The sequence below is a fragment of the Saccopteryx bilineata genome, chromosome 3, assembly GCF_036850765.1.
Source record: "Saccopteryx bilineata isolate mSacBil1 chromosome 3, mSacBil1_pri_phased_curated, whole genome shotgun sequence".
In the NCBI taxonomy this organism is placed as follows: Eukaryota; Metazoa; Chordata; class Mammalia; order Chiroptera; family Emballonuridae; genus Saccopteryx; species Saccopteryx bilineata.
Window position 1 is genome coordinate 13,984,556 of NC_089492.1, and position 122,132 is coordinate 14,106,687.

The following is a 122,132-nucleotide window of genomic DNA, read 5'->3' on the forward strand; positions in this document are numbered from 1 at the left end:
ACACTGCATTGCACCTGTTGGAACTGCAGGCGAAACAACTGTCCTGCTCCAGGTCTGAACCTGGAAGGAGCAGGCCCAGCTCCTGGGTGCCCCGGAGCTGTCGGGACCACACCCGCCACCACCTGTCCCACCTGCCGGAGGGGGCAGAGTGGAAGGGCCTGTGAGGGGACTGCTGTGACCCTCTCCTTTTCTCTGGCTAGGGGGCCACCGTCCTCCTCGCCTGTATGTGGAGTGTGGGTGATGAACTTTCAAGTGGTAAGGCCTGCTTGGTTTCTGAAATCAGAGACTATATATTTTTGGAATGAGGTCTTTGATCAGACTAAAAGTTGGGAATACAGAAATGCGCCAACTGCAGTCCCTACCCTCCAAGGAAGACAAGCAATCCCTGTAGAACTGAGAACTGTCTTCCTCCATCATCTAGTGCTCGGGCCCGCCGTGCACTCTGCATGGCTGACAGCGTGGCCTGGGCTGCAGTGCTGCCCGCGGGGCCGTGGGGAAGACAGCAGAGGGGAAGTCACGACACTGAGCCAGGCTAAGGGCAGGGGAGCCAGAGCTGCGGGAGTCCAGAGCAGGGAGGCGGGCCTAACGGAGGGGTCAGGGGGCATCCTGAGGTCACGGCGCATCCTGAGGTATGTGTAGGCTGGGGGGCTGGGGGGTGGGGAGGAGTAGGAAGGGATGACCTCAAGAGGTCAGATGTCGGGGGACACATGAGGCCTCTGGCCTTTGTCTCAGCCATGGTGGGAGCTACAGAAGCAGTTATGCGGAGCCCGGACAAGGCCCGATGACCGTCTGCAATGGCTTCCTCTCGCCCCGGTGTGGAGAAGGGCAGAGCCCGTCAAGGGAAGTCCCAATGTCAGGGGGGCCTTCCTCCTCAGAGCTCTGTAGGCACAGATCAGAGCAGTGATTCTCAGAAGGCTCCATCAAGCACAGGCTGACTCACATGCCCACTCGTCCAGTCAAAATGGAGCGGGGAGGCTGTGGCCTGCTGCTGCCCTGCACAGACGACAAAGAACCCCTGGGTGCTTCCCACAGGGCGCGTCTGAGGGAGGTCGCCTCCTCCCTCCTCACCCGCCCTCCCTGGGCCTCCCTGGGCTGGCCCAGCGGGCTGCGCCCTGGCCCCTGGCTCGGCACAGCCAGAATAATGAGATGAGACGTGTGGGCCTGCAGCCAAGGCCTGCCACGTCTCTTAAGTCCTGATGGGAAGGAGGCCAGACCCGGGAAACCAGTGCCACCTCCCAAGGTGCCACCGGTGAGTTTCCTCCCCACATGGGGCCTTTCTCTCCGGCTCCCTCCCCTTCCTGACAAGCCTTCTCCTCGCCCAGCCTCTCTACCCCTCCATATTTTGAAATTATTTTATTATTATTAGTTTTAAAGCAGATAGGATTAGAAAGGAGGGGACCGTCGTTGTGAGGTTGGGGTCTGCAACCCCAACCTGACTTCCTCCAAATGGAGCGGTGACGGCTGAGAACCATTCGAGGAGACAGGAGCTGAAGGCTGAGGTCAGGGCAGAGGCCGCCCACAGTCTGGTTGGGATCCTTGCCGAGCAGATGGAGACTGGAGACGGTGACCTGCAGGTGGGATGGAAGGGAAGGGAGAGGTCAGGGTGACAAGAAAAGTCCTGGCTCCTGACACCTGTGAACGCCCCGGCACAGACAGTCCCACAGCTCTCGGTCTTCACCTTCAGTTACATGGGAAGCTCCCGCTGTGCTGCCTCAGGGGTGTGACAGCAGAGTGGCCAGAGTCTAGGACACAACGTTTTGTCTGATTTCTGACAGGCTCCTCAGACTTCCACCATCAAAAACAGGTACAAGAATGTTCACTACAGTACTCATTCCTAATTGGGAAGAATGAGATGTTCTAGAGTCAGAAAACCCAGACTGCCATAACAAAGTGCCACTGACAGGGGAACTGACCCAATAGAAACGTGTTCTCTCACCATTCTGGAGGCTGGATGTCCAAGAGAAAGGTGTTGGAAGGGTTGGTTTCTTCTAAGGCCTCTCTCCTTGGCTTGTAGATGGCCATCTTTCTCCCATGGCTTCACATGGTCTTCCTCTTTGTATTTGTGTCCAGTCTCTGCTGTGGTTACAAAAAACAAGGAAGAGCTACATGTATTGGCAGGAAAACAGTTTGAAATTTACTGTTCATTGGAAAAAGTAAGTCACAGGACAGTATGATGCTGATATCCTCTGGAGAGGGAACAGGATTGGGGTAGGGGTGGGATGAGGGAGATTTTATTTACTTGTGTATTTCTGTATGTGTGGCAGAAGATTATTTATTCTCAATTCTTCATTCTGTCCCCTGCCCTGGCTTTGCAATCTCTCCTACTGTGGGTCGCATATATTTCTCTGCCTCGTGGAGGTTGAACTCAGCCATTTGGCCAATGGAATTGAGATGAAGGTATTTGGCATAGTTAGCTCTGCTGTTGTGACCTTTACTGAGAAGAATATACCTTGGGAAAGGGCTTTTTTAATTTTCATTTTTTTATTTAGTGAGTAGAAGGGAGGAAGAGACAGACTCCTGCATGCACCCCCACTGGGATCCACTAGGGGGCAACGCTCTGCTCATTTGCAGCGTTGCTCCATTGCTCAGCAACCGAGCTCTTCTTAGCACCTGAGGGGGGGGCATGGAGCCATCCTCAGAGCTCAGGGCCAACTTGCTCCAATCAAGCCATGACTGCAGGAGGAGAAGAGATCCACCAGGGCCAGGAAATGGCTTGTCACAGGAAATGTGGAGACACGAAGAGCAGAGCTGAACCCATCCTCAGCCTAGAGGGACCTACATACCCATGAGCGAGAAAAATACGTGCTTACCTTGAATATTTACATTCAATAATTAATCTTCAAATTTATAAATAGATTTGTGATTTTTATTAATCGTGTACTGATAAAAATAATGATATGCCGATTTAGAAGAAAAACCTGACACTTAGAAACTTATCACAGAAAACAAATGTCAATTTATGTATATAATCTTGTTGCTGAGAGGTATATTAGGGTAATCAGTAATCATTCAAGCATAAAATATGTATAATATGAGGATACATATTTTATGTTTGAATGATTACGGGAAGTAGACTAGAATGTTGAACCTGGCAGGTTGCCCACGTATTGGAGTTAGCGAGTCTGTAAGGAAGGGCAGTCGTAATACTGACCCCTACAGGTTGTTCCGAGAGTGAATAAGCCCGGAGGAAGGGGCGCCTTCATCCCTCCGAGCAGGAAGGGAGGAGCGGCTGAAGAAGGAAATAGAGATCTGGTTTGGCAGAGGAGGGGACCTTTGACGGGACGAGGAAGAGAGCCCAGTCACAATAAAAGGAGTCTGGTGGTGTAAAGGGCGGGGAGAGCAGCCGGAGCAAAAACCTGGGGGGTGGGAAGGACTTGTTACAGGAGTCCCCCCAGCAGGCACGATCTGAGCTCCTTTCGCCCCACCAGTCATTCACGACCACGCAGGTGGGGGGCCGTCGCCTGCAGGAGCTTCTGCGCCTGCGACCCCGGTGGGCAGTAGCACTGGCCTCCCCGCGCGGGTTCCCTCGCAGCACCCAGGCCGGGTTCCGCAGGTGCGCTGAGGAACACAGGTGTGTTTCCCGAGACTGGCGCGATCAGAGAAGTCTCTGAAAACTGGTGACGCAAGTATTTCAAAGGCGAAGACACGTTAGCGGAATATGTCCACCGTCCCTAAACAGGGCTGGGTGACGATGGTGGTCACCCCTGCGTGAGGACCCAGGCCGGTATCCAGCACGCGGTCGTGGCGCAATCAGTGTGTCCGGAGCCCGACCGAGGGGGCGCCCTCTCTTTTCCCTTCCCGGCACCTGTCCCGGGGCTTCGGGCCCAAGGAACCCCCAGTACCAAAAGGACTCCCCAGCCTCCGTTCTACCAGCTGCCAGCGCAGGGACAAACCAAAGCCGGCTGGGGGTGGCGGAGACCCTCAGCACAGCGTCCCTCGAGGCCGCGGGCAAGGCCAGGACGTACCGCTGCGCAGAGTAGGAGCCCTGGGCAGAGCCGCCCCTCACCGAAGCCTCCCCCTCCCCTCCCCTCCCCTCCCTTCCCCGCCTCTCCCCCTCCCCTCCCCTCCCTTCCCCTCCCTTCCCCTCCTCTCCTCTTCCCCCTCCTCTCCCCTCCCCTCCCCTCCCCTCCCCCTTCCTCTTCCCCTTCCTCTCCCTCTCCTCTCCCCTTCCTCTCCCCCTCCTCTCCCCTTCCTCTCCCTCTCCCCCTCCCCTTCCTCTTCCCCCTCCTCTCCCCCTCCCCTTCCTCTTCCCCCTCCTCTCCCCTTCTCTCCCCCCTCCCCTCCCTTCCCCTCCCTTCCCCTCCTCTCCTCTCCCCCTCCCCTTCCTCTCTCTCTCCTCTCCCCTCCCTTCCCCTCCCCCTTCCTCTTCCCCCTCCTATCCCCCTCCCCTTCCTCTTCCCCCTCCTCTCCCCCTCCTCTCCCCCCTCCTCTCCCCTTCTCTCCCCCCTCCCCTCCCTTCCCCTCCCTTCCCTCCCTTCCCCTCCTCTCCTCTCCCCCTCCCCTTCCTCTTTCCCCTCCTCTCCCTCTCCTCTCCCCTTCCTCTCCCCCTCCCCTCCCCTCCCCCTTCCTCTTCCCCCTCCTCTCCCCCTCCCCTTCCTCTTCCCCCTCCCCTCCCCTCCCCCTTCCTCTTCCCCCTCCTCTCCCCCTCCCCTTCCTCTTCCCCCTCCTCTCCCCCTCCCCTTCCTCTTCCCCTCCTCTCCCCTTCCTCTCCCCCTCCCCTCCCCTCCCCCTTCCTCTTTCCCCTCCTCTCCCTCTCCTCTCCCCTTCCTCTCCCCTCCCCTCCCCTCCCCCTTCCTCTTCCCCCTCCTCTCCCCCTCCCCTTCCTCTTCCCCCTCCTCTCCCCCTCCCCTTCCTCTTCCCCTCCTCTCCCCTTCCTCTCCCCCTCCTCTCCCCCTCCTCTCCCCCCCTCTCCCCCTGCTCTTCCCCCCCTCGCCGCATGAATATCCGTACACCCACCACCAGATCTACATTCACATTTTGCTACTCGCAGTCTCCCCAATCTCTTCCCTCTGAGTCAGTAGGTCCATTGAGCCTTCTGATCTTCCCGAGCGCTTCAAACGTGTCGACGTACTCCCCTTCTATATGCCTGTCATTTTCCTCTTACATTTTAAAAGTAAAATTTACATACAGCGAAATATAGAAATCTTACGTGTGCCTCAATCTGGCTGATTTTAGATGGTACATGGACAAGTATTTTTTATTTAATAGTTAGGCACTGCTCACTAAAATTAGGGGATATTTTATCGCTTCATATTCATTTCGAAATATCCCCTATTTTTGTGAGCAGTATATTTTACCACGTATTAGGGGGGAAAACCCACACGTTTTCCGTTTATGACAGTGACCTCAAGCTTCCTTTGACGACGACTGTATTTGAAGGAGCTGTGCCGAGGGAAGGGGGCTTCCAAGGCGCCGAGGCTGTGGCTCGCGGTGTCGCTTCTGGAGTTAGGGACGCCTCTAAGAGCGGCCTCTGCCTGTGGCGCCGGGAGGGGCTGGGGACCCGGCCGGAGCGGGGTCTGCGGTGCGTGTGTTTGTTTCCAAATTACTTTTCATCTGCGCGCCACCTCCAACTCTTGGAGTCCCTGCGGACGCAGCACCGAGCACGGGGCCGGGAGCATTGTAGGTGCCCAGTAAGTGTTTCCCGGATCACGAATGTGCAGACACTCGGCAAGCACTATGCGAGGATCACAGTTTGCCTCTGCAGGAGAAATCCCGTTCTTCTGGGCCCCCCTACCCAGAGCAGCGCTGCAGTGTTTGTTGATTGACAAACAAACCCGCAGAAGGAGAAAGACCCGAACATGAGCTGGGGGGGCGGTTCGGCCAGAGCGCCCTCCCTGCGGGATCCGAGGAGAAGAACTATGACTGTTTTGCCTAAGAATCCAGTGTAGACAAAAAAACCAGGCCAAAACACAGCTCATAACGTTTTGAGCATGCGCACAGGGCTGCCGTGATAGCCTCATTATAGTACAGACGACAATCGCTTCTAGGTGCCTCGTTAGCGCAGTAGGTAGCGCGTCAGTCTCATAATCTGAAGGTCGTGAGTTCGATCCTCACACGGGGCACAATACTTTTGTCCCTATTCCTCCTGGAAAGGGGGTTTGCAGTTACTTTTTGGTGGACTCAGAGACACCAGGCGTCCAGCGCTTTTCCGCTATCGGGTCCCGCGTGGGTCGGCCCAGCCTGTCCTCCCCGAAGCATCCCGGTGGGAGAGGTTTCACTGGCGTAGAACCTCTCGACTCTGCGGCTTTCGGGGCCGGGTTGGGAGGACCGGACCGGAGGCTGGCGCAGGACCGTAAGGAGGGACCCGACCGGAGGTTGCGCGAGACTAGCCGGCGCCGGGTGGGCCGGGACCCTACTGAGCCTCTCCGAGGGAACCCCGCTCTCACCAGCTCCGTGGTGCCCAGGGAGCACCCCTGCCGTCCGCGCCCCACCACTGGCCGTCGCGGGGGACGTGCACAGCCCGGAGTCACTGAGTCACTGAGCCCGGAGTCACTGAGTTCAGATGTGACAAACCCACTCCTACATTCCCGCCTTCCTGAGCCTTTGGGGGCCGTCATCTACAGCCACCGGGGAATGCTGGAGTGTCCATCGATTACACAGAGGCCAAGTTGAGTCCACAGTTCTGTCTCGTAAACTGTCACAGCTCCTTCCAGTTGCACGAGTGTGCCAGTTACCAACCTGCGGCCTCTCAGCTGCAACGCACGCTTCACTCAGCACCACCTCCCCATTAACCGGCATTCTCCTGCCAGCATTTCTCCTCACGGTGGGCGCCACGCTGAGCTGTCACCAGGGGGCGCTGGAGGACAGGGCAGGAGGACTGGGCTCCCGGCCTAGCTCCCAAGTGCCGCTTTGCCGGTTCTTGCTCCTGTCTCACTGTTCACCAGTGGTGCCAGTGTGTGTGCCTAGAGCACACAATCTCTTAGTGACTTCACAGTCCCAGCCCAATGACCACTTTACTGCAGTCCTCCCAACATGGGCATGGCCAGTGGTGGCGTTTAGCCGGTTCGCACCAGTTCAGCAGATACCTAATTTTTTGTTGAGTTCTGCGAACCGGTTGTTAAAATGGCACCTGTCATCAGGGTTCTCTAAGGTGGGAGCCTGGGCAGCCGCCCAATGTGGAAATCACAAATTTACAGTCCTTACTCTTTTTTAACGTTCATCTGCGCAACAGCATATTCTAAGCGCCAGTAGTAACGTTCATTCAGTCCGTAGGCGGAAAAAATTGCAAATGAGGATGCCAATCAAGAAACAATATGGAAATATCTTAACAAACAGTTTTACTGTTTTTTTGTCAGGTATTATTTAATATTTTTTCATTAATATTTAAAGACTCTCATAATCTAGTTTTGTGTACTTCTTTTATTGTTATTCATGTAATAAATGCATGAAATAATAAACTACCTTTCAGTGTATCGCTTTTTTATATTTGAAATGGTCATTAGGGCAGAGAACCGGTTGTTAGATGATTGCCCCACCACTGGGCATGGCATGTTCCAGGTCTAGTGCCAGCAGCATGCCCTGGCCGGCTCCGAGCGCCTGGTGTCTGTCTTCCAGTCTCGGTTTGCCTGTGACTCAGTTGGTGGTTTCCTGTAGCCCTCCCCATACCAGCCAGAGCCAGCTAGTGTGCATCCCACCCCAACAACATTCAGGGGCCTGATGCCCCGACCCGGTGTGCCTTACCCAACAGCCTTGGGGTGCCTGCACCCCAGAGATGTACTTCCTGAGAACGGGGTTCTATGGGCCAGCCCTGGCCCAGACGATCCAGCAACTCCTCAGCTATTCAGTGGTCTGCAACCACTTCTCCAACAGTCCGAACCTGAGCCTTGGGGAGGGAGGGGGCCTCCCTTCCAAGTTTGTCTTTTCTTTACTCTCCCTCGGCCTTTAACCAACTTAATAACTTATTCAACACCATTGACTTCATACTGGAGAGAAAGTCTTTCAAATGTCGTTGATGCGAACAGGGATTTAGCTAAAGCCCCCAATTTATCCAACACTGTACAATTCACACCAGAGGGAAACCTTGTGAATGTAATCAATATGAAAAGGCCTTTAGGAACCTCTCTGCTTTTACTCGAGTACTTGAGAGAGCTTTTAGAATGGAGCCAGCGTGGGAGGACTTTTTGCCAAGCTCAACCTTCATTCAGTTCTCAGAGAATTTACATTGTAAAGAAACTGGGGTAAGGTTGAGGACATAATGTCAAGAAGCAGGGAGAGATCACCAGAAATGGATTTCATGCAATGTGATAACCTTCAAAATGCCAACCAAGCACACAGGACCAAAGGGATTCATTCGTGAAGGTGTCAGATATCGGCTAAGGCAGTGACTTTATCAAGATTATTGGGAGAGCCCTGGCTATCGCTCAGGTGGTTAGAGCGACATCCCTATATGCAGAGGTTGCTGGTTGATCCCCAGTCAGGGCACAGACAGGAACAGATCAGTTTTTCTCTCTTCCTTCCTCTCTCTAAAGCTTTCTTTGAAGTCAATAAATTAAAAAAAGGAAAAGATTACTGGGAGAACTGTAGACTCAGAGAAAAAGGAGATCAAAGGGATTTCTTCATATGGGTGAGAGAATGCATAACTCACTCTGATTGGATGAATAGAAACTTTAAAAATATGAAATACTGGCCCTGGCCGGTTGGCTCAGCGGTAGAGCGTCGGCCTAGCGTGCGGAGGACCCGGGTTCGATTTCCGGCCAGGGCACACAGGAGAAGCGCCCATTTGCTTCTCCACCCCTCCGCCGCGCTTTCCTGTCTCTCTCTTCCCCTCCCGCAGCCAAGGCTCCATTGGAGCAAAGATGGCCTGGGCGCTGGGGATGGCTCTGTGGCCTCAGGCGCTAGAGTGGCTCTGGTCGCAACATGGCGACCCCCAGGATGGGCAGAGCATCGCCCCCTGGTGGGCAGAGCGTCGCCCCTGGTGGGCGTGCCGGGTGGATCCCGGTCGGGCGCATGCGGGAGTCTGTCTGACTGTCTCTCCCTGTTTCCAGCTTCAGAAAAAAAAAAAAAATACTGTAATACTATGAAAGAGGTGTGAGTGTGGTTGAAAAACCAGTTGAGTAAAGTGTAAGTTCTAGTAAAAGAGGTCAGAAACTGGTAATATGTAGCTGATTCTGTATTCAATTGCAGTTTCTCTTCAGTACTATATTCGTTTCAGGTGTACAGCACAGCGGTTAGACACTTGTATACCTTACAAAGTGATCTCCCGTTAAGTCCAGTGCCCACCTGGCGCCGCACATGGCTATTACAGTACTGCTGACTAGAGTCCCTGTGCTGTACTTTACAGCCCGGAGAACTGTATTCATTTAGAATTTGAATGGTTTTAGGTGAGGAAACAAATTCTAGTTCACCGAAGTTCCCATCATACTCCATGTATTTTATATCCTGTGATGTCCCGCTGCCAATCTTACCAGCCTGACCCATTAAGGCACATTTGGAACTAGTTGAACATGAATAAAAAATTAGGACCAGGAAAGTGCTCTCGGGAGACCAAAGCCTTGCACAGTGATGCTTCAGATTTTTGACTATTGGATAAAAAGAGAGCACTTTTATTGAAAATATTTGGTTTACCATTTTAGACTATGTTTTGTGAGCACCAAAAAAAAAAAAAATTCCTACTACATATTCCACATTATTGTCAAGCACTGTCCAGAAACTTCATGTACGTTATCTTATTTAATCCTCACATCAGGTCCATGAGCGACTTCCACCTTCCTTCTGGGAATGGGGTCAGAGAAGTAATTGGCCCAAGATGTGGAGCTAAGCGCTGGAGAGGAGAGAGTGGGTGGAGGTGCTGTCAGGAGAGGCAGGCAGACACTGATGCGTGAGTATGGCGTTACCATACAGTGGGAATACCGCAAAGAAGAGACCCTGCCGCCGTGGGGACAGAGCTGTAATGGCGGCCACTCCACGGTCCCTGCTCTAGAGGCGCTGCTCAGTTCTCTCTCGGGCCCCATTATATAGTTGAGATGCTTTCCTGTTCTTTATCTCTGGTTTTTCCTTTAAAATAAACCCTTATCAACTAAAGTTATGGAGGTTTATGCTGGTTCTTAGCACCTGGGGATACTAATACAAGTGCCAATATCTTCAGAAATTTTTTTATTGTGAAAAGTACCAGAAGCCATTTACAAGCCAAACACATAAGAATTAAATAGAACACATAATTTTTATACACAGTTGTCGATACAAAATGTTGATCTTTACAGGAATTAAAAATAAATTATCTAAAAATCAGTGTCATTGATTGCAAAATTGGTATTGCTCTCTTGGACTCTTTCTAGGTGACCGGCCTCCTATGTGGCCAAGAGATGAGGCGTCTGGCACTTGTTCCGAGCTTGGGTGGCGATTCTCTGGCGGAGGCCCCTCACTCTCTCCAGAAGGTCCTGTTCCACGGTGTCCCACTGCATTTTTCTTTGGTGTAAAGAAACTTGAACACAAAATTTAAATTAGCAATAGTTTAATGTTCTGATGTTAGCAACGATGATATAGCATTTATTTCAAAGGTAAGTATGTTGTAAAAATCAATAATGAAATACATATTCTCAAAAATCAAATTTCTTAAACAAAAGCCTGAGATATTATTACCTGGCCCAATGTGGTTCCATTTATAAGCTAAATATTTATACATTAAATTGAACGAATGCTACTGGACAATTTATCAGCTTTTGGGTATGTAGCATTTTTTTACTTCGGAGAAACAATCTTTTAAATTAGGAGCAAAGCCAGTTCAAAAGAGTATTTGAGTTCTTTGTAACAAAGTTTCTTCACTAGGACGCTTAATGTAATGAGAAAAGGCATTCCAAGTTGCCAAAATTAATATTGTACACACCATGACCACTTCCCAGTGATTACGTAAAAATAAATAAATCCGATGGTTTTAACAGTGGCTGACACAGGGGAGTCCAGAATCGAGATTAAAATATTACAATGGGTCTAAGTGTAAGCCATTTCACACCGGTGTAGAGGGGCTGGAATGTGAAGTACCTTAAAAATACAATTCTCTGAAACTCAGCTGCATAGTCAAACAGCTTCAATTTCTGAAAACTTTTTTTCTCCCAAGCAATACAAATTTTGTTTCTTTGTTTTTCTGCCAAATAACCTAAACTTATCAAATGTCCTCAAGTCAATTTTTGAATTTAGAATAATTTAAAAAGTTCTGACACATGAGAATAGAGAAGGGTTAAGAAGAATCTCTTGTACTTTCACTTGACTTACAAAGAACTTTCGGTTTAATTCCTATTATCACAGAATTTATAGGTGATATAAGATTATGAGTTAGCAAAAACATTTTACGCAGGCTGGATTCTCAGGACTTGTTATGTGTATTTGTTACAAAGCTGGTCTTTAGGCGATAATACATAACATTGTTCTTCTAAAAGTGCTCAAACGACCTTGTTAAATTCTGGTTCACCTATATGATAGTTTTATTGAAAAAGTCAGTTGAAATAAAGTTTAGCAGTTTCCTGTCCCCTCTCTCCTCTCCTTTTAAAAATTCATAAATACAGAGAATAGACTGACAGCTGCAGGGGTGGGGATGGGGGGGCTGGGTAAAACAGGTAAAAGGATCAAGCAAAAAACAAATCAACCAACTCACAGACTCAGACGACAGTATGGAGGTTAGCAGAGGGAAGGGGTGGGGGCAGGGAGAAGAGGGGAAGGAAGGGGGGAAGGGGGACATAAATGGTACCAGAAGGAATGCTGAACCCACAATACAATATGCAGATGGTGTATACTGCGCACAAAAATTAGAGGATATTGTATAGCTTCATATTCTTTTTTTTTTTTTTTTTTTTTTACAGAGACAGAGAATCAGAGAGAGGGATAGACAGGGATGGACAGACAGGAACAGAGAGATGAGAAGCATCAATCATTAGTTTCTCATTGCGCATTGCGATACCTTAGTTGTTCATTGATTGCTTTCTCATATGTGCCTTGACCATGGGCCTTCAGCAGACTGAGTAACCCCTTGCTGGAGCCAGCAACCTTGGGTCCAAGCTTTGCTCAAACCAGACGAGCCTGTGCTCAAGCTGGCGACCTCAGGGTCTCGAACCTGGGTCCTCGGCATCCCAGTCCACGCTCTATCCACTGCGCCACCGCCTGGTCAGGTACTTCATATTCATTTTGAAATATTCCCTAATTTTTGTGAGCAGTATATTATAGGATTGTACACTTGACACCTATTCAATTAACCAAAGTAACCGCAATACATTCAATTAAAAAAATATAAAAGCAGCACAAACAAAAAACAAATGAAGTATTTTACCGAAACTGTTAGCTCCTTTCTGGGCTGGTGCCTGTATTTTTGTAAGCTGTTTCCACCCCACCCCGTCCAAAAATGAACAAAACCTCCAATGAATCAAGTCAGCTCATCTGCACAAAGCCGTCAGCCTCCAGCCACTCTGCCTGCGCTGTCTACAGTCCATCACAGCACCCCATCCAGAACAGGGCAAGAAAATTCAAGTAAGTAGTAGCTTTGGAACGAATGCTGAGATTTTCTTTTCACAAGGATGTAAAAACAGTTATGCATATCATTAGCACCAGATTTCTACTGGAGCCCCCGACTATGTTCGGACAGCGATGCCGGTGCTAGAGATATGGGGATGCATCAGTGAGGTTTGGCAAACTTTCTTTGCTTGGGTTTCGGTCTGATACAGCCTTTTCCCCGCTGGAAATGTGAGAATCTTGCTGCCTCCACTCTAGGCTTCCATTACTGATGCCCTGGGGAAATGGCGTTGACATGCCATAATTATCATTTAAGTCACAATCTTGCTTAAAAATTGTTAAATTTAAAATCACAGAAGAAATCTTTCTTGTTGATCACTTACTCCGTGTTGAGGAATCCATTTCAGAAATGTTGTGTAATTGTGTCATTCCAGGCAAACAGCTTGAGGCGACCTCCTCATTTTGGCATCTGGGCACGACTGTTACAACAACAAGGAGACAAAGAGGATGTCAGGTGTGGGGCAGCTGCGCTAGGCTTGCTCGCACTTTGCTTGACTGGTGCGTGAGCGCCTGGCAGAGGCACATGCGTGTGGCCTATATAAGGCTGTGGGTGCTTGCGCTCTAGAGATGGGGGATCGTGGATGGTGGGTTGCCCGTCCGCCGCTGTGAGGGACCATTTTTGCTCTTTGTTGGCCTGAGAAGAGGTTTCCCCTGCCCGTGTGCTTGTCCGCCGTTGTGAGACTTTATTAAATGGGAATGGCCCACTGCCTTCCGGCTCCAGTTTCTCTACCGTCTGCCCGAATCCAGTGTGGACCCGCCTGGCCTCGGCCACCGGCATTACACTGGGGGTGAGTGGAAAGTCTTTATTAATTCCGTTAAGAAAGAGCCCTGACTTTTCTGATCTGAGAAGGATGCTGAGAAAAAGAATGTGACCCCATTCAAACGGCCAGGGAAGTGCCGTTAGAATTCACAGCTGAGCACAGGTTTGGCAAAGTACTTTAAAAACACCCTTAATGCCCTGGCCGGTTGGCTCAGCGGTAGAGGGTCGGCCTGGCATGTGGGGGACCTGGGTTCGATTCCTGGCCAGGGCACACAGGAGAAGCGCCCATTTGCTTCTCCACCCCCACCCCCTCCTTCCTCTCTGTCTCTCTCTTCCCCTCCCGCAGCCGAGGCTCCACTGGAGCAAAGATGGCCCGGGTGCTGGGGATGGCTCCTTGGCCTCTGCCCCAGGCGCTAGAGTGGCTCTGGTCGTGGCAGAGCGACGCCCCGGAGAGGCAGAGCATCGCCCCCTGGTGGGCGTGACGGGTGGATCCCGGTCGGGCGCATGCGGGAGTCTGTCTGACTGTCTCTCCCCGTTTCCAGCTTCAGAAAAGAAAAAACAAAAAACACCCTTAACAAAACAAAAAGCCAACAAACCACTCAAAAATACAGATGTTGGGGGATTTACTGGAAGGGATTATGAAATGTAAGAGCAAGCCTTCCCTGAGAGCTGACCTAATCCCGAAACACACACACACACACACACACACACACACACACACACACGTAATCAGAGCCACCAACAGGCAAGTTTTACCGGAGACCTTCTGAAGCGGTAAGCCCAGCAGTGTTCCACATGGAACTGGCACCCACCCCCACTTTCCATCACTCACTCCCTTCAGTTCAGAGGTTCCCTAAGTCCCACGGCTTCATGTCCAACCGGACGCCACAGTCCTTTTGATCATCCCAACGCCACTTCTGACTGTCCCTTCTTTTCTGCTCCCATCTCTCAGGTCCAAGCCTCCTCGAGTCAGGCCCACAATGTTTGGGTCACACTCATTAAGATGCCTGCTCTCGCCTGACCTGTGGTGGCGCAGTGGATAAAGCGTTGACCTGGAAATGCTGAGGTCGCCGGTTCGAAACCCTGGGCTTGCCTGGTCAAGGCACATATGGGAGTTGATGCTTCCAGCTCCTCCCCCCTGTCTCTCTCTCCTCTCTCTCTCTCTCTCCTCTCTAAAGTGAATAAATAAAAGTAAAAAAAAAAAAAAAAAAAAAAAAAAAAGATGCCTGCTCTTACCCAATCTCAACAGCTTTAGCTAATGCTTTTAACTCAGTTTTAGCTCAATGAGTCATTAAGACAATTTGACTAATTACCAAATGACTAATTTGAACTGGTGTGGGGGATGGAACATGAGAGTCACCTTTACATGTCTGAAGGGCTGTCATGAGGCGGAGGGAGGAAATGTCATCTGCACCGCTCCTGAGAAGTTTCCAATGAGAGAATTAAAACAAAAAAGCAAGAAAAGCAGATTCCTTACATAAGTAAAAAAGAACTTTTAAGTAAGACCCGGCAGAAGCGGAACAGGCAGTGAGCTGGCCAGCGCAGCACGTGGTCTGGCACAGGCTGGGCGACTCCTCTGCGACCTGGAGGTGACTCACTTAGCGATGCTGGCTCTCCAGGTCCTTCCCACTCTGAGCGCTCAGTCCTGCTCTCCCGTCCGCCCTACGTCCGTCCTGCCAACATGGTCAGTGCATCTTCCCAGAGGGCCGCGCTGTGAGGACTCCGACAGCGAGCAGCTCCCCTGGGCCGACAGCAATGTGTCCGCCCTCCTCGGCCCTGAGTGACGACCACGCCGAGCTCCTCCAGGAATGCCATTTTCCTAATTATAGCCGATTACCTCTCTGTTCTAGGATGGAATGACTTTGGTTTAATTTATACATACTGACTGAGGAAATGAAAAATCCTTACACTGTTGCCTTTGCAAAATGGATGATTATGAACCAAATCCTCTCTCACTGGTGAAATTTAGGAAAGATTAAAAAAATTTCGGTAGCACGGTGGGAAGACAGCATGGGGGCAGAAGCGCCACTCATGAGGGAAGCTCTTCGCAGTTCCTTCTCTTTCTCTATTTCTAAATCCACACATTCTCTAGAAGCCTCAAGATTATTTTCTTTGTAATGCAAGGTGGGTGTGGCAGGGTCAGGGAGAGTGCAGCCCTGGGCAGTGACACAGACCTGGATGGAGGGTCCCAGAGCGGAGAGCCCTGGGTGCCTCCAACAGCAAACTAGGCTGCGACCTCACCCCCACGGGGCCCTGTCCTGCCCTGGCATATCCCCGGTCAGTGGTTCTGGTAGAGTGGGCAGTGACACAGACGTGAGCAGAGCAGGAACAACCGGCCGGGATGGAGGGTCACCAGAGCGGAGAGCCCTGGGTGCCTCCAATGGGCAAACTGGGCTGCGGCCTCACCCCACGGGGCCCTGTCCTGCCCTGGCATATCCCCGGTCAGTGGTTCCTTCCCTGACCTTTCCTCCCCGGCATGTCGCTGGTCATGTGACAGATCCCTTTAAAGGAGAAACAAGGGGCTGGAGAGAAGCCTCCTACACTCCCCTACAAGCCCTTGCACGACCACTCCCTTGACCATTAAGGCCTCTGGACAGGGAGGTTCTAATCCACATCGAGTAATCTTAAGAACAAAGACTTGGCTCTGCTGACCAGAGTCAGAGTTTTGGTCAAACTAGAGATGACACTTAGGCCTCAGTGGTGTTTCAGCTCCAGGCACAGAAACGCAGTGAGAGCAGACCGAGCCCGGCACGGCTGACCTCAGGGCCAGATGCAATGACCAATGACCCCCCGCCTCAGCGCCAGTCGGTGGAGATGACGACCCTGAAAGGACACACCTGGAGAGCTGATGAACATTCTACTGTGATCCTCCCCCGGGACCTCCCCGAGGCTGTCTGCCTTTAGAAAACCGATAAAAACCCTAAGGACCACTCGGGACAGAAGACCCCGCTCTCTCTGTCTCTCTCTGTCTCTCCTTTCACCCCTCATCTTCCCCAGCGGCATCATCCTTGCTTCCGTTTTCCTCAGCTCCAAGGGCCCTTCTGCCTCTGTAACTCGTTTCCTGGGCCCACGCAGCCCAGCTGGCTCACTTCTTCCACATCTATGACTTTTGAAATAAACGTTTGTTTGTATTTGAGTCATACCTCTGAATTCTTTTTTAGCCAGAATTCAAGTACAGAGATAGCTGAACCAACTGCTGCTAACAGTAAGTACCTTTGCAAACAAGTTTTAAATAAAGAATTCGTACACAATGACTAACACTCCATTCCCCACTTCCCCAAGTGCTCTGTGTGGTATCTGGGACCTAAATCTAAAGTATAAGAGGTTACCTGTCATTTCAAAAAGAGGTATAATTAAATAATGACAGCATCTAACCCAGTGGTAGTCAACCTGTTCCCTACCACCCACTAGGGGGCGTTCCAGCTTTTATGGTGGGTGGTAGTGGAACAACCAAAGTATAAATAAAAAGATAGATTTAACTATAGTAAGTTGTTTTATAAAGATTTATTCTGCCAAACTTAGCGAAAATCCGACATAAAGTACTTGGTAAGTAATTATATGCTTTAACTTGCTGTAACTCTGCTTTATAAATTTTATAAAGTAAAGTTACTTCCCTACTTTATAAATCACCATTACTGTGGAACCGGAGGGCAGTTAGAAAATTTTACTACTAACAGAGATACAAAAGTGGGCAGTAGGTATAAGAAGGTTGACTACCCCGATCTAACCTATATTTTTACTTCTCAAATTTGTGAACAATTAAAGTAATGCACACAGCAGCATTATTCATAAAATGTGTCCAACAAGTGGACATAATCCAAATGTCTAGCAACTGATAAATGGATAAATAGAATTTTGAAATGATGCACTGATATGTACTACAATGTGGTTGAACCTCAAAACATTGTCAGGTAAAAGAAGTTAGATACAAAGAACCACACACTGTATGATTACACTTGTATGAAATTTCCTGATAGGCAAATCTATAGAGACAGGAAGTAGATTAGTGGTTGGGAGCAGTGGGGGTTGGGGGATAGGGAGAGTGACAGGAAATGGGCAATGACTACATATGGGTACAGGGTTTTTGTTTTTGTTTTGTATTTTTCTGAAGCTGGAAACGGGGAAAGACAGTCAGATAGACTCCCGCATGCACCCAACCGGGATCCACCCGGCACGCCCACCAGGGGCTACTCTCTGCCCACCAGGGGGCGATGCTCTGCCCCTCCGGGGCGTCGCTCTGTCGTGACCAGAGCTACTCTAGCGCCTGGGGCAGAGGCCAAGGAGCCATCCCGAGCGCCCGGGCCATCTTTGCTCCAATGGAGCCTTGGCTGCGGGAGGGGAAGAGAGAGACAGAGAGGAAGGAGAGGGGGAGGGGTGTAGAAGCAGATGGGCGCTTCTCCTGTGTGCCCTGGCCGGGAATCGAACCCGGGACTTCTGCACGCCAGGCCGACGCTCTACCACTGAGCCAACCGGCCAGGGCTTGGGTACAGGTTTTATTCTGGGGTGCTGAAAATGTTTTAAAATTGTGGTAATGGTTACATAACTGAATATACTTTTTAATATATGGTAATACAATACCACTGACTTGTACACAGTAAACAGGTGAAAGGTACGGCATGTGAATTATATATCAGTAAAGCTGTTATATTGAACCAGCTATTGGCAAAGCCACATTTTTACTAAAATAAACTAGAAATGGCACTTTGGGAACATGAAAGGGATGCCAAGGACCACAGAACCATGGACTAAAACAGAATTCCACAGGATGCTGGAAAATTTTTTTTGACTGAAGCTGTTTAACAGCCACACCACCCCAGCCCACTCTGACCAAAAAATGGCGACTCGGCATTACCTTTCCTCTGAGCGACAATCTGAGTAAAAGTCAAGGACTTGTGACTTCTGGTGAGAGACCACCTTGAATGAGTGGGCCCGCGTCCCGCCAGGGGAAGGGCAGCACGGCACTCACCTGTACTCTGTGGGTGTTCAGCCTGTTCCGAAACATCTTTTATCTCCTCCTCTAGAAACCACTTTCTAGATGCGTCTGAAAGAGCAGAAATTTTCTTTTCTGATTTCAACTGTAAGTCTTTTTCTTCAGCTTCCTCCCACTAAATATAAATAAGTGGAAAAAAACCCCGTAAGAATTGTGCGAATGCAAGTTCCGGCCCAGAGTGGAAGCAGCTCTCCCCTTCCTCTCGGGCAGGCAGGGCCGGGGCGGCATGAGGGTGACTCAGGGGCCTGCTTGCCCAAGGCAGCGAAGAACCTGGAAAGCAGAGGCACTTCCAATGTCGCTCAGTACCCCAACTGCACGCATATAGGTCCTGACTGTCACTGAGTTAACAGTTGATTTCAATACACAGCCACAAAGGAGGAACCCTGCCTGCATCCCATGAAAAGCCCTACGATTCTCAGTGTACTCTCAAATACACCATTTTACCTACAGGAGGGCAACACCGAATCCTATCCTCTAGCCCAGGCATGGCCAACATACAGCCCGCGGGAAGCATCCAGCCCACATAATGAGTTTATGCAGCCTACAATTAAATTTTTAATATTCTCCGCTACTTTAAAATCTCAGCTACTCAGAAGCAGAAGCGACTTTGATTATTGGAAATCAAGATATTTAAGAAGACAGTGATACACGGAAAGGAATTCTGCATGTGACTAATCTAAGGTTAACTTCCAATAATTGGTCAAATGGATTCGCGATACTTTTTTTTTTAATTCCATTATAAAGATTTACAACTTTTGTATTTGTTTGTACTCGATATGAACTGTTTGATGTTTAGTGGCGATGTGAAACCCACATTCTTTTAGGCGGAGTTTGCCGGTGCGCACCCAAGGTCAAACAATTCGTTATTTTGTGGTCAGTGTGCTGAATCAAGTGGCATCACAGACAATAGCTGCAGTTGATAACTGAAAACGTGTCCAGGCTGTTTGTAAAATGAAATAATTGTTTTATTTGTAATATAACCCCTTCAAGCTCATTCTATTAATTAAATATTGTTTTGATTGCGATAGTTTGGATATTTATTCGGTATGTAATTATATTTTTATTAAAATCTATTTATTAAAGTAATATTGTATATTAAAATTTTTTTCACTCACATTTATTCACAAATTACATAATAAAATTTTGTTTACTTAAATGTATCGTTTTTGTATTTAACATTTTTAAATTTTAATATTTTGTCCAGCCCATGAAAAAAGTTTTCTTTCTAATCTGGCCCGGGGGCAAACACTGTTGGCCAGGCCTGGGCTAGCCCCTGTGCCAGCAACCTTACCCTCAGATGTGGCCTTGCAGTTCTCCCGAGGAGAGCTCAGTGGTCTGGGCACCACTCCCACCCCCGTCCCGGAGTGAAAGCGTTATGCCCTGGCACAGGGTAGGAGAAAGATAGATCTGGAATAGGGACTTGAAGGAAATACATTATGAAAAGCTTTCAGAATAGACACTGTGATCCAGTAGCAGAAAGAGGAATGAGCTAAAGCCAGTTTTCTAGTTCCTGATCTGTCCCTGGCTCCTCAGTGTCCTTAGTGAAGGCCACCGTGTCTGCTGTGCCCACAGGGCACAGGTCCCAGGGATGCTCAAGGAGGATCACCCGGAAGATACATATGTGTGATATATACTCTTAAGTCTGCCTTCTCCTCAAAACCCATTCTCTGGGTCTTCTTTGGGATGATAATGCTCCCTGCTAAAAATATTCCATTTTAACTTCTCTTGCAGCCAAACGTGGCTAGAAATGTGATCTGGGAAATCTGGAAAGGCGTTCAAAAGGAATCGTCTCAGGTAGGAGGTGGAACCTTCTGCATTTCTGTCCTACCTTCTTCCTGTTGAATGACAGCTGAAACCCCATCATCCTGGATGGTAAGGCATCCTGGACAATGAAAGGCATGAAGCGGGCAGGAGTGCAGAAAGGCTGCAGGAGGCAGCTTCCCTGATGACCTTGGAGCCGGGACACTAACCCTGGACTGCCTACCTCCAGACTTCCCGGAGAAAAAGAAAAACGTCTACCATGCTTATTGGCAGTGTTATTTTGGTCTTTGTTATTAGCAACTACAAAAAATTCTTAACTGTTCAACATCTTTCACATCATAAGTACAAAGAATTAGGTAAAGTAGTAACATTATGCAGGCAGCCAGAACAAACCTGGGCAGCTGAGACTCGCTCACACAAATAAGAGGGTCATTTGTAGGTAGCCTGCATCAATACTAGACTCCTCTGAGCAATAGCTATTAAAATTAGATCACGTTTAAGATATTTTCCAACAAAAAAATTACTTGGTTTGATGCTTTTGTCATTTGATTAGATAAAAAAATATATAAATTTAAATCGTAACAAGTTCATAACATCCCTCTTACCTTTTCAGCTTCCTTCCCCCTCATTGCATGTAGCACTTCTCTTTCCTCCCTTCTGTTCTGCTGAAGGAGTCTGGCCACTTCCCGGTAACACTCACTGCGCTGTAGATCATCACGCCTTTGTTTATGTAAAGCTTGCATTCGCCAGTCAGTCTGCAGACAGGCCTGTTCGGCTTTTACCAAGTTTTCCTCAATTAGCTAAGAAAAAATTGTAAATTTCAGAAACAAGGTCAGACTAGATATAATTGTGATATATTCATTTAGTGTAGCCAAGTGTCCAGGGCAGCTGTTTGTAATCCTGGGTGCATATTAAATCACCTCTAAGTGTTTAGCCCCTAATCCAGGTCAGTGAAATCGTCTCCAGGGTGGCTGGCTATTGGTACTTGTAGAAAGTTCTTCAGGTGGTTCGAATGGACAGCCAAGGTCCAGAACTTGCTAAGGGATAGTGGGATTAAACAATGTCTATGTTAACCTTTTGAAAAGGAGTCACAAGAGCCCATGCTTATAGACTGGACAAAGGTCTTTAAGGAAAAAAATGGTGGGAATATTCTGAGGGTATCCGCCCAGGACTGTTGCCGAACAGAAGGCGGGAACTCGAACACCACTCCTGGCTTTTGGACCAGGGCCAGGCCCTGCCACAGACCCACTTCACATTCTGTTTAAGGGACAAGAGAGAACATTATTTCTTTCTTTTTTTTTTTTTTTTTTTTTACATTATTTCTTGAAGGTCTTAAATTCCATTTAAATTCATTTAAGCCAGAATTTCTCCACAATAAGTTTGGAAATTTTTCTTCAAGATTCACAATGTACCATATCCTCAAACGCAGCACGAAAAACTTCTAATAATTACTTGTTACCGCTCATTTTACTGAATAATAGTCATTACTATTCTACACAATACACTCTGAAACTCCTGGCTACCTGCCAGGCAGAGACCTGATAATTTGTAACTAATCTACTCAGGGACAATTTCTGAGACATAACACTGTAGGCGACTACAATTCATAAAGTTACTAGTTCCTGTGTATTTTCTTCTGAGTCACAAAATTCTCAGAGTATAAAAGGCACATCTGTGTTGCTGCCAATAAAGTAGCCTGCAAGTAAAATAATGGGAGATTCTGTAATAGATACTCTGTTAACCAAGGCAAAGAAATGAGGAACTCGACTTCACGGAGTTCAATTTTGAATTTCTTCTTCTACAATGATGGCAGATGGCAATTTCTCCCCTTTCTACTAAATTGATCCCATTTTCACCTTCTGAGATTTTCGGCTCTGAGTTTGACCCGTTTCTATCAGTCTGTGAAACAAGCGTTCTTCAAGATCCACTTTCCGTCTATAGGCATCTGTAGCTTCTCTCATTTCTTTTGCAATAGTGTCTTGATTTCTAGCAAGATTCTGTTAAAGAAATCATTGGTTAAGAAAAAAAAAATCACTGATCTATAATAATAATGCTAGAACACAAAAATGATGTTTCCCTCTCAGAATACTAATATGCACACAAATAAACACTGTAATCATCTAGTTTTCAAAGTAAAAAGACAAAGAGCGGTAAGGACCTCTGAAAGTTCTCTCATCCTCAAAAGCTTTGAGAACCCTGGCAAAACCAGCTATTTCAGAACTCTGTTAATTAACTGAAAGCTTGCACCAACCTGAGGAGCATTTATTCATAAAGAAGGCTGAATCTTGGCAAGAACAGCAAGCATCGTGGCTTTTGTAACTTGCACTATTCCTGTTTTCATGCTACCTGTAACCTCTCTCTGCATTCGTCTTGAAATCCAATAGCCAGGCAGCCAATGTGGGGCGCAAAACAGAGTTGGAGCTCCTTCAAACCCCCACTCCCGACAACAGTCATCCTTTAACCTGTCCAATGGTTCTGAAACAGCCCACTCCCAAGTCTGTCCTTATCTGACCTGACTCGGAATTCAACTACTTTGAAAAGCCTTCTCCCGGAGACATTTGTTGAACACCATCGGAGGAAACTGCTGAATATATTGGCTGCCTGAGGCAGTGGATCCACTGGTAGAAACAGGCTAATCAGAAAGCTTTATAGGAAAAGCCGGGAACTGATGTCCACAGAGGGCTCTGGAGAACTCTGACAGATCCCTGGGACCACAGAAGGCCAAGTGCACGTGTGAGAATGTGCACATGCCAAGGGCTATGTGAAAGCTCAGATCCCAGAAGGCCCTGGGCCGTCAACTCCCGTGAACTGAGGTTTGGCACAATCAGGGAGTGAAATCTAACAGAGTTGTAAACTATGTAATGTTCAAAGGCATCCCCAACATGATGTACACAGAGCCCCTTGGCAAGGCTAGAGGCTGGCTGCTTCAAGGCACCTAAGGAAATCTCTGTCCAATCACTAAGCTACCTGAGTAGGGTCTTAAGAGGCTACAGATGGCAAAGGCTAGAGACTTTACAGAATTAATTCAGAAAAGTCACTAAGCAAAGAAACAATAAGAAACTCTGGGGAGGGAGGAGAATCTGATTTGCCACATTATATTTATTTAAAATGTCTCATTTTCAAGAGAAAAATTACATGACATATTCAAAACCAAAAAATACGGCCCTCCATACTTTGAATAGATATTAACCACATGATCTCCTAAGAAGATATAATAATGGCCAATAAACATATGAAAAGATGTTTGACACCACTCATCATAAGGGAAAGGCAGATCATAACCACAATAAAATACCACTTCACATCTACTATGTGTATGGCTGTAATCTAAAGAACAGACAGTAACAACTGTTCATGAGAATGAAGAGAAACTGGGACTCTATACTCCTTATCTCTAAGAGACATAAAAATGTATGTCCAAACAAAAAGTTGTATGTGAATACTCATAGCAGCACTGCTCACCACAGTCAAAAAGTGAAAACAACCCAAATATCCACCAGCCGATGAATGGATGAAAAATGTGATCTGTCTATACAATGGAACACTCATTCAGCTATTCAAGTACTGACTCAAGCTACAACATGAATGAACCTTGAAAATATTAGGCTACCTGAAAAAAACCATCACAAAAACCCCACAAATTGCATCATTTCAGGCAAATTAAGAGACAGAAAGTAAATCAGGGGGCAGGGGACCCAGATGAGTGCTAGTGGGGACAGTGGTGGGGGTGGCGAGAAGAGCAAACAGTATCATGAAGAGTTAAGTTAGGAAAGCAGAGTACCAAATGTTCTCATTTATCCTTATTGATGATATTAGCAGTTATTTCTTGACTGAGGAATTTTTTTCCCTAGTTTTCTATCTATTGGCAGCATAATTACCATGTAATTAATTAAAAATAAAAATGTTTGACCTGACTCAGAATTCAACTACATACTTAAAAAAACCTTTTTCCTGGAGACATCTGTTGAACACCATCAGACCCAAATCAAATTTGGCATGAAAAACTTCTACTACTTGTATTTATTACCACCCATTTTACTAAATAATAGTTATTAATATTCTATAGAATATACTTTGAAATTCCTAGCTACTCTGCGAGGCAGAGACCTAATAATTTGTAACTAATCTACCCAGGGACAATTTCTGAGACATAACACTGTAGTTACTGGTTAAAAAATAAATGCAGAGAAGATATATGGGTGAAGAAGTTAATTGCCAAATGTTGGAAACCATTTCAATTACCAACAACGAAAAAGAAGTTTAAGTTTCAGCTCATCCAGCGTCCCCGGAAATGACGACTACAAAGAGAAGCAGCCATTTAGAAAAAGAATTTTATTAAGTGAAAAAAAAAGCCCCACAAACTGCGTTCAGACATTTTGACTACCTTACAATCCTGGATGAACTATGCTTTTCTTAAAAAGAAAACAAATAATATGAACATTAAAAAACTGAATAAATACTGTCTAAAAAGAGTTGGTATTAGAAATAGCTGATTTATACCTTCTCATAAAGTCTTTTTTGTGATTCGAGTTCCAAATGTCTCATTTCTAGGTCTTTGGCTGTGGTAGCAATTTCTTGATCTCTCATTTGTACCTATGGTAAAAAAAAAAAACACCCACATTGAATAACAAAAAGATTTTGGTTTAATACATTCAGTAATCTTGTAATCTGAACACCCCACTTCCAAGTTTTTGTTGTTTTTTTTGGTATTTTTCTGAAGCTGGAAATGGGGAGAGACAGTCAGACAGACTCCCGCATGCGCCTGACCGGGATCCACCCGGCACGCCCACCAAGGGGCAATGCTCTGCCCCTCTGGGGAGTCGCTCTGTTGTGACCAGAGCCACTCTAGCGCCTGGGGCAGAGGCCAAGGAGCCATCCCCAGCACCCGGGCCATCTTTGCTCCAATGGAGCCTTGGCTGCGGGAGGGGAAGAGAGAGACAGAGAGGAAGGAGAGGGGGAGGGGTGGAGAAGCAGATGGGTGTTTCTCCTGTGTGCCCTGGCCAGGAATCGAACCTGGGACTTCTGCACGCCAAGCCGACGCTCTACCACTGAGCCAATCGGCCAGGGCCACTCCAAGTATTTGAAATAACAGGTATTGGGTTTTTGTGAAACTAGAGTAATTGACATTATGTTAACATTCACTGAGAAATCTAGGAATGGAGTCTGAGTTAAAGTTAAGCTTAATTTTCTAAAATGAAAGCACAATTACCATATGCTTCTCTACCCAGACTGGGAGAACAGATGGCAGATTCTCACCATATTATATTTGCCAATATTATGAGTTAGAAAAACTTGAGCAATTTAAATTTGCAGTGGATAAAAATATAGAATGTTTAAGCTTCTTAAATGTAACATTTATTTAATGTTCTTTTTGATTAAACTTCTGTACTTTTATAAATTTAGTTTGGCACTAGTAACTTCCAAGTTTAAATATATCTGGGGCCACTCAACCTGTGTAAGTTCTGCTTAGACTCAGTTCCTTTAAAATTCATCTTCTCCAAAATTTGATTATGTGTAAGCTTTTCACTCCTATTCACTAGAGCAGGGGTCCCCAAACTTTTTACACAGGGGACCAGTTCACTGTCCCTCAGACCGTTGGAGGGCCGGACTATAAAAAAAACTATGAACAAATCCCTATGCACACTGCACATATCTTATTTTAAAGTAAAAAAACAAAACGGAAGTAGTATTGTATGTGAGTGATGCAGCGATTTGCAGCACTGCCACATACAGTACTCCAGGACTCACTGACCACCAATGAAAGAGGTGCCCCTTCTGGAAGTGTGGCAGGGCTGGATAAATGGCCTCAGGGGGCCACAGTTTGGGGACCCCTGCACTAGAGGGTTTGGGACAAGCACTCTTTAAATAGACTCTTAGAAACTGTCTTAAATACTCAGATGCCTAAAGTCTCCACTATTTAGGAGTTAAAATACACATGATATATGTTTCAGAAAAACAACCAAACAAATTATAACCCATCAGCCATCTAACCCCATTGATTTATTCTGTAAACATTTAGCAATAGCCTTACTACTTGCATTTGCAAGGCAAAGTGTTAGATATCGTAAAGGTAAAAGACAGATCATCAAATCCCCACAAGAGGAGAAAGAGAGTAGTAATGAGAATACAGTGGGATGTGACAGAAGGACATATAGCCAGTGAGTCAGAAAACATGGACCAGCAACAAGTTCAACCTGCGTGGGTTACTGGGAAAGCAGCTAGCTCAAAGGTGGGGATCCTGGGGTCAATGAGCAGGAGGAGTATAATGCCAGCAGGTAGAGGAGAGGCATGGCACAGCAAACGATGCTTGTTAGGAACCTCGATCACAGAAGCTCTCCTGCGTATGCATTTTCAGGGATGCAAACAGCTACGTGCCAGAGCCCAACCAGATCACCGCTGTTTGCTGCTAACAGATGTCTGCAGTCACCTGTACGTGTCACTCTGGACTCGAGCAGTCTTTCTTGCTGCTGCCTGAACTGTGAGCAGGTTCAGAGCTTGTAGGTAGAGCGCAGAGCATTTACCTAGCAGCTGTGGCTGACGCAATGCTGTGAGAACACTCCAGCTCCCGGAACCCTCCTGGGCACACCCAGGAAGGGAGCTCGCCCGCTGTATGGAAATGACTCAGCGCCAGCCAGGCAGCCTCCTGACCTTTTTTTGGCCATTTGTCCTACTGTAACATCCTACTGGCTGAACCCATGTATACAAGCTAGTTTACTTCCTGAATAAAGTGGATCTGCGTCACTGAACCTGGTCCCGGGAGTCGGGTCTCTGCGTCTCCGTCATCCTCACCCCCAGTGGGCCTTGTCCACAGAGCTCACTGGCAGAATCAGGAGACAGAAAGGTAGGAGGCTGGAAAGGTAGAGGCTGGAAGGGTAGGCAGAGGCCAGATCATACCACTGAACGACCAAAAAATTGTCTTCCATTATTTCAAAGGGGTAGCAGTTAACTTACAGTTAAAGGAGAATAAATGAACAGGCTGTACGAGTCCTGAGATCAGAATAACAAACCTTTCTCAGGATTTCATCATCCAGCCGCCTCAGCTCCATTTCCTGCTGGTCTTGCTGCAGCCTCAGAAAGCGCCGTCGGGCGGCGTCCTCTAAGCGCACCTCCTTCATTTTCAGCTCCCTTTTCATGGCGGCCAGTCTGAAACACAAAACAGGTGTCTCAGGGAACAAGTGAAAACATCCCCCAATGCTGACTTACATGGAAAAATCTTACATTTCCTAACAATGAAGGGCCCAGCACCCACTTCGGTGCACTTCCCCAATTCAATGGGTGCCACGGCAACCCAGCTTTATTTATAGTCTAGAAATGAAAGATGCCCAGTGACAGGACACGCTGCATTCATGGAGACAAGGGGTCCACGTGCAACAGGCGCTCCTTCTCATATACACCTTCTTCTTCTTCTTTTTTTTTTTTTGTATTTTTCTGAAGCTGGAAACGGGGAGAGACAGTCAGACAGACTCCCGCATGCGCCCGACTGGGATCCACTCGACACGCCCACCAGGGGGCGATGCTCTGCCCCTCCGGGGCATCGCTCTGCTGCGACCAGAGCCACTCTAGCGCCTGGGGCAGAGGCCAAGGAGCCATCCCCAGCGCCCAGGCCATCTTTGCTCCAATGGAGCCTTGGCTGCGGGAGGGGAAGAGAGAGACAGAGAGGAAGGAGGGGGTGGGGGTGGAGAAGCAAATGGGCACTTCTCCTATGTGCCCTGGCCGGGAATCGAACCTGGGTCCCTCGAACGCCAGGCCGACGCTCTACCGCTGAGCCAACCGGCCAGGGCCTACACGTTCTTCTTAACAGCTGTACTACCCAGACCACCTCCACACCACGGACACCTCCATCTGAAGGAAGAATGCCGAAAAGTGCTCCAATGTTACCCGAGATCAGACTTACTCTCTTAGAATGAGAGTGGGCTAGTTCAGTAACTCTTTTTAACCCATACTGGAAGTGAGTTTAATAAAATCACACCCGAGAAACAGAATCGATAAACATTTTCCCAACAATGAGGCTTAGTCAGTCACAATGCTCATCCCAACATCTTCATTAATCTCAACATTAATTTTTGTCTGAATCAGCATTCAGTACTTCTTTCCCTGCCCTCCAAAGTATGAAATGCAGAGTGACATAATCATGTGACGTTTCAATTTTCAGGTCACACAGATATGTCTGAAACGTAATTTAAAAACTTATGCTCCACCCAGGGTACTTCAGCCAGCCTCGTCACACAGAGCATTTCTGCCCACTGGAGATTCATGTTTCCAACACCCTGGGTACTTCAGCCAGCCTCGTCACACAGAGCATTTCTGCCCACTGGAGATTCATGTTTCCAACACCCTGGGTACTTCAGCCAGCCTCGTGACACAGAGCATTTCTAACACTGTCCTCCCAGGTCCACCTGTATTACCTCTGAATAATCAGTGCGGTTCCATCACAGTCAGGATAGTTTTAGAATTACAGTGGTCCCTCGTCTATCGTGGGGGTTGGGTTCTAGAACCCCCTGCGATAGGCGAAAATCTGCGAAGTAGAGACCTTATATTTATTTTATTATTTATATATATAATATTTTAAGGCTTTATAAACCCTCCCCACACTCTTATAGACCTTTCCCACATTGTTATTAACCTTTCCCACACTTAAGTTGCTTATTTTACCACAAAAATAATTAACAATTGTTGGAGACCGAATAAGTAAACGGTATTTTTGCAATCTGGACAGAGGTGCTGGGCCCAAACCCCACCTCATTTGCCTAGTTAACAAAGAGCTACACCTGATTCTCATCTGTCTCAGCCATGTTCTCCGGAGGAGGCTGGAAGCTAGTTTCTTATTAGTGTAAAGTAGATTTGGATGGTATAGTGGGGGTTGCTTTGAGTTGCCTTGGACACTTAATTGAATTGCTGATGGGCCACATTTTTTCTATGAATAAAAGTGGATGTGTTTCTGGGAGCAGGCACGTTACAGCTAAGCAACAGTAGAGACTGTTTGCTGTGACGTCCTCCTGAACCCATCTGTATAGATAAATATATCTTTAAGTCCCTGTCTATCATTTATTTCAATTCCATATCTTTTCCTGTTCAAAGATCCCAGAATAGACTCGTCGTGGCTGGACCGCGACACATAATATATAAAAATACCTACATATCGCAAAATCCCGCCATAGAGTGAAAAATCTGCGATACAGAATTAGATATATACACTTTAAAAAAATCCGTGATACAATGAGACCGCAAAAAGCGAACCGCGATGTGGTGAGGGACGACTGTACAGTTCACTATACGCCATTTTTTGGGAAAAGTGGTATAAACACAGATTTCTTTTTACCAACTTAAATGTTTGCTTGAGGGAAATAGCGCAGCTGGGTAATGCCATACAGAGCATTGTTCCTATAGTGGAGAACGGAAACAGAAACTGTTCGACCAGTGTGCGCGTCCAAGTGTCTCAGGGAGAGAAAACAGACCTCTGCCTCTGCTGGGTCAGCCTCTCCTCCTCCTGCAGGAGCAGCTCTCTCCTGGCCTCCTCGGCTCTGCGCAGCAGCTGCTGCTGCTGGTACCACGCTTCGTCCTCCAGCCTCTGCTGGTCCACGGCGGCTTGCATGTTCTCAACCACCTGCCTTGAGCAGAGGACACTCATTATTCCGGGAAAATGCAAACAAGAAAATGAATGTAAGATTAAGGACAATCAAAACACATAATATATACCTGATTAATTGTAATTGCTTTACTTCTATATGTAAGAATTAAAAATCTTTACAGATATTTACAGCCTTCAAAGGCTGATTTTACACAAATACGTAATCAGAAAAAATTTTCTTGTTTACATTTGTAACAGATTTCGTTTCTATGGAAGAACAATGTTTCCATGATTACCTCTCTCTTAAGTAATCCAACTCATCATTCCTTATTCTCTCTCGCTCCTGCTTCTGGTAGTCCACGATGAACTTCGGGTACTGATTGAAGACAGGGTACTGCCCTTTGGTCAGAGCCACAAAAGCGCCGAGCACGCTCTCTGGGTGAATGTCTGCAGGTGTGGTATCCATGAGACGATAAACTTCTCTAATCACAGCACTTATGTCCAGGTTATTCCGATGGTGAAAAAAGTACTGTAAGGAAACTTTGTGTTTAAATTGAGTCTGCCTAACAAAGCAATTACAGGTAGAATTAAAACAGTGAACTAAAATGTAAATGTGAATTTATCTTCAAGAGGATTTTTTTTTTCAAATCCACTGAAGCTTTTCTTGACCCAAATGTTAAGGTGAAAATCCAATTTTGTGTTTTTTGAAAGTAAAAAAGTTTCACAACCATATTATAGATTTCTGAAATACTTTAAAATTTTAACTCAAAATGAAGGCTCCCTGTGTAACAGAAGAAGTATGCTTCAACAACGGAACAAATACTTCTACTTGGATTTCTTCCCTTCAAAATCCAAAATAAAGAAATTTGAAAAAATTAGCCTTAGAAAATAAATTAGCTTGATTTTTAAAAAATATCTGAAATGTTTCCACATTATCTCCTTGTCCTGCTGCAGATCCTACTCATATAGGGTGGGCAGAGGTGGGTTTCTAGTTGTTATGGAAGATGACGCCAACAATTAATAAGCAACAATACAAGAATAAACTTCCCTGTTTTGCGTACTCACAACTGTAAAGCTACTTTTGACTCACCCTGTATACAGTGGCCCCCTATATACATATTTATCTTGTGAAAATAAAGTGTAATATGACATGGACCACAATAATAAGTAACAACTAACTAAACAAAACCTAATTTAATTCATCCTGTCTACCAGAAGATCCTCCCCTTTAAAACCCGCCTCTGATGCTTCCAGCCACTGTCCTGGAATTTCAAAGGCTATTTCCCAGCCTCAAATTCCCATCATTACCGTTCTGCACATGTCACAGTGTCCACATATCACAGACCAGGTGGTCACTGTGGTAAGATCATGGACAGACTGAGCCCAATTGTTAAATATCATTTACATAGGCAAAAGAAAGTACAGAACTCCCATAGTATCATGGTTCTTTTCTGAAACTATAATGTTAAGACTGTCTGCTGTAATTGCCTGGTGAATTGTCTACAAACTATGAAAAGGCACGGATGTGGTATAACTTGCTCATGAGGAAATTTACCTCAAAATCGTCTTTAAGATTACAGTTGAGCAGAGGCGCTCTAGAACATAGGTTGTAGGCTACCACGGTCATCAGGAGGAACGAAGGATGGTTGGAAAAGACATTGTCGAATAATTTAAGCCATTCCTCTCTTGTCAGTACTTCTGAGAACACCGTTTCGAGAAGAGGCCATGCATACACCTAAAGTGAATAAGAAAGGATTCATTAGTTTTCTAAGGAAAAGTCATAGCATGTCACAGCTAATACTGGCTTACGTTTGCTTTAATTACAATTATTAAAAACATAATTATGAAAAGAACTACCTTAATTTGGACCCTCTTTACAGACTTTCAGGAAAGCAGTTTAATGAGGAAAAAGAATGAAATACTGTTAAAAACCCAACGTTTTTTATTATAATCTTTTAAGAAAATACTGTTTTCTTTATGTCAGGGCCAATGTAAGCTTCCAAAACAAGTTGTGTTAGTCTAAGAACCTGACGCTTCTTACCTGAGAAGTTACACCGTGCTCTGCGAAGTGCTGTAGCAGCTCCTTGTCATGAAACGCCAGGACATTTTCTATCATACTAAGAATATTGATTGGAGGATTGGGAAAATACTCAAACCAGTGTTGACACCAATTGACTACGAAGAAAAAAAAATTACCAATTCTTAAACATATCCACTCTTCATGTCCTCCACATGCCAGTTAATAAAGAAAGAAATGTAACTTTAAATTCTAGAACAAAAGGCTTAAGCATGGCATAATATTAACATAATATTTTAGGTTAATAGAAATTTGCCAATTTCTTCAGGGCAAATAAAATTTCCCAAAGCACTCCCGATCCTAGCTACAAGGCACTTTGCTGTTGATTTGTTTCTGATAGTTAAAAGAAAATTTTTGTTAAATTTATTGGGGTGATATTGGTTAATAAAATTACATAGCTTTCAGGTACATGATTCTGTAATACATTATCTGTCTACAGGGGGTCCTTAGGTTTTGAGTTTACGATGCTCACTCCCATAAAAACTTAAAAAATTTGAGACGTGTTTCAGCTTACGCCATTAGTGTCACACTTACGTGGGTGAACTAGTTTGGTTGCGCAGCAGAAGGATACGCAGTAATGCGGCCAATGAGTGAGGGAGCTGGCGTCCCCCAGTACACCTATCTTCGCCATTTCGAACTGTTAAAAGCGCAAGTGTTCCATTTGTGTTACTCTAGGGTGTGTTTCGACTTACACCAAAATTCGGGTTACGTCACTGTCATAGGAATGGAAGTGTGTCGTAACCCAAGGACCCCCTGTATCGCATTGTGTGCTCACCACCCCAAGTCATGTCTCCTTCCATCACCCTTTATCTCCCCTTCACCCTCCTCTACCTCCCCCCACACCTCTGGTTTCTTTTCCTTTAAAAATAAAACCCTTAGTGTTATTGGCAGGGCAAACTAGTATAACCCTTTTGGGGAATCAGTTAGAAAATGCTTATTTTATGACCTAATAATACCAATTCTGGGAATCTACCCAAAAGAAATTATTATAAATATCTGCATATGAAGATAGTTATTTTTTTTTAATTTATTTATTCATTTTATAGAGGAGAGGGAGAGACAGAGAGAGAGAAGGGGGCGAGGAGCTGGAAGCATCAACTCCCATATGTGCCTTGACCAGGCAAGCCCAGGGTTTCGAACTGGCGACCTCAGCATTTCCAGGTCGACTCTTTATCCACTGTGCCACCACAGGTCTGAAGATAGTTATAACATGCTACTTTTAATAGGTAAAAATTAGAAACAACCAAAATGTTCAACAATAGATTAAATTAGTACATGCATATTATGGAATATTACAGTCAATAAAATGTTTATAAAATTTATAAAAATAAATGTATATAACACATTAAATAACAGTATGATTATAAGAATAAAAAACAGTCTTAAAAGTGAAAAAAAATTAGGAAAACCCCCCAGAAGTCTAGCAGTTGGGAAAGAGAGAAACTATAGTACACCTGAAGGTGAAATATATTATGTAGTCAATAAATTATGTTTTCAAGAATATTTAATGATTTTGAGGAAATGCTCTTGTAAAAAATTCACTAATATCAAATATGACCTCTGAGGAAGAAAAATATTAGTAGGTTTTCTTTTCTTTTGTATATTTTCCTATATTTTCTCCAATGATCGGTAAAAATTTATCAAAGCAAATATGATACATTGTAATAAAGTGAAAGAAAAGATGTCAAGAGAAATATTCACAACATGTATGCTTGGATCTTTTTAGCTCCACTTTCATAATTTTATTGTTACAATTAAGTGCTTACTTCCTTTCTCCTGTGTACAAGAAAAATACTTGAAGTAATTTTAAAAATACATAACAAATTCGTTATTTTTGTTCAATGCATAACTGAGTCCAGTTTATGAACTGTTTGATCTGATTTTACTAACATAAAAAGGTTGACTCACTTTCCCAGCCAAGGACGATGCTGACGAGCAATGAACACAGTGGCTTGAAATACAGGCCACAGAGTCTGCCTGCCTGGGTCAGATCCTTGTTCTGCCACCCACTTACCTGGAACGAAAGCTCTCTGTGCCCTAGTCTCCTCATCCATAAAAGGGGACAACACCACCACCTACTTCATAGGCTTGTTGTAAGGACTAATGAGTTAAGATAAAACACGGAGAAGGGTCCCGGCACAGAGAGCTCTCAGATGTCAGCTGCGGACGATGGGAGTGAGGAGAGCAGCTAGCACTAGCTACAACAGGTGTGTGCTGTGTGCTAAATGCCTTACATAGACAGGTACCATTGTCCTACAACAAATCACCGACTTGCAGTAAAGCATCTGCCTCCTCCTTACTAACAACATCTAGCCTATGGCAGTATCTTCATCCAACTTTTCTTGTAAGTAGTTAAGCATAAATGTCTGCACTATCCACTTCACGCTCTGTATCTGATTGTTTCACACTAGAATTATTAAATGTTGCAAAGGTGCAGAAACATCAGGAAAAAGTCTAAGACTCTGCTCTTGGCTTCTATTTAATACTTATTTACTTACTTATGAGAGTAGCAACAACTTCAAAACAGAGGAGTTGGTTGTTCTGGAATAATTTTACGAATGGAAATGCCAGGAGGGGAAGGTACGGGGTGTCACTGAAGATGGCAGACCAGTGAGCCAATGCAGATAGGGTTCTGTGGGTAAAACAAGAAAATCAAGACTAGAAAACACTTTATTATTAAAATTTACTTGAATACAGAAGGTACAGTCGCTGAAAAGTCTCCCTCCTACCCCTATCATCCAGCTCACCTCCCCAGAACCGCTGTTGAAAGTATAACTCTTTAAAACAAACAAACAAACAAACACAGCCTGACCAGGCGGTGGCACAGTGGGTAGAGTGTCGGACTGGGATGCGGAAGGACCCAGGTTCGAGACCCCGAGGTCGCCAGCTTGAGCGTGGGCTCACCTGGCTTGAGCAAAAAAAAAGCTCACCAGCTTGGACTCAAGGTTGCTGGCTCAAGCAAGGGGTTACTCAGTCTGCTAGAGGCCCACGGTCAAGGCACATATAAGAAAGCAATCAATGAACAACTAAGGAGTCACAACGAAAAACTAATGATTGATGCTTCTCATCTCTCTCCATTCCTGTCTGTCTATCCCTATCTATCCCTCTCTCTGACTCTCTCTCTCTCTGTGTAAAAAAAAAAAAAAAAAAAAGATTCCTTGCTTCCTTTTTAATGTTTTGCTTTGAAATAATTTTAGGCTTACAAAAGTTACAAAAATAATACAGAGTTCTTTTATACCTTTTGCTCAAATTACTGTAATGTTTAACATCTTGTATAAAGAGAGAACAATTATCAATACTAAGAAATAAACATTGGTATAATACTATTAACTAAATTACAAACTTTATTCAGATTTCACCATTTTTTCCCACTAATGTAATTTTCCCTGTCATTTTTTCATTTAACCAATCCAGGATGCAACACGCCATTTATTTGTTACCCTCGTCAAAGCTTCTTCCAATGTGAGAGTTCCTTAGTCCCTTATCTTCCATGACATGGACATTTTTGAGAAATACCAGAGTTATTATTATAGACTGTCTTTCAATTGGGTTTGCCTGATGTCTCATGATTAGACCGAGGTTATAAATTTTTGGCAAAAATACCACAGCAGTAATGGGCAATGTATTGCTAGGTTTTCTTACTGATGATTTAAATTTGAGCACTTGGTTAAAGTGGTGTCCGTTGAGTTTCTCTATTATGAAATTACCATTCTCCCATTTGTGTGAGAAGAACATCTTGGAGGAGATGCACACCCCTGCAATACACTGAACGCACCTCTGTAGCACTCTGAGCAGTTTCCTGCTTTTGATGGGGTATTTCTTCTGAAGGTTGAGAAATCCCATGTGGACACCTTTGTCTAGCAGGCTACTGAATGCAGTGTGATTTTCAGGCAGCTGGAGCAGAGAGCGCCAGATGAACATTCTGAAATGAAAATTTAATTTTTTTAAAAAAGATTTTATTTATTCATTTTAGAAGAGAGAGAGAGAAGGGGTGAAGAAGCAGGAAGCATCAACTCCCATATATACACTGACCAGGCAAGCCCAGGGTTTCGAACCAGTAAGCTCAGCATTCTAGGTCGATGCTCTATCCACTGAGCAGCCACAGGTTAGGAAAAAATTTAATTTTTACTAAAGAAAAATTTGGGGAGTAAAACTGATTTAACATGAGAGAATTTCAATTTTACCTGTATTTTGTTGGATATTCACCATAGCCTTTTAATAAGATTTGTAAACGTTTTTTGTTTAATCCACCTGACAGTTCATTCTATAAAGAAAAAATACCAATAGATGACATAATCATAAAGCTGAAAAGGTAAACTAGTCCATAGTGACTTTACAACACACAGTAATAAATATTTTTATAGCATTAGACTCTACATATACACACACCAACACACACACACACACACACACACACACACACACACACAATCTCTCTCCCTTCCCCAACCCACCCCACAAAGAATTACTCAAAGATAATTACTATCTTTCTTACAAAGTTTTTAAAATGAATACTTAGGTACTCATATCCTTTGTAAATCAAATTGATATCAAACTATATATATTTCTTATAATTTGCTTTTTATATTTTACATACTATAATTATTTTTCTTTCCTTCTAAATACTCTTATAGTTCAGTGTATAGCTCTGTCACATGAATATGATTAGTTACCTACCACTGGGCACTTTAGTTGTTTCTAAATTTTTCTTGAATAAATCACACACACACGGTAACACATATCATCTCAAACAAGGCAAAAAACGCAAATCAGTACATTCTTTTTGAAGAATAATTTGGTTATTACTATAAAAATTTTTTATGTACACACTCTGACTTAAAAAAAGTCCACTTTTACAGATACTTTGAACAAATGTTCAAAGATAAGTGTACAAGGACATCTGCTGTGTCACAGATCATATTAACAGCAGACTGACAATACAACCTGAATAGATCTTCAATCTGTTAGGTGATAAAAGTTATAGAACAGCCATATAGTCTGATTGCACTGATGTAAAAATAAAAAGGGTAATATATGCAGATACACATATGTTTATAGATGCACAGAAAACTTCAGGAAGGATATCAACAACTATTAACACCAGTAACCTGTGGGGGAGTGAGGCCAAGAGGAGGCAGGGAACAGGAGAAAGAAAAGTACACTTTTATTTCTCCCTCTATCACCTCTGTTCCACCCCTGGCTGACCGATACCACAAACCACAAATGTAATCTAAAATTTTCTAGGAACCACATTAAAAAGTAAAAAGAAGCAGGTAAACAGAAATTTAATAATATATGTTACTTAACCCAATGCAATAAAAATATTATTTCAACATATGACCAACATAAAATTAGTAATTAAGGTATTTTGCATTCTTTTGCTCACACTGTTTTCAACAGTCGGCGTGCATTTCATACACACCGTGCACTCAGCGGAAACCGCATGGCTCAAGGACTCAGCCACGTGTGGCTAGTGGCTCCCACAGTGGATGGAGCGATTCTATTCTGTTGGATTTTTTGTTAAAAAAAACATAAGCATGTATTCATTTTATTTTAAAAAGTTTAAAAGCATATTATAATTTCAGTTACAACTTTCTTGTCTTTCTGTTATTTTATTTCCTAAGAGAAGGAAGAGTGATTAGTGATTACAGCCTAGCCAGCGTGAGACTTGCCTACACGGAGGCACCACGAACAGAAGTTTAATTATGAGGGAGTCTTACCTCTTTATTTTCAAGGGTGCCAGGCAGGTCTTGCTTTAATATTCTAGTTTGCAGTTTGGTTTCCCTTGATTTTGGTGGCCGCTGTACTCTTCCTGATGTCACTGTCACCTTAAGATCACTGGAAGTCAGTTTACTCCTTGGCAAATCTTCAATGACTTTCACTAGAGGAGGAGGTGGCTAAAGGGAAAAGAAATCCTTGGGAAATAAACCTGCTATGATTTATAAACTCTGTTTGGATCAATTTAATAATGTGCCTTAATATATATAATTATTCTTCAGGCAAAGAGTGTAAACAGAATATCCAAGAATGCTCCCTTGGATGTGTTAGTCACGTGGTCACTGACTTTGGTTACAGATTCATTTTCACAAGAGGTGAACCCCCAATACAGAGCCTGCGTAAATAATGAAGACTGTATACATTTATGCATATAGAAAAAAGACGGGGAAAAGTATACATTTCAAAACCATCTGAGGATGGTGAAATTTATTTACCTGTTTCTTTTTATTTTTCTCTGCAATAGACACTTGTTACTTGACTAAAAAAAGGAGGAACGGGACAAAAAGGAGCAAGTGCACGGCAAAATTCTATAGTAATAGAACATCTGGGCCTCTACTGACGGGGCTGCGGCTTCAGCTTCTTCCTCTGTAAAATGAAACGGTTAGACCAGGTGATCACCGAGGACCGTATTCATGCGGCCGGGATACAGCTCCAGACCTGGAAAGGCTGCACCAGACAGTCAGGCTGGGCCACAAGCTGAGGCAATTTTAGAGAACCCTGAAAGAGGAGTGGGACGTATACTGTACACGAGTAATGCAGGTAACAGGTGTGGGCATGAGCATGGCATCAATGGCAGATGATGAGGGGAGTGACAAGAATGGAGAAATAAGTGGGACAGGTAGGGCAGAGACAATTGGAGAGGACTCTCAGAGCCAGGCAGCAGAGTCCGGACTTACTGCAGTGGGCATAGGCAAGGAAGCCACAAAGGAGCAGTTTTAGAAATAATACATATTTTAGGAAAATGTTATAGAAAAGATCAATGGCCAAGCAGTGGCAGGCACTGAGGGCTCTGAGTTTTGGTATACTTGTTTAAGTTACTGTTATTCAAGAGCAGTTAATGAGGAACCAATACAAGCATGGCTAATAAAATGGAGAACAGACAACACATACATAGATTTCCAACTTTAGAAATCAGATGACTTAGTATTGACTAGATTTAGGAAATAAAGGAATAGGAAGAGTCACAGTGCTCCAAGGTTTCTGGAAGAAAGAGAGACAAACGGAGCCTGGCACCGAAGGCCTCTCCTGGGACGCAGAACATGAAGGGCACCTTGAAGGGGAGAGGGACACCACACAGGTGCCCTTTAGGAAGGCAGACAGTCAAGAATGGATGAAAAGTGAAAGAGCAAGTCTGGAGACAGGACTTTGGGAGTAAGAATACAAGAAATATATCCAAAAAAATGGATACAGTCCAAGGAAGTCAGAAGATCGTAGCATTAAGATTTTATCGTTGGGCAAGTGGTACAATGTTGGCCGGTATGTGGATGTCCCGGGTTCAATTCCAGTCAGGGCACACAGGAGAAGTGACCATCCAGTTCTCCACCCTTCCCCCTCTCCCTTCTCTCTCCCTCTCTCTCTCTTTCTTTCCATCAGCCATGGCTCAATTGGAGCGAGTTGGCCCCGGGCACTGAGGATAGCTCCATGGCCTCATCTCAGGCGCTAAAATCAATCAGTTGCTGAAAAACAAAGCAATGGCCCCAGATGGGCAGAGCACTGCCCCATGGGGGGCTTGTCAGTTGGATCCCAGTCGGGGCATATGCAAAAGTCTGTCTCTCTGCTTCCCCACTTCTCATTTAAGAAAAAAAAAGTTTCATTTTGATAATACATTTTAATCTTTTAAAAAATTGATGTTATTCACTTGGTAACATACCTTATTTATTTCTTGTGTTAAAGCCTGAACTGAATATATGTTCAGACTTCCATTCTCCATAACAGAGGCAATGTACCGTCCATGCGGACTAATCACTGATGAGCTAATTCCTTCATCGAGGCTCCCGATTTCAAAGAGCAATTTACATGTCTGTATATTGATAAATCTCATAATACCATCTTGACTTAGCACTCCAAGAACCTACGCGTAGAGAGAAACAAATTTAAACGTCAAATGTCTAAGAGTCAAAGTACACACACACACACACACACACGTGCATTTATATACATATTTTAATTTTTTGAGGGGAGGACAGTCAAAGAAGGTTATATTTATGGGGAACCAATATTTATTTTCAAACCCCTAATCTGGGCTCATGGAGATTTGCCTGTTTCGGCCAGGCTTTAACCGGAACAGCAAGAAGCCATCCTGGGGTACTGTGAAAAGGTCACCTCAGAATCTTCCCTTCCCACAGGCAGACACCTCCACCAGTCCCCATAAAGGAACACAGCTGATCAGACAGTTCTCTCTGACCGCCACACGGCTCATCAGAAGCAGGGCGAGTGGAACATGTGTCACTTCACTGTCCCCACAGTTTGATCAGAGCTGACACCACCCCGCTGCCCACACACACACACCTGTGACACCCAGGGAGGCTCCTCACTGTCTGCTTGCTTTAGAGGCTGTTGTAACCAACATTTGGGGAGTGGAAAAAGTCTCTGAGTTGCAAGGATAGTGGAGAGGTAAGAAGGAAGCTAGTCTTTTAAGGGGAAATACATTTTAACTCATATTTTGCAAAATTACAAACATACTGAAAAAGATTCAGCAACTAAAACCCTGTTTCCTTGTCCCTAGACAGCTTCTTTTCCCAACACCAGTGGTTGGTAAGTGGTGGCACCACGTGGTTGCATGGGACACTGATGTCACTTGGTACAGGAGAGACTACACTGTGGAGGTAGCTAGAGGCAGTTTGAAGGTGACCATCTAAAACGCATGTGCTTCTGTTGGTCAGGCTGCAGGAGACCCCCTCACTCACAGTTGATGCAACCTCTCCAGAGGGTGAGATCTACCCAATCACAGAGCACATAACCCTGAGAATGCTATTCACTTCAGGGACTTTATCCTGCAGACACGCGTGTGAAATGCTGTGTCTAAAAAGGTACTCTGTGCAGCGTATTTGTAAAAGAAAAGAACTAAAAACAGGTGAAGTACCCATTAACAAAGGACTGACTGGTTAAAAAATGACAGAATACTATAACGTGAAGTTCTGCAATGATACAGAACTATCTTCAAGGTAAACTAAGTGAGGAAAAGCAAGGTGCACAGCTTATAAAAAGGGGGAAAACGGCCTGACCAGCTGTTGGCGCAGTGGATAGAGCATCGGACTGGGATACGGAGGACCCAGGTTCGAGACCCCGATGTCGCCAGCTTGAGCACGGGCTCATCTGGCTTGGGCAAAAAGCTCACCAGCTAGGACCCAAGGTCGCTGGCTCAAGCAAGGGGTTACTCAGTCTGCTGTGGCCCCACGGTCAAGGCACATATGAGAGGGCAATCAATGAACAACTACGGTGTCACAACGAAAAACTGATGATTGATGCTTCTCATCTCTCTCCGTTCCTGTCTGTCTGTCCCTATCTATCCCTCTCTCTGACTCTCTGTCCCTGAAAAAAAATAAAATAAATAAATAAAAATAATAATAATAAATAAATAAAAAGGGGGGAAACGAAAGACCACAACAGTGGTTATGGAAAGTAACTGGGGAAGTGGGAGGAGGAGCAGGAGACTTCACTGTCGGCCTTTATAGATTTTTTATGTTTACAACCATGTGACTGTATTACTTATTAAAAAACTTAATTTAAAATAGATATGATAAATACAAACACATAATACACACACACACACACATATACACATAAGACACACATATATATAATATGAATATACAAAATTTGTTAAAGAAGATCCAAGATAATGCATGTAGAATAAAAAAGTTAATGGTACTTACAAACCAGTCACGGGCATGTGAAGTACAGAGTAGGGAACATAGTCAATGCACTGCAATACCTGTGTGGTGGGGGCCCAATGGCACTGGGACTATCAGGCAGGAACACTTCACAAAGTATATGATTGGCTACTCACTATGCTTACACCTAAAGTTAATATAAAATAATAGTGTACACTGTAATTGAAGAATTTTAAAAATGCTTTATAATTAAAAAATTTAAAGGTTAAGGCTTGTACTCAACTATTAAAAAGAAAAAAAGATGTGTTGTGGTGGGAGAAGCACTTTGTAAACTGAGGCAAGATACAAAGAGGACACGTTTCATAGGATTGACGTAACCAGTTCTGGTGGATGAAACCCAGTTCAACAAAGAGAGATTTTGAGTTCTAGTCCCACCTTTAATCCTCACAATCGACAGGAGTGTTAACAGGCCATTTAAATTTCTACGCTTCAGTGTCATAATCTGTAGAATGATGAGAATACCTTCCCTACCCAGGCTTAAAAAAAAATTTTTTTGTGTGTGTGTGTGACAGAGACACAGAGAGAGGGACAGATGGGGACAGACAGATAGGAAGAGATAGAGATGAGAAGCATCAATTCTTCGTTCCGGCACCTTAATTGTTCATTGATTGCTTTCTCATATGTGCCTTGACTGTGGGGCTACAGCAGAGCAAGTGACCCCTTGCTCAAGCCAGCAACCTTGGGCTCAAGCTGGTAAGCTGTGCTCAAACCAGATGAGCCTGTGCTCAAACTGGTGACCTCGGGGTTTTGAACCTGGGTCCTCCGTGTCCCAGTCTGACACTCTATCCCAGGGGTCCCCAAACTATGGCCTGTGGGCCTCATGCAGCCCCCTGAGGCCATTTATCCGGCCCCCGCTGCACTTCCAGAAGGGGCACCTCTTTCATTGGTGGTCAGTGAGAGGAGCATAGTTCCCATTGAAATACTGGTCAGTTTGTTGATTTAAACTTACTTGTTCTTTATTTTAAATATTGTATTTGTTCCCATTTTGTTTTTTTATTTTAAAATAAGATATGTGCAGTGTGCATAGGGATTTGTTCATAGTTTTTTTTATAGTCTGGCCCTCCAATGGTCTGAGGGACAGTGAACTGGCCCCCTGTGTAAAAAGTTTGGGGACCCCTGCTCTATTCACTGTGCCACTGCCTGGCCAGGCAAAAAATTTTTAAGGATTAAATAAAAAGTAACATGTAAAAGCATCTGGTAAACCATGAAGTAGGACAGAAATTTAAAGTACACTGATTTCAGAAAAATTAATTGTACCTTTTAGAAAACGGCACATTGTCAGTAACACACAGAACCTATGATTAAAAATTTTTTTTTGCAATTTTAGATTCTTCACAAAAATAATAGATTAGTAATTTCAAATCCATGTAACGATCAGGGTGCAAGTTAAGTGAGAGGGCTATTAGAGTTCAGAAACTGACATGATCCTTCTCAACACGTAGAATGTCCTGCAGTTATGTTACTAACCTGATTAGAACCAGCATCAAAACTATCAGGAAGAAACTCCAGATGGCGAACGGCTCGAACTTTAGTAGGCATCTGGATAATTCTAAACAGCTGCTTGGCTTCCAAGCACCACAAGTGGAGGTGGTTTGATTTGCCTCCAGCGGCCAGGATTCGACCATCTCTGTATAATAAAAAGGCGAGGAAGTAAGACTAGATGAATTGATTATAGCAGCACTGTCCAATATGATCCAATACGATGACAGACATGTTTCATTTCTATGCTGTCCAATATGGTCACTATAAGCCACAGTGACTGAGAACTTAAATGTGGCTAGTGCTTCTAAGGTAATTTTTTTATTTTTATTCATTACACGGTCACATGTATCCAGTGACAACCACATGGAAAGCTCAGGCTTAGAGTACATATATATTTTTACCTATTGCACTAAAGACACCATCTTCACAATGATTTGTTTGATGACTTAACTGGGGGTTTCGGAGTAAACTGAAATTTTATAGCATACTCTCAAAGTCAGTTACCATTATCCAACTTCCTGTTGTTCACATATGATTACACTGAACTGGTACAACACTGCTAATGGAAAAGCCCAAACTTTTTTCCTGCTCGAAGAAAGCTCCTTACTGTGTACACAGTACAAAAGGAATCAGCTGTATTGATTCACATGGTTGTTATTCATTCACCAGACCTGTAACATGTCCTCTATCAGCCAAGTCTCATTCCAGATGCCACGGACGTGGTGGGGAACAAAACGTGTATGATCCCCACTCTTAAAGGGCTTTCAGTCCAGAGGAAGACAGACAAACAAACAAAGGAACTTGACCTCAGCTGAGCAATTCTATAAAGGACTATAAACCGGGCGGCGTAGGGCTGGGCAAGGCGACGGACCGCACCCGAGTGCTGGGAACGCCCGTCCTGGGAGGTGTGGAGGAAGACTCATCCGGACTGGCCAGGACAAAGCGCTGAGAAAGGAACAGGTTAGGAATACGGACGAGTGAGAAGCCACACTCACATGTGGTGGGAACAGTGGAAGTGGAAGGAAACAAGATGAGAAAAGAGAGGGAGGCCCACGTCAGGTGACAAAAGGCCTCAAGGGATATAGTGGGGAGTTCGGATTTTATCCCTAGTGCAGTGGAAAGCCATCCATGGGGGTTCAATAGGAAGTGACAGGATCTGACTGAAAGATTTGAAAAGACCACTCTCCCTGCTTTGTGGAGACTGACTTAGGAAATGAGACTAAAACAGGGCGACCAAATAACATGGTCGTTACGGTCTGAGGAGACCAGGGTGAGAGCGGCAGCACTGGACAAAAAGTAGACCAACTCAAGATATCCTTCCGTAGAGCTGATGGGATTCACGATGACAGAAGACGAGAGAAAGGGGAGATAACACCATTTCCTAGCTCTTTCCACTGAGAAGACCTGGAAGCCATGAGCACCTCAGTGAGTCCCCCTCGCAGCCACATTAGGCCCGAAGTGCCATTTCCCACTAACATGAATGCAGACTCCTTAGAGAAACGGCCGGTTCCAGGTTTGGGAGAGAAAACGCACAAGAAGAGCCAGGAAACGCGTCGGACCACAAAGAATGAAAATGTCTCAGTGTCTTAAAATGCACAGTACCTGGTCACAGCAAACACTTTGTATAACATGCTGGAGCTTTCGGGCGGAGCTGGCAACTGATATTTGCAAATAAGAGTATCACATTCCCAGGCGAAGATGGAATTATCTTTGAAACAGCTGAGGATGGTATTACTCAATGGTAGAAAGAAAACCTAAAGAGCCAGAAAAACAGTTAGTTACTGTTCACATAAGGAACAGACAGCCCTCTGTAAATTTAAAATTATGCAAATAGCTGATTTTTATTTTAAAAACTTTTTTCTTAAACTAGAGAAAAATACTTTACAATATTTGAAAGAAGATAATACTGATATTTCATGTACCATCATAAACTAAAAAGAAAAGGAAAACTCATTTAAATAAAAAATTGGTGACTGTGCCTGACCAGGTGGTGGCGCAGTGGATAGAGCATAGGACTGGGATGCAGAGGACCCAGGTTCAAGACCCCGAGGTCGCCAGCTTGAGCATGGGCTCATCCAGTTTGAGCAAAAGCTCACCAGCTTGGACCCAAGGTCGCTGGCTCAAGCAAGGGGTCACTTGGTCTGCTGAAGCCCCATGGTCAAGGCACATATGAGAAAGCAATCAATGAACAACTAAGGTATTGCAACGAAAAACTAATGATTGATGCTTCTCATCTCTCTCAATTCCTGTCTGTCTGTTCCTATCTATCCCTCTCTCTGACTCTGTAAAAAAAAAAAAAAGAATTGGTGACTAATGATTAGGCAATTCATAAAATAATAAGTACTAATTTTAAAATATTTAACCTTATAAAAGATTCAAACAAAAATAAGATGTCATTTTATGTGACTTAAATTTACTTAAAAATAATACATATGATACACAACTATACATATATTACATATGTATTATATTTATGAACTATATACTATATATATATTATAAACACTATATTAAATACTGATAAATGTTCTTTTCTTAATTTTTAAACTATTTTTTAGATTTTATTTATTGATTTTTGGAGAGAAGGGGAGAAAGAGAGAGGGAGAGTGAGAAAGAAGGTGTAGAAACAGGAAGCATCTATTCATAGTAGCTGCTTCTTGTATGTGCCGTGATCAGGCAAGTCCAGGGATTTGAACCAGCAACCTCAGCGTTCAAGGTTGACACTTTATCCATGCATCACCACAGTTCAGGACTGATAAATGTTAAACATAATAAATGGTGAAAGTATAGGAAAAGGGCATGGTATTACACTGCTATTGGTAGTAAAAACTGGTTTAAATATTGTACAACGTATCTCAATAGTCTTAAAAGTATATCTCTTCTGAACTAGTCAACCTGCTTCTAAAAGATAATCCTTTGGGGAAAACAATGAGCAAAGTGCTTTAAATAAATATATAAATGTATATAAATGTTTGTTGAGCATTACTTATAAAAAATGTAAAAAGTTGAAAACATCATATTTCCTTAGAGATTCAATTTACTTAATGGACAAGTGAGACTGAAATTGATAGCCAAGTTGAAAATACCATTTTACTCTCATTTCAATTTTTCTATTATAGAAGCACTAAACAATGCTTATTTTTATAACATTAAATTTTAATTAAGATTGATCAACATTTTCTTGTAAGTTTCAATGGCCTCAAATATGATATTGTATGTCATCTGTGTAAAACACACAAAGGGAGGGAAAGGAGGGAGGAAAGAAGGAAAAGAAAAAAGGAAAGAAAATGGAGGAAACCAGTACCCTAAGGACAAAATATTCCTGCCTATCCTCTTAAAATAAATCCCCTCACATGGCTTGAGACGTTTCACATGGTTTGATCCTTGGTTACATCTCTATTTATTCTTTGATTCTCATCTAGAGGATCCTCTTTCACTACATTGTAGCTTACTGTAACACTTTGTATTTGAACATATTTTGTCATTGTTTCTACTGATGTGTCTTTACAAGCTTTGTTATTTTTAAAAATCTATGATTGTTTCTGTGTTGGAAAGAGAGAACTGGGCCATGGCTGGTTGGCTCAGTGGTAGAGCGTCGGCCTGGCGTGCAGGAGTCCCAGGTTCGATTCCTGGCCAGGGCACACAGGAGAAGTGCCCACCTGCTTCTCCACCCCTCCCCCTTTCCTTCCTCTCTGTCTCTCTCTTCCCCTCCTGCAGCCAAGGCTCCATTGGAGCAAAGTTGGCCTGGGTGCTGAGGATAGCTCCAAGGCCTCTGCCTCAGGCGCTAGAATGGCTCTGGTTGTAACAGAGCAACGCCCCAGATGGGCAGAGCATCACCCCCTGGTGGGCATGCCGGGTGGATCCCGGTCGGGCGCATGCGGGAGTCTGTCTGACTGCCTCCCCGTTTCCAGCTTTGGAAAAATACAAAAAAAAGAAGAAAAAAAAAAGAGAGAACTGGGAGTCAGTGAGGAGGCGGAGAATAATTAAGAATTTGGCCCTGGCCGGTTAGCTCAGCGGTAGAGCATCGGCCTGGCGTGCAGGGGACCCGGGTTTGATTCCCGGCCAGGGCACATAGGAGAAGCGCCCATTTGCTTCTCCACCCCCCCCTCCTTCCTCTCTGTCTCTCTCTTCCCCTCCCGCAGCCAAGGCTCCATTGGAGCAAAGATGGCCCGGGCGCTGGGGATGGCTCCTTGGCCTCTGCCCCAGGCGCTAGAGTGGCTCTGGTCACAACAGAGCGACGCCCTGGAGGGGCAGAGCATCGCCCCCTGGTGGGCAGAGCGTCGCCCCTGGTGGGCGTGCCGGGTGGATCCCGGTCGGGCGCATGCAGGAGTCTGTCTGTCTCTCCCCGTTTCCAGCTTCAGAAAAATACAAAAAATAAAATAAAGTAAAATAAATAAAAAGAATTTGTGGCCTCTTGTTCCAATCCTTGGTTGTCATACCCCTTTAGAATGTTAGTAGTGGCAGAGGAAAGCCTGTTTTCTCTTGGAATGCCGCATTCTTTGGGGATGGAGTGTTCAGTGTCTTTTAACACTGGATTGCACTGTCTCTTGAGTACCTAGAATCTAAATATGTATTTAGAATCTGGATATGGCCATTACCACAGTAATGAGAGAGCAGGCCAGAATGACTCTGTCCAGGGGAAAAGCAGGATCAACACCAAATCTACCTTGGCTTTTCCCAGTGTTACAAAAATAATGGGTCAATAGGGCTCCTGGATGAAATACTCCTACAGTCTTGATTCTAGCCCCTGTTATTGTAACCCAGCCTATTCCACATATACAGTTAAGAAATGATTCGAATAGTTAATGATATTGCTATAAAAAGTTCAGGAACTTGTAAGCCACAGTTTTCTTACCAATAGCTGTAGGCTGTTATCACAAACTCTGTTTTTCTCATATACATATAATTGTATTTCTTTTTCAATAATAAACAGTGTTTAAAAAAACCAGTAATACATATACATAATATACTTTGGAACATATTTGTTAAATAAAAAGTCTACTCAGGATTAGTGTTAATGAGACATAATAAAAAATGCTAACTCAACTACTGCCCCCATCTGATCCAGCTCCTCACTTCTGTCTCTGGCTCACTTTGCCAAGGACAATCTCTTGTGGATCTTTCGCCGAAGGATTCAGGAAGGTATTTATAATACAGAGGTCATATAGCATTTGCAATGAATACCCTATAATCTATAACAAATGCATTAAAACATGGTTTGACAACCAATGTCAAAAAAGTGACTTAAGAATTTTATTGCAATTAGCAGTATTTTTCTGGAAAAGTAATAAAGTTTGTTCCTACTGGGAGAAGCAAAAGCTTAAAAGTTAATGAGCATCAACTGCTATTTTAGGGGAATAGCTGTGATAGATTATTGCCTACATGATTATTCATTACTAGATCTGTGATTTTAATTGCCAGATTTTAATGACTATAAAATTGTTCCTAATGAATCATGTCACTATTTAGATAGTGTCATCCCTTGACAAACATAAAAGCTTAGAAAAAAACTCTAAAAGCACTAACAAATGTACAAAGATGGGGCTGTGGGTTTTCTTTATAAAATACAAAAATCCGGCCTGACCTGTGGTGGCGCAGTGGATAAAGTGTCAACCTGGAATGCTGAGGTCACCGGTTCAAAACCCTGGGCTTGCCTGGTCAAGGCACATATGGGAGTTGATGCTTCCTGCTCCTCCCCCTTCTCTCTCTCTCTCTCTCTCTCTCTGTGTCTCTCTTCTCTAAAATGAATAAATAAATAAAATTAATTTTAAAATACAAAAATCCACCTGACCAGGCGGTGGTGCAGTAGATAGAGCACCGGACTGGGATGCGGAAGGATCTAGGTGCGAGACCCCAAGGTCGCCAGCTCAAGCGTGGGCTCATCTGGTTTGAGCAAAAAGCTCACCGGCTTGGACCCAAGGTCGCTGACTCCAGCAAGAGGTTACTCGGTCTGCTGAAGGCCCACGGTCAAGGCACATATGAGAAAGCAATCAGTGAACAACTAAGGTGTCGCAATGCGCAACGAGAAACTAATGATTGATGCTTCTCATCTCTCTCCGTTCCTGTCTGTCTGTCCCTGTCTATCTCTGCCTCTGTAAAAAAAAAAAAAAAAAAAAAAATCCTACGCTTTCCAAGTCCATTTTTGAAAGGTATGTGAGCTCTTTTCAAAGTTTAGAGAGTTCAGGACAGTAATAAGCAAATTAAAGCCAAATGTATAATTCAGCAGCAATCTTAGTGAGTTCCCACTGTATTTACAGAGACTGAATTAAATTTAGCAATGCATTCTTTGTTATGTGTTTTCTGATATCCATTATGGAATTGTTTCCCATACATACCAAACCACAGTAATCAGAAATCCCAGGATTTATTCCAAAATCCCTAACTAAGAGGTAAATAATCTACCTCCAAGCATCAACAAAAGAAACCAAACTTAGTAATACGAAGAGGTGTAATTAACTGGTTTCCGAGAGGCAGGATGGCATCATGAAATGCCTTTGGAGTCAAACAGGCTTGGATTCAAACTGCAGCCCCTTTATAAGCTGTGTGACACTGGGCACATTCCTGAATGTCTCTGAACCTGTTTCCCCATTTGTACATGAGGATAATGGTAACTACCTTTCAGGGTTATAAGGTTACGGATAACCAAGTGTTAGGTACGTGGGATATACTCAGCAATTGAGATCTATTACTATTAGTAATAATTACTGCTATTGTTAGGTACAAAATCAGCGGAAAGATGTTGGAGCAGTTGGTTCTTTAAAAACATTTTACATCAAAGGTCCATAGTTCTTTATCTGAACTCTAGGGGCTAGGTGTGTTCCAGGATTCAGAATACTTCTGATGTGAGAAAGGTAATCCAAGGCACACTCTGTAATTTTATGTGGAACCTCTAGGTGACATGGGGCAACACCCCAAACTCACACACTAATATTTCAGCCTCGGGGCAATTCAACCCAGGCTTTGCTGCTAGACAAATTCGGATGAGGCCAGATTTCACCACCAAATGAGTTATTTAACAACTTTTGGCTTTTTGAAGTACTATTAAGAAATAGTGCATCTATTTAATATACTTTAAAATATAATTACCTTACAGCTTTTAAAGATATCTAACTGCACACTCACTTAACAGAATAACAGATATCAGTATAATAGATAACAGCAACAATAGAAACAGTAGCAGCTACAGCTTTCACTCAACACTTACTACACAACAAGCACTGTACTGAGTGCCTCACACAGATGATCACATTCAGTCCTGAAACCGACCCTAACGTAAGTATTATTACTATTTGCACCTTAAACACAAGGGAAATACATTGTCAAAAATGTTTAAAATGAACCTACCCAAGCCTTTTAGACTTCCAGTTTATAAGAAGTAGAGGTCAAATTTAAATGACATAATGATGAAACAGTAAGATGAACCCAGAATAAGGGGCAGTTTCTAAGACAACTAGCCTGTTCCTCCCTCAAAAAATATTTGCTGTTATAAACATGGTGGGAGGCTGTTTTGGACAAAAAGAACCATCATAAAATGAGACGTACAGCATCATCTGTCACCATGTATCATCAAAAAAAAAAATCACACAAAATTCTACTTAAAATATAGAATCAGAAACTAGAATAAAAGTATAGTTTTGATAAGAATAAAAGTTTTGCTTTTAAGTTAGTTTACAGTTATGGCCACTGTCAACAGAGCGAAGCAGGAGCGGCAGCACCTGGCCCACCTCTGGTTCTCGTACAGTCCAGCAGCTAAGAACGGTCTTCACACTTGAAAATTATTTAATTAGAGATGCTTATGTAAGTACACAAACAAAATCCTCAAATTTGCTCTTGGCCTGCAAAACCAAAAATATTAACTAGCTGGTCTTTTAGGGAAAAGTTTGCTGGTAACTGATAGAGTACGCTGCTTTATTTGGGAACTATAAATATACTTACATGCACACTTGCTTACTATACATACATTTTCTACATTTATTTTTACTTTGATAGCACTAACATCTGAGTCCTGCTTTTTAAACAAAAGTGTCTAGGCCCTGGCCGGTTGGCTCAGTGGTAGAGCGTCGGTCTGGCATGCAGAAGTCCCAGGTTCGATTCCCGGCCAGGGCACACAGGAGAAGCGCCCATCTGCTTCTCCACCCTTCCCCCTCTCCTTCCTCTCTGTCTCTCTCTTCCCCTCCCGCAGCCAAGGCTCTACTGGAGCAGAAATGGCCCGGGCGCTGGGGATGGCTCCTTGGCCTCTGCCCCAGGTGCTAGAGTGGCTCTGGTCGCGGCAGAGCGACGCCCTGGAGGGGCAGAGCATCGCCCCCTGGTGGGCGTGCCGGGTGGATCCCGGTCGGGCGCAGGCGGGAGTCTGTCTGACTGTCTCTCCCCGTTTCTAGCTTCAGAAAAATACAAAAAAATAAAAATAAAAAAAATTAAACAAAAATGTCTAAATGTCGAGCTAGGTTAGGATTGTCATCTATCCTGTGTATACTAATTTTAATTTCTTTTTTGTTTTGTTTTTACAGAGAGAGAGAGAGTCAGAGAGAGGGATAGACAGGGACAGACAGACAGGAACAGAGAGAGATGAGAAGCATCAATCATTAGTTTTTCGTTGCGCATTGCAACACCTTAGTTGTTCATTGATTGCTTTCTCATATGTGCCTTGACCGCGGGCCTTCAGCAGACCGAGTAACCCCTTGCTCGAGCCAGTGACCTTGGGTCCAAGCTGGTGAGCTTTTGCTCAAACCAGATGAGCCCTCGCTCAAGCTGAAGACCTTGAGGTCTCGAACCTGGGTCTTCCACATCTCAGTTCGACGCTCTATCCACTGCGTCACCGCCTGGTCAGGCAATTTTAATTTCTTGATAAAAAGAACAGATGGGAGCGTCAGCCTAGCGTGCGGAGGACCCGGGTTCGATTCCCGGCCAGGGCACATAGGAGAAGCGCCCATTTGCTTCTCCACCCCTCCGCCGCGCCTTCCTCTCTGTCTCTCTCTTCCCCTCCCGCAGCCAAGGCTCCACTGGAGCAAGGATGGCCCGGGCGCTGGGGATGGCTCTGTGGCCTCTGCCCCAGGCGCTAGAGTGGCTCTGGTGGCAACATGGCGACACCCAGGAGGGTCGCAACATGGCGACGCCCAGGATGGGCAGAGCATCGCCCCCTGGTGGGCAGAGCATCGCCCCCTGGTGGGCGTGCCGGGTGGATCCCGGTCGGGCGCATGCGGGAGTCTGACTGTCTCTCCCTGTTTCCAGCTTCAGAAAAGTGCAAAAAAAAAAAAAAAAGAACAGATGGTTTTTGTGTCACTGTTTCATAACTGTTTCCATTGTGGGTTCAATTTCCAGTGCTCTCTTCTTCAGAGTTTAAAATTCAGTTTAGGTTCTAAAGCAGTTAAAGAAAGAACCTACTAAGACATTTGGCCTAAATCCCTGATGAATAAGCTGACTATGCCTTTTATCTTTTTCTTTTTAATTAGCAAACTAAAGAACTCTGGGATTTCCATGGAGAAAGCAAAATAAATTTTTGGTGACACACACTGTCAGCTGCTCATGTTAATAACCAAGAAATTAAAAGCAATACTGCATGTGTGATATAACCTGAAGCAAAATTCTTAATCATATGGGAGACTCAGACAATCCTGAAAATAGTACTTAGCTAATCAAATAAGAAAAATTAAACTTTAAAAGCAAAAGAAATGGATTGTGCCTGACCTGGTCGTGGCACAGTGGATCAAGCATTGACCTAGGATGCCGGGGACCCAGATTTGAAACCCCAAGGTTGCCGGCTTGAGCACAGATTCCCCAGCTTGAGCGTGGGGTCACTGGCTTGGACGTGGGATCAGACATGACCCCAAGGTTGCTGACATGAGCCCAAGGTCACTGGCTTGATCAAGGGGTCACTGGCTCAGCTGGAGCCCCCAGTCAAGGCATGTATGAGAAAGCAATCAATGAACTAAAGTGCTGCAACTATGAGTTGATGCTTCTCATCTCTGTCCCTTCCTGTCTGTCTGTCCCTATCTGTCCCTCTCTCTGTCTCTCTCTCTTGCTAAAAAAAGGATTATTTTTTATATAAAGGTGATACATGTATACAATAGAATATTGATCAGCAATAAAGAGGGACAGACAACGTGGATATCCCCGGGAGGTCACTCTCCCCGGGGCTCTGTCCAGGTGGCGAAGGGGAGCATAGGGCTCTGCCCCATGATGTACAGTCCCTTTCCACAACGTTGGAGAGAAAGCCGGGCCCTGAGTCTGCGCCTGCATATTCCTACAGCTTCTCAGAGTCCTGTGGACAATGACTGAGGAGACAAACCATGCAGGAAACATTCTTCTAGAGCACCCTATGTGGGTATGGGTTGATCAAAAGTAAAAGTGTCATCAATTGTATTGTTCCACTGGATTAAGCTCTTTACCTACCTTGTTTTGCAGAAAAAAAATAAAAAATAAAAAAAAATTAAGAGGGACAGACCACTAATATACACAACAACATGGATAAATCTTTTTTTTTTTCTTTGTATTTTTCTGAAGTTGGAAACGGGGAGGCAGTCAGACAGACTCGTGCATGTGCCCGACCGGGATCCACCCGGCACGCCCACCGGGGGGCGATGCTCTGCCCATCTAGGGCGTTGCTCTGCCGCAATCAGAGCCATTCTAGAGCCAGAGGCAGAGGCCACAGAGCCATCCTCAGCGCCCGGGCCAACCTTGCTCCAATGGAGCCTTGGCTGCGGGAGGGAAAGAGAGAGATAGAGGGGAAGGAGAGGGGGAGGGGTGGAGAAGCAGATGGGCGCTTCTCCTGTGTGCCCTGGCCGGGAATCAAACCCGGGACTCCTGCACGCCAGGCCGATGCTCTACCACTGAGCCAACCGGCCAGGGCCAACATGGATAAATGTCAAAAACATAACACTGAAGGAAAAAAAGGTTTATATGTGTCATTAATAACTATTAATGTTATTTATGTGAAATTTTAGGAAGACAAAACTAATTTATACCAGAAAAGCTTTGTAGTAGTGCTTACCTGGGAAGGGATACCATAGACCTTTCTAGGATGATGGTAATGACAGGTCTGCACAGGTTACAAAGGTGTATGTACTTGTTAAAATTTGACAAAGAATACTTAATATATGTGCATTTCATTTTATGTATATATTTTACATCCAAATAGACCGAACACCAGTGAATGAAAGCCTAAGTATTTATGGGCAAGTATACTGATATCTGTAATTTAAAATGCAACAAAAAAAGATGAATTAATAAACAGAGGAACAGAAAGATGGTTAGATCTATAAGATAGTACAGTAACATAAAGGAAAGTCTAGTAAAGGAACATGTAATGAAAGACTCTAGAAGGTGGGCATGCATGTGCTTACTGTGAAATGCTTACAAATCTGCTGTATGCTTAAAATTCGTAACAAAATGTTGGAGGGTTAAAAACTAAAACAAAACCAATCAGCTAAAGAAAAACTATCAACTTGCTAAAGCTTAAGTTACACACTATAATAATTTAAAAAAAGAAAAAAGCTCAGTAAGTTATCAGCTGTAGCCACAGGCAACATCTGCAATTCTACAGGCTACTTTGCTTGTTGCCGAGTTACGAGAACACTGATACAGGGGACAAAGTGCATCCCTGACCTACATCATCTGTAGATCTTGTTGATCAACAAGCAAGCCTGAGAAGCACAACAGACCAAGATGCCCCCTCACTGACCTTTTGTATACCCACAGACTGGAGAATATTCAGCTTCCTTTTCCTCTGAAAGGTGTCCAAGTCCCAGAGCTGCGCCGTATCGGAAGATGTGGTGAGGGCATATCTCCCTGATGCGTGCACAGAGATCGAAAACACCGAAGACTCATGTCCTCGCATCCAGCTGACTAGCTCCTTGGTGACTGTGGTAAAAAGTCAAACAGTTATACAGGTGAAACATACGTATCATCCATGTACTAATTCAACTGATGGCTCAGTATTACAAGGCACCTCCATTAACATCTACAAAAACGGAAGCCTGTGTCTAGTTGATCATGTGCACTACGGCAGTGGTCCCCAACCTTTTTTGGGCCACGGACAGGTTTAATGTCAGAAAATATTTTCACAGACAAGCCTTTAGGGTGGGACGGATAAATGTATCACGTGACCGAGACAAGCGTCAAGAGTGAGTCTTAGACGATGTGACAGAGAGAATCTGGTCACTTTTTAAAAATAAAACATTGTTCAGACTTAAATATAAATAAAATGGAAATAATGTAAGTTATTTATTCTTTCTCTGTGGACCGGTACCAAATGGCCCACGGACCGGTACCAGTCCGCGGCCCGGGGGTTGGGGACCACTGCACTACATGATATGTTAGTAACATGTATAAGGTCTATTGGAAAGTTCTGTCCATTTTTATCACAAGTTTCGACACGTAAGCACGTTTATTTGGCGCATGTGTGCCTCTCTATTTTTATCATTTAATGTATACATACTGATGTAGCAAATTAACTAAAACAAAGTTGATTCACGTTAGTCTTATGTGTGAAGCAATAGTGTACCCATGGCTACTGATAAAGTTCATTTACACCACTGTATTTTATACGAATTTCAACAAGGAAGAAATGCTACAGACGCATGTAGAAATTTATTGAAAGTGTTTGGTGAAGGTATAGTTTCTGATAGGACATGCAGAAGATGGTTCGAAAAATTTGAAACAGGTGATTTCGACCTTTCTAATAAGCCACGTTCGGGGTGACCATCTTTGATGGATGACAATGTCGTTAAGACCATGTTGGAGCAAGATCCTTTACTGACAACATCAGAGATCGCAGAAAGGCTTAATTCAGCTCAGCAAACCATTTCGGACTATATTTGGAAGATAGGATTGGTGTGGAAATATATTATTTAATAAAGTTTATTGACGGTAAGAAAAATTTGTATTTTGTTTTATTCCAAAAATGGACAGAACTTTCCGGTAGACCTTATATATGTATCACAGAAGTATGACGCACTGAGGCTTCAGAACAGCCTTCGATGTGCGCTCAGGAGCATGGGCTCTCTCGTGAGGAAGGTTCTCATGCTGGAGTACCATACCCGGTCTGTGTTTTAGGAAGAGCGTTTTGAGGTATATGGTGGATCAATTGGAAAGGGGAGGAGATTAGACAAGACGACTGATTTACTTGCCGTCACAACCCAGGAAGGAGATCAGGAGGGTCTAAACTCAGAATGTGGCCATAAAGAAGAACAAATTCAAGAGCTACTGGAGAGAAAATCAAGGGACTTTGTGATCAAATGGATACATGGAGACAAAAGAGGAGCTAAGACTCCAGGGGCCTAGATTAGTTATGTAAACAGATGGTGATACTATTAATAACGTGAGATATATACACAAGGAGGAGCACATTTAACAGTGTGGGAAGAAGAGATAATGAGTTTGATTTTTAAAATGGATTCTGAGGCACATATGTGTGCATGTGTGTGACATACAAGCAGAGAAAACAGTAGAGTTAGAAAAAAATACCCCAAACTATTCATGATCATTTTCACTGGACAGTAAAATCGTAAGTGATCCTTACTTCCTCTTTACAATTTTGTGTTTCCAAGTTTTCTATGGTAGGCATATTTTAACCAAAATGTTTTCCTCCAGAAAGAGGAAAACAGAAAGCAAGATGGAAATCTGGGAAGCATTAAGATACAAAGTAGGTCAAAGCGAAGGACAGTGGAACAGATAAACCCTTAGGGAAAGAAGTTTCCAAACACCAGTCTAAAAAGTCTGGCATTAGTTAACGGTCAATTTTTCACTGGTCTTCAGTGAAATGAGAAAAATGAGTTTCACAAAACTAAATTTAAAGTACTACTTTTTAATCTAGTATTATATCCTTCTAGGATTCTTTATGTTAAAATAAAGTCCTCTGTTTTATAAAGTTTTGTTTTTTTCCAATGACAATTAGCAAAAGTAAAATTTGACAACTTATATGGGTCCCTCTACTTTTTCTTTTTAATTGGGTCAAGAATCTAAACGACTAGGAACCGTAAAAGAAGCCCGGGAGAGGACTGTAGAAGCTGTCAGGCAAGAGGAGAAGCAAGAGAGAGAAAGTATAAAAACCAAGACTCTCAAAGTCACCCCAAGTGCTAAATGCCAGTGAGAAGGAGAATGACAGTATAAAAAGGGTTTCAACAATCATGAAGTTACTCATGACCTTGGAGGGGGAAATCTCCCAGCATGGAGGGGAGGGAGCAAGAGTCAGAATCCCTGGATTCTAGTGAAGACAGGGAGGAGCTGGGAGGTGGAAACAACAGCTAAGGAAAGGGCTTCATGGGGGTGGGGCTGGGGGTCAATAAGACAGAAGAGGCTTCAAAAAGATACAGCTAAGAAATAAGAATAGAGTGGAATCCAAGGAAAGCAATTACCGATGAGCTTAAAGACTTAGCTTTGCAGAAACGAAGTCAGAAACACACCGTGACAGCAGTGTGTAATACCAAAGCTTGGAAACAGTGCCAAGTCCATCAATAGGTAATAGGTTAAATAATTCTGGTAGTGCAATCAATAGAATAGAATATTCAGTAATGACTCTAAATATACTGTATGATTTTTTTTTTTTAAGATCTATTCTTTTAACAGTTTTTAATATGTTTTATTATGAGTTTTTGGGGTTTTTTGTTTGTTTTTTACAGAGACAGAGAGAGTCAGAGAGAGGGACAGACAGGGACAGACAGACAGGAACGGAGAGATGAGAAGCATCAATCATTAGTTTCTCATTGCACATTGTGGCACCTTAGTCGTTCATTGATTGCTTTCTCATACGTGCCTTGACCACGGGCCTTCAGCAGACCGAGTGACCCCTTGCTCGAGCCAGCGACCTTGGGTCCAAGCTGGTGAGCTTTGCTCAAACCAGATGAGCCCGCAGTCAAGCTGGTGACCTCGGAGTCTCGAACCTGAGTCCTCGGCATCCCAGTCCTCGGCTCTATCCACTGCGCCACCGCCTGGTCAGGCCTGTATGAATTTTTGAGGTAAGAAAACGACTGCACAAAACAATATAGACAGAATGTTCGCATGTTTGTTAGAATGTAAAAAAGGTAGATGCATGAAAGCAGACTGGGAAGATAGGTCTTTGTTACAAAAACACTGTCTCTGGGCATCACCGAAGAATGACTTTTTCACTAGCATGTGTGGGGACCCTGCAACTAGACTGCCAGATTAGGAATCCTGGGTCCTGTTTAGAAACTGTGGGACCTGGCTCAAGTTACTTCTGTGCCTCAGTTTCCTCATCCACAAAATGGCGATAATAAGCATCCATATCCATGGGTAATTATAATGATTAAAATGAATGAACATGTGTAAAGTCATAGAACAGTACCTGGCAAAGAGTAAATACTATATGAGGTAGTCTACGGCCATACCACCCTGAACATGCCTGATCTTGCCAATTCTGGAAGCTAAGCAAGGTCAGGCCTGGTTAGTACTTGGATGGGAGAACACTCTACGAATATTAGCTGTCACTATTATTACTATTAGTATAGTACATATATGATATATGATATACACGATATATAATGTAGTATACATAGTATAGTATAAATACATATATATCATTTATAATATATACTATAGTATATTTTTCTAAATACAGTAACACATCAATAACAAGAAATGTTTTTCCTAAATAAGAGGTTCAGTTTATAGAACATTACACTCTATAAAAAATATGTTGTATAAAATGCATAGGTTATATTTAATAAATATTACTCTTGACCCATGTAGTAAAGAATTTGGCCTTCAAAGAGAGAGATAATCTTAGGCTCTTGGATGGCCACCTCTAGACCCCTAGATTCCCCAGGGGTAGAAGTGTCCGTTATTCATGTAGGCCCATCAGACAGCAGCAGATGGTCTACGCTAAGGAGAGAGCCTCAGTGTGGGCTGGTCAGACCAAAAAGACAAACTATGAGAGTGATTAGAAGGCTGGGGCTTTGGGCCACATGACATCAGCCTGACCTCCACAGAGAGGAGGAAAGGATGAAAACTGAGTTCAACACGGCAGGCAATAATCCAATCAACTGTGCCTGCACAGTGAAGCCGCAGTAAAAACTCTGGACATCAAAGCTTGGGTGAATTTCTTGGTTTGGCAAAACTCAGTGTGGATGGCCACACATCGATGCTGAGAGGGTAATGTGTCCCTGAGGACAATGGAGCCTTCTCAGATTCCACCCTATGTCTCTTCTTTTGACTGATTCTAATTTCTATCCTTTTGCTACGTTAAAACCATAATTATAACCATAGTGCTTTCCTGCGTTCTGTGAGTCATCTTAGTGAATTATCAAACCAGAGGGTAGTTGTGGGGAGCCCTGAATGTGCAGCCCGCTGATTGAGATGAGGAAGGTTCCGGGGTCCCTGAACTTCTGTCCTGTGCCTGAACTGAGGGATGTCTTTGGGGACTGCTCCCACAGACTGGGCAGATGGTCAAACTCCTCACAGTACTTCAGTACATTTTACTCGACTTCAAAAGACAAATAGAGCCCCGGCTGGGGGCTCAGCTGGTTAGAGCATCGTCCCAATATGCAAGGTTGCAGGTTTGATCCCCGTCAGGGAACACACAGGAAGCAACCAGTGAATGCACAAATAAGTGGAACAAATCGATGTTTCTCTCTCTCGAAATTAATTTAGAAACCCCCAAAACAAAAGACAAATAGGAGGACTTCTTACCTGTATCGAAACATTTAATAGAATAGTCAGCTAATGCCACAAGAAATTCAGACTTCCTATGAAGATTGAAGGCCAGGGCTGTGCAAGCTTGTGCTGTTCGCTGAACAAGATTAAACCTATTAGGAGATGACTGAGTTAGATCAGAAGTTCTTCCAGTACCATGCATTTTATGTTGGAGGAGTCCTTGGAGGTAAGAGAGTGAAACCCAGAAAAGGGAGCTCCCATCTTGGAAGGCCAAAAGAAGATTATAAAGAACACTCAACGCCGCACGAAGGAGTCTGGGTTTCACCTGCACAGAGTGGGAGGCCGGCAGTTATGAGGGCAGGCATGTCTTTCAGAGAGAGGATCTGGCAGCAGTGGCACATGGGTGGAGGACCAGCAATCTCAACCAGAGTTATCAGTATTCAATAAAAAAGACTAACAGGAGAGGTGTCAGAGGTCAAGTGGAGAGAGACTTAATGACCCATCTAACGTGGGGTAAAGAGGGAGAAATCAGGACTTCCTCACATGTACAATGAAGAGAACAACAAATATCTCACTCATAAGGTTGCTGTGATGATTACCTACACCAGTAGTAGTCAACCTGGTCCCTACCGCCCCCTAGTGGGCGTTCCAGCTTTCATGGTGGGCAGTAGCGGAGCAACCAAAGTATAAATAAAAAGATAGATTTAACTATAGTAAGTTGTTTTATAAAGATTTATTCTGCCAAACTTAGCGAAAATCCGACATAAAGTACTTGGTAAGTAATTATTATTATATGCTTTAACTTGCTGTAACTCTGCTTTATAAAGTAAAGTTACTTCCCTACTTTATAAATCACCATTACTGTGGAACCGGTGGGCAGTTAGAAAATTTTACTACTAATAGAGATACAAAAGTGGGTGGTAGGTATAAGAAGGTTGACTACCCCGACCTACACGATCGCTAACTGAAATAATCTATGTGAAGTGCTTAGCAGAGAACTAGGCACATCGAGTTTAATTCACAAAAAATAAATTTTTCAAGCTTGGGCAAAAGATGAACAAGTTTGGGGATAGCAATAAAATAAGTCTGATTCTAAATATGTTGAATTTAAGGGCCTTGCAAAACATTTAGAGCTGTGTTGTCCAAAAGAAATAAAATGCAGGCCATAGATATCATTTAAATTTTTCTAGGATCCGGCCCTGGCTGGTTGGCTCAGCGGTAGAGCGTCGGCCTAGCGTGCGGAGGACCCGGGTTCGATTCCCGGCCAGGGCACACAGGAGAAGCGCCCATTTGCTTCTCCACCCCTCCGCCGCGCCTTCCTCTCTGTCTCTCTCTTCCCCTCCTGCAGCCAAGGCTCCATTGGAGCAAAGATGGCCCGGGCGCTGGGGATGGCTCTGTGGCCTCTGCCCCAGGCGCTAGAGTGGCTCTGGTCACAACATGGCGACGCCCCAGAGGGGCAGAGCATCGCCCCCTGGAGGGCAGAGCGTCACCCCTGGTGGGCGTGCCGGGTGGATCCCAGTCGGGCGCATGCGGGAGTCTGTCCAACTGTCTCTCCCTGTTTCCAGCTTCAGAAAAAAACAAAACAAACAAAAAAAATTTTTTTCTAGGATCCACCTTAAAAAAGTAAAAAGAAACAGGTCAAATTCATCTTAATAACATATTTTACTTAATTCAATATGTTGAAATGATATTTCAGCATCTAATTTAAAAATTGAGATATTTTACATTCTTTTTTTTTTTTTTATACTGAGTCTTAAATACCCAGAGTGTATTTTACACTAAGACCACATCTTAATTTAAACTAGCTACCTTTCAAGGACTCAAGATCTCCGTGCAGCTAGTGACTACCACACTGGACAGACAACTAGACATTCTCCAGATGTAGCAGAAGAATCAGCTGATTAGACTCAGGTACACATCCTTGGCAGGACTATCACAGAAGTGACACTGCGTGTTTTTTACCGCGCCCTATCAGGTAACATACAAGTTTTGATTTGTCCCACTACTGGCTAATTTAACTTGAATCCTTTGATAAGGTAGGGTCCGCCAGGCTTCTTCACTGTACAATTACCCTTTTTCCTCTGTAATTATAAATATTTTGCGGGGAGGCACCTTCTGACTATGCAAATAGCTACTCATTAAACTGTCGGCTGCTGCACAAATGCCCGGGTTTCTGTTTTATTCAATGAGTTAGGATCCATTACTGCTACTACTTATTTTGATTCTCAAATTGTCTACAATATGGCCACAGGGAACTCCTTTATGATGACATTTACATCCTTGTGAAACATCCCAATTATTTTCCAAACAATTCCTTCTTTCTCACTACAAAAGGTTCCAGGCTCATCTTGTACTTTCCCTGCCTCGATCCTGAAAGAGGCCATTTCTGCAAGAACCCCGAATCCTGTCAGCAGAGTGGTACTCAGAAAAGAAGGACTGGGCATGGAGTATGTTCACTGTTTGCGGGGCGGGCGGGTGTCGTTGCTTCTAGGTCCTGTGAGTGAAAAAGCTGGGAAATATATGTACATATAATTCATTCACTCGCTCATAAACACACCTCTATTTATCTCCACGTCTATCTCTATATTTTCAAACCAGAGTTCACATAGATATATCCAATTGCAATCCAGTACCGCAGGCTCGTTCTAGTTTCCTCCCTTTCCAAGTTAGCAACCTGGTCCCCATTATCCTCCATATATTTTCTCACTTGGTCAAAACCCCCCTCTTTCTCATGACTGCCCCATCCTTCCCCCAGACACCTTCTGACTCTCCAGCTGGGCAGACCAGGCCCCCACCCAGCGACCCTCCCCAGCAACCTCCACTGCACCAACGCCTGCCTTGATCTGTTTCACTTCACTGCTTTGTACTCTTGTTCAGCAAAGGAAGAGAAGAGTGAGATCAATTCTTTAAGAGTCCTAGATCTAATGCTCGACAATAATGTACAAAGAAACTGTATTCTTTCTAAATTGCCAAATGAAGTACCAGACATGAACCGACAAAGTAGCAATAATAAAATTTTAAATTTAAGGAAAAACAACCTACTGGAGATACTGCTAAAAGCAGAACTTTTCTTCTCTAAAACACCTAAGCGCATCTTTCCCCGTCAGCATTTGTGACAGTGTTTTATAAGGTGCCTGGAATATAGTAAGAACTTCATAAATCTTTCTGAATAACTAAGAAATAGCAGGGACTAAAGGTCAGTGAATTAATAACATTGAATAAGGTCAGTATCAAAAGTACCACTCACCTATTTCCAGGCAAGTCAAAAGCATAGATATTTCCTTGATGGTCCCCAGCAAGCAAGCAATCACCTGAGCTATCAAAAGCCACGTTCAAAAACCGCAGAACTTTGGGAAGGTAATCAGAAGTGGTATGAATGATGTTCACTATAATTCTGTAAAAACAAAAACCCACCCAACAAGCACATTAAATTCTATGCCAGGCATTACTTGTTATTATGAAAAAGAAGGCTTTTATAGGATACTTCACTAATTTTTCACTTTTTGGCCTTCCCATTGATCCCTCCTACTGCTGCTGCTTGTCCTCTACTAGCGCCAATCCACAGTGGTTTCTGAAAACAGTTCAGAAAGTTATTCGCTATCAAAGTGGCTACTGTTCATTTAGTCATCAAATACCTGATAAGGCACAACACGAGAATGCATGAGACACTATTTTAAAGTCTTCATGTCTTCATAACACCCCATGACAAGGCTATCTGGTAGGTATGATTATTTTTGCTTACAGTCTTAGGGGTTAACTTGTACAAGGTCATGGAGCTAGTAAATGGTCATTTATTTCAACTAAAGTCCACCTGCCTCCATGGTCATTGCTCTTTGCTCTCTTAACACCATAACAATGGGTTTTAATACACAAAAAGAAAGCTGTGTTTTAGTAGAAGAAGCAAATGGGACATTTGCACACAAACTTGTTTCATTTTTGGAAACTTACAAGAATACCTAGATAGATGTGTTACAACAGAACTGTTGTGGGTTGGCAACAACATTTAGCATATTTACAGAACAACAGAAGTAGGGGTGGTATTTAGATAAACTCCAAATTTGAAAAGAAACATCCAAACCTAAGATACCCAACCTTGGACAAAAAAATTTATTCAATGAAGTTGAAGGGTCAACAGGACTGTTAGGGGACTAATAGCAACCAGAAACCAAACAAGCTGCCATATGACTAACTTCCTTTCCACATGCAGAGTTGACACTTCAAGTGTTGATTTGTAGAGGAGCAACCAAAGGATCAACAGAAGAATGACAAGGACAAGAACAAAAAACATACTGAAACATGAACTCAAGTGAGGAAGCAAAGTCTAGGAACTCCTAGGGAATTAGAAGCAATAAGGTCAACCTGTTTGCAGCAGTTGGAACCAAGATGGCATCAGTTTGGGGCCAAGGCTTCCACTAAAATCACACAAGAGAGATCGAGCCTCAAACAGGACAGATATCTGGGAACAGAATGAAAAGAAGGGTGGAGGGAGGGATAAAGAGGCAGAGCACAGAGGAGTTTTAGGGCAATGAAAATAACTGTACTTAGATGGTGGATACATATCATTATACATTTTTCCAAACCCATAGAACGTACAACACCCAGAGTGAACCCTAATGGAAACTGTGGACTTTGGATGATAATGACTTGTTAATTCAGGTTCATCCATTGCAACAAATGTACCACTCTGGTGGGGGGTATTGACACTGGGGAGGCAATGCATGGGGGGGGGCAGAGATATACAGGAAATCTCTGTACCTTCCTATCAGTTTTTCTGTGACTCTAAACTGTCCTAAAAAATCTTTTAATAAAAAAGCAGAAGTAGCAGCGCTGGACTTACCGGAAGGCTGTCCTGCATTGTAGAATGTCAATACTGCACCACCACCCCTCAACAAGCTAAGACGTAAACTCTAGAGAACCAGAAGTTCGTTTTGTTCCATACTGTCCCCCGGCGCTTAGGAGCTTGGCACATGGTAAGTAGGTACTCAACAAATAGTTCATGAATGCATGCTTGCCTGAATGCAGACAAGGATTAAAGGACGGAGAAATCGCGGCATTTGGAAGAGGTGGGAAGTACTGTTCATCGAGTTGTTTTTAAACTGCAAAAGCTAACCAGTATTCACTGGGCACCTACTACGTGCTATGAAGATTAAGGCAGGGAGTCCTGGTATTCACCAGCAGCGCAAATTCTCCCACGTGTTTCTGAGGAAGGACCCGGGTCTCCGGCTCCACGCTAATCCTGAGGCCCCCGCCCCGGGGCTGAGAAGGCGTCTCTGAGACTCAGGCAAAGTGTGCTTCCTGACGTCACCCACGCCGGGGATCCCCGGCCGATCAGAGCCAGAACCCGAACCCCCACCTGGCCCATGCACCACTTTCAGCGATCCTCTCCAACTGCCCCTGGATCGCCTGTCCAAAGATGCTGACCCGCCCCTCGCCGGCCCCCACCGCCCTCCGCAGCCTGCGCCCACCGCCGCGGCCTTTACCCGTCCCGAGTGGTCGGGGATGGCTTGCGATGCCATATCTTGCCGCTTTCCTTGCTGCCCAGGTCTGTGCTCTGCATGTCGAAGGCCACTCACGGCTGCCACCCGCCAGGCGACAACCGTCCGATGCTTTCCCGGCAGGCCCCGCGCTCGGGGCCCGGGAAATTTGAGACTCGGCCCGCGACAGCTGGGACCTTCCGCCGACAACACTAACCACGCGCAGGACAATTTTTCTATTTACAACCAATCGGAAGGAGGGTTCCTCTCAAACTCCGCCCAGGCAGTCCCTCCGACTTTGGACAGTGGAGTCTTCCTTGGACCCTTTAGACTCCGCCCCCTTTCGAGGTCCGCCCCCCCGGGAACCAAAGCCTTCTGGGAATAGTAGTTTTCTGCAGGTGGGACGTGGATGCAACGAAAGGACTCAGAAATTCTGCATTCTAGGGTTCTCACAGAGTTTTAGGCTCCCAACGGAAACAATAAAAGTGATTTTCTCATGTGGTCCCTACATTGCGTTCAGGGATTGTAGATACAACTAGTAGAGAAGCAACGACTCAACTCCAGAGAATTGAAGGGTTCCTTTTACAGACGTTTGGGCTCAAAAGAACCTTTGTAGAGTTCACTCTTCATGACCTTTTTTATCATTGTCTTGATCATTTTTTCAATTTTGTAATCCGACAGGAGGCTCCAATATTATCGTGTCCAGTCCACCAATCATGAACCAGAAAAGCAATGTCATCATCAGCCAGGGGCATTACCCTTAGTTCTTTTTGGCAAAAATTCACTAAGCACATCAATAATGCTTACCTAGGTATCAAACACCTTCCTACGTGCTTTACGAGTATTAACTCATTTAATCTTCATAGCAAACCTACGATGTCGGTAGTACTATTATTCCCATTTTTAGTGCTCTACGAGGTCATGTATTGGTTTCCTCGGACTGTAGGAATAAATCACCACAAACTTGGTGACTAAGAAAACAGAAAGTTATTCTCGCACAGTTCTGGAGGCGAGGGTCCAAATAAGGTGTCGGCAGGGTCTCTCTCACCAGAGGCTCTGGGGAAAATTCCATTCCTGGCCTCTTCCAGCTTCTGGTGCCTGCTGGCTTTCTTGGCTTGTGACCATATCACTTCATTCTCTGCCTCCAGCTACACCTCACTTTCTCTTTTCCTTTTCTGTTTGTCTCAAACTCCCTTGGCTTGTCCACCATTGGATTTAGGGCCTGCCTGGGGAATCCTGAATGATCTCATTTCAAGATCCCTACCTGAATTATACTAGCAAAGACCATTCTCCACATAAAGTAACATTTACAGTTTCTGTGGATTAAGATTTAAGTATATTTTGGGGGGGCCCACCATTCAACTCACCACAGGTAAGTACCTCTGTTTTCTCCATTTTACAGACAAGAAAACTGATTTAGTAGGAGAATCAGGATTGCATGTTTAGTCTTCTTGTTCCTGGTTCCTGCGTTTTTCTATAATAGAAATGCCTTTTTACACAATGCTATGGCCATATTTGAAAAGCTTAAATTCTATCAGGAAAGCAAAACTCTCACAAGAATTTATCACTTTTAATGTTGTTATCACAGGGAGGGTGGGGGTGCAGAGAGTGGCTCTGAGAGACCAGATAACCTTAAATAACTTATTGGAGAGAGAAAAGCACATTACTCGTTTTCACTAATCAGCTTTGAGATGGTAATAAACTGTGTGTAATGAATATAAGCATTATCGTTCAGGAAATGGAGGGTGTTAAGCTTATGGGCACCTAACTTGAAACATAGGTTATTGCCCACATTTCTATCCTACACAAGTGACCAGTGGTTTTATCAGTAGCAGAGGCAAACCTGCTGAACAATTTCCTTAACTACTCTTCCTGCAGCTCAGTTTGTACGGGCTATCACAGCCCATGTGACCATCCTATTCAATTTCACACATGTGATAAGGAAGTTTCCCTATTACGATCCTCTGGACTCCCACTTCACACTTATCTTTGGATTTAATTGGGCCAGATCTGAAGGTCAGGCCGCAACTGAAGAGACATGTACCCATGACTGCTGACCTTTTGCTCATTTATAATCTTCTAATTTTTATAACCAAGGTGGGAGACTGTTTGCTAGTTCATTTTCCTGAATCATTACTCAGGTAGTAACTGATGCTTCCTGTAGTATATGTTTTTTCAATTTTACTTAGCTGTGATTGAAACGCAATAAATTGCACTTTTTTTTTTTTTTTTTTTTTTTTTTTACAGAGACAGAGAGTCAGAGAGAGGGACAGATGGGGACAGACAGACAGGAACGGAGTAAGATGAGAAGCACCAATCATCAGTTTTTTGTTGCGACACCTTAGTTGTTCATTGATTGCTTTCTCATATGTGCCTTGACTGTGGGCCTTCAGCAGACCCCTTGCTTAAGCCCGCAACCTTGGGTCCAAGCTCGTGAGCTTTGCTCAAGCCAGATGAGCCCGCCTCAAGCTGGTGACCTCGGGGTCTCGAACCTGGGTCCTCCGCATCCCAGTCCAACGCTCTATCCACTGCGCTACTGCCTGGTCAGGCAAATTTTGCACATATTTAAACTGTATGATTTTATAAGTTTTGACATAAATATACCTCCAGAACATAGTTATCAACCCCAAAAATTTCCTCCTATATTTTTGGATGAAAAATATTTTCATCCCTACCTCATTTTGCCCACAGGCAACAAATGACCTGCTTATGTCACTTAGATTAGTTAATATTTTCTATAAATTTATATAATTGGGTCTTAAACTATGCACTCTTTCATTTGGTCTGGCTTCTTTCCTTTGTCATAATTATTTTTGAGAGTCAGCTATGTTACTGGATGTATCAGTAGTTCCTGTCTTTATTGTGGAGTAGTTTTCCATGACACTGATATAACACAATTAATGAATTAATGTATCCACTCATCTGTTGATGAACATTGGGATCGTTTTGGCTATTACAAAGGAAGCTGTTAGAAACATTCCTGTATAAGTCTTTGTATGAACATATGTTTTCATTTCTCTTGGGTAAATTCTTAGAAGTAGAACAGCTGGGCCTTATGGTAGGTGTAGGTTTAACTTTCTAAGAAACTGTGAAACATTTTCAAAGCAGTTGTACCATTTTACATGCCAGCAACAGTGTAGGAGAGTTCCAGGTGCTCTACATACATGATGAGTCTTCGTAATTATAGCTATCTAGGAGTGCCATGGTACTTCATGGTGATTCTAATTTCCATTTCTAGAGTGACACATGATGCTCGGCATCTTTTCTGTGACTATTTACCTTTTGCATTTATCCTTGATAGAGTGTCTGTCAATTTTTTTGCCCAATGATTAACTGGGTTGTTTTCTTATCAGTGACTTTTGAGAGTTCTTTATATATTCTGAATACAAGCCCTTTATTATACACATGCTTTGCAAATATTTTCTCCCAGTTCGTGGCTTGTATTTTCATTCTCCTAACAAGTGTCTTTCAATGAGTAGAAGATATTAATGTTGGTAAAGATCAACTTGTCATTGTTTTCTTTTACAGACTCTGTTTTTGGTGTCATATCTAAGTAACCTTTAACCGAATCCCAGATCACAAAGATTTCATCTTTTCTTTCTTTGTATGCATTCCAAACACATTCTCAGAGGAATGGAAGTTGTGTGTGTCCAAGGGATTTGGGATTTTGCTTTGCAAAGTCTGTTTTGCTTGCCCTCTCAGCACTGAAGGGGGTTTCCTTCTTGCAGTGACAGGAGGTAATCAATCTGGAGCAAGCAGGAGCATGGCCACTTTGTGTACTCTGCTGGAGGGAATGTAGTGGACATTGAACTGCTCGAGATCTGAATATGTGTACTCTGGAAAGCAAGGGGCAGTTACTATATTTCCCAATTCCTTCGCAACCAGCACAATAATGCCACGAAAAACCTAGACTAGTCCAGGGATTAGCAAAAAAATTAAACTAGTATAATAACTCAAAACAACTAAAAAGTAATTCATATATTTACTCAAAGAGCACTAAGTGGAAAGCAATTAGTAACCTGTAGCAAACTTCTAGGAAAAAGGGTTGATTTGCACAGTAAAAGGAGTGTTGGTAATCAAAGATGTTGAGAGCACTTAAAAATAATAAAGCACAGAGAAAGTGGAGTTGGGGGAGGGTGTAGAAGGAATGGATACGCAGACAGTTTTATCTGCCTAACACTCTTACACCCCTCCCACCTCTCACTGAGAAATACATTGCTTTGTCACCAGCTCTTTCTGGGAAGTGTTGCTCCCAGCTCACCACTTACTGGTCAAATGATTGACTCAGGGGTGAGGCCTGACTCAGCTGAGCCAATCAGAGCTCTTTCCTGGCATATTTAAGTGTGAGACCAAGGAGAACAATTCTCAGTCCCTCTTTGGTAGCAAAGGTTGGGAGCTGCTGGAAGAAGTTAGCTCCAACTTTGTGGTGTTGGCTGGTCTGAGAAAGTAGGGGGGGAAAAAGAGATAGTAAGCCTGACCAGGTGGTGGTACAGTGAATAGAGCATCGACCTGGGACACTGAGGACACAGGTTTGAAACCCTAAGGTTGCTGGCTTGAGTGTGGGCTCATCAGGCTTGAGCGTGGGCTCACAAGCTTGAGCGTGGGGTCATTCACATGACCCCATGGTCACTGGCCTGAGCCCACAGGCCACTGGCTTGAAGCCCAAGGTTGCTAGTTTAAGCCTAAGGTCACTGGCTTGAGCAAGGGGTCACTGGCTCGGCTGGAGCCCCTCAGACAAGGCACATATTAAAAAGAAATCAATGAACAACTAAAGTGCCGCAACTATGAATGATGCTTCTCATCTCTGTCCCTTCCTGTCTGTCTGTCCCTCTCTGTCTCTCTCTTTCTCTCAAAAGAGGGTAGTAAGGGAACATTCTGGCAGCACTTATGCCCCTTGTTCTGGTGGTTCCAGAGCTCATCTGGCCTCTCATCCTTCCCATACTCCGGTCTGGCCTCTCACCCTTCCCATACTCCGGTCTGGCCTCTCACCCTTCCCATACTCCGGTCTGGCCTCTCATCCTTCCCATACTCCGGTCTGGCCTCTCATCCTTCCCATACTCCGGTCTGGCCTCTCATCCTTCCCATACTCCGGTCTGGCCTCTCATCCTTCCCATACTCCGGTCTGGCCTCTCACCCTTCCCATACTCCGGTCTGGCCTCTCATCCTTCCCATACTCCGGTCTGGCCTCTCATCCTTCCTATACTCCGGTTTGGCCTCTCATCCTTCCTATACTCCGGCTGCTTGAGCTAAAACATTGCCTTTTATTTCTAAAACAGATGGAACTGGGAGAAAGAAAGACTCAGGGAAAGCTTTGAGAGGTGACAGCTGAGCTGAGTCTGGGAGGGCGAACAGGGGTGACCTGTCTGCGGAGAAGGCAGGGCAGGAATCGGCATCTTCAGGAAGGCAGGCGGTGTTGTCAAACAGCAAGGAAATTTCTAGAAACTAGTAATGCTCAGTGTGCAGGATACACAAGGAATCATTATTATGTAAAGTGTTGAGCACCTAAGAAAACCACAAGAATAATAACACATCGTCACTAAATGGGTGAATGGCAGAAGAATCCGAGTTAACACATATGTGAAAGTCAGAAACTAAAAGACCCGGTCTGCCATTCTAAGGAGTTTGTATCCCATCCTGAAAAGTTCTAGGGAAACTCAAGGTTTCTAGACACAATCTCCTGACTTTGATAGAAAGATCACTTAAAAGAGCTTGAGGTTTGAGGCATAAAGAGGGTAGGAGCTGATCCACTTGGGACACAAAGAGATAAAGGGTTGACTAGTCCGACGCCGTGGGAGGAGTCCGGTCAGGCATTTATTAGATGCCCGGGGCGTGCAGACATACCGCATAGGAAAGCCAACGTTGCCAGGGAGGAGTTCCGTTTCATCAGTGAAACCGAAGGCGTGTCCTGCTGCTGACTGATGAAACCCAGGCGACATTTCCATTTTCTAGACAACGTAGCTATTGGGTCTTGGAAGGAGGGGTTAGCATGCAGAAGTCCTGACAGGTGAACTATGTCAGCACACCTCCCCCCACCCTTTTAATATGAGTCAGGACAGAAGAGGAAAATCAAAGGGATGTGACTGATCCACTGGCTTAAATAAATATTCACACCTAGTGTTCTCATAAAACATACATGAAGCCAACCATGGGTTGTGTAATTGAAAGGATTTAGCACCTGCAGCTGAAATGGTACAACGTCCCAGGAGAGGGGGAAATGAGATGCCCAACTTGACGGACAGTAGGAGCATTTCCACACACAATTAGAAAGTCCTGACACGGACTAGCGTTTCTAGAAGGCCTCCTTCAGACTGAAGGAGGGAGGACACCCGAGGCGGAAGCTCCTTATTCCATGGCAGCATGGAAAGTGGCTGCACATTGCCCATCTCTGCAGCCCTTCCGCGTGGCCAGGAGAGTAGGCAGGCATGGAAGTCTTGGCCTTTATCTCGTCCAAAGCTGTCCTAAGAAGCTAGGACAGCCAGAGGCACGTTAGCCACGTGCCACGATTGCAATGCGTTAGCCACGATTGCATAATGTCCCATCCTATGGAGATGGCACAATTTTATATATCATTCCCCTATTGTGGGCAGTTGGGGTTTTAAAAGTTACTTGCAAACCTGATGCCAGGGGAATTGCTATGTAAGTGTGCTGTTGTAGGTGCTAGTATAAGCCAGCACGAGAAGCTTCTATTTGGAGGCGTACACCTTCACAATTATGCTCTGTAGGTAGTGGCTTTTTCCAAAGGCCTTCCTGGGCAGAGGGCTGTGGAGTCGGAGGATGCTGGCAATATGTCCCACAGGACTTGAATAATTAGTCTGATCACAGGCTCCTAATAACATATGTGGGCTGAGAAGACAGGGCATCAATCAAACATGACAGGATGTCTGTCAACTATGAGTAAATGCCTCTAATCGTGTAAGGGAGGAAGGCCAGCTGGCTGAGCTAAGCGTTTGTTGTCCCTCATTCCTGGGCAGCACCCTCACCCCAGGGCCTGCTCTGGGCAGTGTGTGGAGCCAGGCCGCAGAGCTGAGGATGGCGGCCGGAAGCCAGCACATGCCGAACTCCTCCACATCCCAACGGGCTCTTCTGTTCCTCTTGACTTATGGGTGGCCTTACCCAGCAGTAAAACTCATCCTTCCCAAGCACTTTATTTTTAAGACTATTTTTAAGAGCAGTTTTAGGGTCACAGAAGTATTAAGAGGAAGGTGACCGATCTGCCATCTACCTCCTGTCTCCCAACATGCACAGCCTCCCCATTCTCGACATCCTCACCTGAGTGGTACCTCTGTGACAATCGATGGACCCGCATTGACACGTCATTGTCTCCCAGCGCCGGCCGTCCGCATTAGAATTCATTCTTGCTGGTGTGCATTCTCTGGGTTTGAACAAATGCATGATGACATGTATCCATCATTACAGTATCATATATAATGTAGTTTCACTGCTCTAAAACTCCTCTGTCCTCTGCCTGTTCATCCCTTCCCTGCTCTCTTACCCAAGTAGTTTTGTTTTCATTACACAGATGGCTTTGAAAAGTGCTGCAGCACTTTTTCACAGGAGGAAAGAGGAAGATAATATAGTGTACGCACAGTGGATTGTCTCTTTCACCCACAGACCGCAGAAGTGTGTTGTCTTTGTGAGTGAAATTGTGCCCCAGAAACTGTTTCCGTCTGCTTAACCCTTCAGAGAGTTCCGTGGAAGGAGGTGGGTGTGAACGTGTGGGGGGTGCGGTAGGTGATAGACCCACCAGTGACAGGGCACCTGTGCAAATGGTAATCATTTCTATATATGTATAAATCAAACCATCAAGCTATACAACTTAAACTTACACAGTGATGAATGCCAATTATTTCTCAATATAACTAGAAAGATTATTTGAAATATTGGCCAAAAAAAAAAAAAAAAGACCTTGTTTGTAGCACTTGGCAATTTCTGTGGTGTAAACACTCCTACTGTGGCCAGTTTCAAGCTTCTAATGTGATGTCATTGAATGCAGAGTTGTAAAGAAGTGAGCAATAGTACACTATTATATAGTATGTTCACCATATAGACACAATAGACAAGAATAACCTCAAGACCAGTACTATAAAATGTAGTACTATAATTAAGATACATGTTTTGATTTTTTGCTACCTTTAAAAATATAATTTATTTGGATCTAAGTTTATATAACTTAGTTTTTAATATTGGCTGTGTTTAATAATCAAGCCACGAACTTGTTGAAAATTTAACAGTTGGCTCTTGTGAGCTAGTACAAGCAGCTTCCACACTGCACTGCTTCTTGGTCACTTTCCTCAACTTAGATATGTGATCATTTCACAGGGGAGACCACCACACTCATGTTGATTAATTGGATTTGAGATGGTAGGAACCCTTGCCTATCCGTCTCTTCCATTTGGCTTTTCCTGAGTTGCAGCCTTTATAACGAAGTGGTAGTAAACTGTGTCCTGACAGTAATGGGAACAGGCCTCATGCATTTGCAGAGGCTCAGGGCCCTGGTTAGTGTGCCTTTCTCCAGATGTGAAGGCCTTTTGAGAGTTCTGCCCGTGTTCTTGATTCTAGTGGGATGTCGACATCATGGGTGACCACTAGGGTCCAAAGCCAGCTGATAAGAATCCTGCATTTAAATACAGCATTCTGACCTGTGGTGGCGCTGTGGATAAAGCAGCGACTTGGAATGCTGAGCTTACTGGTTCGAAACCCTGGGGCTTGTCTGGTCAAGGCACATGTGAGAAGCAACTACTATGATTTGATGCTTCCTGTTACTCCCTTCCTTCTCTCTGTGTCTCTCTCCTGTCTCTAAAAATCAATAAATACAACATTCCAACACTGACATTAGCTTGAACAGTTTTTTCTTTAATATAAAATGAAGGGTTATAGATCCTTGCAGGCCTTCCTCAAGGCGTATCTTCAATGAATATCACTGTTGGTCAAATAAGTTTGCAAATATGATGTATATGTTTGCTCGCTTATAGTTTGCATTGGGCGTGGGGGACAGGCTGTAAGCAGGCAGGGTTGTTATAGCCTAAGGCTTAGTTTTGTTTGTTTGTTTGTTTTTCTAAGGCTTAGTTTTAAGACTAAGCTTTTCCCCACACCTTGACTTGCATGATAGGGGGTGGTGCACTCTCATGAGGAATCCCATTTATGCCTCAGATAAGTGACTTTGTATCAGAGACTTCCCTGTTTGTATGTTGGATTAAAGGTTTTGATTTCTACACTATAAAATGGGGCAGACCATAAACTTGCTCTCTCTCGGTTCCTGAGATTAGCATTAGAGAGTAGAGCAGAGAAAGGCCATGTGGAGGAGAGGAGAGCAGAGAAAGGCCACATGGAGGAGAGGAGAAGCAGCCAAGATGGTGGAGTGCTGAAGGAGAAGCCAGCTTGTGCAGAGTTTGTGCAGAGAGAAGGAGATAGGAAACAGAGGTGAATAAGGCTGGTGAGGTAGAAACTTTTGATTCTAGGAAACTCGGATAAGTCAGTGGCTTTGGGAGCCATGAATGGAAAGGGAAGTGTTTTCCCACTGTGTGTATTTCTTGCCCGCCGGGTGCAAGCTAGGATTAAAGCTAATGGCTTACCAGTTCTTGGCTCCGTTGTTTCATTACTGTCTGTCCGAATCAAATGCGAACCTGCATGGGCCAGGTGGCTGTGATAGTGGCTGTGGCTACTGGCCATACAATCACTCACTATTCAGAATATAAATGTAAAGTATGAGATTGTGATAAACTATGAAGAGCAAAATTATTGCTTGGATTATTGTTATTCTGATGATTTATTTCCAGATTTGTTAGTTCAGAGAAGTTTGACATTAAAGAGATTATTTTCTTCCAAATAATTCCTGCATATCCGCTGGGCCAGCCAGCCTGGTTTAGTCATTTATGAAACATTGAGTGCCTCCCACGTACTGGTCCCTTGTGTGGGTTAGTGCTTAAAACTAGTACCTATGAGATGCTTTGGAATTTTTAAAGAGCCTTCTAGTTGTCACCGAAACACAGCAGAGTGGTCCAAAGACAGACTCAGGTCAGACAGACCTGGATTTGAATCATCACTTATAATAATGTGACCTTGGATAAGGTAGTTAATCTCTGTTTCTCAGTTTCCATAAAAATAGTACCTATCAACAGTGTGAACATAAATGAGATATGCATGAGAAGCATGTGCACAGAACCTGGTAAACAGCAGGCTCTCAATTCAAACAAACAAACAACCTGAAGTAGGTAGCAGGTAACACTATTTTCCTATTGGGATGAGTTAGCTAAGAGGTTAGTGACTTGTCCATGGTCACACAATCAGCAAAGGACAGAGACAGGACTGAAATCCAGACGGATTCCTCTATAGCATGTAGAAGGCTGACTTTATTTAGTACACACACACACACACACACACACACGCACACACCTATTCACATCAGAATAACAAATGGGAAATGCTTCACATGCTGTTTAGTCACCCTCTTGTCCCCAAGCCCAGTGTGCCAAAATTTAAAAAATTTCCCAGGCTTATGACTGACGGACTGACGAGTTCTGCTGGGCTTGACCAAGATATATTATCCTTGCCATAGTTTCTTTATCTGCAAGATGGTGTTAACAAAACTGCCTCCTAGTTAACATAAGGATTAATTACATCTTTGCAACGCGCTTTGGATTTCTTGAAGAAAGACGCCACATTCACGGCAGGAATCCCAGTGGGATGGTATTCCTATGTGACTGTTGTGACAGAGTGGTATTTGAATCATCAGTCCCCTGTCTGTCAGCATCACTCAGTGGCACAGTGCCAAGCTCAGCGCTAGGCAACACTGTGCCCTTAATTGCTGGTCTTTCTCCAACTTTTTAAAGTTCTTTTTTAAAATTTTTTTATTTTTAAGAAGATAAACAATAGGAAACATTTCAATAATAGCAGAAAAGACACAGTTAAGGTCATCTTTGCTACTTCCCAGTCTATCTAAAGTTTGTGACATTGAACCTGTTCCTTTCCAAACAAACCTTTCTACATATTTTTTAAATTATTTGTTTAAAACACATAGTACATATAGTTGGTACAAAATTTAAAAGGTAGAAAAGGATATGCAATAAAATGTCTCCTTCCCACTCTGTCTCCCAGCCTGAGTTTCCCTTCCCAGAGGTAACCACTGTTTCAACCAAATACTGTGTCTATTTGTGCACGTGCCTTCTGTACGATACAACCATGTAAGAGCGTGCACATCATACATAACTCTTCTACTCCTAATGCTGTTATTAAAGATGGTCCCATTTTGGGGTACACAGTTTTTTTCCTAATAAAGATTGCATAGTATTCAATTATGTGGCGAAACCATAGTTTATGATATTTCTTATTGACACATATCCAGCTGTTTCCAAACTTTTCTTTCAAAAAATGAAGCAATGACTATATTTGTACATTTCAAAAGAAGTTGGGGTCTAATGCTTAAATTTCTAGAAATGTATTTAAATATTGCAAAACTGCTTGCCAGGAAGGCTGTACCAGTTTATATTCTTATCAATAATTCATGAGAGTGCCTACTTCCCCCACATCTCTACATTTTTCCTAGAATTTGGCCTGTTATCATTGCTTAATGTTCACCCTCTTACACACAGCCCTGCTTGGCTTTGAGCCTATCACAGAAAATTTAAATTTTATCCAAACTCCACCATTTCTCATAATTCAATAATGACTCTATTCTCTTTTGTGCGATCTCTCTCGCTGCAGGAAGAGAATAAATCCAACTGGACTACAGGTGTGTTCCTAGTGGTCTTTATTGAATGGCTTAATTCATCTTAAACTGTAGGACCTGCATCTGAAAAGTTCTACTTGTATTTTTTTTGAATTCTACTAAAAAAATGCATTCTCATCTATTATAATTTAAGTCCTACCTGATGAACAGATCAATGATTTTCAACCTTTATCATCTCAGGGCACACGTAAACTAATTACTACAATTCTGCAGCACACAAAATACTGTAGGTATAATTTTGATTCATTCACACCAGATAGCTATTGGTGTTGGCTGTTGTCATTTTTTATATGACAATCTAAGGGAAAAGAGCTCGGTGCCTCTGACTAAACAGTCAGGTATTACATATTTTATAAATTCTTGTGACACACCGGTTGAAAATTGCTGAATTAGATTAATAGTCAAGATCATTTTGAAACTGAAAAGGTTGGCTCTTGTGGCCTGTACGAAGTAAAATGCAGAGACAGGGACTGAATCTTTATAGGTGCTTTATTCAGATGGCTGTTTCAACCAAATACTGTGTGGGTTTGTACCCTAATAACTGTCTTAACATTTTAAGACTGGCTTTTTTATATAAGAAGAATTAAGGGGTGATTAAGGGGTCTGAAACATAGGGAAAAGGTTTGTTGTTGCTAGGTCTTCATGGTCCAGTTGGGCATTTCAGACGCCAGTTTGACGGATGAAGTTCTCTTGACAACAAATGGTTAATTGCTTGCCTTCCAGTTCTCCTGACAAATAGTTAAACTGTTTGCAGATCTCCCAAAACAACTATTTACTTGCTTTAATCCCTAACCCATCAGTTAAGACTTAAAACTTAGAGCATTAAACACTAAGCCTATTGACTACAACTAAAGCTAAAAACTTAAACTCAGAGAGTTCCCCTATTAATTTCTGCTCTCAGTTCCTTCAACATTACAGGTTAGTTAGAGTGACTGTCTTCTCTGCATGAAAAACTCCAGATCTTTGCCTGGAGGGCTGGCTCAGCTCACCTCCTCCAAGAAGTTCTCTCTGACTATTTTCATCTAAAGTAGCTATTTCTCCCTACACTCCCCCGCTGCCACCCCATCACTCTATCCCATCATCCTATTTTATTTAACATATTTTTCTTATTACTCTCTTAATTTATCTTGTTCAATTGTTTGTCTTTCTAACCTCATGAGAATGTAAGCTCCAGGAGCGAAGGTACCAACCACGACAGCTCTGACAGCCGCAACACCTCCGGTGTCTAGGACCCTACCCCGCACTTAATAAGTCTTCAACAACTTGTAATAAGTCCTCACGCACTCATAAACTAATTACTAAAGAAAAAGGGGCCCTGACCTCTTCTTCTTTAGTAACTAATTTATTTGTGCCATGAGATGAAAATAGTTGTATTTAGTCAGGGGCACTGACCTTAGTAATTAGTGTGTGTTTGTGCCATGAAAAAAAAAAGGTTGAAAATCAACAAACAAGAAACGATGTGCTTTATTTTCCTTTTTCCCCTTTAAACCTTCTAAGTGGACCTACCTGAATTACCGTGAACTAGGTGGAGAGCGACCAGCCTCGCCATTGGCTGGAGTATTAGCTGTTGCTGGAAACTACTGTTTTCCACCAGTCGTGTCGCCACCCTGCCCGGTCCCCGCCCCCATAGCCCCGCCCCCAAGGCCGTCGAGTTTCAGCCCAGTGGCAAAAAAACTGTACTTGCCCTTTAAGCGGTGGGACTTCTGGCTAACACCGCCCGCTGCCGCCGGAAGGGGAAGTTTCGCCTCCGAACGCTCCCTCGCTCGTCCGAATTCGGTGGCGCCACGTCCGTCGGTCTCCGCCTTCTGCACCGCGACCTGGGCCGCTTCCGCCTCGACACCTTCCACTCGCGAAGCCGGCCGCGTCGTGAAGGGGCCAGGACCGGGAGTTGGGCAGCTGTGCGCATCCTGGCCACCTAAGAGGCGAAGATGTCGGACATCGGGGACTGGTTCAGGAGCATCCCGGCTATCACACGCTATTGGTTCGCCGCCACCGTCGCGGTGCCCTTGGTCGGCAAACTGGGTCTCATCAGCCCGGCCTACTTCGTCCTCTGGCCCGAAGCCTTTCTCTACCGCTTCCAGGTACTGACCGGCGACCGGGGGAGTGGAGACTACAGGTCCCAGGCGGGTCCGCGGCGGCGGAGCGCAGATCGGCAGGTTGCGAGCGCGCGGTGCCTGGTGGGACTTGTAGTGCGACCGCTCCACTCCAGCGGTTTAGGGCGGGGTCCTGTGATCAGGGGCGGGGTGGCTGCAAAGGGATCTGGAGCAGCGGCCTGGATCGCTGGCGGCGTGGAAGCTTGGATTTGGTTCGGCGAAGGGGCTGGTTTCGTCCTCCTCTTTAGATTGTGTTCCCTGTTCTCTGCAGTTAGAGGAGGGGGCAGTGGGAAGGGAGGTCTGTGATAGTTGTCAATCTTTTGGACGCCGGCGATTTAAGTAGTGTGGGTTTACCTGGAGCAAGCTGCCTTCTGACCTTTCTACGCCACGTGGGTGGCCTGTGACTCAACTTACCCAACATCCAGCTGAGTTCCTTTTATGTTAGTGGAGTTTTATTCCCCCCAGTAGGAGTGATTTGAGGTCAGAGGTGCAAAGAGTGAATTTATCCCCGTTTCAGTGCCCTGACCTAGTAGTATCTGGCATGTAGTGTTTGAATATGGGAAGGGATGGATAGAATTAATTGTTCCAGAAATGGGAAGCCTTGTTTTTTTAAGTATGAAGGAAACAGTCTAGAATAACATTACTGGCAGAAAAATACTGGTCTTCTGGAGATTGTCTTTACTCACCCGATTCTGTGATTTATATTTTTAGTCAGTGGCAGGCCAGATACCAAAATGTGACATTAATTTCAACACATTACTTGGCCTGTGGATACTACTCTTTCCTCCCCCTCTTCACTGTTGATTTCTTAGTCTCCTTTGCTGGTTCCTCCTCTCTGTGACCTTTAGATGTTGTGGTGAGCCCTAGGGACCAGATATAGAACCTCTTCTTTGTACTCTCCCCCTCCGTAGTTGGTCTTCTTTAGCTTCATGGCTTTAAATACTTTCTATAAACTGAAGACTTTTAAATACAAATATTTTTATTTTTAGTCCCAATCCGTCTCCTGATTTCTAGACTTGTACATCCAGCCATCTATTTGAAATTACCACCTGGGTGACTGATAAGTATATCTCAAATTCAGTATGTTCCAAACTGAAAACCCTTTCCCCCTTTGCCCTAGAAGTAAATAGAAACGCCATTATTACAGGAGCTCAAGCTTACAGCCCTGGAAGTCAAGTTCATCCTTGACTTCCCTTTCTGTCACACCCCGTGGTCTGTCAGCAAATTCGGTTTACTTTAGACATATAGCCAGAATACAGTCCCTTTTCAATCTCTATCATTTCAGCCTGTTTCTTTCAACCTTTAATCTAGACAGCTGAAGTGATCCTTCTAAAACATAAATCAAGACCCGTCAGCCCTCTTTTCAGAGCCTTCAGTGTCTGGTGAAATAAAATCAAGTTCTTGCAGTGCCTGCAATCCCCTACTTGCCTCTCTGACCCCATCTGCACCTTTCCATCCTGCACATTAGGTTCCACCGTGGAATCGTAGCTGTTCCTTCAGCAGCTAACTCAGTCTCCCCTTGGAGATGTTAGCACATGCTGTTTCTCTACTTGAGGGAGATTTCCATGGCTTACTTCCTTACCACTTTCAAGTCTGCCCAAATACCATCTTATTTGGAAAGGCCTTATCTGATTGCCCAAGATAAAATAGTACCCTCCTTTACATTATCTGCCTTACCCTTAATATTTTTTGCTATGTATCACCCCTTGGTATTTGTTAGTCCACTTTCCATCAGAAAATAAGGCCCCATAAGGGCCAGATCTTTGTCTTGTTTACCATTGTCTGTTACCTAAGACAGTGCCTGGCACATAGCTGGTGCTTGTATATTGGTTGACTGCATGGGAATTATTGGGCACTGAAGGTGCAATAGTGAATAAGGCAGAAGTTCCAGCTCCCATGAAGAAAATAAGAGAGAAGCGTGTGTTAGAGAGTGACTTATGGGTGGATCATTTGCTAGAGTACCCCAGAAAAGCCTCAGAGAAGATATCTGAACTGTACTCTGAATGATGAGCTAGCTCTGGGGACGATATTTCGGGAGGAGGAGTAATAATAAGCTTGGAGGAGGCACCAGAAACAGGAAGAAGACGGGATCACTGGTACAGAGCTGTAGGGATGGGAGTTGGACGTGAGGACGGAGCTGGCCAGGGTGAGTGGAACAGGGCCAGGACCGAAAGGTAGGCTGCGGCTGGGGCGCACAGGGCTTTGTGGTTTGAACTTGATTTTGAGGACACCAGGAAGGCTTAGGAGCCTTGGAACAAAGGACTGACAGGATTGCCTTGACCCCTCTGTGGGATGGACTTGGTGTGTGGGATGGGGGAGAGGGAAGAAACAAGTTAGGAAGAGAAGATGGTGTTTGGGACCAGGATAGCTGTGAAGAGAGAAGCTTGAGAGTTGGAGTGGACAAGATTACAGCTGAAAGTACATGAAGGGTGAACAGGTGACGGAAGCAGGACTCAGAGATGTCCCTGTTTCACAGTGGGTGGTGGAGCCCTTTACTGAGATTGGAAATATTTAGGGAGCTTAGGTTTGGGGATGGGGAAGGCTGTGGGTAAAGAGTTATGTTTTGAATTACCTGGAAAGACTATTAAAATACTCCTCCTTTTCTAACTAAAGATCTGTGCAAGGTCAAATTTATTCCTATATTTCAACGAGAACAATGTATCACAACAGGGTGAATGGAGGTGTGATAGTCCATTGTCTTCCCTGAAACCAGACATTAAGGAGAGTTGTACAAGTGTAAGACATCACTCTTGCTAATTTTATTTTTTGGAAAATTAGTTTTCATAAAAACTATTTATATTAATATGTAATGGACTTATTGTTATTGCTAATAAAAACAAATTTTTTCTGAATGGAAAGAAAAAGTTATGTTTTGACTATTGAGTCTAGAAATGCTTTTTAGGTATCCAAGTGCAGAAGTTAAGTAGGCAGTTGCCTATTAGAATATGATTTGGGTCTGCAGCCAGGATTGCATACTGTTTTTTAATTATTTGCTTTGGTAAATATTTCTTTACTGAGTGAATGTTGTGCACTTCCTGCCTGGTGGCATGTTGGGTGATGTGGGTGCAGGAAGAGCAATGGCTGTCAATCATTTTGTGCTAAAGACCTGGTCAAAACTGATTCTTTGGCTGTTCTTGCAGAATCTTGCTCACTTGTCTAGTCAGATTAGTAAAATAAAGCCTCTCTAATAGACCACAGGCATATAATGTTCCAAGAGGTGAACTGGTTAGAAAGAGCCGTCATTCATGTCACACCTTCCATGATTTCCCCATCTTCCTCACCTTGCTTCTTGGGGGCTTGTTATCCTGAGCTGCTGGCGGAGGCAGGACAGTGCCCTGACTGCCCAGGTGTGAAAGGACCAGTCTTTATACCTTCTTTCTGCTGCTGTGACTCCTGCCCATTGTGGGCAAGTTTAGCTTTCAGAGCCTCCTGGAGGAACTTGTTTGCACATGAAGCAGTTGAAGGAAAAACTGCATCGGAGAGGCAGAAGTGAGAGGACAAACAGCATGTGGTGTGCTTTCTGCTAGAAGCTCATCTTTTCTTAGAAGCTGAATCTTTAACATCTTCAAATAAAGATGGGGTGACTGACTTAGAATTGTGAATTTATGTTGCAAGTGACAGAAGTTCCTTTGCTATTTGTTTCCTCTGAGTAGCTTGTTGGTCTGGAACTCCCAAGTTTAAAATGTTATTTTCTTCATTTGGACAGGTGGAAACACATAGGTGAGTGTTAAGGCTCACTTGACGAATGTCCACAGATCCTAGTCCCTTACTCTTAACACCCATCAATCAAATTGTTCATTGTGATGAAATGGCTTCATATTGGTCCCTGATTAACTAGAAGAAAGGTGGCAATTCCCTGCTGCTCTAGTGGTTTCTGAGATTCTGTCTTCCAGGGCTTCGTCCCAGGGATAGCTTATTTCTTTAGACAAAAGAGCATCACCCCCTTTCGTCTGTATTGTGTTTCTCCATGTGTTATCTCATTGAGCTTCCTGAGATGAGTGTTACTCCCATTTGTAGACAATGCAGTTTCAGTTTCTATTTCAGTTTGTTGAAGAACTGCGCTCTCGTTTAACTCTTTGGCATAATATCTACCAAAACACATAGGTAAGTGTTTAACATTGTTGGGGGTGATTTCTTCCCAACCAGTCATAGCTAATTATTTTTTCCTTTTTCTATTACTGTAGAAAGCCTGGGGGTTCAGTACTGAGTCATGGTCTCTGTGCCTGCCCGGCCCAGCTCCTTACTTGTTGTATGCCCTTAAGCAAGTTATTTACAAAAGTGACTATTTCTTAATTACTGAGCCTCAATTTCTTAATTACTAAATACACAGATACAACCAGCACCCAGATCAAGAAACAAAACATTACCTAAAAATGGGGATAATTTAATTCTCTATTAATTGTGTTTAATGGCCCTGGGTGGTTGGCTCAGAGGTAGAGCATTACCTGGGTTCAATTCCCGGTCAGGGCACACAAGAGATGTGACAATCTGCTTCTTTACCCCTTCCCCTCCCTTTTCTCTCTCTTTCTTTCTCTCTCTCTGTCTCTCTTTTCCTCTCCTGTATCCATGGCTTGAATGTTTTGATCAGGTTGGTCCTGGGCACTGAGGATAGCTCCATGATCTTGACTCAGGCACTAAAAAAAAAAAAAAAAAAAAAAAAAAAAAATTGCTTGGTTGCCTAGCAACAGAGCAGCAGCCCCAGATGGCCAGAGCATCGCCCCCTTAGTGGGCTTGCTGGGTGAGTCCTGGTTGGAGCTCATGTGGGAGTTTGTCTGTCTGCCTACCTGCTTCTCACTTAATAAAAAAATAATTCTGTTCTAAGGGTTCACTCTGTTCTAACTTCATTGATTATAAGATGCTCCATCACTTTAATACAACTTTTGGAGAGGGAAGAAAGTGGAAATTACATTAAATGAATATATTGGTAGTAAGATATATACATCCTGATTTCATAAACACAAAAATGATATGTTCAAATTGAGGAACTATGTTTATGCCTCTATTATATAAAACACATAGAAAAATGTTTGTAAAGACCATAGTAAAGAGTTCAGGAAATCTATTCAGAAATAATACCATTTTTAGTTATTAGTAATAATTTTTGTTATTACTGCTGTCTCTTCGTGGCAGTAAGATTCTAATTTTACTTTGTAATTGAAATTTAAATGGAACTGCTTGATCACATCCTATCTTTTGTCCCCTTAAAAGTAATCTGACTTGAAATAGGTAGATGTGAACTCTCAATTTGTTTTTCAAGAATAATAAGAAATGGTGCCATCCAAACCTGTGATAGACCAGGAGTTTATAGTCACCACACTTTTGTTTTTTTGTTTTTTTTTTTACAGGGACAGAGAGAGAGATAGATAGGGACAGACAGACAGGAACAGAGAGAGATGAGTAGCATCAATCATCAGTTTTTGGTTGCTACACCTTAGTTGTTCATTGATTGCTTTCTCATATGTGCCTTGACTGCGGGCCTTCAGCAGACCAAGTAACCCCTTGCTCGAGCCAGTGACCTTGGAGTCAAGCTGGTGAGCTTTTTTTTTGCTCAAGCAAGATGAGCTCACGCTCAAGCCGGCAACCTTGGAGTCTCGAACCCGGGTTCTTCCGCATCTTCATCCAACACTCTATCCACTGCGCCACTACCTGGTCAGGCTAGTCACCAAGCTTTTGCTTAATGTTACTACATTTAACCCGTGAGAGCAAGCCTAGCTGATTGATTTAAGAGTATGCCAGGGAATAGAGCCATGCACACACAAACCAGAAGGGGGGAATAACTTGTTCTATAGGCTGAGCAGAGAAGTAGCCCCAAAGTTTGCATTAGAACTTGAGTGGCATCCCGAGGTCGCTGGCTGGAGTACAGGCTCATCCAGCTTGAGCGCGGGGTCACTGGCTTGAGCATGGGATCATAGACGTGACCTCATGGTCTCTGGCCTGAGCAAGGGTCATTCAGTCTGCTGTGGTCACCCGGTCAAGGCACATATGAGAAAGCAATCAATGAACAACTAAGGTGTCATAGTGAATTGATGCTTCTCGTCTCTCTCCCTTCCTGTCTGTCTGTCTCTATCTGTCCCTCTCTCTGTCTGTCAAAAACAGAACATTACCAGCACCCTCAGAATGTTCCTACTGCTCCCTTCTGGCTGTTGCCTCTTCGAGGGGTAATTACTATCTTGACTTTTAATACCATAGGCGTTTCTTCTAAAAATTTTTTTTACATGCTATATGTAAATACAAGAATACAGTATGTGTTCTTTTGTGTCTGGCCTCTCCTTTTTCTTTCCCGAGCTTATACCTTTATTTTACTTGCAGTGCTCTGGCTATAACTCCCAGTACAATGTTCAATAGAAGGAAAGGTAGCAAACTTCCTTGTTCTGTTTCCAACCTCAGGATTTGAAATCTGTCCCTACTTTTATTTATTTATTGAGGTAACTTTGGCTTATAACATTATATAAGTTTCCAGTGTGCAGATTTGACGTCTCTATATGGCATAGTAACTTCTCTTTTTAATAGGATATTTGAGAGTCACCCATATTATTGCATGTGGCTCTAGATTGCTCATCTCCATATTGTTTTATTTTGGGAGTAGACCACCATTTATTCTACTGGTCGTGGCCCTTGTGGGCAGTTTCCAGCTTTGGCTAGAATGAATAGTGCTGCCGGGGACATTCTGGTACATGTCTTGGTGAACATAGCTAAGCATTTGTGTTGAGTAGACTTGCTAGATTCTAATAACTCTTTCAAAGTCCTCAATTGACATTCAGGGCCTTTCATTTGTGTGTCCTAGTGTGTCCAAGAAAGAGAAAAAGCCACAATTTGCTAACATCAGCATTTGGCACATGTGTGTGCCACATTCTCTCTGAATTGCTTCGTGACCCAGACAGACTTTAATTCCAAATCAATCAATCCTTATTGTTTCAGAAAAATCTTATTGTTTTTAATAGTTTTTAACAAAACCCTCTAGATTCTGACTGGCATTTGTGATTATTTCAGTAGCAGATTGGAAGATTTGAGTTCAAGGATGGCTGAACTAAACATTCTCTCAGTAGAAATTGTTGGATTAAACTAAAGAACAATTATCTTATGTTCTTATTTTTATTGATTGATTTGAGAGTGAGAGACGGAGTGGGGCGAGAGGGAGAGAGAAATAGGGAGTGAAACATTGACTTGTTCCTTTTATTTACGCATTCATTGGTTGATTCTTTTTTTTAATAGCCTCTATTTTTTTTTAAATTTTATTTATTTATTTATTTATTTTTTACAGAGACAGAGAGTGAGTCAGAGAGAGGGATAGACAGGGACAGACAGACAGGAACGGAGAGAGATGAGAAGCATCAATCATTAGTTTTTCATTGCGCGTTGCAACACCTTAGTTGTTCATCGATTGCTTTCTCACATGTGCCCTGACCGCGGGCCCTCAGCAGACCGGGCAACCCCTTGCTGGAGCCAGCGACCTTGGGTCCAAGCCTCGCTGGTCATGAGCCTCGCTCAAACCAGATGAGCCCGCACTCAAGCTGGCGACCTCGGGGTCTCGAACCTGGGTCCTTCCGCATCCCAGTCCGAAGCTCTATCCACTGCGCCACCACCAGGTCAAGCCATTGGTTGATTCTTGTATGCATCCTGACCAGGGTTCAAACTTGCAACTTTGGCATAACAGGACAATGCTCTAACCAGCTGAGTTACCCAGTCAGGGCATGTCTTATGTTTTTTGAAGGTCTTCTATGCCAGTGAACATGTGGGCTTCTTGCCCTTGTGCAGTGAGAAACTCTGGGCGGATTTCCTAAACACTAAAGCGGGACCGCTTTCCTCAGGAAGAAGCTGGGCTGATTATGGTCCTTTAGACTGCTGTGGGGTTAGAACAGGGTGCTCCTCTCTGAAGCTTCTGGCCCACGAGCCACGCAGACCTGTCTACAAGTCCTGGGCTCCTGGCGCTGCACCTGGCTGCCTCTGCAGGAATCCATGCGGCCTTTCCTGGGTTGAAAACGTGCCTGCAGCACCCCAGCCCTGAGAATCATGCCTTTCCCTTATCGTAACTGTTTACATATCAGTCAGCAAAGGAGGGGATTTGGTTGGGTACTTTCAATGGGGATTTCACAAATACTGTATTACATTATGTCCTTCTGAAGAGACAAACTATCTCCTGGTGTTTTCAAATTATAATTTTAAAATAATACTAAAATAAAATAATAAGACCCTTAGATCAATGAAAGCAAGTATAACTCAAGGGTAAGCTTAATGAACAGGGAACAGAAGTGAGGTATTTTGACAGACACTAATTTTCAAAGAACAGGTGCACAGTGGCTAAAAATAGTGTTGTGCTGTCAGCGTTAGTGAAAAAGGCAGTCGGAAAAAACCGAGGTTTCTTTTCTAAAATCAGGCCTCTAGTAACTTATGGGAATAGGGGCGTAGTTTGTTGTTGTTGTTGTTTTTAATTAATTGATTTTATTTTTTAGAGAGAGAAACATCAGTTTGTTGTACTTATTTATGCATTCATTGGTTGATTCTTGTATGTGCCCTGACTGGGGATCGAACCCACAACCTTGGCATGTCAGGCCAGTGCTCTAATCAACTAAGCTGCCCAGCCAGGGCAGTAGGGGTGGTTTAAAATGTGCATTTGTAAAAACCAAGTCTGTGTGCATCTCCTAAAAGATTGTAGTAGTCATACACCCACACATAAACATTTTTATAAGTGCCTTTTCATTCACTTTCCTAATTTCAACCTTACAAAATCTTTGAGACAAGGAAGGCAGGAGTTATAGGACAGAGGGCATTGGGTGGGTGAAGGCGCAAACTCAGAGGTCCTGACTTGTCCAAGGCCCCACGGCTACGTAAGGGCCAAGGCCAGGCCAGCTTGCTCCTGGGCTTTCCTCCCAGTGGTTTTCATTGGTGGGAAGAACCAGACTTAGTAGTACTGAAAATCCTCACTAATTGTAGTAGACCTCATAGTAGTGCTGGCCCTTGTGAGAGGCATTGCAAAGATAGGGGTGTAGTACCCTAAACTCTAGAGTCAGGCTGAGACAGAATTCAGGCTCTGCCACCTATTGGCTATTACTTAACTCTTTTCTCATCCTGTCTCCTCATCTATAAAATCCACCCCCTGAGTCAGTGCAGATAAATCAACAGAGTAGCACAATACTAAAAAAAATACTTAGTCAAAGTAGGGCAAGTATTAGCATACCATCCCTTTTACCAGATAGTGGTTGAGGCTCAGAAATGAGAACTTGTAAGCTAAGATTTAATCTAGGTCTTCTCAAATCATTTCTAGTATTTCCTCCATTAGACTAGACCGTTTCTATGATAAAATTGTGAATAAACCAAAATGAATGGTAACCAGTTTTGTTTTACTGGTTTAATGTATAGTTCTTGCAAAGTCCCTTTTTGGGTAGGTAAAGTGCATTTTCCTCCATAGAGAATTAAGCTTGGAGGGTGATACCACTTGGACAATAGAACTTGCCAGCTCTGGGTATGTCCAGGCCCCAGCGCTGCTGTCCTGTGTTCCAGCCTACCCACCCGTTAGCAGTTCCCCGTCATTTACTGTGCTCTAGGAGTTCTTTGGGACTTCGTACTCATTTTTCCAAGACCACACTTCCCTTCCCTGTGTCCGCCTTTGTTGCTTTGGGTAGCCTCCCCGCCCCCCCTCATTTGAGATCTCCTTGGGCAGTGGCCATGTCTTTGTGCTTATACAGTAAGATGCATAGTTCTCAAGCCAAAGGCCAGCATTATGCTGCCATAGTCTGGGAAGGCCACCTACTGCCACCACTGTGATTTAACATGATCTGGAGGTCCTTGCCAGTGAGTTACACAAGACTGGAATAAGATACACAGTTTTATCCACAGAGAGAGTTCTATACTTGGACTCCCAAGAAGCTCAGTTTTTAAATATTATATACAAATAGTAAGATACAATTCAGCTTTGATGGTTGGTGTAAGAAGATAGAAAGTAGCAGCTCTGTGGAAAACCATAAATGCTGTGGAAGACTTCTTCCTAAATGCTATTATAGCAAGAGCACATTGACATAGTAACGGTGTTGGTTCTAGTTCTTTAGGAAAATAAAATGAGACTAGCCAAGAAAACTGACTAATGTGGAAGAAAACCAGGAGGGGGATTATTTAATGATAAAACTTTACCAAATAGGAAAACACTGTAAAACTAGAAGTTAACATAACTTCATACTGGTGTAGCAGTTTGGTTCCAAACTGAACAGTCTAAGAGTAGACCTTAATGTGAAAAGGAATACATATGTGATAAAAAATGCTTTTCAAATCAATGGAGGAAAGATGGGTTACTCTGTAATAGGATTGGGAGACTGAGTGACCATCTAGAAGAAGTTGGATCTCTTCCTCACACCTTCGGTGAAGCACGGTGTGATAAAATAAAACTGTGAGCACTTTTCTTGGAGTGGAGAAGTGTCTTGTAAGCATGATGCATGTGCCTACATTAAATTACACTTTTACAGGCCCTGGCCGGTTGGCTCAGCGGTAGAGCGTCGGCCTGGCGTGCGGGGGGGACCCGGGTTCGATTCCCGGCCAGGGCACACAGGAGAAGCGCCCATTTGCTTCTCCACCCCACCCCCTCCTTCTTCTCTGTCTCTCTCTTCCCCTCCCGCAGCCAAGGCTCCATTGGAGCAAAGATGGCCCGGGTGCTGGGGATGGCTCCTTGGCCTCTGCCCCAGGCGCTAGAGCGGCTCTGGTCGCAGCAGAGCGACGCCCCGGAGGGGCAGAGCATCGCCCCCTGGTGGGCAGAGCCTTGCCCCTGCCTGTCTGACTGTCTCTCCCCGTTTCCAGCTTCAGAAAAAAAAAAAAAAAATTACACTTATACATACCAAAATATGGGGAAAATCTAATAAAATGTATAAGTCTAGTGACAGTCCAGAAAATATTTGCAACACCGAGATGCAAATCTAGCAGACAAATGAAGAAAAGAAAGGCTCAAGTTTTAAAAAACCGATAGGTGAATATAAAATACACTAACTGGTGAGGTGGTGGAGAGAAGACAGGCATTATTCTACATTTTAGGAGGAAGTAGAAATTGTTTAAACACTTTTGTAGGTATTTGTCTAAATCTACCAAAATTAAGTGTAGATGTCTGATCTAGCAGAATGACTCACAGGAGTTTATTTTATTTTATTTTTTACAAGGACAGAGAGAGGGATAGATTGGGACAGACAGACAGGAACGGAGAGAGATGAGAAGCATCAATCATCAGTGTTTTGTTGCAACACCGTAGTTGTTCATTGATTGCTTTCTCATATGTGCCTTGACCGCGGGCCTTCAGCAGACTGAGTAACCCCTTGTTAGAGCCAGCGACTTTGGGTCCAAGCTGGTGAGCTTTGCTTCAGATGAGCCCGGGCTCAAGCTGGCGACATTGGGGTCTCGAACCTGGGTCCTCTGCATCCCAGTCCAATGCTCTATCCTCTGTGCCACCGCCTGGTCAGGCTCACAGGAATTTATATGTATATGTATAAAGGGATATTCAAGAATATTAATTGTGGCATTGTAGCAGTTTAAATGAAATCTAGAATGCCACATAAAACTAGTACTATGAAGGCAATAAATATATTTTTCAAGGAACGAAACAAGGTATAGGAAGAACAGTACTGTATATAAGGTAGAATGAAGAGATGAATAATAATAACACTATTATTATTTAGCAAGAGAGAGATAGAGATAGAGACAGAGACAGATAGGGACAGACAGGGAGAGAGATGAGAAGCTTCAACTCATACTTATGGCACCTTAGTTGTTGATTGATTGCTTTCTCATATGTGTCTTGACTGGGGGTCTCCCACTGAGCCAGTGACCCCTTGCTCAAACCAGTGACCTTTGAGCTCAAGGCAGCAACCATGGGGTCATGTCTATGATCCCACACTCAAGCTGGCAACCCCACCCTCAAGCTGGCGACCTCGGGGTTTTGAACCTGTGTCCTCAGCATTTCAAGCTGACGCTCTATCCACTGCGCCACTGTCTTGTCAGGCCATACTATTATTTCTTGAAAGAAATACAAGAAACCGATCCGTGTTGCTGGAAGGGGGGCTCGGAGACCGAGGTTCAGAAGACAACTTACTTTACACTGAACTTTTTGTAATTTTTTTTTTAGTGGGGAGAGGGTTAATATTGTCAAGTCAAGTGTCTATTGCCTAAATGGCACAGTGATTTGGGTAAAAAGTTCTTATTGTACTTCTATCTTTTGAATATGACATTTTTTGACAAGGTTTGTCATCTAAGTAGTATTATTTTCCTAAATAGAGATATTACTATACTGTTGGAAATTGTCTTTGTAATTCATTTTTGATAGGCTTAATGTATACTCGTTCCAGTAAAGACTAACCATATACTTCTATAGTATTAATTTTTTTTCAACTTACTTAGAAATATTTGTTGCTTATTTTATGATGTCGTTTTAGTCCATTGACTTGCATACTGATGTGATTGTAACTGATCTGAACTTTTCTTCGGAGTTTTCTTGAATGATTTGGAAGAGATGTTTGGCAAGGGCTAATTGTGTGTAGTTAGGAGGGAAGCACCCGCGGGCTTAGAGGAGAAGCTAACGTGTGTTTATTCTGACCTGGACAGATTTGGAGACCGATCACTGCCACCTTTTTTTTCCCTGTGGGGCCAGGAACTGGATTTCTGTATTTGGTCAATTTATATTTCTTGTATCAGTATTCAACACGACTCGAAACAGGTATGTTCTCCATAATTACCTTAAGTATTGTTTCTGTTTAACCTACTAATCTGTGTGTTTCCTGGGAGGAGCCGTGAGGGCAGTGAGCATATACAGCATAAAGAACAGCACAATGGTAGCAGTGCACAGTACGTGGTCACTGTGCCCGGACTGTACGAGGCACTTAGAATATTCCATTTTTAATCCTCACAGCATCCCTGGGAGGTAAAAGTGACAGTGTCCCCCTTTCATAGATGAAAAAGCAACTCGGCAAGAACGGGTTTACAGATCTTGCCCATGTTTTTACGGCTGTGCAGTTTGCCTTCCACTGAGTTGACATCCGCTCGTTTCTGTCACACGGCAGCCCTTGTCCTTTAGCTCACATTGGGCTGAGGTTTTACCCAAGTATCTCCCAGACAGAAGCTGAAAAACACTACCTTCTGCAATTAAAAGCCTAGACTTATTCTCTGTAATTGAAATGCTGAACTTTACATAGTCGCCGGGGTTTAGTAATACGATAGTTTATCAGCTGTGACTCCCTGCATGATGTTATGGATAAGCTTTCTTATAAAAATCTTTTCTTACTGATTGTTATTTATTTCCTACAGTAGCTTATAGGCTGTTCTGAGTTGCTTATCCTGAGACGCAGTAAATTGATACTGCTGTGTCAGAATGTGAATATGATGGTTTTGAAAAGGCTGGCTGACTTCAGACTTTATAAACGTGCTGGCTGTTAGCTCAGGATCGAGAATTCTGACCGCCCTTAAATCTGGCTGTCTGAGCCTTGTGAATCAGTCTCCTGACTCCGGGTCCAGGGCAGTGGGCATTTATGTGTCAAGTATAGTCTTTCTTTCAATTGGCATTTGCAACAGGTGCTTTTAAAAAGAAAGGAATTGTTGCAGTGATACAGAGTGTCAGGCTACAGACTGTTAATACCGGGAGGACCCTAGCCCATTGTCTGAGCTTCAAGAAAGTGAAAGTAAACGTGGCTGAGGTGAAGTACAGCAGGGCTCTCACCATCATATCAAGAGGGTGATCCCGACATCTGCCAGCATAGATGGCTTTCATTCTCCCCTGTTCCAGTGGAACCCGATTGTGATAGACTCCTTGGCATTCTGCCCCTCTGGTATAATTTAATTGAGGGTGAAGCTGGTGGAGTGATAGTTTTTCTGGTATCATTAGTAAACTCTGGATCAGGGGTAGTCAGCCTTTTTATACCTACCGCCCACTTTTGTATCTCTGTTAGTAGCAACATTTTCTAACTGCCCTCCGGTTCCACAGTAATGGGGATTTATAAAGTAGGGAAGTAACCTTACTTGATAAAATTTATAAAGCAGAGTTACAGCAAGTTAAAGCATATAATAATAATTACTTACCAAGTACTTTATGTCGGATTTTCGCTAAGTTTGGCAGAATAAATCTTTATAAAACAACTTACGATAGTTAAATCTATCTTTTTATTTATACTTTGGTTTCTCCACTACCGCCCACCATGAAAGCTGGAATGCCCACTAGTGGGCGGTAGGGACCAGGTTGACTACCACTGCTAAGCATAAATGATCCCTGACCAGTCTTTTAAACAATTTTTTTACGGAAAATTTTTAAACGTTTATAAAAGAAGAAAGAAAGGTTAATGAATCTTTTCTTTTTACTGAGAAAAATTCACATAACGTAAAGCTCTCTGTTTTAACCATTTGAAAGTGCGTAATTCTGGACATCTCTTATAAACAGAATCGTACAATACATGGTCTTTGCAATTGTGACTGTTTTCTCTCCCTTACCATAGTGTTTTCAAGGTTCTTCCGTGTAGCATATATCAGTACTTAGTCCTTTTCATTTCCAAGTACGATTCCGTTGTATGGAGTTTCCACATTTTGTTTTTCCATGTACCAGTTGCTGGATATTTGCCCTTCATTTTTTGGCTGTTGTGAGCCATGCTGCTGTGAACAGTCGTGTGGAGAGGAGCTCTTAAGATCTTCCCATTTAAATAAGATTCTCCAGAGCGGAAAGCAGTGGTCTGGAGAGGTGGTGCCGTGCCCCGGAGGCCCCGGAGGCCCCGGAGCCGCGGAGGAGCACAGGCAGGGCTGGGACCCAGCTCCCTGACGCCGGGCTTCGCTCCACCCCTCAGCCCCAGACAACATTTTAATCAAACATTTGCCACGGACATCTTCCCTGCCTGGCTGAGCTAAGTGTGGAGCAGTGTTGGTTTATTTCTATTTTTGATTTAAACCTAAGACTGCAATTTGAGGCCAGTTAATTTGTAAATTCCCAGTTGCAAGCTTGCCAAATAATAAAGGACTATAGTTTGTGTGATTACAGTATTTTAAGTAGTTAATCTAGAGAATCCTTAAAAATCACCAAGCCAAAAACCACATCAGAGAGAAGCAAAACTGTCATTAAAATTCAGAAACATTTGTTAGAAATTCAGCTCTGGCTCATCAGACTGATTCCCTACCATTAAGTGTCCTTCACACCGTGCTGGCGTGTGCCTTTGAGGCAGCAGGGGAGAAATAAGGGACAAAGGGACAGACATTTGTTGGAAATCTATTTTTTTAGATAGGTGTTTTTTCTGCCTTTCTGACACTTGTCAGAAAGGCCCTTTTTAATTGGAAGGGAGGGAAGGTAAGTGCTTGAGCTCGAGTCACCTACAGTCACTTGTTTCTTTTCTCTTCCTCTCTCCTTGTCTTCCAGCCGAAGGCGTGGGGACTCCGTTAGGACGCAGCACTGGGCCCCTCTGGGATTTTCTGCCCAGTAATAATTCGGAGCCTGGTGTAGGCACTGTGACAGGTGCACTAAGCCAGTAATTAGACTCCACTCTGCTTCTGACGAGCCATGTGACTTTGCTCATGTGATTATTTCCTCCTCTGTAAAACGGGAGTCTGGGTCTTTCCATTCTACCTCCCAGACGTAGTGTGGGGTTGGGAGTGAGAGGCTGTGGAGGGGCTTGCTGGGCCCACGATGCCTGCCCACCCCCCGCGGCTCCTGGACAATGGCGACTGAGCTTCTCGGTGAGCCCAGTGCTGGGCTGAGTGGTTCCGTGTCCCTCCCAGCACGGTTCTGTGGGGGGGAGATGCGGTGGAGGGACATGGGGGCCCCTCCCCTGACAGAGCTTCCGGTCTGATGGAGGGACAAGGGATGAACTTAGTCACAAATGTGTCACCGGGTCGTGATGAGAGCAGGAAGGGGAGGCCCACAGGCCGTGATGGCGTCTCAGTAGCTGTGGGTTCCAGTCGCCCTGTGGGTTTCTTTCAGCCCATGGTCGTCAGAGCTTGTTACTGGACTTCAGTTGGGAAAACAGGGTAGCCTTCCTAGGTGACTGTCCTTCAGGGCTTTATTGAGACATGAATTTAGATATTTTAACAAGTTTACTCTTACTCTCAAGTAGCGATTTAAAAATATTCTCGTTTTGACTTCCTCTCTAATGTTTGGAGTGTTTCTCTATATGGAAGTGATCGGTTTTGTTCTGAAGTTCTGAACCATGACGTCTGGCTTATTCTCGTTCCCAGGCGCCTTCGATGGGAGGCCGGCGGACTATTTATTCATGCTCCTCTTCAACTGGATTTGCATCGTCGTATCCTTCAGGCTGGTAGCTCGGGCCAGACAGAAGCCATTTTTGTTGTTTTTGTTTTTATTTTCAGGTTTGGGAAAAGAGACAGTTTTCTCTACAATACTTCAAATGACAGTATTTGCAACTTTATTTACTACAGTTAATAATTAAGAATAATGAAAGTTCTTTTTAAACGCGAGCAGGCCCATAGCCCTGGAGTGGTGCACCCTCTTGCCAGCGCCCCTGGGATTTTCCCACGTTTGGCTGAGTTTCATTCCTGTTCCCTCTCCTTGTTCCCGGTTCTCTGTGTTCTCATGTGTCACAGCTTGTTGATTGCAACACAAAGAGGTTCCGGGCCCTGAGACAGCTTTTGAAATCTGTGGTCCTGATCAGAAAATTAATGTACAGCCAGCATCCTTCTCTGACTTCATTGCTGTCCTTGTCTCGGGGTCCTACGCAGTACCGCAGTCCCTCCGTGAGTCCGCGGGGACAGGGCGCGGCGTGTGTCTCTGTGTGTCCCCGCCTCAGCAGTCAGCAGCCCTCCGGCTGCGGGCCTTCACACATGGTGAGAGCCGCAGAAGGGACTTGGTGGCTCAAGCCCTTGCTTTGGGGCTCAGCTTCCACTGACACTCGGCCAAGAGCCAGGAAATGTGGTGCTTGGATGCCCTTTCCCCTCCTTTAAGGGAAGAAAAAAATGTTTGGACTTCAGCCATGCTGTGGCGTCCTGAACGTGTCAGATCATTACTTGTCTCAGAGGGCACAGGCACCTCCATCTTTCCATTAAGGGAGAGATGCTAAACTACAGTGGCTAGGCGAGGAAAGAGGTGGCCGCACTGAGGCATCCGCCAGAGCAGGCATTTGCACCGGCTCCTGGTCATCCTGCAGTCTGAGAATGTTCATAATCAACGTTATTAGATACCCTTGTGCTCTGGGCTGCTTTCAGCCACCCGAACTGTGGAAAAGTGGGTTCCTTCCGAACACGGGGAGCAAGTGAACTTTTACTGGGTGTGGAATGCTTTTTCCTGTCTGATCTTTAACTTTACAAACCAAGATTACTGGCTTAGCAATGGACATGCAGGTAAGTTGAAACTATCCATTTGTCCTTTTGTAAGTTTCAAATATACAATTAAAGGCCTTTGATAGAAGTTTAAAATGCATGAACTATGTGGTTAATTATGTGGTATTTGGAAATGATAGAATTATAGCTGTTTTATTTTGAAGATGTTACATGAGTTAGCTAAACCGTTACTTTTCTTACTCATTTCTGGCTCCATTATCATGTTTGAACATTGAGAATGATGCTTATCCAGTATTTTGCACATACATTTAAAAATTTTTTTTTTTATTCAGTAAGAGGAGGGGAGGCAGAGACAGACTTCCGCATGCACCCCAACTGGGATCCACCTGGCATGCCCACTAGGGAGCATTGCTCTGTTGCTCAGTAACCGAGTTCTTCTTAGTGCCTGAGGCGGAGGCCATGGGGCCATCCTCAGTGCCCAGGCCAACTTGCTCCAGTTGAGCCATAACTGCGGGAGGGGAAGAGAGAGACAGAGAGGAAGGAGAAGGGGAACGGTGGAGAAGCAGATGGGCGCTTCTCCTGTGTGCCCTGACCAGGAATCAAAACTGGGACATCCACACACCAGGCCTATACCACTGAGCCAACCGGCCAGGGCCCAATATACATTTTTTTTTAATTGAGAATATACAGTAAGTAAAGGTTTATGCCTGTTTTTTTCAAGTAACAGAACTTGACCCTGATATTTTTAGAATCTATTTAAAATAATATAATTTTGTTGTACTTTATTATAGGGTTTTGTGGCATATATTGTATGATTCATTAGAAGGATCAACTTATAATTCTGATGAGTTGAATTCTCTTTGCTTTTTGAATGGCCATGTGAGGATTTGTTAGAAGGAGAGGTAAAAGGAAACTGTAGATTCACATACTGCGCAGCTGTTTACTGGCCTCCAGAGCCTTGTCGTTACGTGTTGATTTCTTTTGCAGTTGCTAATGATTCCTCTGATCATGTCAGTACTTTACGTCTGGGCCCAGCTGAACAGAGACATGATTGTGTCATTTTGGTTCGGAACACGATTTAAGGTACTTGAATCTAGTTGGGAAAATTTTCTTTTTGTCTGTCTGCGGAAATCCCTCTTCAGCCCAACGATGTACTTTCTGACTCGTCCAGAAGAGGTCAGTGCAGAGCAGGATACCATAGGCAAGCCCCCTCTCCTCAGCCCCAGATTTCCTCAGACAACCAAGTCCTTTGCTGATTGTCACTTCTCACTCCCTTCTGTATCGCAGGCCCCTCAGGCATGTGTCCCCGAGTGATCTCACGTATGTGCGTGTGCGTGTGGTAGAGAAAGGGAAGGGAGGATACTCACGGGTAACCCTCCCTTTTAAAATCTGTTCTTACCCCTGCCTGTTACATATTTTACACTTTAGCCAAAACAGTTTTTTTTATTTTTGCCCACAGACATTTTCTTTTGTGTCTTCTCTCACAGTTTTCCACCCGTAACATTTTTTTCTTTTCTTCCTCATGCAAATCCTACTTGTAAATTTGAACCAAACATTGATTTCCCAAGTCACCTGCCTGCAAATAGTCGTGCCTTTGGGCTTCTCCATTTTTGTTTTCTTCCAGTACTTACCACATTCTGCCTTCAGGCATTCCTGTATAACCCTTTCTCTACTACTTTGCAAAGTTCCTTGCAACTCCCTCAACTCCTCGTATAATGTCTTGAATCTGGTAAGGGGCTCAAATGTTCAGTTCACCTGGAGAGCCGTCTTATTTGAGAGTATTAGTTCAAGACATCAGTGGATAAAGATAAAAATTCAGGTCATCGTGTGAAATATGTAAAAGGGGACCTAACAAGGTGTAGGATATTTTTAATTTACTGGTAACAGTGTGCTGGTTGGAGTCTTCGTGTGATTCTTTTATGGACCTTGCTTTCAATAGCATGGGACACTCGCCCACTTGCTAGAGCTATTTATTAATATGAACTTGGCAGGACATGTATTGCATTTGAAACTATCAGCAGAGAACTCCATTTCTCCAGTGAGTAGTATATGTGTAAATATCATCTTAGGTAGGAAGTTGTAAGCACAATAGGAACAATGCTGGGCTGATCTGTGATTTTCCGAAGGATCTATAAAGCCTGTGTCAGTCCCTCCCCCGCCCCTCCCTGTCCTCTCCAGGTGTGGTTGCTCATGTGTGTGTGCTCTTCCCTAGGCCTGCTATTTGCCTTGGGTTATCCTTGGATTCAACTACATCATCGGAGGCTCGTAAGTGACATTTGACTTATTTATTTATTTGAGAGGCAATAGGCATTTATTTGAATTCAAAAGAAAAGCTATTTGGGAAGCACTGGTTCAGGCAGAAACCCAAATAGCGCTCCCTATTAGATTTATTTAATATGAAACTAATTCTTGGATGGCTTCCATTTCTCTAATTTTTATGAAACTTTAAAGAATCTCAACATTGATGCATTGGAACCTTGTACTCACAGAATAATTTCATTTTGCTGTAATTGATTAAATTGCAGGCTTTAAGTACATTTTAGCATTGAATGATTGTTTTATTTTGTTAGCTCTTCATTGCAGTATGCTTCCATATATGTGATTTTGAATAAATATTCATTTCTGGATTTACTGCCCAGATTGAATAAATATAGATCTAATTTTGTCTGAACCGACTCCTCTAAGAACTGTGCATACAGTAACTATGGTTTTTAGTCTGTCTTATGCCTTGGAAACTGCTCACCAGTCCTAGGAATGCATATTCTCAGATGGGAAGTGATTTTGTAAGTGGCTGGATAGTGCAGAAGTTTTGGCTAAACAGGGTCAAATTTCTAGTCTGGAATTAGAATGAATACTTAGGAAAACCTTGAATGCATCCAGTCAGAATTCTAGGAGGAGGATATCAGTGTGCAGCTATTTTGAGACCTCCCATTTATATTTTTAATGTTTTAATAGATTTTAATAGTACTAGTTCTTGGTACGTCAGACGAATTTGCTCTCTGTGGTCCTGACTCCCACTGCATGTTGCTAGGGAGCTATGGACGAGTCGAGCAGGCAGACTGTTAGAACGTGGTCAGGCCTCCCCGCCCCCCGGAACGGAGTCTGGGCGCAGGGGTATGTGTCGGTTTGTCCCGGCCAGGAATCCCGTGGCATTGAAGATGTGGAAGGATGTGTCATCGTAAGAGTGGTTGGTAAACCTTGAAGTGGCCTCCCTGTAAGCCGTGGGAAGAGTGAAGAAGGTCAATGCCTACTTTAGGATTGCAAGGTGAAGGGCACCTTTTCGAAGTGAATCTGATGTCTCACGCAAGGACACCGAGGCGAGGGAGAGAGTGTTGCTGGCACCGGGAACGTCAGGCGTGCACGGGGTCCTTTCCTTGCTCACTCTTCTTTCCTGATGCCCGTCACTGTTGGCCCACGTTTTGCAAATACAGTCTTCATGCCCAGAAGCACTCATAAGTTTGTAACTTCCCCAGCTCTTTAGGCAGGAAGGGGCAAAACCAGTATTTTGACGATGGGCTGGGTCTTGAAAGAGATGTCAGAGGGGCAGCTGGCCTTGAGCACAGAGCCCATTGGTCCAGCGGGACTGTCTTCCTCCCTCCTCCCTCTGAGTAGTTGGCCACTCAGAGCATCAAGGGGCTCTGTGTAGAGCTGCCACAGAGCCCCGCAGACCGGAAGCGGTGCCCGGAAGGATCTCTTCCCTGTGCTGTTACAGCTTATTGCTTCTCACTTCACTGCTTGGAGTACTTCGAACTAATGTGGCTCTCTGTCTGCAGGGTGATCAATGAGCTGATTGGAAATCTGGTTGGCCATCTTTACTTCTTCCTAATGTTCAGATACCCAATGGACTTGGGAGGAAGAAATTTTCTGTCCACACCTCAGTTTTTGTAAGTGGTTTTTCCCTCTGTGTAACAGTCGTTTACTGCCTGCATTGTCTGCTGATAAAAAACTCCTCGAGGGGTGGGATTTGCCTCTCTGTCTGAGGAAACAGGAGCCGGCCATGACTTGCCCTGGTCACACAGTCAAGGCAGCTGGGGACCGGAGCCTCAGCCCAGGCTCCTTCAGGGAACCGGCCAGGGGCACTGAGACCGAGTTGGGCGTCACAGGAGCTGAGAAGGCGACACTGGTGTACAGCTCGTATGCACAGGGTGGGCCAGGGTGACCGGGTTAGCAGTCTCACCCAGTAGTTTGAGTGGGAGCGGAGGAGGAGGAGTAGCTTGGTAGTTAGCAATGTAAGACACTTTTATAATAAATAGTATAGGTTAGACTATTTGTGGGACCTTTCAGAATTAAAACGAGAGACTTGACGTTTCCGTAGTCCTCTGCTTTCAGGGTTTACTCGAGCGAGGTGGCTGGGGCATAGCTTTGGTTCTGAGGCAGAGTTGGTTGGAGTCCCATTCCCCTCCCTTACCAGTGTTCATGTTGGGAAACTTCATACAAGTGAGCTTCAGTGTGTGAGTCGGCGAGGTGGGAGGCAGCCCCGCCCGCGGGGCTGCAGGGGTGAGGCCCAAGGGGCCGCGCAGCGGGGTGCCCAGTGAGCGCAGGCTCTGAGCCTATTCTGAAGTTGGGGCCCAGGGCGGGGCTTTGACGACCCAGAGAAATGCTGACACACTCGAGCACCTAAGCAGTTGACCATTCTGTCCAGGAAGCAAAAGGCTGGTGAAGAGGGGTCCAGGGACTTCCCCATCTGGGTGGCCCAGCCTTCCTGACAGTTGCATGTGATCTCCAGCTGGGGAGATGCAGAAATGGCTTGCGTTTAAAAGCTCCGAACACACACACCAGCCCTTTTCACATCTTGCTTGTTTCAGTGTTTTGCAGTTTGCTACTCTTTCAAGGGTTTCACGAGGCCAGTAAAACTTGAGCGTGCCCCCTCCCCCCGCCCCTTTACAGGTTAGGGACAGGTTTCTGAGAGGATTCTATTCTATACACACTAACAGAAGTGCACTGTTGCTGCTGCTGGTTTTTTCCTCTAAGGCTGAAAAGAAACTTGCTTGTCTTCTGAGTCTTGCATTGCCTCAAGGCTAAAAAACCAAATGACCAGTCTGCTTTCTAATTATCAAAGGCCGCACGGTAACAGCAGGCATGGGCTTCTGATCCAGGTCTGTCAAGGGGATGGCAGATGCGTCACATAAAAAGGACTTGGAGCTTTGGGGGCAGCTACAGTTATACTTCAAGTGGCCGTATTCTGACTTAACGGCTTGGAGATATTTCTCAGTTGTGGGCAGCAAAGTGCCCGAGAGTCTAGTGGCAACATCACCCGCATGCTGCAGCCTGCCTTCCGTGTGAGCTCTGGCGGCGGAAGCCCTTCTGTTCCATTTTGCATAAAGATCAGATGACAAAATATAGCTCCTTGCAAAAGCAGTAACTGCTTTGAAATTACCATAAATTTTTGTTGATTATGTATAATTGGGTGTCTTTTTATACTAATTACTTGCATTTAATTTCACTATCTGTTTAAGCAGTGGAGATGGCTTCCATATTGTCTTGTAGGAAGAAGCAAAGCAGGACAGCCCAGCTTGGCTTTTTCAGCGTTCTGTTTTATTACCTCCTTTGGAGGGATGTTATCACAGACCGGCACGGATGGAGACGCAGTGCTGGGAGAGGTGTGTTGACTTAGAATTGGAGCCGTAGCTGTTGAAAGGGGAAGGTGTGAATTAGGAATTCTGAGCTGCATCCCTCTGCTGCGTCCCAGCTGGGAAAGGGGACAGATCCTCCTCTCTGCTGTGCGCTGGCAGGGTTCTGTTTAGACGAGGGTCATTGTCTTTTTGGGCAGCAGCATGAGGGCACAGGGGTGATGTAAACAAATGACATCTCCAGTCACTGACCGCCGCCACTCGGACGGTTGTGCTGTGTGTCCTGTCAGTAGCACGAGGGCCTGTAGTGTAGAAGGTGGTGCAGGGTCCAGGCTCCGGGGCCTTCCTCGATCCTGCCTCAGTTTTCTCGTTGATGGAATGGGGGCATCGTGGTGCCTGCCTCCTGGGGTTGTTGTGAAGAGGAGATGAACTCAGTGCGTGCAGCCCCAGTGTGAGGGAAACGGGAAGGTTGTGCTCGGCAGGCCCGTCCCCCTCTTGGTTTGCTGTTGGTGTCACAGAAGGTTTAAATGGCTCGCAGATCATGGTCTCTGCCTTCAAGCAAAATTTTAAACATTCGTATCTGGTAAGTGGAATAAGTTTAAACATGAGCTTGGTTCACTAATAGTCAAGGGAGGGAAATAGTTGGAAACACTGAGAACCGGGGCTTGGATTTAAGTGTTTTTAGCTGTTCTGTGACTCTTAGTTTATGAAACTGTAGGTGAGAAACGAGCTGACCTCTTTGGGCTTCAACTTTTCCACCATTGATGAGATGAAAAGAATGCAGTTGGGGGGAGATTATGAATAAACTTTAGAAACACAGCCAGAACCCCGGACAGAACCCCGCCTCCTCCAGGCCCCCGGTGGGCAGCGCAGAGCCCGGTGTCTTGCACAGTGGACACGCCCTGTGGGCTGGAGCACTCAGGCTGCACGTTTGTCCCTTAGAAGTGAACTTATTTTGTGTCCTTTGGTCCGTATGTAGCTGTATCAGAGTACGATACATAGGTGGTTTCCCTGGTGGGAATATTTTTATTTCTGTACTGTTCTGCATAAATTACTTTGATAATCAGAAACAATCTTTTTCTGGAGTGTGAATTTAGCTGAAAACTTAGTAAATTTAGAAACCTTGGAAAGTGAGAGCCTTCTGTGGCTAGGGTGTTGAGCTCAGCGCTGAAAAGGCACGCTAACAGGACGTTGTCCCCAGCCTTCCGTTGGCCCCAGGCTCATGTAATTGAGTGTGACAGGTTGGGGGCACCAGGTGGGCCCTGCGAGATGGTGTGATCAGCATGTGAAGTGATGCTGTTGCCTTCTCTCCCTGCTCCAGGTACCGCTGGCTGCCCAGCCGGAGAGGAGGGCTGTCCGGTTTCGGCATGCCCCCAGCTAGCGTGAGGCGAGCTGCGGACCAGAACGGTGGAGGCGGCAGACACAACTGGGGACAGGGCTTTCGACTTGGGGACCAGTGAAGGAGTGGGCTCTGGCCTGCCCACCAGCTACGCTGCTCAGATGAATTTTCCCTCCTAGAGCGGGTCGTGCTTAAGAACGAGTCCCAGCAAACACTGGGGCCGACTCACACTGAATGTAGTCTTTCAGGATGAGACAACAGTTTTTAATTCCTGGAGAAAAATATAAGTGTTCCTCAAGTTTCGTGCTTCTCATTCAAGTCCTTACCACTATGAAGAACAAATGTCAACTGTACAAATTAAGAAATGACTATATTTTTTGGTGTCTCCTCTTGCTTTTCCGTCTGGGTAACGGGTTTTGGTAGGTCCTGGTCTGCTGTCACCTGAGCATCTGGGGTTGGGCCACCAAATCCTTGTCAAAGGGACTCTTACCTCTTTCTTGCACACATGCCTCCCTCCTCATTTTTCCAGCCCTTACATTTGCACCGGGAGGTGGTTGTCCCCGAAATGATTCTGCCTTTGACAAGCTCTCGCTTATTTATTGACTTTTGCCAAGGCTTGGTCACAAAAACCTGTTCAAACTTTTCTTCCCCTTCGGTGGCGGAACTGTAACAATAGGGGCGAAGACTGGACAGCAGACGAAGAGCTTCCTCTCCACTTTTGCAGCTGCTGTGACCTGGTGCCCGTCGCAGGAACTTGCCCCTCTTCAGATGTTTTCTAATAAAAAGCCCCAGTGGTCAGTGAGGTCGCAGAGGGGTATCCAGAAAGCATGAAGGCTGTTGCTAGGCACTCTGTCCCCGAGTGACCACAGCTACAGTGGAGTTGCATCTTAGGGCCAGGTCTCAATGGGGTGGGCGTAACCCTTTGCATCTCACGTGTAAGCACAGTGGGTGGTTGTGTACCCAGAGAAGCTGGATCGGATTGTGCCAGCCAGTTCGGAATGCCATTCGCCACAGGGGATGCTGTCTTTGGGAGGCCCCTGGGCATTGACTCCATTTTGTCCTCATCTGGGTGTATGTTTATTGAGGGGTGTGGTAGAGAGAGCCTTATACTCTATTTAAATGATCCCCGCTACCCTGCAATGGCCACATGCTTCAGTCAGTTAATTGTGAGGAGGGTGTAGCTCCTTTGTATGAAGATCATATTTGAAAAGCTAATAGAAGCACATCTAAACGAATCACATAATTTTGGGTTGTAACATCTTCAGAATCATTATGTCTGATGTCTAGATCATTGAAGCCTGAATGTGTCAGACTGGCGTAAATACCCACAACTTTCTCATAGGCGGACTTTTCCATCAGAGCTAGGCTTGCCACTGAGTAATGTGTTTTGAAGACTATGGTGTTTCACACAGTTTCTTATTTGGTGGTTTTATTCCAAAAGCAGACTGTACGAGCAGTGCTGGGTGGCTGCCGTACTTGAGGCAACCGAAAAGGCTGTGTCCGTTTTGATTAAGTTTTTCTTCAGGAGATGCGGCGTGCTAACGGTGGCTGTTCTTGGCCCTGCTCTTAAACCGTGATGTGTGTTATCCTAGGAAGGGGCAATTTGAGAACAGCGCCTCATTTTTAATAAAGTTTCATTGCATACTTTTCCATATTTAGTTTATATGGTAAATTGGGAGGTGGGGGACTCTGGACCTTAACTGTCATGCTCTGTTGACCCGTGGCCACAATAAAATGTAAACTGTAGAAGCTACTTTCTCCTGTTATGTTGCACGTGCACTCATGGTAAGGAGATCCTTGTGGTAAGTGAGCTGGATGGAGTGTCTTACACGCCCTCCTAGCTGCTCGAGAGCGGAGGTTTTTCTGAAGGTGTCACAGAATTCTTCAGTTCAAAATGTCCATTAGAGTCTTCCTCTTAAACATGTTTGGGAAGTTGGTGATTTTACTCATATTGTCTGGATTACCTATCACTTGGGAATACTTTCTAGCTAAGCAGGCTATTTGAAATTGGATTTGGCAAGCAGTGGATTCCCTTTATGAATGAAAAACAAAATCCTTATTTTGTATAGAGAAATTCCTGTTTTGTAATGAATCGTTTTTACTGGTAAACATTATAAATTAAAATGTACCACTTGATGGTTGTCTGTCAATTTTTGTATCTCTCTGGTCTCTCTGAGATGCTACGTAATCTCCATACCCAGTCATCTCTTGGGCATTTAGGAGTGTCCAGCATTTGTGGCTATTATAACAACCCAGCAATACTTGTGTTCCCGTGTGTCTGTAAGATTCATTCCTGAAAGCAGCACTTCTGGGCTTTAGATTAATGAAGCAGGATGCTTTGGCACAGCAGTGGAGATGGCTTGGAGAAGGAGCTGCAGACCAGGTGGCTAAGTTGGAGTGGGTTGCTGGTTGCGGGCATAGGTTGAACCGAACCAAGGCCAGGGGCTGGATTGAAGAGACCTCCGTGAAGAAATTGCTGAGACTTAATAAGAGGAAGGATTATGAGCAAAGGCTTCCATTAGATATCAGGACTTAAGTTTCCCATAGAAACAAGACTGGTAAAAGTATGCTATTTATAGGTATTGTTGGTGTAGCACATTATAAATAACTGGGTGCTGGTGGACCAGCTGGGAAGCCTAGCCACTGTGTGTTTCTGTGGGGGGAAAATTATGAATGCTAAAACCCATGATTTGAAAATGAACTTTTATAACAATCTTTCTCTGGGGACAGCTTTGCAGAGACCCTAGAAAGAGGAAAAATTCTCGACTCCCGTTGCTCACTCTGTCCCTGTCCTTCAGGTCCCTAACCAGTTTAAACATCATTTCATCAAGGAGAGGCCTTTCTAGGTCGGCAGGCGAGCTAGACTGTCTCCATGTGGTCCACCGGCACCTTGATCTCTGCTTTATAACACGTCACAGCTGTAATCGCTGGCTGAATGTCTCTCCGGAAATCTGAGCAGCACGAGGACTCGGCCACCTCGCCCATGCTGGTAGTCCCGGCACACAGTCCTGTGCAGGTGCTTGTCTTGCACCGAGCTGAAATTTGGGCTGGGTAATGCATTGGGGCGGAGTTGGGCCTGTTTAGGGAGAAAGCTAATAGCTTTCTAGTCTCCCAGGACTCTTTAGAGGGTGTTTTGTTGTTCGTATGAGGGGATCAGAGCCTCCTGAAAGCAGATACTAGAAGAGGTTGGAGATAGAATGGATTCAAGATTGAGATACTTTCATAAAAGAAGCCAAGCAGCTTCGCTCTGCAGTGTGGGATTCTCTGCGCGTGGGTGAGAAGACTTGCTGTGATTTGGGCCAAGGAGATGCCATATCGACTGAAGGCAAGCAGAACATTTGGAAGAGTAGTTGAAGGTAGGTATTTAGCTTCTGCTCCCCTGAGACATTCCCATAGGGCCTGTACAAGTGCGTCTGCGCTGAGAAAGGAGAAACCCTGCCATTCACTGTCATCCAAGCCAGTGACCACGGGGAGTGGAACTGAATTTAGGTGAAAGGCTTGTGGGTGACCTAGGAACTGTCTACTAAGCTCAATTTGTCACTGGAATCCTTAAGGTGACCCAGATGAATTTGATCCTTCTCTCCTCCCCTGCCTGTGCACTGGCCTTTTCCTGAGGGCTGGTGCTGACACTGCACGTGTCCCTGTTAATTAAGGGCAATTGCAGCTAGCTTAAGGGAGACCACGGGTTTCTTTGGAAGCTGTCCTGACAGAGAGGCAGCAGACCTGGCTCTTAGGATGTCAGGTACGTCTGTCCTCACGGCAGGCCCTCACTACCCGCTGCCCAGACTTCTGACTGGAGGGGGAGGATTTGAACTTGGTCCTGATCCCTTCCATCAGTTAGGGTCCCTGGATTGCATGGACCCCGAAATGACTCTGGTTAATAATCTCTGCCAAAGGGGATTTATTGGAAGGATATAGAACAGCACCCTAGGGTCCGCCGGGAAACCGAATGTGGAAGGGGTCCCATGCATTCAGGCAGCGGGAGCTGATCTTAACCCACCTGCTGGGATAAATTGGCTCCACCTTGAGTTGTGCTTGTGTCTTTTCTGTTAGGATTTAACTCCCTTGGCCTAGCTTGACTAGGTGCTTCCCCTTGGCTAGAAACTCAGGGAAAACCATTTGATTGACAGTCCCATAACACTGCTTGTAATGGGGGAGAGGTAATTTTCCAAAAGCAAATCGAGGTGCCCTTGCTTCATAAGAAGCAGTAAGTGGGTGCCACTAGCACGTGGTAACCACATGTGTGGCTTCCTGGAGGGAAGGGCTTCTGGCTTTACCTCAGTGCAACTAAGCAGTGAGATTATTTCCTCCCGTCTCCTCTCCAGCTCATCACAGAGCATGGGAAAGCAGTGTAGATTCTGCTGAGGATCTAGGGAGGGGAGAAGGGGAAGAGGTTGACATTGAACATCCCAGGGAAAGGAACTCCCCGCACTTTTTTTTTTTTTTTTTTGCATTTTTCTTAAGCTGGAAACAGGGAGAGATAGTCAGACAGACTCCCGCATGCGCCCGACTGGGATCCACCCGGCACGCCCACCATGGGGCGACGCTCTGCCCATCCTGGGCGTTGCCATGTTGTGACCAGAGCCACTCTAGCGCCTGAGGCAGAGGCCACAGAGCCATCCCCAGCGCCCGGGCCATCTTTGCTCCAATGGAGCCTTGGCTGCGGGAGGGGAAGAGAGAGACAGAGAGGAAAGCGCAGCGGAGGGGTGGAGAAGCAAATGGGCGCTTCTCCTGTGTGCCCTGGCCAGGAATCGAACCCGGGTCCTCCGCACGCTAGGCCGACGCTCTACCGCTGAGCCAACCGGCCAGGGCGGAACTCCCCACACTTCTTGAGAGCAGAGACCATGTCTGTCTGTTCAACGTCATGTCTCCGGTACATGGCACAAAGCTGGGCTTGCACAGGCTTCTTGCAATAAATATTCATTGAAGGAGTGAATCCGTTTCGTAACCTAAATTTCCTTCAGCTATCAACCGGCTCCCCGCCTTTCTCTCCATCCTTTCCTCATGTGGCTTTTCCAGTCTCCTCTAATGTCTTGGTCAATTTAGCTCTGACTCTAAAACGCTACACTCAGCAAAATAAAAGACTTGCAGTTAATCAGACCTACTCACCTTGGAAAGGCTTCGCAAAGGTCCACGTAATCCCAGGGAAGACGAGCTGGGAAACAGGGCAGTTCTGCTGAAACAAAAGGATTTCATCATGCTTATTTCAAACATTTTAAATGTTTGGTTATCACATCGTCCCCCAAATTCTGTTCTCCCAGTAATGGATTGCATGGTGGCCCCCAAAAGATATGTTCATGTACTAGTTCCTAGAACCTATAAATGTGACCTTATTTGGAAAAAGGGTCTTGGCAGATGTAATTAAGTTAAAGATATTGAGGTGTGAAGATCGTTCTGGATTAGACTCAATCTGCTGACAAGTGCCCCGAAGAGGCACACGGAGGATATTTGGCAGAAGAGGAGAAGGAGGTGTAAAGATTGAGTCAGAGACTGGAACCAACAAGGCCACCAACAAGGAAGCCGAAGAATGCCCGCTGCCAACAGAAGCTAGAGGAGCTAGGATCGTGGTATTCCCTAGAGCAGGGGTCTCCAAACTACGGCCCGCGGGCCGCATGCGGCCCCCTGAGGCCATTTACCTGGCCCCCACCGCACTTCCGGAAGGGGCACCTCTTTCATTGGTGTTCAATATCTACATCCTGTGCTCCTGAAGTACTGTATGTGGCGGCAGCAGCACCGCAAAGTGCGGCGGCGCTTACGTACAGTACTACTTCCGGTGACGCGGGACGCATGCATCACGGCTCCTGAAGCTCGTCATATCACTTGTTACGGCTAGCAGTGACAAATATGGAACCGGGCATTGACCATCTCATTAGCCAAAAGCAGGCCCATAGTTCCCATTGAAATACTGGTCAGTTTGTTGATTTAAATTTACATGTTCTTTATTTTAAATATTGTATTTGTTCCTGTTTTGTTTTTTTATTTTAAAATGAGATATGTGCAGTGTGCATAGGGATTTGTTCATAGTTTTTTTTATAGTCCGGCCCTCCAACGGTCTGAGGGACAGTGAACTTGGCCCCCTGTGTAAAAAGTTTGGGGACCCCTGCCCTAGAGCGTTTGGAGGAGGCGTGCCTTGCCTGACACCTTGACTTTGGACTTCCGGCCTCTAGACCTGAGAAAATACATTTCTATTGATTCATGCTGTCTAGTTTGTGGTGACTTAGTAAGCAGCCCTGGGGAACTAATATACCCTCTAAAGTGCTGTAATAACCTCCCAGCTGTTTTCTCTCGACTTCTTAAATGCAAAGTGCTCTTTCTGCTACTCAGACCTGGAAGACTCTCAGCTCTATATCTGGCTAGCAAGGGGTTTCCGCTAATCCTATTTTATCCCTTCAGGTGAATCAATCAATTTCTGCCCAAGGCCGAAGGAGAGGTGGAGCACCACCCTCACACCAGCTAGGATACTTTGGACGCATTTCTTCTTTGCTTCCTAAACGAGCTTTAATGTAGCAGCTGACCACCAGGCTTCTCTCTGCATCCCAGGGTCTGTCTGTGACTGCAGACCACTACCATTGGCAAAAAATTTGAAAGAAATGGAATTTTAGATTTCTTATATAAGCTCCAATAGCCTTTAGGCTGTGTGGGAGGGTATCTAAAGGATTATCTAAATCAGAGATTTTCAAATGATTTTTAGATATAGAACTCTGTTCTAATAAAACCTCAAGTCTTAATATATGAAAGACAACAGTGAAGTTGATTAGGAAGGGGTTGGTCACAGCTAGTGTTGCTTCACACCCCCCATTTCAGTTCCTTTTTGTCCCATTAAGAGAAAATCCCTTGAAATTACCCTGATTTCTATTGGTAAAAATGACTTTTCTAAGTTGGCTTTATTTCTGGGCTATTGCTACAGAGAGCAGCTCCTTCCCCCCGTCTTTGTTGCCTTTCTCGGAGGGCCGGTAAATCACTCTAGTTTATCCTCCTGTTTGGGACCCACACAGAGACAATCACAGTTATTAGACAGAAATAAAAAATGTGAGCTTTGTTACTGAGAAAATATGCCATAGGGGTGAAGTCATGTGCATGTCCTACAACAGAACCCCCGAGTGTGGGGCGGCCCTGGTCGCAGGTATAGACAGGCAAGGACAGGGTGAGGCCACTGCTGTGAGTTTACCATGGGGGAGGGCAGAGAAGGAGGCTTGCGCACGCCCGACTGGCTTCCCAAGGACTAAACACTGTTCCTTCATCTACTCACTAATTCTGCGTCTCCCCCTTGGGAGAAAAATTTAAAGAGTTTCTTGTTTCCTTTTCCTTCCTGGGAAATACCCTCTCTTCTTATGGATATGCAAGGAGTACAGAAACATTTCTCCCTACGAAGGTATTTCTCCCTAAGAATGTTTACTATCATTCCCATGTACAAGATGGAGAAGGTTCTGCTTGGAGACCCAGGACCCAGATGGCTTTTTAAATAAGGCATATTGTGTATTAGTCAACAGTCAGGTTAGGCATTAGCTATAATAAACAATCCCGCCCACCAACCCATTGCATAGCCTAACAGAAATATAGTTCTTGTTCAAATCACAGTCCAATGGGATTGTGGGTTGGCAGGTGGGATGGTGGGGGGAGGATGGGAAGTGGGGAAGGAGGTAGGGGCTCCCTCTTTTTTCACTCAGGGCAGCAATTTTAAATTTTATTTTGGTGCCCTAGTAAGAATAATCAGTTGCTTCATTATCTCCCAGGACTTCCGTGTTCTCTACTGAATTGTTTGCAGGTGGTGAACAGGTTGAGAAAGAGCAAATGGAGGGGTGTGTAGGACATTTCAGGGGCCAGGCTGAAAGCAACATGGGTCATTTCTGTCCACATCCTATTGGCCGGCACTCGGTCACGTGGTCCCAACAAACCACAATGGAAGCTCAGAAACATATATCCTGCCTTCCCGACAAACCAGGAGGAACGTTAACTGAAGTTGAGAGAGCGCAGAGCATTGTCTCGGCAAGCATCACTTGCACGTAAGCACAACCCAGTCAACCGAAGCAGTTCTACAGTCCTTCACATCTCGCCTTTGAGAAGTCCATAGAACACGCCCACTATGATGCTGCTGCTTTTTAAGAAAATAAATGTGATTGTATACTGCACATTCAGCAAATTGCACATGTCTTAAGTGTATAGCTTGATGAGTTTTTACAACGGAGTACACCTGAATAACCAGCACCCCGATCAGAATATGTCAGCCCCCAGGAAACCCCTTAAGCCCCCTGTTGGTCACCAAACCCCCGCCACGTGAGCCACTATCCTGACTTGTAACCATGTAGATTAGTTTCACCTGGTTTTGAATATTCTACCAATGGAATCATCCCGTTGTTTATTCTTTTATGTCTGGCTTCTCTTATTTAACATTACACTTGTGAGTCATTCATATTGTTGTGTATAATTGCAGGGTGTTCGTTCTCCTTGCTGTAGAGTGTTCCATTGTGTGAACACACCGTGATTTAATTATCCGTGCTGCAGTCGAGGGGGGTTTGGGTGGTTTCAGGCTGCAACGAGCAGCGCTGCTGCGACCATTCTCCTGCGCTTCTGCTGGGGAACATAGGGGCACAGACCTGTCGGCTAGGTAGACCTGATTCCTCGAAGCGGGAATTGCTGGACCACCATGGGTATGCACGTTCAGCTCTAGCAGAAACTACAGGAGTGCCCCTCACCCATCAGCTGAGATTTTGCTTCCTCGGTTTCAATTACAGCTGCCAGAAAATATTAAATGGAACATTTCAGAAATAAACAACTGGTAAGTTAAATTGTGCATCGTCCAGAATAGCGTGATGAAATCCCTCACCCTGCCACTTCGTCGTCCCCCCACCCCCACCCCGGGACCCGAATCGTTCCTTTGTCCAGCCTCTCCACACTGTATACGCTTCCTGCTAGTCACTTAGTAGCCGTCTCAGTCATCAGAGAGAGAGAGAGAGATGCCGCACTCACATAACTTTCATCATGGTAAATCGTTACAATTGTTTTATGTCATTATATTGTTGTTTATCTCTTCCTGTGCCTACTTTATAAATTAGACTTTATCATGGATACGTTTGTACAGGAAAAAACATAGCATATGGTATTTGGTTTCAGGCATCCACTGGGGGTTTTGGAACGTATCCCATGTATAAGGGGGAACCATTGTACCAGTTTTTCTTTTTTTTTAATCTTTTTTTTTTTTTTTTGCATATTTCTGAAGCTGGAAACAGGGAGAGACAGTCAGACAGACTCCCGCATGCGCCCGACTGGGATCCACCCGGTACGCCCACCAGGGGGCGATGCTCTGCCCACCAGGGGGCGATGCTCTGCCCATCCTGGGCGTCGCCATGTTGCGACCAGAGCCACTCTAGTGCCTGGGGCAGAGGCCACAGAGCCATCCCCAGCGCCCAGGCCATCTTTGCTGCAATGGAGCCTTGGCTGCGGGAGGGGAAGAGAGAGACAGAGAGGAAGGCGCGGCGGAGGGGTGGAGAAACAAATGGGCGCTTCTCCTGTGTGCCCTGGCTGGGAATCGAACCCGGGTCCTCCGCACGCTAGGCCGACGCTCTACCGCTGAGCCAACTGGCCAGGGTGTACCAGTTTTTCAAAGTGGTTGCACCAATAATTTAAACTGCCCCGTGGCGTGGTGTGCGAGGTGTCAACGCTTGTCCCCTCACCTGAGTTGTGCTAGAACCCCCGTTTCCTCACCGCCAAGAAAACCGTGCCCCAACCCCAAAGTTTTCAATGTTAGCTTTTCTCCCCCTTCCTTTTTATCCACTTCCACACCTCCAGTCTGGCCCCTCTCAGCCCCTTCTCCCCATGGTGTGCCCCCCAATGTGGGAACAGGCCACCCCAAGAGAAGGAGGTTGTGATGACAGGGAAGGGGAAGGGGGCAGGTCTGAATAGGCAAAGGTGGAGATTGGGGAGGAGGGAAGCTGGGAACACTCAATAATTTTTCTGCCACACAGAGAAAACTCTTAAAAATTGTTATCTCTGGAGGAGTGAGGAGCGTCTTATTAATATTCACATTCACTTGGCCTGTGTGTGGGGAGTCAGGTGCGGGAGTGAGGAAGCACATTCCCCTAGCCCCTCCCCCAGGCCTGCTGTCAGGGCGTGGCGGGCTGTGGAGGCACAGGGGTGTAGGGCTTGCTGGAGCAGGCACTAAGCAGGGGCACCCGGACCCGAAGAGACCTCTGTGCTGGGGACCTGGAGCTCATGGCGGAAGGTCACAGGTCACAGCCCTGATTAAAGTGCACTTGGATGGGGTGGGGGGATACTGAGGCCTGAGACAGCTGAGCATCAACTCTCTTGAGAAATGCATTATCATTAATCAACATTACCCAGCGACACTCAGGCTAAGTGGCCTCTTGTGATTAGGAATGGGCCCTTGAAAAAGAAAAACGCAATCTTTTAGCTTTTTGAGTGTGTGCGTTTGACAATGGCTTTCTTGATAGCAGAGGGGGGTCAGGAGGGGAGTTTGCTGTGCAGGGCCATGGTGTGTGTGTGTGTGTGTGTGTGTGTGTGTGTGTGTTGTGAGTGCAGGCGGAACAAAGATGGTGTAGTTATGTGTGTGTGCAGGGCCATGGTGTGTGTGTGTGTGTATGTGTGTGTGTTGTGAGTGCAGGCGGAACAAAGATGGTGTAGTTATGTGTGTGTGCAGGGCCATGGTGTGTGTGTGTGTGATGTGTTGGGGCTGCAGGCCTGGCTTCAGGGCCAGAGGAACAAAGACGGCGGAGTTCTGTGTCTGTGCAGGGCCATGGTGTGTGTGTTATGTGTCTGGCCGAGTAGCAGGAGAGAAACTGTCCAGCCTTTGGGTGAATACTGATGGGCACTTTCTCTGGGCAGGAACTGGAACCATGGTGTGTGTGTGTGTGTGTGTGTTGTGTGTGCCGGGCCATGGTGTGTGTGTGTGTGTGTGTTGTGTGTGCCGGGCCATGGTGTGTGTGTGTGTGTGTGTTGTGTACAGGGCCATGGTGTGTGTGTGTGTGTATGTGTGTGTGTTGTGTGTGCCGGGCCATGGTGTGTGTGTGTGTTGTGTACAGGGCCATGGTGTGTGTGTGTGTATGTGTGTGTGTTGTGTGTGCCGGGCCATGGTGTGTGTGTGTGTGTTGTGTGTTGTGTGTGCCGGGCCATGGTGTGTGTGTGTGTGTTGTGTACAGGGCCATGGTGTGTGTGTGTGTTGTGTGCAGGGCCATGGTGTGTGTGTGTGTTGTGTGTGCCGGGCCATGGTGTGTGTGTGTGTGTGTGTGTGTTGTGTGCAGGGCCATGGTGTGTGTGTGTGTGTATGTGTGTGTGTTGTGTGTGCCGGGCCATGGTGTGTGTGTATGTGTGTGTGTGTTGTGTGCAGGGCCATGGTGTGTGTGTGTGTGTGTGTTGTGTGTGCCGGGCCATGGTGTGTGTGTGTGTGTGTGTGTGTGTGTGTGTGGTGTTGGGGCTGCAGGCCTGGCTTCAGGGCCAGAGGAACAAAGCCGGCGGAGTTCTGTGTCTGGCTGAGTAGCAGGAGAGAAACTGTCCAGCCTTTGGGTGAATACTGATGGGCACCTTCTCTGGGCAGGAACTGGAACCTCCAGGAGGAATGAGGGCGGTGGGGCGCTGGCGTCCAGCAGCAAGGGTGCTGGCAAAGTGAAATCATAACCTCCGTTTTGAAGAACAAGGCAGGAACCTCTCGACCGCGTGAGGACTGTCCACAGGTGCAGGGCAGCCGGAAAGCACAGGAGGTCTCCGCTGTGCCACGGCCCTAACACAGGCCTTTCGGGACCATTGCCTTATCCTGGCGGCCCAACCGTGTGCAGATGTTGTCTGTAGGTGCTCAGCTCAGTACCTGCTGTTTTCTGTGTCTTCCTGTACGGCCACGCCTGAGAAACTGTATTTCTGCAAACCCTCTGCCAGCTGGCTTCTGGTTCAGTTTTGCACCAGATAAAAGGCACCTGCGTGAGCTCAGCTGGGAAGTGGGCAGAGAGAGTCTCCCTCTGGCAGTGTCAGGGCGCGGGGGCTCCAGGGAGCTGGGTAAGACCACTTTCCTCCACTCACACCTTCAGTCCTCCTGACACTTGTCACGAGTCCTCTGTCATCACTAGACTCCTGATTCCCTGCTGGATATCGACACGCACCCGCAGGCACCCTAAGAGCCCTGGGTGAGGCTTAGACGTGTATATGAGGGCTGGGGGAGAAGTGAGGGTTTTGTATTCCACTAAGGAGGGGGCTCAGGCAGTCCCCAAGGGCCCTCTGTGGAGTGGTTGACGTGTCACTGGAGGGGTCCGAGCAGCCACTGCTTACCCGATCTCAGGCTGACAGGCCCCACGGGCTCCACCGGACTGGGTGGGAGGCCCAGGCCATGCTTGGTAAAGCAAAGGAGCTGGCCAGCCCGAGTCAGACAGACCTGGGCCAGTCCTCTCTCTTCCACCTCCCGGTGTGCATCTCAGGAACCCGCCTAGTACCTCTGGGCCTCAGGCTCCCTGTCTGCTCAGTGGGCAGGTGAATACGTACCCCCGAAGGTGGTGGGCAAGTTAAACAGAACGGTGCGTGGGGAAGCCCTTTGCAAATAGAAGAGGGAGGTTTTCATGTAGAGGGGACATGCTCGTCCCCCCAAGGACCCGTCAGCAGAGGAGCAGCCTGGGCTTTTCATTCTGCTGCTTGTGCACTTGCCACATCCTGGGGGGGGGGCACTGTGCTAGTGCTGGGGATACAAAGATGGTAAGGACACCGCCTTTCCTCCTAAGGAGCCCTAGTGGAAATGGGCGTGCAGTCGGCACTGACAGTGCAGTGTGGGAGGTGCACTGAAGGCTCCGTAGAGGATGCTACAGGAACTCCTGCAGACCTGGGAGTGGAATGGCAGGAAACTTCTAGAAGCAGGGATTTCTAAGCTGAGACCTGAAACAGATGCAGGAGTTAACCAGATAAAGGATCAGGGCTAGAGAGAGGGTCTCGGGAGAGGGGGCAGCATGTGCAAAGGTCCAGTGGCAAGAGGAATGTCAGCGAAGGATGAGGAGTGGGGAGTGATGGGGTTGGAGGGTGAGCGAGATTGATCATGTCCCTCAAGGGCTTTGGATTTACCGGCCACATTCTCAGCCTCAGGAGAGACACAGCTGGCCCTAGGCCCAGCTCCCGGCTGATTTACAAGCTCCAAGTGCCAAGAGAGGCTGCGTCACCTGTTTTGAAATCCGAGGCACGTAAGCTCTGGGGAGAAGGCCCTCTGTGCCTTTGTCCAATGTTAACCTGAGCCGAGAGGAGAGGCTGCCTCTGAGACCCTGTGGACTCTGCCCGTGCCCTGTGCTCCATCCACAGTGAGCTGGAGAACAGGCCCAGGAATAGAAGCTGCTCTGCGGGACCCTCTCCACCTTCTCCTGCCCCTCTTCCCAGGCTCCTTGTCGGAATCCCATACCCTCTCTCTTCTCTGTTTGTCAAGCCAGGCGCTTTGTCAGTGGCCTCTGCGATTTTCCACCTGCCCTCCAGATGGGCGATCTATGCAGGGAGACCAGAGGAAGCTCACACTGAGGTGGCCATGGATCACAGAGGTCGTTTTCCCTTTGGGAAGTAGAAGCCCCATCAGCGGTGTAAGGAGAGCCAGCTGGAAGTTAAATAGAAGAGAAAATGAGAGGAGAGACGAAGCTAAGCCTGCGACGCTCACTTCTGTCTCCTCTAACCTACTTCTTCTTGTGATTTATTCTTATCTGCCTCAGAATCAACTTGGGGGGCACTTCCTCCAGGAAGCCAGCCAGGCCACTGCTGGAACTGATGCACCTTCTCTATTTTCCCAGTTCTCTTTGGGTATGTCCAGCTGTCATTGTTGTTGACTGTTCTGCCTCCCCCATGACACTGAGCTCCTTTAGTTCAACAAAAGTGACTTGAACACAGTCCTGTGTGCTGGACTGTGCTAGGTCCTTGGTGGTCAGGATGAACCGGCCCAGGCCCCAGAGAGGCCTATGATCTACTAAGGGCACAGACCAGTGGGGACCATTCAGGGCAGGGGCCAGCATTTATTCAGTTTTGTTTCCCCATCAATCACAATGCTTGACATAAAGTACGTTCTCAATAAGTAAGTGACCATTGAATGAATGGTTTTGGCATCATAGATGTATTTAATGAATTTCTAAGAAAAGAAACTCAAGGGCACTTTGCAAAGTAACTCGCCAGCGACGGCTTCACTAACAGCACTCCGCAAAGGTGCCCTCCCTGCTTTCCTTTATAGCAGGGGGCTCAGGTCCCTGGGCATATACCTGCCTACTACCCAGGGGCACAGGTGCCCTGTGGCACAGAGCTGCATCCTGGCCAGGAGGAGGGTGAGCAAGGGGCTTGCAGTAGACGGACCGCCACTAGCCTAGGGAACTGGAAGGCTGAGAACAGAGGATTGGGGTCCAGCCTTGCAAAGCTTAACAGAAGAAACATTGGATTCCCACCTATAGACAATGAGTGGAGTGTGATGGCAGTTACCCATGTTGCCCCATCATCACAACCAGCGCCACTGACTGTGACAAAGCACTGTTGTGCGTATTAGGACATCGTCTGGTATAATCACCACCAGATCTACAGGACAGGCATTGCTATCACTTTAGAACTGAACAGAATGTGTTCCACTCTGTTAGGGATTTTTTCAAGTCACATACAGCTACTAAGTGGCAAAATTGGGAGTAGAACCCAGTCCTTTTGACCCAAAATTTTTTCTCACTACACCATGAAGTTATTATTATAACCTCTTACGTAGTATGGCATTTCCTAGGAGGTAAACAGGGTAGATATTATTTTCCTAAAGCCACAAGGAAGGTAAATATCTTTTAAATCATTTCTCTAACCATTCATCTATCATCTACCCATCCATTATTCATTCATTCCTCCGTTCACGCGTATACCCAACATTCAACCATCTGTCCACCCAAATACCCATTGATAATGATGTTTATAAGAAAAAAAAAGGCTGGTTCTGGAGTCATAATGTTTCAGTTCTGGTTCTAGATGTGAAACTAACTAGAAGATGACTTCAGGCAAATTAGTTGCTCATTCTGGGCTGCTCTTTTCTCTTCTCTGAAACCAGGGTGGGTGCTGGGTTAGATGACTCCAACACCCTGCATTTGGGTGTCTCTGAACCAGTCGATGGCTCGTTTGCCTGGATTCCTGGCTGGATCCATATGTGTCCATTTCAGTTTATGCCTTCCTCAGTCTGGGACGCCTCTGTGACTCTGGGCCACCATGACCTTGCAGGACCACAGCTTCCTGATGTGTGTGCTGCTAGAGGCAGTCAGCGTCCCTGATTCTGTGACATTCGAATTAGAAACGTGCACCTGAGTGGGTTTGCCTCGTGCAAAGAGTCTCGTCAGGTCCCTGCCTCTGGTTGGGCGTGGCCATGGGAGGCAGAGGCACTAGACTGGAGGGCGGGAGGAGGGAGACCCCAACAACATTTCTTCTTTGTTTTCTTTCTCTTTGATGTGTCACCAGCAGTCACTCCAACTCCAGCTAAGTGGTGCTTTCTCTCTCTTTTCTTTTTTTTTGTATTTTTCTGAAGCTGGAAACAGGGAGAGACAGTCAGACAGACTCCCGCATGCGCCCGACCGGGATCCACCTGGCACGCCCACCAGGGGCGACACTCTGCCCCTTCGGGGCGTTGCTCTGCCTGCGACCAGAGCCACTCTAGCACCTGGGGCAGAGGCCAAGGAGCCATCCCCAGCGCCTGGGCCATCTTTGCTCCAATGGAGCCTTGGCTGTGGGAGGGGAAGAGAGAGATAGAGAGGAAGGAGAGGGGAAGTGGTGCTTTCTTCGTGGCACTAGAAACCACTGGGTGGCAATGGCTTCTCACTGTTGCTAGCCTCTGGGTGCCTGGCTCGGTCCCTTCACCCTGCCCACAGTGTCTAAGGAGTCCCCGCAATGAAGCAATGAAGTCTTTTCTGATGGGCCACCTGTGGTAAGAAATGTTTCCGCTTAGGCTTCGGGCCCTCAGCACCACACGTGTGCCTCCCTCTGTCACCCGAGGCGGTCCTCCCCAGCCTCCATGACACAGCCACTGTCTTTTCACTGCGCACCCCAGGAGACCAAGGCTCAGCCAAGCTCAGTGACTTGCCCAGAACTACAGAATTTGGATTGCCTGGCTTCAAAGTCTGTGTTCTTTCTCCCTCCGCAGTTGTGCTGATCGTGAGCGAGATTTCCAGCCACTTCCCTGTCTCTAGGGGATCCTTCTAGACCCTTCCATCCTTCATATCTTTTCTTTCTGGCATATTGGGACGGGATATTCGTCCATCTGGGCTCTGACTTTTACGTCTAGAAAATGTCAGCATGTCTCCCTGGAATCTTAAGTCCTCTATGTGGACAATACTTGGTGTGAGTCATTAGTTGAAAGCTAGCTCTCACGCTGGGTCCACACTCAGCTCCGGCAGGTGAGGGGCAGGGAACCTCCTAAGGAGCTGACTCCTGCCGCAGGGACAAGACACAGATAAGGGAAAACAACTGGCAGCCTAACACCACTGTCTCCAGCTTGGGCCTTCTCTCTGTCAGGTTTGGCTTTGACCTTGGAAGCCGAAAGCCTCTCCCATTTATCCTAAGGAAATACTCAGAGACACGGGAGAAGAAGGATGAACAAAGATTGTAGCAGCAAAAAAAATTGCACATCCGTCAGCAAGGGCTTGGCGAAGTAAATCAGGGGCCCACACTGGGAATGACTCAGGGACAAATCCACTAAAGCTGATCTGCCTTTGTTGACATGGAAACATTGTCCAGAGCAAGTTGCGAAATGAACAGAGCTGGTTATACAACAGTGCACGTGGTGGATGCCGTTTTTATAACAAATAATCTTGATTTGTTTTGCTATATCTCTGTATCCTACCTGGCAATCCTACAGTCTTCAGCCTTTGGGCCCGTTCTCTCCTCCCTGGTTCCAGAAACCCCTGCAAGGCCCACCACCCCATCCCTGCCGGGAACTCCTAATCTTCCTTCAAGATGGCTCCAAATGCCACCTGGCACCTTCCTCCAGTGGTCTACGCTGGCGTGGGGCGCTTTGCTCACCGCCGTGACAGCTCCCATTGGTTGGGTTGGAGTCACTCACCTCATTTCCTGTCTTCCTAACCAGTGAGGCCACGGTTGGATTCAGTTTGGGGGCTCCAGACTCCGGCCTCCAGTACATGATCTGTGCATGTTTGCACATGAATACACGGGTACATGAATACATGAGTGAGTGAATGAACCGAGACAGGATGCTGGAGGAAAGGTCAGAATGACTTAGTTTCTTTCACATTGATGCTTTGGCCAGGGCCCTGCTGAGGCTGCACATTGACATTAGGGACAGAAGAAATTGGCACCAAGACTTTGAAATGCTAAAATGTAGACCATGCCTTGTGATTCCCCATGGAAATGTTTATATTCTAACCATGTGTTTTTGAGTTCATGCTGATACAAGAGAACAAACAAGTAAGTGGTTGAGGGAGAAGGGGAATCTCTTCTTTTCAGTAGGACACCAACTTATAAATGTAGAGGGAAGAGAGAGCTAGGAGGCCACCATTCTACAGCCGTCAAAGGATTCACTGACTCAAGCAGGAATCATTAGTGGATGACACAGCATTGGGCGAGGCGTTGTTGGAGAGCCAGGCAGGGTATTTACACAATCACAAAGTATCTGATTGTTTGCAAAGGGGAAAAAGGTATCTCTACGGTGAAGAAAACTGGCATTCACCCTGTTCACCAAAGATCAGCACCAACACCACCAATAATGGGACAAAGTGACAGCTGGTCCCTCCTGATACGTTGCACCCAGAGGGCCACACCGTTGTATGTAACGTTCCCCTCTGAGTCCCATAGTATTCGAGAAGCAAATCACAAGGACATGAGCAGACATATGCAACAAAGCAGAGACTAGATGCTTTTCAAAGATGTCAGGGCTGTGAAAGACAGAGAGCTGAGAACTGTTCTGCATGGAAGGGCGTGAGGATGCAAGGAGAGTGATGCAGACTGGGACCCAGGTTGGATTCTGGAGGTGAAAAGCCGATATGAAGGGGCCAGTGGGACAACTGGCAGAACTGGAACCTGGGTTGGATATGAGACATGTTGTATTATGGTCATGATAATTTCCTGAATGTGATCATTGCCCTGTGGTTATGTTAGAAACCTGCTTTATTAGAATTTGGTGTTATGAAACTTTCAAATGTACAGAAAAGTAGAGAGAGTTGTATAATAAGCATTTGTATACTCATTAGATAGGTTCTTTTTTATTTTTGGCAGTTTTATAACTTTATTTGACAATCAGCAGTTCATATTCACATGAACAGTATAGATTTTTTAAAGTAGTGACAGGTACATAGGTAATCAATGTACAGGGCTTGACGGGTGATTCTTCATCCTCATTATGTTTTCTGGACATCCACACCCGGATGTGATGTGGGACATTTCCTATTCCTTTGGCCCAGGCAGCTTTGTGGAGCCTGGTGCCCATGTGCACATCTGGAGTTCCCACTTCCCTCTTGGCAAATTTCCAGATCTCTCTGAGTGCCTGAGGGCACACTTCTTGACACCCACTCCGTGGATGCGTTTGTGAGTGTTGATGATTTGCCTCTAGTCCCTACCTTGTTGGTGGCAGCATCGTCCTTCTTCTTGCTGCCCTTCTTTGCAGGAGCCATTATACCGGGCTCAAGTTGGAAAGAAAAAGCTACATAGGCCTGACCTGTGGTGGCGCAGTGGATAAAGCGTTGACCTGACATGCTGAGGTTGCCAGTTTGAAACCCTGGGCTTGTCTGGTCAAGACACAGACAAGAAGCCACACTATGAGTTGATGTTTCCTGCACCTCCCTCACTGCCTTTCTCTCTCTTCTCTCTCTAAAATCAATAGTGTATGTGTGTGTGTGTGTGTGTGTGTATAAATACCATCCTTTGTTTTCGGAAATATTTTAAATTTTGAAAAAGAAATTCTATGTATATCATGACATCTTGCCACTTTCATATGCATCTTTACAAAAATAACTTTTTAAATATAACCCCAATGCCATTAACTTACCTAATGATTAATAAATAATACTTTCCTAACATTATCTAGTATGAATTCATATTCAGATTTCCCAATTTCCCTCTAAATGTCTCTTAGAGTTGGTTTGTTCAAACCAGGATCCAATCAAGACCATGTATCACGCTTGGTTGTTATATAAGAAGAGCCTTAAATTTATGTCCTAGATTCCGGTTTTCTTTATCCTCTTTTACTCAATTTCTTCCCACTTTTCCTCCTTCTTCCCTTCTTTCCTCTCACAATATTGATCAAGAGCCTTAGGCTGTGTGAGACATTGGGGATACAGAGATGAATCAGCTCCTTGCCTTGGGCTGCTCGTAGCCTGATCACGA

At 45.0% G+C, this 122,132-nt stretch overlaps 2 protein-coding genes, 1 long non-coding RNA gene and 2 other non-coding genes across 7 annotated transcripts; 3 read left to right on the plus strand and 2 right to left on the minus strand.

Annotated features, from left to right (window-relative positions):
• Positions 1-1,338: 1,338 nt before the first annotated feature.
• LOC136328464 (uncharacterized) lies at positions 1,339-5,891 on the minus strand. Its single transcript, XR_010730055.1, has 4 exons — positions 5,346-5,891; positions 1,937-2,076; positions 1,679-1,834; positions 1,339-1,568 (listed from the first exon to the last, which is right to left on the minus strand). It is a non-coding gene; the product is annotated as an uncharacterized lncRNA (long non-coding RNA).
• Positions 5,892-5,989: 98 nt separating this feature from the next.
• Positions 5,990-6,062, plus strand: TRNAM-CAU (transfer RNA methionine (anticodon CAU)). Its single transcript has one exon. It is a non-coding gene; the product is annotated as a tRNA-Met (tRNA).
• A 4,023-nt stretch (positions 6,063-10,085) lies between these two features.
• On the minus strand, positions 10,086-65,085 carry TBC1D31 (TBC1 domain family member 31). 3 transcript variants are annotated; one of them, XM_066265738.1, is made up of 22 exons: positions 64,890-65,085; positions 62,657-62,803; positions 59,446-59,561; positions 54,482-54,660; positions 44,407-44,558; positions 42,790-42,949; positions 39,300-39,500; positions 37,372-37,548; positions 35,836-35,915; positions 35,427-35,573; positions 34,150-34,283; positions 31,616-31,749; positions 31,130-31,309; positions 29,871-30,103; positions 29,462-29,614; positions 27,014-27,149; positions 24,507-24,599; positions 21,863-22,003; positions 20,612-20,806; positions 18,222-18,360; positions 12,819-12,914; positions 10,086-10,420 (listed from the first exon to the last, which is right to left on the minus strand). In XM_066265738.1, the coding sequence occupies exons 1-22, from the start codon at positions 64,964-64,966 to the stop codon at positions 10,287-10,289; spliced, it is 3,204 nt and encodes a 1,067-aa protein (XP_066121835.1). In that variant the 5' UTR covers positions 64,967-65,085; the 3' UTR covers positions 10,086-10,286. The 3 variants fall into 3 exon arrangements, 2 of the variants coding, with proteins under 2 accessions (XP_066121835.1, XP_066121836.1); XM_066265739.1 differs by lacking the exon at positions 10,086-10,420 and adding an exon at positions 11,751-12,711; XR_010730218.1 differs by lacking the exon at positions 10,086-10,420 and having other exon boundaries at positions 18,222-18,296.
• LOC136332780 (small nucleolar RNA SNORA73 family) lies at positions 52,900-53,105 on the plus strand. The gene has a single exon (XR_010730918.1). It is a non-coding gene; the product is annotated as a small nucleolar RNA SNORA73 family (small nucleolar RNA).
• Positions 65,086-78,321: 13,236 nt separating the features above from the next.
• DERL1 (derlin 1) lies at positions 78,322-104,972 on the plus strand. The gene is made up of 8 exons (XM_066265740.1): positions 78,322-78,689; positions 91,272-91,383; positions 94,869-94,933; positions 95,961-95,987; positions 96,915-97,010; positions 98,140-98,192; positions 99,701-99,811; positions 102,819-104,972. The coding sequence occupies exons 1-8, from the start codon at positions 78,537-78,539 to the stop codon at positions 102,955-102,957; spliced, it is 756 nt and encodes a 251-aa protein (XP_066121837.1). The 5' UTR covers positions 78,322-78,536; the 3' UTR covers positions 102,958-104,972.
• Positions 104,973-122,132: the final 17,160 nt, after the last annotated feature.

Bases quoted from the DNA above. Each gene is read 5' to 3' on its own strand.
- TBC1D31 (XM_066265738.1), bottom strand. From the start codon at position 64,966: ATGCAGAGCACAGACCTGGGCAGCAAGGAAAGCGGCAAGATATGGCAT. The intron at 27,150-29,461 runs GTCTGTTTTCTC...TTTGTGTTTCAG, and splicing joins CTGACCCAGCAGAGGCAGAG to ACTGGCCGCCATGAAAAGGG. The intron at 12,915-18,221 runs GTGAGTGCCGTG...TTGTTGTAACAG, and splicing joins TGAACACCCACAGAGTACAG to TCGTGCCCAGATGCCAAAAT.
- DERL1 (XM_066265740.1), top strand. From the start codon at position 78,537: ATGTCGGACATCGGGGACTGGTTCAGGAGCATCCCGGCTATCACACGC. The intron at 95,988-96,914 runs GTAAGTTGAAAC...TTTCTTTTGCAG, and splicing joins GCTTAGCAATGGACATGCAG to TTGCTAATGATTCCTCTGAT. The intron at 98,193-99,700 runs GTAAGTGACATT...CTCTGTCTGCAG, and splicing joins AACTACATCATCGGAGGCTC to GGTGATCAATGAGCTGATTG.